This window comes from Homarus americanus, unplaced genomic scaffold (assembly GCF_018991925.1).
Source record: "Homarus americanus isolate GMGI-L3 unplaced genomic scaffold, GMGI_Hamer_2.0 scaffold25827, whole genome shotgun sequence".
Classification (NCBI taxonomy): Eukaryota; Metazoa; Arthropoda; class Malacostraca; order Decapoda; family Nephropidae; genus Homarus; species Homarus americanus.
The window spans coordinates 2702013-2812184 of record NW_024738300.1 but is presented as its reverse complement, the minus strand read 5'-3'; the positions used below and the strand labels follow the sequence as shown (position 1 = coordinate 2812184).

Genomic DNA, 110172 nt, shown 5'->3' with positions numbered 1-110172 from the left:
TATATGTAGTGATGATTGGTGCTGTTATATGTAGTGATGATGGGTGGTGTTATATGTAGTGATGATGGATGGTGTTATATGTAGTGATGATGGATGGTGTTATATGTAGTGATTATGGATGGTGTTATATGTAGTGATGATGGATGATGCTATATGTAGTGATGATTGGTGTTGCTATATGTTGTGATGATGGGTGGTGTTATATGTAGTGATGATGGATGGTGTTATATGTAGTGATGATGGATGGTGTTATATGTAGTGATGATGGATGGTGTTATATGTAGTGATGATGGGTGGTTTTATATGTAGTGATGATGGATGGTGTTATATGTAGTGATGATGGATGGTGTTATATGTAGTGATTATGGATGGTGTTATATGTAGTGATGATGGATGATGTTATATGTAGTGATGATTGGTGCTGTTATATGTAGTGATGATGGGTGGTGTTATATGTAGTGATGATGGATGGTGTTATATGTAGTGATGATGGATGGTGTTATATGTATGATGATGGGTGGTGTTATATGTAGTGATGATGGATGGTGTTATATGTAGTGTTGATGGATGGTGTTATATGTAGTGATGATGGATGGTGTTATATGTAGTGATAATTTATGGTGTTATATGTAGTGATGATTGATGGTGTTATATGTAGTGATCTCAAAAAAACTCCAACCAACCGGATCAGACACAGCCCCGACGCACACATGTAGAAAAGTCGTTTTCCCTCTTATGATTTACAGTTATTTTGATCCTGAGGGCTTCTTTCATGATGGCTTACTTTTCTCTGCATTTAACCTCCATCCGTTACACCACACAGAGATTGAAAAGTCGTATCCCATCCCACGTCTTATAGCTAATTTTATCCTTAAGCTCTCTCTCATTAGCTTACTTTTCTTTGATCTCTAACTTTTCCAGGCTGTCCATTCTAATAAGGTAGGTAGGTAGGTAGGTAGCCCATTCTAACGAGGTATGCCAATCATATGATATTTCACACAGTGGCCTAGCGAAAGATCCGCCCGGAGGATGGCGTTTCTGCTATCTATATATATAAAACAAAGAAGTCTGTCTGTTTGTATGTATGTCTGCACGAGAATCTTGGAAACTACTTTATCTATCTGTAGTGTTGATGATGGTGTTATATGTAGTGACGATGGATGTTGTTATATGTAGTGATGATAGGTGGTGTTATATGTAGTGATGATCTATATCTATATAAAACAAAGAAGTCTGTCTGTGTGTCTGCTAGTGTATATATATATATATATATATATATATATATATATATATATATATATATATATATACAGTATATATATATAGGGTCACTACCGGACTATTGTGGACTTGATCTCACCTTCCTCTACTGTATATATATATATAGGCGTTGTTATGTATATCTCCTTAATCTGTACTCACCCCTGAAGATGTGAAATACACGAAAGCGCTTGGGAGCTTTGTGTTTTCTTTTTCCTTGTGGTTATCAGCATATACCTGGATCACGCGCACCTACAGTGATTTACTTGTATGTATATATATATATATATATATATATATATATATATATATATATATATATATATATATATATATATATATATATATATATATATATATATATATTGTTACGCCGTCTCTTAATTTACTTTAATATCCAGGTTCTAGGACTAACCAAACAAAAAAGTGAAGTAAATTAAAAGGGAATAAAAATAAATAAAGCAAACCTTTAAGAAATTAATTTAATTAAATATTAACACAATAAAGAGCCTCGTAGGCTGTCACAACAAATTGATTCCCTATCGAAACCTTTAAGACACAATGATACTAAAACATCGAAACATCAAGAACTGCTTAAATATATAGAATAAAAATAAAGCACTGGATTACGTTAACACTTCATAAACATATAAAATAACTCACACAGAAATAAACTAACGTGAAACAACACTGAATTACTTAAATGTAACTAAGCAAACACTGATGGACACATAAGAGACATAAATAGGTACATGCAAAACCTAACTTAAACTAACCTAACCTAACTTATAATATGAATGTTAATCGACGCCTCAAATGATTTTTTTTTATCCTATTCGATTTAATATCCAGTGAATTAGAGCCTTTTTTTCCAACCTTGGGGGTGCACCCCCCAAGGGGGCGTTTGATATTCCTAGGGAGGGGGGGGGGGAGGCGTGATGTAGTCAACGGTTAACATATTCCATTCAAATATATATTCCTAAAGATATAAATGGATAATTAGCTTCATAAGGGAAAACTTGACATCTGTCATCTTAGCATGTATTGAGAGTTACTGTACCTTTTTCTTCCACATACCTTTGTGAGGCAGGCTTCTCAACACTTGTTGCTGTAGAGACAAAGAGTAGAAATAGGCTGAATGTTGAGAATGACATGCAGTGTGCTCCTTCTTCAACTGCACCAAGAATTCAGATGACCGTGGATAAAAGACAATGCCAACCTTCCCACTGATTACAACTAGATGTTTACCACCATCCTGGCACCGCAAAATAACACTAGTTTCTTCAGGGGAAAAATTATAATGCACATTATGTACTGTAGATGTACATAAAACACATTTTCTTGGAAATTGGTAACGAGCAGGATGATTGTTCGCCGCCCACTTGCTTGTTCGCGTCCCCCACTTGGAGGTGAGAACATGACTGCCGCCTCGACACAGAGATCAGGCACTACCCAGTTAGCACCACAGCTGCACCTCCCCGCTGCTAGTCCAAATTCTGGTTGTGTTCTCATCTGAGGCTCTGGACTCATGGGCTGTTGACACAGACCTTCACAAATCGAGTCAATTTCCGGACACCTACCCCGGCTACTACCCCGGATGCCACGTCATCGCCACTTCCTCCACCATCTGTGCCCTGGTGATTCTCCTGTGTAGCAAGACATCGGCCGCCGAGGCCAAGTGAGGAACTGACTTAACCTTCCCCCTGAGAGTGGATCACTGCTTTCCAGAACCTTCCCCAGGGTCGCTGCTGTAGGAAATATCTGTTCATTGTTTGACTCCAGTAATTGTTTGACTCCCGTAATTGTTTGATTCTCTTAATTATTTGATTCCATTACTTGTTGATTCCATTAATTATTTGATTCCAGTAATTGATTGATTCTCATAATTTTTTGACTCCGTAATTGTTATTTGTTGTTTGTTTGAGTGGTGTCAGAGTCTTGTGTTATTTTTATAGTAAAGAGATGTCAATTTCGAACGGTTGTTTGTAATCCCTCGGAAAACCATGGTTCTTGACTTTCCTTTTATAAGATCCTGATTAGACTGGCAAGGAATTTCTATCCCTAAGTCCCACGCCTTTACATGTGGCGACCTTGCCAGGATTGTCTCTGACCTTGGTTTCTGAGGGCTAACATTCGTTCCGGTGTTTAATGTAAGTCGCCGTGAGCGCGCCGCTTGCTATCTATGGCCCGGAAGTAAGTGATGTTTGGTGCTTATCCCTTCCTTCCGTTATGCTAATTTTGTTGCTCTCCCTTGTACTAGGGAAGTTAATTAGTGTTTGTTGGGGTGCACCGTGGATGCAGTCATAGCATTTTGTTGTTGTTTCACCTGGTGCAGTTCCCTGGGGTGATTCAACGGGACTGGGTGCGAAACAAGGTTTCCTCCAGCCGGATCGAATCATTTACTGGTTTGATTGGGCCACTAAGTAGTTACTTTTGGCTAGTTGTGGGGTAAATTGTTAATTTGTCACTTTTGCTCTTGGCCTTTCGGATCATTATGTCTAGTTTTGAGGAATTGAAAGGTCAAGCGGTGGCCCTGGGTCTGACAGGTACTGAGGTTGGTCAGTATGTGATCACCCTACAGAATGCCGAGAGAGATGAATGCAACAGAGAGAGAGAGGCACGTAACAGAGAGAGACAGAGAGAGAGAGAGAGAGAGAGACAGAGACAGAGAGAAAAAGAGAGAGAGAGAGAGGAACGTCAGAAAGAGAGAGAGATAGAGAAACGCAGCAGTGAGAGAGAGAGAGAGATAGAGAGAGAGAGAGAGAGAGAGAGAGAGAAGAACGCAGCACTCGGAGAGGAACGTAACAACAAGAGAGAGGAACGTAGTAGAGAAAGAGAGTTCGAATTAGCTAAGTTGAAGGCAGAGAAGGACCTAGAACTAACTAGGATTAATGCTTCAAGTAGACCAGAATCCTCTGGCACTCTACAAGATAATGTGGTAAAATATAGTCTGCCTTTGTATCGTGAAGAAGACATCGCCTCCTACCGCGTTAGGTTTGAAAGGGTAGCCGAGCTGCTTGGTGTGGACCCTGATGAAAGTAGATGCCCAAGTCTTCCCCTCCTGTAGTGAAGAACACGAAGCCTCCGTCCTCCGAGGAACCATCCCCAGGAGTAGAGAGGAGTATTTTACCGGCCGTGCGGGGTCACAACTGCGGAGAAGAAGGGCACATTCGTTCTCGCTTCTCTAGGAATCCCCGCGCCTTCAAATCTACTGACACTCACCAGCCCAGCTACAAGATCGGATTCTGTTTGGAAGACAGGAGCTGCCCCCGTTATTGTGTCAGCGGAACAATAAATGGGTCTTGGGCATCTACTTTCAACAGGGACACCGGTTGCTCGTGCATTATTGTCTCTGAGGAAGCCCTGCCTGATGCTGAAGTCTACAGCTGCTCGAAGAATAGTGTCGCCGATTATTTAGGTCGTGTTGACCAGTTCCCTGTTGTTCGGTGCTACCTGCGTTGCCCATATTTCACTGGATGGTCTAATGAGGTAAGAGCTCCCATTAAATTCGCTAGTGTTCTCATTGGTAATGTTTCCGGTGTTCGTGACCCTAACGACCCGGAACCTTTAAAACTCTCCTCGCCACCAGCGCTAGTCTCCTCGCCACCAGCCCCAGTCTCCTCGACACCTGCCAACGTCACCTCGCCACCCTCACACGCCACCTCACCTCCAGCAAAGGCCCAAGCTGTGGAGACACGGTCCGCGAAGGTGAAACGACTGCATCCCCTGATTCTGCCGAATTTGTTGCCACTGACTGTGACGCCTAAGGAGTTCGCCAAGCTTCAATCCTCGTGTACCACTCTGACTCGGGTAAGGGAGAAGGTGACTTCCGGGGAGGGGGAACAGGTTAGAGATGGGTCTGTTTACAAGTTTGTTTGTATTAATGGTCTGTTACACAGGTCTTGTGTGTCATCCAAGCGACCAGCCAAAGTAGGTCGGTATTTACTTGTTGTCCCTGCCGGTTGTCGTAGTAACATTCTCTCTGTAGCTCACGAGAGCCCTCTTACAAGACACTGTTCTCGTAGGAAAACTTCTAGGAACGTTGCTCATCAGTTTTACTGGCCAGGTATGGGAGCGGATATTAGAGCTTTCTGTAGGAGTTGTGATCAGTGCCCACGTATGTCCGCCAAGGGTAGAGTCCTTCCTGTTCCACTTAAACTCTTACCCATCATTACAGAACCATTTTCTCAGGTAGCCATAGATTTTGTTGGACAGTTCTCACCCCCTTCCTCTAAGAAGCCAAAATTATATCAAACTAATTTGTTAAGGAAATATAATTGCAGGACCCACATTGCTCATGTCTTTGACGACGTTCCCAAGCTGGGCAGACGTATTTTGAGTATGCTAAATTTATGGTACTGTAAAGATTCGACAATATATGGTACTGTATCATGCTAAAAGACGTAGCTTATGAGGTGTTTCGAGTGTCCGGCCCCTAGTCTGGTTATCAGCTGTGGCACAAGGGGTATGAGACCTACTTCGCTGTTCTGGGGTAGCAGCCATAGTCTTACGATTCTTAGTTGAGCTAAATCTTTCTACAACATATGTTCTGGATGATGAAGATTCCTGAATGTTTTGATGTGATGAAGTTTCGGTTCTAAAAGCACAATGGGTACTGTTATATCATGTTCCTGTATATCCTCAGTCAGCACGATGGTTAGAGAATCCTCTTTCTCTTGAACGAGCCTAAACGTAGATTCCTCTCTTGAATGAAGAGCCGTAAACCTAGCTCCTGAAGGTCCGGGGGTTTGTTCTCTTTCTTCTTCTGAAAGGAAATTTATAATAGCTTGATTTAAGTCTATGTTTAGGGTATGCATAAAATATTAAAATTAAAAATCTATTTAAGTTTTTAGAAATAAATGGGTCAGAAAAATAGTGTTGACCATCCAAAAGTAAGCATATAAAATAGTTTTAATTGTAAATATCAACTAAATTAAACTTGGTTACAATATAATAAATTTATTTAATTGTAATATAGTGCATTTAGTTCCAGGCGGTAAATTTCTTAAATTTCCACAAAAAAAATTTCCAATTACAATATGATTTATACAAACATTTACTATATAACTTAGGGAAGTAATTGCCAGCTAGAAATTTAATCAACTTACTAATGTTGTTTATGTTTTTAAATATACACAAATTCAGTATATTTCACAAGTAAGATAAAAGTGAAAATAGGGCACCAAAAGTAATTTTTTAAATAAAAACAAGGACAAAAAGGAACAAAATATATCAGAGGGCTGGAAAAGTATGTTAAGTGAATTACCGTTAATATGTTTTTCATTTTCCAAAATCCCTTGATTAACATGTATAGAGGCTGGATCTTTTACTTCTTTTTACTTTATTTTTATCCTTTTCACCACTGATTGCCTGGTTAGCCGCTTGTGCGATCGGTCACGCCTCCTTCAAGAGAAAAAAAAATAAATACAAACTTTCTTACTGTGAGCTGTGGTTACATACACTGTACACTACTATGTTAGTTTTGGTAGGAATCATACAGTTAGAAAGGAATCTATTGAAATAGTTCAAAACATTATAACCTAACCTATCATTGTAGCTGTAGCCCCCAAAATTCTCCTCTAACTATGTCAAAAGTAAATTAGATTTACTGTAACAAACATTATGGGGTAAAATGGTGAAAATTAATAATTGCTGCCAGATCTTTTTTCAACATTATTGCCCATAAGCCTAACAAAGTAAGATTTGCATATTAATGTATACCAAATATGAAATTTAATCATGTAATGAGACAAAATCTCACATGAAGAGGTAAGTTAGGAGTTTATAGTAGTAGAGTATTATAGCGAGAGAAAATGGTAGCGTGTCTCGAGGGTGTGATGTCAACACTGTATATTAACACAGGCACAGTACAAGTGTAGTATATAAAACACCAATGCGTGTTACAGCTTTATTTTACTAGTTCAATAGGGGGGATTAATAGGGGGGTTCGTACACAATTTATGATAGACTATGGTATTCTCATATAACCTAACCTCACAAATAGAATGGGCACTTCACTAAGTCGATCGTTGGGGAGGTTCGGGATCACTGCACTTCTACAGTCTACACAGCCAGCACTTACTGTTACACGTGGAGTTGACAGCACTCTGTCGATGGACCCGGCTGAGACTTCGTTACACTTAGTGGCGGGCTTCTCTCGAGCGGGACTCGGGGACGTGGTAGCTGGCCCTTCCTGGTTACAGACACCCTCTTCGTGAGAGGAGCTCCAGCCCCTATATATTGGTCGAGCCGGGGGGTGACCTCTCCTACTGAACTGGGTGTGTCTTGACCGGGTTGTTGGGTCAACAGGAGTGCTGGCTAATTAGCGGGTCCTTGAATTACTAAGGTCATGACGCCGGGTAGAGCTGATCGAGTGGTGGTGAGAATTCTGGTTCCCTAGTGTCAGTTCTGGACGGCTGTGTGCAGGTGTCGTCCTGCCCAGGTGTCTTGGTTAGGTGCGGTTGTAGGTCACCCGGCTAACTCAAGTCATTAGCGGACGAGGTCAAGTCCCTAGGGTCGACCTGAGGTGTGTCAACCCGGGATGTGGTGGTGCCACGAGGTCTGTAGTGTGCTTGCTGTTACATGTGACATAATTCTGGGCTGTAAGCTTTGGTCTGACAAACAATCATTACAATCACTTGACTAAAAATTAACCCAATAAAAAAAATCATGAGGAATTCTATGGTAAGCTACACATTATGACCTTCATTATCGTCGGAAAGAACATAATTATTAATATGTACTGTAGTTTATAACAGTAACAAAACCTACCTAACCTAACTTTCTTACCAACGGGTGGCCTCCGCCACCCTGGACCACTCAGAAGAATATTAAATATCGCTGCTCATCATTTGCGACACAATGAATATTGTCTTAAAATTGTCTCAACTATATGATAAGTATATTAAGAAAATCCAAAAGTTATGGGACAATTATTAGCAGTAATACCGACTAGCCTTTGGGTTCTTTTATCGACTGAACAGTTTTTACTAATTACTCACACAGCAAACTTCGAAGAACGATGTTTCTTTTAACGAATGTACTCATATAAGGAAAATATGTGTATTAATTCACGATGAAGAGCCACCAAACACTACTTGAGTTTACAACCACCTCAAATCGTACCAAGCCTCAGAAAAAACAGAGTTAAGTTGGTTTCAGATTGGAAACCAATACCTAGGCTAAAATATTAGGACTTACCTTGTTCCACCAGTATATTTCTTATCTTGTGCTGCTTACACGTAAATTGCAAAACTTCCGCCTGACCTCAACAACATTGTGGGGGATTAGAGCCACAACAGTTACTGCCTTTACAACTTCTTCCCAGGCGTAATTCGTCAATTTGATTGTACATCTCGAGTCCAACATCCCTAAAATTATTTTCTTTGTTTTGGCGACTTTACACGCCATGACGTATACTTCCGATTCACTGAGAGGGAAGGTAGGAAGGAGGGTTGGGGTCGCACTCTTCGTCAGGGATACATTAAAATGTTGTATTAATAATTCAATAAAGGGTGAAATTGGAACCGAGTCTGTATGGGTAGAAATTGCGGAAGGAAGATAAAAACTAATTATGGGAGTGATTTACAGGCCTCCAAGTCTTGGGAAACAAGCAGCTCAGCCCATATGGCAGGAAATGAGTAGGACAGCAAAATACAGCAACCTGTGCATTATGGGAGATGTCAACTTCAGAAAAATTGACTGGGACAACATTGTAGGTGACTATGACTCTGAAGACTTCCTAGACGTAGTACAGGAAATTTTTTTTAAACAACTAATTACAGAACCTACTAGAAGTAACAATATGTTAGACCTAGTATTAACAAATAAAGAAAAATTATCAGAGATATCACAATAGGGGAAGAACTTGGGAACAGTGATCACAGAGAAATCAGGTTCACACTAAATTGGGAAACGAAAAACAATGAAAATATGGTCAGAGTTAAGAAGGTGCCTAGGTGAGGTCGCCTGGGAACAGTCAGGTCAGTCCTCAGTAGGAACACATGAGGTCACAGGTGACACAACAATTGATCACAACTATAATATATTCACTTGTAAACTATATAAAGCACAAGAACAAAATATACCATTCAGAAAAATTAGGTCAAATAAGAATGAGCCAAAGTGGATGACCAGAAAACTTAAACATGACATAGGAATAAAGAAGGGAATATATAAGAAATTAAAGGGAGGGGAGGAGCAGCTCAGAAATAGGTATAATGAACTATCTAGGAATGTTAAGAAAAATATAAGGAAGGCAAAGAGGGACTACGAAATCAGGATAGCAAGAGAATCCAAGGCGAATCCCAAGTGATTTTTCCAGGTATATAGGACAAAGGTCAAGGACAAAGTTGGGCTTTTAAAGTCAGGGAGGGGGTAAGTGATCGATGACAGTAAGGAAATAAGCAAAGCATTAAACAGCTACTTTTTATCATTTTTCACAGAAGATGTTCACGAGGAAATTCCAGAGGTGGAACTGATTTTTAGGGGAAAAGAAGAAGATAAATTAAAGAATATCACTATCAGAAAAGAGGATGTTCTTAAGAAGATAACTAAATTAAAGAACACAAAATCCCCTGGGCCAGATGAAATTTTCCCTCGAGTTTTGAAAGAGTGTAAGGAACAAATTAGCGGTTCCACGGGAGTTGTGCCAGACTTGTGGAAACAGGCAAATGTAGTACCCATATTCAAAAAGGGAGACAGAGCATCGGCGTCAACTTACCTACCGATTTGTTTGACGTCAGTAGTGGGGAAATTTCTTGAATCAATTATAGCAAATAGCATCCGAACGCATTAAGAGAAAAGCAAATTAATCTACGACTCTCAACATGGGTTTACAAAGAAAAAAATCTTGTCTATAAATCTGCTGACGTATGTAAGGAAAGTCTTCGAGGTAGTAGATAATGACGAAAATTACGATGTTATTTGCTTAGACTTTAGCAAAGCGTTTGACAGAGTACCGCATCAGAGGCTTCTGAGAAAAGTTAAGGCCCATGGTATACTAGGGGAAAGTTTTAAATTGGATAAAATCATGGCTCACCGATAGAACAGAGGGTTAGCGTAGATGGTGTTAAATCTGAGTGGGGTTCTCTATCCAGTGGGGTTCCCCAGGGGTCAGTACTGGACCCACTCTTGTTCATAATCTACATAAACGATCTAGATACTGGGATCAGCAGTGACATAAGCAAGTTTGCGAATGACACCAAAATAGGGCGGCAGATTAATTCAGGGCAGGATGCAAATGCACTACAGGGGTATTTAAATAAACTGCAGAAGTGGTCAGAAAACTGTCAAATTAAATTCAACACCAGCAAGTGCAGCGTACTGAACATTGGAAGAACAAATACTGTCAATGTATACAGCCTTAACAACATCAACCTAGAAAAGTCGTCTTGTGAAAGAGACTTAGGGGTACTTGTAAGCCCTGACCTACGGCCTAGAAAACAGTGCGTTAATGTTCGAAATAGGGTTTTATATCTAGAAGTGTAGGTAACATGAGTGCAGAGGTTTTATTGCAAGTATATCTTGCGCTTGTCAGGCCGCACCTCGATTATGCGGTTCAGTTCTGGTGCCCTTATTATAGAATGGATATCAATTCACTGGAGTCGGTGCAGCAAAGAATGACGAAAATGATTCCGGGACTTAGAAACCTTCCATATCAAGATAGGTTATAGAAACTAAACTTGCATTTCTAGAAAGACGATGAGTGCGGGGAGATATGATAGAAGTATTTAAGTGGGTGAAAGGAATCAATAAAGGTGATATAGATGAAGTTCTTATAATATCCGAACAGGAGAGGACTCGGAGCAACGGATTTAAGTTGGATAAGTTTAGGTTTAGGAGGGAGATAGGAAGGAACAGGTTCACAAATAGGGTGGTGGGCGAGTGGAACAAGCTTAGCAACTTTTTAGTAAGTGCTGGAACGCTGGAAAGTTTTAAGAGGAGGCTAGATAGATTCATGGATGATAGATAGTGGTAGTAACTCTCGACAGGTGCTGCCATGCACAGCCCAACCGGCCTATTGTAGACTCCTTTTTTCTTATGTTCTTATGTAAAATTGGTTGTTTCTTCTTTGGGTCCTTCCATCTTTTGTTTGCAAACTAATATCACATGCGTCGCTCTCAGCTGATTTCTCCTTTTCTTATGATTGGTTGATGATTTTGTTATCTGAGCTGTGATTGACCAACTAGCTCCTGCACTGCCATCTGCCTTCCGACAAGAGAAATTCATTTACAAAGTAAACACTAGAGTTAAAGACTGCTTACGGGATTGTAATTAAATTTTGATTATGAGAAATTTATGGTACTGTAAGGAGTCTGCAATATATGTTACTGTATTTCGCTAATATACGTAACTTATGAGGTGTTTTGAGTATCCGGCCCCTGATTGGGTAGCTTTCCATATGATAGGCTAGTCCACAGACAATGGTTGACCTTTATCTAGTGAGCCGACAGACCATATATGTTTTTATTTTTATTTCCTATATTTATATATTTAACTATCCCCCTACCCCATCCATATTCATCCACCAACCCACCTAACAAATCCTCCACTTTCCTTCCCACCTTTATTCATTAATCCTCAACCTTACAAAAACTCCTGTTATTATTTTTTCATGTAAGTAGTTATTAATTAGTTATTTTAGTTTCAGAAACAAAAATATCTCCAAATGAAAATATGTTAAGAAAAAAAAAGGATTTGGTTTAATTACCTGTTTTTAATAATTTTAGTTATGAATTATCTAGCTATACAGATATGAAATTATTATAAATATTTTTGACTATCGATTTCTTATGTAAATATGTATTGTATATACAAATTATTGTATATAAAAACTATATATATACAATAGATAAATATTTTTAACAGTTTTCACGATGAAGAAAATAACGATAATATTTTTTTTCTCGTAAGATAACAAATTCAACAGATTCCAGTTTCTACAATAAATTCACATATCCTGTAGATAATATTATTTTTTACAACAACTAGCATTGTTAATTACTGTAATAAAATTAATGATAAAGTAACTCAAATAATTCTTTTCTCCAGAAATAGAATAAGCGAAATAAATAATTAGTTGCTATCACTTATCAACTTCCGCCCATGATAGGTCACCAAATTTAGATATCAGTGATTAGTAATTGAAAGGGAAGTATCCACTAATCTCAACTTAAGAAACATAAGAAAATATGTTGTTTGAATGTATCCTACATTGGTTTATGGAAAATAAAATTCAGAAGATAAAATAAAAACCTAGTTATTTTACAGCTGAAGTATTAAAACACCAAGTATTAACCCTCCTCTTCCATGTTACAGCCATCACCGCTGCCTCTTTACCGCTGCCACCACCACCACCATCATTACCGGCTTCTATATATGATGCAAGTATAAGAGGCATCATCATTAATTATACAGATAAACCGGTTGTGATAACTATGACACTATTACTCCCATTAACAATTTCAAGTGTATCCAACTGGTCTATTCCATTGGAAGATTATGAAATTGTGGGTATTATCAAGTTCCCCAGAAAAATCAAGATTGATACGAAGAAAGAAAGCGAATATTATTATGGAAATAACTTACAATATTGATATTCCTAATCAAGTAACTGGTGAGGTTTTTGAATGTTCAGTCAATAGAAATAGAAATGTGTTAAATATTCTTATAAAACCTGATTATGAAATGACAATCAAGCATGGAAATGATGAAGAAGGGAAAAGAGAAGTAAGAGAAATGAAAAGATATATTGGACAAGACCGAGAAAAACTACTGGTAGAATCGGGTTACCAAGATTTATCGTGGAAGATTGGTATTGTCGATGGACATTGGAAACTCATTATGGAATTGAAAGGTTATGATGTTAAGAGTGTCAAGTTTAGTAGTTGTAACAAGAAATTAAACATTTGTTTGTCATTGGATAAAAATGGGTTTACCATAGAATCAAAGTACTCTGTTGATGATCCCGATTTTATTTTTCATGAGTATGATCTTCTTGCAGAAGAAAATACTGAGAAATTACTGTGCATTTAACAAAAATATCTCAATGGTTTAATTCCAGTTGAGATAGGAGAAGAAGAAGCAGGAGGAGGAGAAGAAGAAGAAGAAGAAGAAGGAGGAGGAGGCGGAAAAGAAGAAGAAGAAGAAGAAGAAGCAGCAGGAGGAGAAGAAGGAGGAGAAGAAGGAATAGAAATAAAATCAAGAAATAACAAGAAAAAATGAGAAAAGGACGACTCGATCAAATTCAGAAAATTGGTGTTTAAATATAGGGTCTTGGTAGAAAGTTACCTATAAGGAATATTGTACTATGCAACAAATTGGTGTTGTTTACCTGTATTTACTAGGATTTACAAAAATCTAAATATCATTATCATCATCACTACTGCTATTATTGCTATTATTGTTATTTGAACCCCATTGAATATAAATGTTTTTATGTTCCTTTTTTATTCCTTCAATTAAGGAATTAAGTATTTTTTTAATGCAGAAAGCAGAACTACCAGATACTGTTGTCCCATTTATCGAAGAGAATTTTTTTCTCGAAGGGTGAGTCAAATATATTTAATATAGTTTTATCTTTGGATAAATACAATGGTTTATTCCCTAAGGTTCGTTGATGAACGATTATAACTTTTAATTTGCGTAAAAGAGAAGGCCACGTCCTTAGGATTGTTTCAAAATAATTGGCGTACAGCGTATCTTTTATAAATAAAAAATGAGATGTTACTATAAATTGATAAATATCTTTCCATTCACTCATTATTATTTTTTTAATTTTAGAATTGAACTCCATAATGAATAAAGAAATTCAGTTTATATTCAGGGAATGTAAAACCGGTGGATATACAGTATATCTCCAGAGGAAATACAAGTCGCACTTAAAAAAAATAAAGTTGTGATACTGAATATGAATATGAAATTATGGTTGACAATACATGTCGACCAACCAAAAGATTGAAATCCTCCTCGTCATCGTCGTCGTCGTCATCCTATAAGTGTTTAAAACAGGGTTTTAGGAAATCGCAGCCCACAGGAGGAGAATACCCACCCGTACTTAATTATATACAAAAAATGTCAAAAGATTTTAGTGGGAGAACCTTATTGGGAGATTGAGGCCGATCGTAGTGAATGGAAAAGTAACATTTACTGTCCGTATCACGAGAAAAAGGACATTCAAAAACACCCACAGCTCGACTCTATATAGACACTCCTAAATTTAAGTGTTTTTCAAACACTTGCTGTGTGGGAAAAATACTATAGCTCCTTTAGATTACATCATAAAAACATTAAAAAAATATTTTTTTTTTTCTATAAACAAACCGATAAGTTCTTTTTTTGTAAATATAAATCCTGTTAAACCCCATTAATCTATTTAATAAGGAATGTGTGTAAGGACATTTGATAAGGGTATTAGGTAGTAAAGAGTAAGGTTAGTAGGGTAGTGGGTAATATAGTAGTGTAATAATGATGAATATTAAACCTTTACATTTACCCACTTTACATCTACCAAAGCAAATTAGTGTTCCTCGGAGAGAATATAATTTGGAATACAACGACATCAACAAAATTAGTTCAACATCAATGAATCAGAACAAAAGAAAAACCTCTACATCTTGTGGTCTTCTCTATATAGACGCGACGGAGTGTAGTTCATACACTAAAAAGGAAATTATTGTTAAGTGTAAAATTTTAGTGGTATTTTCACCACCTTTTCCTTTCCAGTTACTTATGATGAATGACCGAAATAATTCTAATAACAACATAATAATTTCGGGTCATAAAGCAATAGACCAAAAATTTACGTTGGTCGAATATGACAATATCTTTCATTTTATGTTTGCAAACGAAGGGAACACAACAGATTGTCAATGTGTTCTTCCGCGTGGTCGTTGTAAAAAGATTGATAAACACAATAAAATGACGACTGAAATAAGAGAATTTATTGAAGAGAGTGGTTGTATACATAAAAGTTTTGGTCATTTACTCATTAGATAACCAACATATTATGTTACCGAAAATTATAGATCAATGGGTAGGATTGGACGGTAAAAGCTACAATTGTAATTATAGTCTACTGATAGAAACACATCAAAGAGATAATTTGATTCATCTCCCCCTTGAAATGAATAGGTTACGTTTATTTTAAATATATTATAGAGCACTGACCTAGATTTAATCCGAAAATATCAGAAACGTTATTGGTATAATTTTAAATTGGATAAGCAGAAGTGGCCTATTTTTTTAATTTAAAGGAAGTAATACAGCATATAAATGATAGTCTAAAAAACAGTTGTCAATTAAATTTAGATTTTATTGCATTTCATACATTAAAAACAATAAGAGAAATACAACGTGCTTCATTAAAGTTGACAATCACCTCACACAACAACAGCAACAACAACAATTCTGAACGAGTAATAATAATAATAATATTAATAATTATAATAATAACGAAAATACTTCAGATATAGAAAATGAGAGCGATGACGATATTAGTAATTGTATACCTTTACCTTTAAAACTGTCATTAGCCTGCATGCGATTTGCAAATCGATTATTAACCGAATCTTATCCATCCCTTCATACAACTCCCATTATATATATATCTATTTTAAATTTTCTATTGATATTTCCCAAACTAAAAGATAATTTTCTGAAAAGTTATTAATGATCACTTAGATAATCCTGTGTGATGTCGCCTTTGACTTACGCCCACTCGTTTCCAAGAAACACAATATTTTTTTTTAATATTAAACATAAAAATAAACAAACAAAAAATAAACACATGAACACAATTATACTTTTAATTCCTTCTGGTACATTTATAAAAAATATACTTTACTTTATTTTATATCCACCGGTGTATGGCGATAAATATCAGTCAGTAGACAGATAGTGTCGGAGAAACATAATGAGAGAAAGTTATTTAAGTAGTGCATACAATGGCTACTCTGGCGATAGTAACATGTTATTGATAGCTCTTTCTCTGTAACCATACACAGCTCCATAAATGCGGTTTCTCTTTGCAGCAGGCTTACCCTTACAGAAGAAGGTATAGCCAGACTCCCGTTCAGTGGTTTGATCCTCTTCAGAGGGGAGCCGGTGTAACAGCCCAAAATATAACCCGGGGTATAATATAGCCTGGGCTATTTTATACCCCGGGGTATATTTTGGGCTAGCGCACTGTAACCCCGGGTATAGTTTGGCGGGGGGTTAATGTGGGATACTACAACGGACTCACTGATGGCTGCTAAATCGATGTTATACCTCGCCAACTATTTTGCCACAAGGGCGGTTCTTCTTTCAGGATGCTCATTTGTGCCAGAATTCAGAAGGGTCATGACATTGCATGCAGCGACCATAAGAGGTTGTGAAGTTTGTTTTTGTTTGGATCTGTGATTTTGATTGTGTTTTCGACTGCATAAGGGTGACCTTTTTGGGTGCGGTTGACCAGTCAAGTTGTTTTTTAGGCAGATTATGCTTAGGGGCACCTTTTCTCGCCCCGTCCCCATGAGGGGGTGAGCAGAGTGGCTCCTTGAAAGGGTTGCTGAGTCGCAGAGACAGAACCAGAATGCACTGCTTCCCAGATCCCATTGCATAAACGACTATCTTATCTGTGCCGCCCATGTGCAGAGGTGTAACTAGAGACTCCTGGTAGTCATCTCTGCCTGTCCCTATCGCCACTCGTCCGTCGCCATAGGACTTTTGGGGGTATAGGAGTTTTGATGATGATGAGCTGAATGATGGCTGCGCGTGAATTGATTTATGTGGCGAGGCATGAGCGCAGGCTTCAACCACACATCTTGGCTCTCCCTTTTCCTGATCTAGTGGTGCAAGTGTTGCAATAACTGGGAAGAGGGAGAGTTGCAATGGACTGCGGAAGCCCAGTTTGTTGTGTTTCGCTTTAGTAGCCTGTCCATCAGGCATTTTCTTCGTCTGCCAGTGTATTCGTTGGGTTCCCATGCCATTCACTTCTTCCGCCTATACCGCCGTTGGGGTCTTGTTGGACCTCTGTAAGCATGTCTGCTTGATGCGGGGCTCCACCACAGATGTTTTGTTCGGGGTTTAGTCCTGCAGCCCTATACCTTCCAAGGTTAATCCACAAGGCAGCGGGGCAATGGTTTGTAGGCGCCAGAACATGTCTACATGCCAGTGGACCTACGCGCCGTCCCTCTGGGGCCGGCGCATTTAAAAACTCATGCACTGTAAAACAAATGTTAATCAAGAACTCCCCCCAACAATGCAGGCGGCTGCATTTACAAAGTTCCTTGCAAAGAATGTAATATGTTTTACTTAGGCCAGACAGGTAAAGATCTTGTAACTAGACTTAAACAACATAAATATAGTGTTAGGACAGGCCAGGAATCCAATGGTCTGTTTGTTCATTCGAGGGATAATAAGCATTGCATTGACTGGGATAGTGCCTCCTCAATATTATCTTGTAATTCAATCGACAGTAGTAACATTATAGAATTCAGTCTCATTAAACATACCGAATCCATCAACATGAATTTGAGTAATGGTATGTACAAGCTGGATAATTTCGTAATTAAGAAGATTTGTAACCAGGTGAGAAGGTTGGGTCATCTTACCCTCTGACCTGACTGTCGACTGCTGCAGTGCTTATGAAGATTATTAGGGTCACTACCTCGTGACCGGATCATTGTGGGCACTCACTGTCTCCTTGGGACATGATCTCACTCTCCTCTACTATATATATAGGCCTTGTTATGTATTTCTCCTTAGTCTGTACTCTCCCCTGAAGATGTGAATTACACATAAGCGCTTGGGACCTTGGTGTTTTCTTGTTTCCTTGTGGTTATCAGCATATACCTGGATCCCTGAGAATTAGAGATAGCAATCCCTTACTCAGACTAATCAGGTTCTTAATTAAGGAAAGTCAAGGACCATGGTTTTCTGAGAAATAACAAACAAACAACCGTTTGAGATTGACATCTCTTTACTATAAAAAATATAACACAAAACTCTGACACCACTCAACAAACATCAAATAACAATTACAGGAGTCAAACAATTAAGGCGGTCAACAGTTAATGGAGTCAAACAATAGGAAGCAAGCAATTAAAGGAATCAAACAATTAATGGTAGTCAACAACTGATAGAATCAAACACTAAAGGGGAGTCAGCAATTAAAGGAATCAAACAATGAACAGATATTTCCTACGGCAGTGGCCCTGGGGGAAGGTTCTGGAACACGGTGATCCACACTCAGGGTAGGGAAGCGTCCATTCAACTCCACACTCGACAGACGTCTTGAAATGGCAGGAGAACACGGAAGTATGGACGGAATGAGATGAACTGACGGTCGTGGTATGTGGTAGATGACCAGAGAATTGACAGTCGATCAGTGAAGGTCTGGGGACACAGCCCACGAGTCCAGGACCGAGGATGAGATCACAGCCAGAATTTGACGAACAGCGGGGTAGCTAGATAGTGACTGTATGGCGGCTGGGTTGAATCTGCCGGGGACCCAGATAGTCGCTGCCATTCTCACCTCTGTCCAACAGCCCCAAGTGTCGTCGCACCAGCAAACAAGCGAGTAAGCAGCGGTAACGAGCAGGAAGACAGTTTCCTCCCTTACACACACACACACACATATATATATATATATATATATATATATATATATATATATATATATATATATATATATATATATATATATATATATATATATATATATATATATATATATATATATGGAACCGGTCTGAATTGATGGAGTTAAATTTCTCACTTGACTTGGGGTTTATTAATTGTTAGATGGAAATTGCAGTGGAAGCGCCCCTTTGAGAGAATACCAGAACCAGCACAAGAACACTTAAATTTACTAACAAAAACGAATTCTCCATCTGTGATTGGGGTAAATGAGACGCACTGTAAAATTTAGACACTTCTATTCCCTCCAACACTACAGACAATCAAATAATGTTACACCAACATATGTGCACCTCTTAACCTGACTTAAAACACTACTCTGGGGAATAAAAGTTACATGTGATATTGAAATTATTAGAAACTCAGAAAATGCCTCATTAGACAACACTAAATTCAAAAAATTAGGGAAATGTTGTTTGCACACATGAAGCAGGCCTTAAGGCTTTCAACAAAATAATATCAACCCCTGAGAAAATAGTACAAAAAATAAGAAATTACAGAGAAATATTAAATGAATTAACGGAACTAAATCACATTCTCACTTACAGCAGAAAGGAGGAACCTCATCTGAAAAACAGTTTCCTCGTTTCTCTGGCATCAATTAATGACACAAACATTAAAAAACAATACTATCCAAATTATTTAAGAAATATTAAACTACATCCGGCAAGATAACATCAGTAACTGAAAAAATAGTATTAACTACTGGACCTATTACCTACACACATGAACAGGCCTTAAGGGCACTCAGCATGTTAATATCAGGCCCTGCGAGCTGGGAATAACCGATATCAGGAAATTATTCACTACATACACACTCTAAATACACCTTTCTGATTTCTAGGCCGAAGGTCCGGGCTTACAAGTACCCCAAGTCTCTTTCACAAATCGACTTCTCTAGGTTGAAGTTGTTATGGCTGTATACATTGCCAGTATTTATTCTTCCAATATTAAGTACGCTGCACTTGCTGGTGTTGAATTTCATTTGCCAGTTTCTGACCGCTCCTGCCGTTTATCTAAATCCTCCTGGAGTGCATTTACATCCTGCACTGAATTATTCTGGCACCCTATTTTGGTGTCATCCGCAAACATGCTTATGTCACTGCTGATCCCAGTTTCTAGATCGTTTATGAACAATATGAACAAGAGTGGGCCCAGTACTGACCCCTGAGTAACCCCACTGGTTACACGGCCCCACTCAGATTTAACACCATCTACGCTGACCCTCTGTGTTCTATCGGTGAGCCATGATTTTATCCAATTTAAAACTTTCCCATCGATACCATGAACCTTAACTTTTCTCAGAAGCCTCTGATGCAGTACATTGTAATTTTCCTCCATATCTACTACCGCGAAAATTTTCCTATAACACGGCAGCAGACTAGATTTTCTCTTTGTAAACCCATGTTGAGAGTCGTAGATTAATTGTTTTTCTCTAAATGCGATCTGATGCTATCTGCTATAATTGATTCATGAAATTTCCTCACTACTGACGTCAAACTAATCGGCAGGTAATTTGACACTGATGCTCTGTCTCCCTTTTTGAATATAGGTACTACATTAGTCTGGCACAACTCCTGTGTCTTATGATTATGTAAATAAATTTACGAGGGATCCGCTAATCTGTTCCCTACACTCTTTCAAAACTCGAGGGAAAATTTCATCCGGCCCTGGGGTTTTATCTTCTTTAATTTATTTATCTTCCTAACAACATACTCTTTTCTGATAGTGATATTCTTAAATTTCTCTTCTTCATTTCCCCTAAATATCAGTTTCACCTCTGGCATTTCCTCGTGAATTTCTTCTGTGAAAACTGATAAGAAGTAGCTGTTTATTTCTTTGCTTATTTTCTCACTATCATCGATCACATCCCCTCTCTTTGACTATTAAGGCCCCACATTGTCCTTCACCTTTCTCCTATATACCTGGAAAATCCCTTGGGATTCGCCTTGGATTCTCCTGCTCTCCTCTTTTCTTCGTCCATCTTTGCCTTCCTTACATTTTTCTTAACATTTCTAGATAGGTCATGATACCTTATTTCTGAGATGCTCCTCCCTTCCCTCTAATTTCTTATAAATTCTTTTCTTTATTCCTATGTCATGTTTAATATTTTTTGGTCATCCACCTTGGCTCATTCTTATTTGACCTAATTTTTCTGTATGGAATATTTTCTTCCTTTGCTCTACGTAGTATACGAGTGAATATATTTTAATCATGATCAATCTTGTGTCGCCGGTGACGTCACCCGTTCTTTCCGGAGACTGACCTGACTGTTCCTAAGCGACCTTGCCTCAGTACCTTCTTAACCCCTCATAATGCGCCGATCGAAAGTCTGGGACTCTGACCATATTGTCATTGTTTTTCATTCACCAATTTAGGGTGAACCTGATTTATCTGTGATCACTGTTCCCTAGTTCTTCCCCTATTGTGATATTTCTGATAATATTTTCTTTATTTGTTAATACTAGGTTTAATATATTGTCACCTCTAGTAGGTTCTGTAATTAGTTGTTTCAAAAAATTGTCCTGTACTGCATCTAGGAAGTCTTCAGATTCATAGTCACCTACAATGTTGTCCCAGTCAATATTTCTGAAGTTGAAATCCCCCATAATCCACAGGTTGTTGTATCTTGCTGCCCTACTCATTTCCTGCCATATGGGCTGAGCTGCTTCTTTCCCAAGACTTGGGGGCTTGCATATCACTCCCACACTTAGTTTTTCTCTTCCTTCCGCAATTTCTACCCATACAGACTCGTTTCCTATTTCACCCTTTATTGAATTATTAATACAACATTTTAATTTATCCCTGACAAAGAGTGTGACCCCTCCCCCCTTCCCAGTCCTTGTGAAAAAGGTTGTACCCTTCTATGTGGTACTCTGATAAAAAGTTCTTGCTAGCCAGATTCGTTCAAGTTTCGGTGATTTTTAAGACGTCTACATTCTCGGTACATACAACCGCTCTCAACAAGTCAATTTTATTTCTAACGCTTCTACTATTTGTAAAGAATACATTTAAACCTACCTTTCCCTGGTCCTATTTTACCCCTTGTCCTGAGTAACCAATTTTACTTCTTAGGACCTGCTTGTTTTTTTACTCCCACTTACCCTGACCTCTCTCTGGTGGCGACCACCGGTCCCCACCCTCCTTTGGAGTGACAATTTTACCCTCCAGGGATGCAGACAACATCTTTACCCCCGAGCTAGGCAAGTGCACTCCATCACGACTGTACAGGTAGTCGCTGCCATAGAATGGTTGCCATTTATCAATGAACGCCCAATCATTGCTTGCACAATGTTTTTTCCAGTTGGCAATTTATAGCAATTGCCCTCGACAGCCATTCACCGCCAACTCCTCTTCTAGGCAAGACACCACATACTATTATGATCCTCCCCTATCTCTAACCTTCCCTTGCGTCTCCCTCTATCTCTTGAAAAGTTCCTCACTCCTAACCTTTCCTTCTGTACACTAAGACACACTATTGGCTTGGTACCCTCCCTGACAAAATCCTATCTATCCTCTCAGTCACGTGCCCTATCCCAGCCCTAAGAAAACACACCCTAGTCCTACGTTTCCGATCTCTTGCACAAAAAGTCCCATCTAAGAACCTCACCTGGCTGTCCCCAACTACCACGACCTTACCACTGGGCAGGGTTTGAACAACTGCCCTTTTCTCTCCTAACACCACACAGTCTTGCCTCTTTTCCTCGCCAGCTACCTCCAACACTTGGTAGAGGCTACTGCACTCCACACCCTAGTCAGTTTTCATGAATTCCACCCCTGCTCCTCCAGACCCTCCTTCGCAGGTGTCCTGCTAGGCAGGACACCTACCTGAAGGAGTTCAATCCTGATGGCTTCATTCTCCCCCTTTAAAAAGTCTATCTATCTTCTCAACTGTTCCAGCTCACTTAACAGAGTGGCCAGGGGGGCGTCTTTCCTCACACTCCGCCCCTCTTCCCCCATAACACAACTATCCACATCGGGCATTTTCTATAATCACTAACACGAGCACTTAGGAGCACGTCCTTCTCCAAGCCTGGTCAGGATAAATGATTAGTGGGTCTCACATATTTTTTACCTGACATGACATGACTAGTTACGTCGCCCTTTCTTATAAGCTCTTCTTGTGTTTGCGGTGGTGTTGGTGTGTGGATTAGTGGATGTCATGTTTTGACCTGACCTCATGCTTTGTAAGGTCACCCTGTGTACATAAGCCTCTCTCAGTCCTTGTAATTCAGTTGTCTCTGAATATGTCTTGAATAAAGACGAAGGTAAGGTGCTCCACTATTTCTCTTTTTCATGTGTGATTTTATCAAGATTATCTTATCACCGTTTCCATTGTGGATCTCCATGATATATATATATATATATATATATATATATATATGCTGATAACCCTGAGAAGAAGAAACATAGAAGTTCCCAAGCACTTTCGTGTAGAAGATTTGTAATCAGGTGAGAAGGTCGGGTCACCTGACCATCTGACCTGACCACCAACCGTTGTGTGCTATTTAAAGATTAGTAGGGTCATTACCTAATACCTGACCATTGTGGACCTGGTCTCACCCTCCTCTGTATATATACACCTTGGTTTGTATTTCTCTTTAGTCCGTACTCACCCCTGAAGATGTGAATTACACGAAAGCGCTTGGGAACTTCGTGTTTTCTTCTTTCCTTGTGGTTATCAGCATATACCTATATCACGCGCACCTACAGTGATTTACTTGCATATATATATATATATATATATATATATATATATATATATATACGTGGTCTGGTCTCCCTGTGTACAGTATATGCCATTCAGTTGGCAAGTAAGTTATATTTAATCTCAATCTCAGACAGGGTAGATAGGGCGAAGAAGAAGTTAACAATAGCTAACGGAGAGTTTATTGCAGGGTTTCTTCAGAACCTATTCGATTGCCGATTTAGGCGATTGAAGTGGTTGGAACGATCGGAGCGGCTTTGTCACTGGTTAGCCAGGTTTTAGCTGGCACCTCCCGAGTGAACGAGTGCCCCGGACAACTAAACTACGTGGGACTAGCACCGGCATTGGTTGATCAGTTCTCCCCACTTGGGTTCACATTACCACATGTCTTCAGTTAGTTAGAACTACAGTAGTATCTACCAGACGGGAAAATAGAATCCTTCCCTTAGCTGGACAGAGTTCATCGGCTGACAGTCGCTCTCTTCCGGTTCATGGATGTACCGAGTGTAAAACTGAGGCAGTCTGAGTGAGTGAACGGTCACACACTGAGACCAGGAGTCTAGTGGGTACTTAGAGACATTTTATCTCCCCAGTATGGGTGTGCCCTGAGCATATGTGTGATGCGTGTTTACGGGAAATGGTGGTAAGGAGTGTTTACAGTAGTATTAACCAAGTCCAAGTGTGGAAACAACGCTCTTCATTTTTTATTTTCACACGTGAGACGTAAGAATTCCTATCCAAAGTTGTGAAGGGCTTGTAGTGCCTTAAAAATACGGGTGCACTCGGAACCTATGTGTGACGCATATTTTACGGGTATTTGGTGGAGAAAAACATGCATGACTCCTGAGATCTAGAAAAAGTACTGACAAAAGCAGCGGAGCACCCGCCTGCCTGATGGGTCATGAGTGATTTTCTCGGGTTTCTTATAAATGCCGGCCTCCTTGGCAGGTTAGTAGTTAAACCTTTCCTGGTTATTGCACAGCTGGGATTGTAGTATTTTGGGGTCATCCCAGACAGGCTATGATTGATCCATGTGTGTAGTTAATATTTCTTAATATTTTTGATACTATTTCTCAGTGACTGATATTATCTTGTTGTGTGTAGTTAATATTCCTAAATATTTGTTATACTATTTCTCAGTGACTGGTATTATCTTGTTGTGTGTAGTTAATATTCCTAAATATTTGTTATACTATTTCTCAGTGACTGATATTATTTTGTTGAATGCCCTTAAGAAATTTTTCATTTATTTCTTAATAATTTTGATACTATTGTTTTTCTAATGTTTATGTGCCACTAAGGGATGTGAGATAACGAGGGAACTATTTTCAGATGAGCTCCTTATTCTGGTGTACGTAGCACTGTTACCTTAGTAGTTTATCATAAGGCATTTAATATTTTTACCTATTTTTGATATCATGTCTAACCTTTGTTCCCCAGTGTAGTGTTTTAAGCCAGGCTAAAAGGTGCGCAAATGTTGGTGTACCATTATTGATTATGTTTGTAGTGTTGGTTGGAATAAAAGTGTCAAATTTTACAGTGCGTCTCATTCACCCTAATCACAGGTGCTGTCTTTCCACGGGTCACGGAGAATATTTTATAAATTCATTGTGTTTGTGCTGGTTCGGGTTTTTCTCAAAGGGGCGCTTCCACTGCATTACTATCCACTATACTCAAAACCCCAACTATTTTCATTGTGAGAGAGTTCCGACCGGTTACATATATATGACACGAATAAACACACACACATATACACAGATTTCATATAATTATATAATTCAGAGTCTGATTTGAAATTGGTTGCACTGCTGAGTATACGATTAGTTTAAGCAGTTTTAATAAGTACAATCGTTTTATTGATACTTATGTAAAACTCCAACACATATGATACTGTCAACACATGGTAATTGTTGTTTCTGTACTTTAAACCTAAGGTTGTCCTTTCCCCGATGTTTCTGAATAAATGTTATGATTCTAACAGTTCGGTGTGACTTCTATGCATCAAGAGAATTGTTGCTGCCATTCATGATTGCCATGGTGGACCGAAAGAACAGTCCCTTATTCCTGGTAATCAGTGAGAGGTACACCATCTTATGTTATGTAAAATAAGAATTAGGACTAACGTGAAGGAATAATCTTACATCAAATCTGAGATGTAAATTTAATTACTTATTTTTTATGCTCTGTTCTCGCCTCGCCCCCTTCCCCATTTCGTCTCCAGTTGCCGAGTGAAGCGCAGGCGAAAAATGATACTCAGGTTGTTTGTTTGCTTGTTTCATGATTTTACAGGGCAATATTTCAGGCTATTTTTGAAATCGGAACCCTCAATTTGGATCACAATACTAACCAAATATTTCAGTAAAAATTATAATGATATTTTTTGTATTTGGACGTCGCTATACTGTACACTTTGCCTATTCCGAAATGTGGGACGTGTACTGTGCTGTACATTGAACGCACCATAGTAGTTAGTAACAATATTAGAAACATTATTTAATCACTCAGATTGATTTTTATACTTCACTCACGTTTAACCTACTATATATTAGGTATATCATCATTGTATATTAGTGATGGTAGTGGTGGGGGCATTATTTGGATAATAGACTTTGTTTAACCTTAGTTACATTTTACCTGCAGGATAAAGTTAGTGACGGAGGCAGGATTGTATGACTACTGGATGAAAACCACAGTGCCCAACTCGACGTCATGTGTCCATGCTTCATCCAAGATCACTGTCAACACACCACTCTTTTATAAACCTCTCGGTAAAGTGAAAGATGGTCAGGCAACACAAACTGAGTATTTCTATTATATAGGACAAACACCACAGAATCTCAACCTGTGAACTGTAGAACATGTTCCAGGATTGGTAAAATTTCCTTTCAAAATCAATTTGTTAAATTTCTTTGAACATAAGCACATAAGAAAATAAGGAGTCTGCAATAGGCCGGTTGGCCTGTGCATGGCAGCTCCTGTCGAGAGTTACTACCACTCTCTATCATCCATGAATCTATCTAGCCTCCATTTGAAACTTTCCAGAGTTCCCGCACATACTACAAAGTTGCTAAGCTTGTTCCACTCGCCCACCACCCTATTTGTGAACCAGTTTCTTCCTATCTCCCTCCTAAACCTAAACTTATCCAACTTGAATCCGTTGCTCCGAGTCCTATCCTGCTCGGATATTATAAGAGCTTTATCTATATCCCCTTTATTGATTCCTTTCACCCACTTAAATACTTCTATCATATCTCCCCGCACTCTTCGTCTTTCTAGGGAATGCAAGTTAAGTTTCTTTAACCTATCCTGATATGGAAGGTTTCTAAGCCCCGGAATCATTTTTGTCATTCTTCGCTGCACCGACTCTAGTGAATTTATATCCATTCTATAATAGGGGCACCAGAACTGAACCGCACAATCGAGGTGCGGCCTAACTAGCGCAAGATAGAGTTGCAATAAGACCTCTGCACTCTTGTTACTTACACTTCTAGATATAAAACCCAATACTCTGTTTGCCTTATTTCGAACATTTACGCACTGTTTTCTAGGCCGTAGGTCCGGGCTTACAAGTACCCCTAGGTCTCTTTCACAAGTCGACTTCTCTAGGTTGATGTTGTTCAGGCTGTATACATTATAAGTATTTGTTCTTCCAATATTAAGTACGCTGCACTTGCTGGTGTTGAAATTCATTTGCCATTTTTCAGACCACCCCTGCAGTTTATTTAGATCCTCCTGTAATGCATTTGCATCCTGCCCTGAATTAATTTGCCGCCCTATTTTGGTGTCATCCGCAAACTTGCTTATGTCACTGCTTATCCCAGTATCTAAATCGTTTATGTAGATTATGAACATGAGTGGGCCTAGTACTGACCCCTGGGGAACTTCACTGGTAACACGGCCCCACTCAGATTTAACACCATCTACGCTGACCCTCTGCGTTCTATCGGTGAGCCATGATTTTATCCAATTTAATACTTTCCTCTCGATACCATGAGCCTTAATTTTTCTCAGAAGCCTCTGATGCGGTACTCTGTCAAATGCTTTGCTAAAGTCTAAGTAAATAACATCGTAATTTTCGTCATTATCTACTACCTCGAAGACTTTCCTAAAAAACGTTAGCAGATTTGTTAGACAAGATTTTCCCTTTGTAAACCCATGTTGAGAGTCGTAGATTAATTTGCTTTTCTCTAGATGTGATCGGATGCTATCTGCTATAATTGATTCAAGAAATTTCCCCACTACTGACGTCAAACTGATCGGCCGGTAATTTGACGCTGATGCTCTGTCTCCCTTTTTAAATATGGGTACTACATTCGCCCGTTTCCACAACTCTGGCACAACTCCAGTGTCTAATGATTTTGTAAATAAGTTTACGAGGGGTCCGCTAATCTGTTCCCTACACTCTTTTAAGACTAGAGGAAAAATTTCATCCGGCCCTGAGGATTTTGTGTTCTTTAGTTTATTTATCTTCTTAAGAACATCCTCTTTTCTGATAGTGATATTCTTTAATTTCTCTTCTTCCTTTCCCTTAAATATCAGTTCCACCTCCGGAATTTCATAGCAAATTTCTTAAGAACATAAGAAAGTGGGATAGTGCAGGAGGCCGACTGGCCCATACAGGGCAGATCCCTTTCACACCCATCCCAGCACTTCCATGTGCCTATCCAACTTCGTCTTGAGGCTCCCTAGCGTCCCCGATCCTACTATCGCACTCGGTAGCCTATTCCACATATCCACAACTCTATTACCAAACCAGTGCTTGCCTATGTCCTTTCTGAATCGGAATTTATCTAATTTAAAGCCATTTGTTCTAGTTATTTCGTTATTACTGAGCTTCAGAACATCTTCCATTTTACCCTTGTTAATCCCACTTACCCACTTGAACACCTCTATCATATCTCCCCTAACTCTACGCCTCTCTAATGAATGCAAGCCTAAGCTTTTCAGTCTTTCTTCATATGGAACGTTTCTAATATTATGGATCATTTTTGTCATTCTTCTTTGTACTCTCTCCAAAGAATCTATGTCCATTCTATAATAAGGACACCAGAACTGAACCATAATCCATGTGTGGCCTCACTAATGCTAGGTAAAGTTTCAAGATAATGCGTCAGCAGTTCTGTTACTCACAGACCTAGATATGAACCCAAGAATCCTGTTTGCCTTGTTGCGAACGCTAATACATTGTTTTCTAGGTTTCAAGTCGTTGCTAACAAATACACCTAGATCTTTTTCACAAACTGAGTTTTCTATTTCCGTGTTACCTAGTTTATACTTAACGTTTGTATTCGTCTTCCCTATCTGTAGTACCTTGCATTTATCAGTATTAAAATTCATTTGCCAGTCTACTGACCACTCATGTAAGGTATCTAGATCTCTTTGAAGGTGTTCAAAGTCACTGTCTGAATTTATCACTCTCCCCATTTTGGTATCATCTGCAAATTTACTAATCCTACTAGTTATACCTAAATCAAGATCATTAATGAATATAACAAACAGCAGAGGGCCTAATACAGATCCCTGGGGAACTCCGCTTTTGACCGCACCCCAGTCTGACTTTAATCCATTTATGCTGACTCTTTGTTTCCTACCAGTTAACCATGACCTAATCCATTTTAATACTGATCCACCTATTCCATGTGCTTCTACCTTCCTTATCAATCTCTCATGAGGGACTCTATCGAATGCTTTTTCTGAAATCTAAATAAATTATATCATATGACTTATCATTATCTACCGCTTCAATATACTTCTGAGAAAAAGCTAAGCAAATTTGTGAGACAAGAACGTCCCTGGGTGAACCCGTGCTGAGAAGAATGAATTAAGTTGAATGTTTCAAGGTGGCTTCTGATTTTTGTAGCAATAATTGACTCTAGCAACTTGCCTATGATTGACGTGAGACTAATGGGACGGTAATTTGATGCTATTGATTTATCACCCTTTTTGAAAATCGGAACTACATTTGCAAGTTTCCAAGCTTCTGGCACTAGGCCCGATTTTAATGACTTATTAAATAAAACTGCTAATGGATTTACTTCCAACTCATCTCTACATTCTTTTAATATTCTGCTTTTATACCTCGTCTGGACCAGGCGATTTATGAGAACTCAGTTTGTTAATTACTTTAGCACATAGATTTACACTAGTAATATTGATATTCATCAACATATTTTCTATACTGTCATTATATACCTTATGAACTTCTGGAAACTGTGCTAGGTTTTCATTTGTGAATACGGAGCGAAAATGACTATTTAACGTACTACACATTTCTAACTCATCATCAGTCATTTCTCCTGTCGTAGTTTTAAGGGGACCTATTGTATCTCTAACCTTTGATTTATACAGTTGATAAAAAGCTTTGGGGTTATTTTTCGATTTGTTTGCTACCTTGATTTCATAATTTCTCTTTGCTTTCCTAATTTCTCTTTTTACCTGTCTTGTTAGGTTCTGATAGTAACCAAGTAAGTGATTTTCGCCTTTCTTAACTTTTCTATATACTCCTTTCTTTTTCCCTAGAAGATCTAAGAGTCTATTATTCATCCATTTTGGTTGGTTCCGTATCGATCTGAATTTTCTTTTAGGGATGTGTTTATTTTGGGCATTATTGATTGTCGCAATAAATTGTTCATAAGTAGCTGCTAAATTAAATTCGGGGTTATCCCGTCCTAAGTTGACAGTTTCCGGAGGTGTGGGGGGGATTAATCTTTTGACCATAGGGTCATCCCTTAGGTCTCTCCTTATGCTACCGTAATTAGCCTTCCTAAAATCCGGGATCAAGGCCGAATTTTCCTTCTTCCTGCCATCCCATATTATGTTAAAATATATGGCTTTATGATCACTGTTTCCTAGTTCGTCTCCAATCCCAACATCTTTTACTAGATTTTCATTATTACTGAGAACTAAATCGAGGATATTATTTCCTCTAGTGGGCGAGTTTATGAATTGATATAAAAAACTATCTTGTACTACTTCTAGAAAATCTTCAGATTCATTATCGCTAAGTTGATTTTTCCAATCTATGCCTGAAAAGTTGAAATCGCCTAGAATACATACATTGTTTCTATCAGATGCCTTCTTTATTTCCTCCCATAGCAATTTACCATCGTTCCTACTCAAATTAGGTGGTCTATATATAACACCAATGACTACGGATTCACTGCCCTCACCAATCTCTACCCAAATACTTTCATTGTCGCTATTTGTTTTAATGTTTGATTTATTGCAGCTTTTTAATGACACCCTGATATACACTGCTACACCGCCACCTCTCCTTCCTACTCTGTCAAATTTAAATAGGTTATATCCTGGAATATGAAATTCTGCTAAAAAATGCTTGCTGTTTGAATTTATCCATGTTTCCGTTATTGCAATTATATCTATGTTCTCTTTACTAACAATGGCCCTGAGCTGGTCCATTTTGTTACACAAGCTTCTACTATTAGTATAATAAACACTCAATATATTTCTTCCGTTCTACTATCTGTTTTACATTACTTTTGATGTTTGTTGTTATTAACTATATTTTTCTTATCTACTTCTGTTTCACTACTTCCAGGACCTGTTGCATTTTGACTCATTTTCCTGACCCCTCTCTACTGGCGAAACCCCCCCTTCGGAGTGACAATTTCACGCTCCAGGGATGCAGACAACGTCTTTACCCCCTCACGAGACAAGTGTTCTCCGTCGCGACAGTACAGGTAGTCGTTGCCATAAAATCGTTGCCAGTCATCAATGAATGCCCAACCTGTGAAAACTGATAAGAAGTAGCTGTTCAATGCTTTGCTCATGTCTTCACTGCCATTTATCAATTCTCCCCTCCCTGACTTGCTATTTTGATTTCATAATCTCTCTTTGCTTTCCTTACATTTTTCTTAACATTCCTAGATAGTTCATTATACCTGTTTCTGAGCTTCTCCTCCCCTCCCTTTAATTTTTTATATATTCCCTTCTTTATTCCTATGTCATGTTTAAGTTTTCTGGTCATCCACCTTGGCTCATTCTTATTTGACCTAATTTTTCTGTGTGGTATATTTTGTTCTTGTGCTTTATGTAGTATACTAGTGAATATATTATAGTCATGATCAATTGTTGTGTCATCTATGACCTCACCCCTTCCTACTGGGAACTGACGTGACTGTTCCCAGGTGACCTCACCTAGGTACCTTCTTAACCCCTGATAATCCGCCAACCGAAAGTTTGGGACTCTGACCATATTGTCATTGTTTTTCGTTTCCCAATTTAGGGTGAACCTGATTTCTCTGTGATCACTGTTACCTAGTTCTTCCCCTACTGTGATATCTCTGATAATATTTTCTTTATTTGTTAATACTAGGTCTAATATATTGTCACCTCTAGTAGGTTCTGTAATTAGTTGTTTCAAAAAATTGTCCTGTACTGCGTCTAGGAAGTCTTCAGATTCATAGTCGCCTACAATGTTGTCCCAGTCAATATTTCTGAAGTTGAAATCCCCCATAATGCATAGGGCTGAGCTGCTTCTTTGCTAAGACTTGGGGGCCTGTAAATCACTCCCATAATTAGTTTTTCTCTTCCTTCCGTGATTTCTACCCACACAGACTCGGTTCCTATTTCACCCTTTATTGAATTATTAGTACAACATTTTAATGTATCCTTGACGAAGAGTGCGACCCCTCCCCCCTTCCTACCTTCCCTGTCCTTGTGAAAAGGGTTGTACCCTTCTATGTGGTACTCTGATAAAAAAATTTTGCTCGCCAGATTCATCCAAGTTTCGGTGATTGCTATGACGTCTACAAAGTTAGGTTGTACATATCCATGTACGATAACAAAACTATTGTAATTCGTCTGCATAGGAAGCATCATATTCTATGAGCTACTGTAAGTTAACACTTTGTATACACTGCCATAATGTAAATATATTCCTAGTAGCCAAGTGGCCTTGTTATGCCTTTGTCATGTGTATTTATAAGACAGTGACCATTTTGAATTTGAGCTAGGAGGAAATATAAACTCACTACGAACTTAACTAATGTTGACGGTCAACACCGAAACAAATAATTAAATAGTGCTTAAACACTGAGCAACATCAAACAGCATACGGTCACTATAGGATTTTGTGGATGAATATAAAGTCAAATATGTACTGTTACACGTCGCTAGCAAAAAAAAAGAGTGATCACTAACCTTGCTGCAGGAGGCCCTTTATTACTGTGACCTCTCATAACTTTTAAGTGATGTTGAACTAGTGTAATTACTGACCTAGTTACGTTCTTAAAGATCTTTGCTGTTGAAGCACAGAAATGTTTTTTTTGGCGAGAAGGAAAAAATTGCCCGAATTTTAAGTGTTGCAGAGGGAGGTCTTCATTCATCACCATCCATAGACGGATCTTTCCGCTGATCATGACGTGCTGTTGATGGCAAGACACAATACTGTCGTGTCGGCATTTATGATACGATACTTCTATGTGTACGATGCCGGCGGCATGTTGACTCCTACCACGGTGTCGTGTGTGGTCGGCAGACTGCGTCGTTTTTTTTATGTCCTCATGCGTCACACCTGTCATCCCTAATTGCCAGCAATTCGCTTGGTAATGTAGCACCCTAACTTATGAAATTTTGTGTGTGTGTGTGACTTTTTTCAGTGAAGCTACTGACAAATTTGATGAATCAATGCGTCGGGTAAGTCTCACTTTGGGTAAATCTAACAGTGAAAATTAAGAAAAGCAAATTACTACCTTCCTCTTTTGCTGGAATTTGTCTGCTCTGATTCGGGAGAAACACTTTCCTCCTCGACCTCCCCTTCCCTAACCCTTGCCCGTTCCGTTCTTCAATGCCCTCTCACCTTACACGTCCCTGGGTCCAGGTGGTGTGGGTATGACTAGCCCCCCCCCCCCTCCTTAACTGTTAAATGAAATTAAAAGAAAAAAAATACTTAGATACAACTGTAAATAAATTTTATGTATTAATTTGTTCATCGGCAAGTATGTTTTAATTCAACATTGTGCTCTCGTTTCAGGGTATGTTCTTGGTTCTCGTTGGTGGCCACGTCATCAGTCTTTTGGCCCTGGAAGTTGAGATCCTTGGTGATCATATTCTTCAGTCTGGAGAGGCAAAAGCCTGATATGAAGATTTAAGAACCGTCTGATCAGTAAGCCTTTCGTATTAAAATTGATGATGAGTTAACTTTATCCCCTACAGTATATTTATCGGTTTATGAGACCTTGGTACAATTGTTTTAATCATATTTATCAGCTCCTCAGAATAAGGTCTGTCTAAATAGGTCAAATCTGGGGTTCAGAGTTGCCGTGACGATAGTTATTGGACCTTGGTGGATAATTATGTATTTAAGACAACGTTTGCAATGTGCCTTTGTCTTAAAATTTAGTTTTTTGCTATCGTAAAATATAAATATATATATATATGTAACTTCAGCAATGGACTTATTACGTGGAAATCGTAGTTTCATATCGAAGAGGAGAACCAGGGAAAACACAAACATCTTGACTAAGTTGGGTTTCTTTAATTAATAACGTTTCAGAAAAATAATTTTTCATCATCAGAGCCTAGAAAACAAAAGTTTTAAAAAAGTTTAAAACAATACAGGTGATAGACAATAAAAACGTAACATTATACCAAAATTTACCTTCCGCAAAATTAAGAAAAAACACTCCAATTTAAAACCGACAAAAATGACGAGAGATCTACGTACAAAGCTAAAATCAGAAGAAAAATTATTAAATAAAAATATACAGCGGGTATTGCCTTAATTTAGACGAGCCTTAGTCAGAAAAATACCACAATTCACAGGAAGCCATATCACAACTGGATGGTTTTACTCTATACTGATGCAAGGCTTCCATAATGAGGAGGTCCGTCTCACAGTTGCTCCTGCCAAGAACTGAGAAAACAGACGGCGAAAACGGGTGGTCATGTTGGTGTGTGTGGTTACGGATAGCTGAATGTGGTCGTTGTGTTATTAACTGGCCTGTTCGGACGTAACGGCCCAAGTGCTCATGGATGCGAGTTATCGAATGTCTTTTTGTTTTACCTATATATGCTGCCCTACAGCTAGCACACGTAAATTGATAAACAACTGAGGATCGCAGGTGTATGGGTATGGTGTCTTTAATTTTAAAGAATTTTTTGATTGAACTCTGGGCTTTCAAGACTAGTGTAAGAGAAATTTGTGGATAGAATTCATTGAAAAGCTTCTTAAGTTTGTTTCTAAGGGTGAAACTGAGTGGGCCTGTGTACGGAATGGTGAAATAGATAGAATATTTAGGAACGGTGTGGATTTCAGGCTGTGTGGGACTAAAAAAACAATTAAGGGTTTTGCCATTATGAGTGTCTGTAAATCTCTTAGGAAAACCATTGTTAAAGAGTATTTCGTTTATGTACACTAGTTCAATGTCCAAGTGGAAATAGCTTGAACATATATTGAAGGCACTGTTCGTAAGAGTACGTATTAGATTACGTTTGTAATTAAGAGGAATAAAAGATGAAAATTTTGATCTCAAACCAATGAATGTTGGTTTTTTTGTATAAGGCTGTCTCGAACTATTATGAAGACGGTGGATATTAACATCAAGGAATGGAAGAATATTGTCCTTTTCCAGTTCACAAGTAAATTTGATGTTGCCATATTTCGAATTTAAATAATTTAGGAACATAGAGACTTGATCAAGTGATCTGAAAATTAAAAAAGTTTCATCAACATACCCACTATAGAACAAAGGCTTAAATTAGGTGGGACTTTCGGTTAGCCAAAGTTTCTCGTGGTGAAAGAGGAAAGCGTTGGCCAACGTGGGACTTAAGGGTGAACCCATAGCAACAGCATCACATTGTTTATAAGCTTTGTTATTAAAAAAAAAAACAATCATTTACAGCCAGTTTTAAAAATTCTTTAAAATGTGGTCCATTGAATGCATCAATTATATCAGAATTTTAGAACAGTTCATCTGTACATATGTCAATAGTTTCGGCAAGAGAGATGTTGGTAAATAGAGACTGTATATCAAAGCTAGCCACAACACAGTTGTTGAACGAGATGCGGATTAGTTCCTTAACAAAACTAAAAGAGTCTTTAACAGAGTATTGATTATAGGTGATTGGTGACAGCTTATAGTTGAAGGTGCCGAGGGCAGACATTATAGGGCGTAAGAGACACTCATTCTTGTGTACCTTTGGTAAACCGTACAGGATACCTGGTTTAGACCCGCTAACAAAGCGTTTTAAAAGGAGTCATTAATAATTTTTTTGTTTTTAAGTTTACGAAGAAATCTGTTAATCTTGTCCTCATACTTAAGAATTACCCTGAATAAGTTCTGAATATATAATTACCCTGAATATAAAATTACCGGCCGAGTAGTTTAACGTCTGTAGTGGGGAAATTTCTTGAATCAATTATAGCAAATAGCATAAAATAAATTAATCTACGACTCTCAACAAAGATTTACAAAGGGAAAATCTTGTCTAACAAATCTGCGGACGTTTTCTTAGGAAAGTCTATGAGGTAGTAGATAATGACGAAAATTTACGATGTTATTTACTTAGACTTTAGCAACACGTTTTACAGAGTACCGCATCATAGGCTTCAGAGAAAAATTAAGGCTCATAGAGGGCAAAGTTTTAAATTGGATAAAATCATGGCTCACTGATAGAACACAGAGGGTCAGCGTAGATGGTTTTAAATCTGAGTGGGGCTGTGTAATTAGTGGGGTTCCCCAGGGGTCAGTACTGGGCCCACTCTTGTTCATAATCTAAATAAATGATCTACATACTGGGATCGGCAGTGACATACGTAAGTTTTCGGATGGCACCAAAATAGGGCATCTGATTAATTCAGGGCAGGATGCAAATGCACTACAGAAGGATTTAAATAAACTGCAGGAGTAGTCAGAAAACGGCAAATGATATTCAACACGAGCAAGTGCAGTGTACTTAATATTGGAAGAACATCAACCTAGAGAAGTCGACTTTTGAAAGAGACTTAGGGGTACTTGCAAGCCCGGATCTTCGGCCTAGAAAACAGTGTGTTAATAATCGAAATAAGGCAAACAGAGTATTAGGTTTTATATCTAGAAGTATAAGTCATAAGAGTGCGGAAGTCATATTGTAACTATATCTTGCGCTAGTCAGGCAACACCTCGATTATGCTGCTCAGTTCTGGTGCCCTTATTATAGAATGGATATCAATTCACTGGAGTCGGAGCAGCTAAGATTGACGAAAATGATTCCGGGACTTAGAAACCTTCCATATCAAGATAGATTAAAGAAACTAGACTTGCATTCCCTAGAAAGACGATGAGTACAGGGAGATAGGATAGAAGTATTTAAGTGGGTGAAAGGAATCAATAAAGGCGATATAGATAAAGTTCTTATAATATCCATGCAGGATAGGACCGGATTTAAGATGGATAAGTTTAGGTTTAGGAGGGAGATAGGAAGAAACTGGTTTACAAATAGGGTGGTAGATGAGTGGAACCCGCTTAGCAACTTTGTCGTAAGTGCTGGGACTCTGGAAAGTTTCAAAAGTAGGCTAGATAGATTCATGGATGATTGAGAGCTGCCACGCTGCAAATGCTAACCGGCCTATTGCAGACTCTTTATTTTCTTATGTAATATTACCTTGTAATTCAATCGTCAGTAGGAACATTATAGAATCTAGTCTCATTAAACATACCGAATCTGTCAACATGAATTTGTACAAATTGGACAATTTCGTGATTAACAAGATTTGTAATCAGGTAAAATGGTTGGTCACCGCCTAATGACCTAAATATGGTGGACACCTACTGTCCCTAGGGGCGTGATCTCGCTCTCCTTTACTGTATATATTAGCCTTGTCAGTAATTACTCCTTAGTCTGTACTCTCCCCTGAAGATGTGAATTACACGAAAGCGCTTGGGAACTTCGTGTTTTCTTCTTTCCTTGTGGTTATCAGCATATACTGTATATATATATATATATATATATATATATATATATATATATATATATATATATATATATATATATATATATATATTTATTCAGAGGCAACTTCAGTTGCCTCTGATGATGTCTTGAATAAAGACGAAAGCTAAGGTGCTCCATTGTTTCCCTTTCTCTGTGTGATTTTATCAAGATTTATCTTATCCACGTTTTCATTGGATCATCATGGATTATATATATATATATATATATATATATATATATATATATATATATATATATATATATATATATATATATATATATATATATATATATATATATATATATATATATATATATATATATATATATATATATATATATATATATATATATTCTCATTTACGTGTGTTAGCATTTACAAACATTAGTAGATTCAGCCCTATTGTTAATCTACGTGACAGTAAATCATGTATTCGCCGTAATCTAATGACATTAAGCAAATATGTCCGCGTCGTCTGCCGGGCTGATAAATGGTCCCGGACTGTTGGTGGTGATTCACTCCTCCACTGAACTTCACGCTGTATATATCGCCCCGCATCCGCTGTACTGGACTTCGTTGCCCTGTCAAGCGTAAGACCATCTCTGATCTCTTGTTGGTTACATTTTTTTTTTATAGGGTAGGGGGGAAGTTGCTCAAACTTTAAAAAAAGTTTTGAGGAAAATTGAATGGTGTCGAACTTTTTTCTTTGTGTAATTTCTGGACCTTGTAATGAATTTTTACCATCCTGATATATTAGATTTTAAGTTCAATTTTATGGGAAGGCATCATCACTTCAAACCGTATGATCATCTCACAAATTATTTAATTAATTATCAGCTGACGACGCGGACATATTTGCTTAATGTTATTAGATTACGGCGAATACATGATTTACTGTCACGTAGATTAACAATAGGGCTGAATCTACTAATGTTTGTAAATGCTAACACACGTAAATGAGAATATATATGTAACCGGTAAAAGGGAATTATTCTCACTTGACTTGGGGTTTATTATTATTAGATAATAATGCAGTGGAAGCGCCCCTTGGAGAAAAAAACAACCCGAACCAGCACAAACACACTTAAAATTAAAAAAAAAAAGAATTCTCCGTGACCAGTGGAAGGATAGCACCTGTGATTGGGGTGAACGAGACGCACTGTAAAATTTAGACACTTCTATTCCCTCCAACACTAAAGACACAATCAATAATGGTACACCAACATATGCGCACCTCTTAACCTGGCTTAAAACACTACACTGGGGAACAAAAGTTATACATGATATTGAAATTATAAAGAAATATTAAATTCATTAAAAAAACTAAATCAACAGTATTACTTACAACACAAAGGATGAACCTCATCTGAAAACAGTTCCCTCGTTATCTGACATCAATTAGTGACACATAAACATTGGAAAACAATACTATCAAAATTATTTAAGAAATATTAACTTCACACAGCAAGGCAATATTAGTCACTGAAAAATAGTATCACTATATGAAGAGGTTATTGACTCCACCAATACCAGTGAAAATATGCTCCTTAACCTCACACATAGGTTCCACATGCACCAGTATTTTTCTTAAGGCACAAACAAGCCCTTCACAACCTTGGAGAATGTTCCTCTAAGTACCCACTAGACTCCTGGTCTCAGTGTGTGACCATTCATTCACTCAGCTAGCCTCATTTTACACTCAGTACATCCATGAAATGGAAGGGAGTGAGTAAATTAGACCTTGTACAGTTAAGGGGAGCTTTAGCTTCCAGTTAGTAAAAGGTTTTCACTAAACTGCCTTTAGATTTGTAGTATTGTGAGCCGAGGTGGAGGAGATCTGGTGACCCCAAACGATCGTCAAATGGGGACAGATGAGGGTCCCACGTCGTTAGTTGTACACCCAGATAGCTGATTTCACTTCAACCCTCACTGCTCACCCAACAGCGTGGGCTCAACTCAGATGAGTGGGCGCGTTCGGATCATGTGGACGTTCATACCGCATGGGTTCTACAGAATCCCTGCAATGTACCCTCTGTTAGCTATTGTCTCATATCACCGTCACTTACTCATTGTTTGTTCTTACCGCCCTATTTAAGCTCTGAGAGATTGAATAGAACTCACTTGTTAATACTGACGTTAAATGAATGAAGGAAACCAGTTCACGTGGTCGTCTCTCCTGGCCAACTCAGAGTTCCTGTCTGTTTGACCACTGCCTCATGACTGCCCAGGGCGGGTTCCTTCAAAGCGTCGCCTTGAAGGAGTGACTTATTTTTCGCCATCTGATTTCTCAGTTCTTGGCAAGAGCGACTGTGATACAGACCTCCTCATTATGGAGGCATTACACCAGTATAAAGAAAATCCATCGCTATGTGATATGGCCTCTAGTGAATTGTTATGTTTTTCGCACTAAGGCTCGTCTGAATTAAGGTAATACCCCCCTGTAGATTTCATTTCATACTTTTTATTCCTGATTTTAGTTTTGTATGTAGGTCTCTCGTCATTTTTGTCGGTTTTGAATTGGATTGCTCTTTTTTAAATTTTTGAAGTTTATCGAAGGTAAATTTTCGTATAATATTATGATTTTATTGTATATCACCTGTATTTTTAAACTTTTTCAAAACTTTTTAGGCTCTGATGATGGAAAAGGATTATTTCCGAAACGTTAGCATTTAACAGAAGCCCTACTTCAAGATGTTTGTGTTTACCCTGGTTTTCTTCTTTGTTACAAAACTACGCTTTCCACGTAACAAGTCCATTGCTGAAGTTATATATATATATATATATATATATATATATATATATATATATATATATATATATATATATATATATATATATATATATATATATATATATATATATATATGGGATTCATGGTTGTTGTTCACAAGTCTCAGTGTATATTCTTGAAACACAAGTACAGACGGAAGACCAATAAACATAGTAGAGAAACTTGTAGGTATTGAGTTAAAACAAGTGTGAGATCTAGAGGAAGTGTGAGTTGAAGACCAAAACAGTAATAGGAATCAAAGAATTGTTCTTTAATTTTATAAATACACAGTGGAATAGATATATTTTCTTAATTAAAGTTTATGTACGGAATTCTGTCCTACTTAAAAGTATGACTTAGTACGTCGCACTAATGATTGTCTAACAACCCAAAATTGCATATCATTTAGTAGATATGTAGAATTCGCTGCCAAAATTCATCACATGCCCTGACGTCTGAGGAATAAACCCACCTTTTAAAATGATCCCACGAGTATATATATAGGTGAACAAGGAATACAACTACCGCGCTTTATCCATTTCCAAAGACATACAGCATCTAGAAATTCCCTTGTTAACCGAAATAAATGAGCTGGTGCACCATTATGCACATTAGTCGTATCTTCAATCACCATTCAGTTGCTGCGGTAGAGGACACGGGCCGATGAGATGATGAACAATGTTAGCCCACAAGCTGGCTGCATATTGCTCTTGGTGTGCTCTACTTGTTGCTCTTGTTGCGTGAGTAGTCTCCTTGCCCGAGTATATATGTTGTCCGTGTTAAAAATTTCATCCCTTGTCAAACTCACATTTCCTTTAGATCTCAAACGTGCTATAGCTCGAAGCCTATGGCTATCTCGACCTCAGTGTATATAAGAACATAAGAACGTAAGAAAATAAGGAGTCTGCAATAGGCGGGTTGGCCTGTGCATGGCAGCTCCTGTCAAGAGTTACAACCACTCTCTATCATCTATGAATCTATCTAACCTCCTTTTAAAACTCTCCAACGTTCCAGCACGTACTACAGAGTTGCTAAGCTTGTTCCACTCGTCCACCACCCTATTTGTGAACTAGTTCCTTCCTATCTCCCTCCTAAACCTAAACTTATCCAACTTAAATCCGTTGATAGGAGTCCTATCCTGCTCGGATATTATAAGAACTTTATCTATATCGCCTTTATTGATTCCTTTCACCCACTTAAATACTTCTATCATATGTCCCCGCACTCTTCGTCTTTCTAGGGAATGCAAGTTTAGTTTCTTTAATCCATCTTGATATGGAAGGTTTCTAAGTCCCGGAATCATTTTCGTCATTCTTCGCTGCACCGACTCCAGTGAATTGATATCCATTCTATAATAAGGGCACCAGAACTGAACCGCATAATCGAGGTGCGGCCTGACTAACGCAGGATATAGTTGCAATAAGACCTCTGCGCTCTTTAGATAGATTCATGGATGATAGAGAGTGGTAGTAACTCTCGACAGTAGCTGCCATGCACAGGCCAACCGGCCTATTGCAGACTCCTTATTTTCTTATGTTCTTCTTATGTTCTTATTACTTACACTTCTAGATATAAAATCTAATACTCTGTTTGCCTTATTTCGAACATTAACACAGTTTTCCAGGCCGTAGGTCCGGGCTTACAAGTACCCCAAAGTCTCATTCACAAGTCGACCTTTCTAGGTTGATGTTGTTTAGGCTGTATACGTTGACAGTATTTGTTCTACCAATATTAAGTACGCTGCATTTGCTGGTGTTGAATTTCATTTGCCATTTCTCTGACCACTCCTGCAATTTATTTAAATCCTCCTGTAATGCATTTGCATCCTGCCCTGAATTAATCTGCAGCCCCTGTTTTGGTGTCATCCACAAACTTGCTTATGTCACTGCTGATCCCAGTATCTAGATCTTTTAGATAAATTATGAAAAGAGTGGGCCCAGTACTGACCCCTGGAGAACCCCACTGGTTACACAGCCCCGCTCAGATTTAACACCATCTACACTGACTCTCTGTGATCTATCGGTGAGCCACGATTTTATCCAATTTAAAACTTTCCCCTCGTTACCATGAGCCTTAACTGTTCTCAGAAACCTCTGTTGTGGTACTCTGTCAAACGCTTTGCTAAAGTCTAAGTAAATAACATCGTAATTTTCGTCATTATCTACTACCTCGAAGACTTTCCTAAAAAACGTCAGCAGATTTGTTAGACAAGATTTTCCCTTTGTAAACTCATGTTGAGAGTCGTAGATTAATTTGCTTTTCTCTAAATGCAATTGAATGCTATTTGCTATAATTGATTCAAGAAATTTCCTCACTACTGACGTCAAACTAATCGGCCGGTTATTTGAAGCTGATGCTCTGTCTCCCTTTTTGAATATGGGTACTACATTTGCCTGTTTACATAAATCTGGCACAACTCCCGTGTCTAATAATTTTGTAAATAAGTTGATGAGGGGTCCACTAATCTGTTCCTTACACTCTTTCAAAACTCGAGGGAAAATTTCATCCGGCCCTTGGGATTTTGTCTTCTTTAATTTATTTATCTTCTTAAGAACATTCTCTTTTCTGATAGTGATATTCTTTAATTTATCTTCTTTATTTCCCCTAAAAATCAGTTCCACCTCTGGAATTTCCTAGTGAATTTCTTCTGTGAAAACTGATAAAAAGTAGCTGTTCAATGCTTTGCATATTTCCACACTGTCATCGATCACTTCCCCCCTCCCTGACTTTAAAGACACCAACTTTGTCCTCGACCTTTTTCCTATATACCTGGACAAATCCCTTGGGATTTGCCTTGGATTCTCTCGCTATCCTGATTTCGTAGTCCCTCTTTGCCTTCCTTACATTTTTCTTAACATTCCTAGATAGTTCATTATACCTATTTCTGAACAGCTCCCCTACCTTTAATTTCTTATAAATTCCTTTCTTTTTTCCTATGTCATGTTTAAGTTTTCTGGGCATCTACCTTGGCTCATTCTTATTTGACCAAATTTTTCTGTATGGTATATTTTGTTCTTGTGCTTTACGTAGGATAAGAGTGAATATATTATATTCATGATTAATTGTTGTGTCATCTGTGACCTCACCCGTTCTTACTGGGGACTGACCTGACTGTTCCCAGGCCACCTCACCTAGGTACCTTCTTAACCCCTGATAATCCGCCAATCGAAAGTTTTTGACTCTGACCATATTGTCATTGCAATTCGTTTCCAAATTTAGGGTGAACCTGATTTATCTGTGATCACTGTTCCCTAGTTCTTCCCCTACTGTGATATCTCTGATAATATTTTCTTTGTTTGTTTATACTAGGTCTAATATATTGTTACCTCTAGTCGGTTCTGTAAGTAGTTGTTTGAAAAAATTGTCCTGTACTGCGTCTAGGAAGTCTTCAGATTCATAGTCACCTACAATGTTGTCCCAGTCAATATTTCTGAAGTTGAAATCCCCCTTAATCCACAGGTTGTTGTATCTCTCTGCCCTACTCATTTCCTGCCATATGGGCTGAGCTGCTTCTTTCCCAAGACTTGGGGGGCCTGTAAATCACTCCCATAATTAGTTTTCTCTTCCTTCCGCAATTTATACCCATACAGTCTCGGTTCCTATTTCACCCTTTATTGAATTATTAATACAATATTTTAATGTATCCCTGACGAAGAGTGCGCCCCGTCCCCCCTTCCTACCTTCCCTGTCCTTGTGAAAAAGGTTGTACCCTTCTATGTGGTACTCTGATAAAAAGTTCTTACTCTCCAGGTTCATCCAAGTTTCAGTGATTGGTAGTCTATATTCTCAGTACATACAACCGCTCTCAGCAAGTCTATTTTATTTCTAACGCTCCTACTGTTTTTATAGTATACATTTAAACCTACCCTTCCCTGGTCCTGTTTTCCCCCTTGTCCTGAGTAACCACTTTTACTCCCCGGACGTGCTTGTTTTTTTACTCCCACTTACCCTGACCTCTCTCTACTGGCGAAACCCCACCTTTGAAGTGACAATTTTGCGCTCCAGGGATGCACGCAACGTCTTTACCCCCGCGCAAGACAAGTGTACTCCATCATGACTGTACAGATAGTAGTTGCCATAGAATGGTTGCCAGTTATGAATGAATGCCCAACCATTGCTTGCACAAAGTTTTTCCAGTCGGCAATTTATAGCAATTGCCCTGGATAGCCATTCACGACCGACTCCCCTTCTAGGCAAGACACCACATACTATCGGGATCCTTCCCCTATCTCTAACCTTCCCCAGCTCCTTCCTATACCTCTTGAAAAATTCCTCACTCCTAACTTTTCCTATGTCGTTACCTCCGATACTAAGACACACTACTGGATTGATACCCTCCCCTGTCAAAACCCTATCTATGCTCTGAGCTACATGCCCTATCTCAGCCCCAGGAAAATACACCCTATTCCTACGTTTCTTATCTCTTGCACAAAAAGTCCTATCTAAGAACCCTACCTGGCTGTCCCCAACTACCACGACCTTACCACTGGGCAGGGTCTGAACAACTGCCCTTTTTTCTCCTGGCACCACATCTTCCTACCTCTTCTCTTCCTCGTCCTGCCTCTTCTCCTCGTCCTGCCTCTCCTTCTCCTCACCAGATTCCTCCAACAATTGGTAGGGGTTACTGCACTCCACACCCTGGTCAGCTTTCCTGAGTCTGACCCTAGTCCCCTTGGAAGGAACCACTCTCCATGCCTGAAGGAGTTCAGTCCTGAGGGCTTCGCTCTCCCCCTTTAACATGTCCATCTCTCTCCTCAACTGCTCCAGCTAACTTAACAAAGTAGCCAGGTTCCTCACACTCCGCCCCTCTTCCCCCACAACACAACGATCCACGGCGGCCATGTCCTCTGGTCACTAACACGAGCACTTCGGGGCACGTCCTTCTCCATGCTAGGTTAGTACAATGAGGTAGTATATGGTAGTATTGCTTTACTCTTCTCTTATGAATACACCCTGTGTTATCACAGACAAAGTATATACACGGTATCATACATGCTTGTAGATATGATGAAAGAGGTTGAAGAATATTCGTATGATACAGGTCTCACTGTACTCAGTATTGTATGAAATGAACTTTTATATGAACCGGCGTTAACATTATCATAATTTCCTCGATGGCAGAATTCTGAATTCTGTCAACAAACAACTGATAGTTATATATACATAAAATGGACTTGTAATCGAAATTAATTAATGAAACGATGACTTTTATTGGTTAAAACGTATGTAGTTCTTCTTCTTTGGGTATATGCCTTATTTTTTCAGGTGATCTTCTTCAACCAATCACTGGTCCAATAGTTAATGCAAATTGTTTTCCAAGACGATAGTTGGAGCGCTCTCACGCGGTCACATACTGAACTACATAGGAAAATAAAGTTCAATTCTTTGGCTTATTTGTGGACATTAACCTTCAATACTGTATTTATAATTCTTACTGGATGTAGTGTTTGCACCAGCACTATATTGAATGTGTGTATTTCATCTCCGTTGTGTATTTCATCTCCGTAAAAGGATTATGGAGCGTCGGCACAAGTTCAGGCCGACGACACTGGGAGAACGTGTCAAGCTGGTATGGATGTGGATTGAAGGTGTCCCGACCCGCACCATAGCAGAAGAGACGGGCACAAGTGTGACGACGGTCTGCAGGTGGATAAAACGGTGGCGTCACGAGGGACATGTGGAAACAAGGACTCGGAGTGGCAGGCCACGAATAAGGAGTGAAAGGAATACAGCAACTGTGCAAAACATAACTCCTCAGACTATAGCTTACCAGTATCTACCGTAAAGAAAAGTCGATTGTTTTGTACTGCTCTACCTATGTTTCAGTATCGCTCAAATTAAATTGCTCATTGTTACACAGTGCGTTTAAATCACCTACAGATAGGTAAATATAGATTACGTTATTCAAAAACGTAAACAGCAACCAAATCCTCAAAAAGATATAAATGGTAACCCGAATAAAGTAGCTAAGGTATTCCACACCTAGTACTATATGTTCTTAGCTATCAAAAATTTATTCGAGAGCACCTTTTTACTTTTTCTTTTTTTTCTTTTTTTTTATTGGGCACCCCCCTACATCCTTGTGTAAGGTGAAACGCAGAAGCGCTTACAGTGCCCAACAGGAAAGCATGCTAAGTTCATGCTTGCCTTCATGTCTCATGAGTTAAGGGCTCAGAAGCCTGAAGAGTCAAGGGCATAGAAGCCTGAACAGTCAATGGTTTATGTCATCAAGTTATTGGAAGCTCCAACAACTTGTCCCTGAATACAAATTCGCAACTTTCGATTTACACGAGGTACCTACTTTACTGCTAGGTGAACAGGGACTAATGGGGGATAGGAAGTATTTCCAAACAACTTCCACCGGCCAGGGAATCGAACCCGTGACATCTCGCTTGCGAAGGCAAGAGCGGTACCACTCTACCAGCAGCACCCCCAACCTTTTTACTGTAGAAATTACATGATAATCTGCCCTTGTAACAAAACATCAGCAACACCACGAGATCAGCAACATCACGAGAACAGTAGTAGTATTGGTGCCAGATGTAAACACACGAAGGCTGAACAGGCTTTGTGTGAAATATAATATAGTCTAGGATTGCTTTTTGTCTCCTTGTGGCATGGTTGGTAGCGTTCCCTGGTCACATGTATAAGGTCCAGGGTTCGACACCTGGCTGGTGAGGTCGTTGCTCATAGGTTCAAGTCCGCGTGTTATATGGATTATGATCATTAAACATACCGAAGCAGTCAACATGAATTTGAGTAATGGCATGTACAAACTGGACAATTTTGTAATTAAGAAGATTTGTAACCGGGTGAGAAGGTTGGGTCACTTTACCCTCTGACCTGAATACCGACCGTTGCGGTGCTTTTTAAAGATTAGTAGGGTCATTACCTAATACCTGACCATTGTGGACCTGATCTCACCCTCCTCTGTATATATACACCTTGTTTTGTACTTCTCCTTAGCCCAATAAAGCACGCGGACTTCTACATACAATCAACACCTCAACCCGCCAGGATTCGAACCCACGGCCCACAAGCCTATGACTGTCATAGGCTTGTGGGCCGTGGGTTCGAAACCTGGCGGGTTGAGGTGTTGATTGTATATATATATATATATATATATATATATATATATATATATATATATATATATATATATATATATATATATATACATATATATATATATATATATATATATATATATATATATTTATATATATATATATATATATATATATATATATATATATATATATATATATATATATATTTCATGTCACAATGAAAACGTGGATAAGATAAATCTTGATAAAATCACAGGGAAAATGGAAACAGGTGCTCCGTTAGTTTATATATATATATATATATATATATATATATATATATATATATATATATATATATATATATATATATATATATATATATATATATATATATATATATATATATATTTTTTTTTTTTTTTAAATAAATATTAAGTTAAAAAAAAAAAAATAAAAATTACATGTTTGCCAAAATAGGGTATTTTTTTGTTTTTATTGTGAGGGTGAGGTAGTATACTATCCATTCCTTTTGAAGTAATTGCTTTTTATTGTCAATAAAATATTTCAATTGTTTTTCTTGCTACAAAATTGGGAACCCTAAAATATTTTCACCCTTCAGTTCCTATTTCTTATCTTTAACTTTCTTGCATGCCACTTTTTAGGAGACGATAAAGATGGTGGCAATTCTAACATCATTATTGTTGCTACTCGCTGTCGTTGTCGTGGCTCTACCTAAATTGCCTCAACCTTTTGGTGAGTTAAGTATTTGTGAACTTTGTACAAACATTTCGCGTTACACTTTGAACTGGATAAATATTATTGATTTACTAAGTGATATATCCTTCTTCACCCTGACAGGTAGGGAGGAAATGCTATCAGTAGCCGGAAAGGCAGTTGACGAGGTTTTGTCAACAAAGCCACATACTCTCTGTTCTCTCATCCTTCTCACAGATGGCAACACCTCACCCAATACTGTCTTCATGGTAGGTACCTGGCGTGTAAGTAAATGGGAGTCAGGGCTAAGCAAAGGTGATACAACAAAGGTACTCAAACTAACCAACTAGGAGCGAACTCGTAACAATGGCTTTAAATTAGACAAATTTAGATTTAGGAGCGAGATAGGTAAAAATTGGTTTGGAAAAGTGGATGAGTGGAACAGGTTACCAAACATCATCATTAACCCAAAGACGCTGGATAGCTTTAAACATAGGTTGGATGGATATATGAGCGATAGGGGTTGGGTGTAAATGGGATTGCCCATTATGGGCCAATAGGCCCGCTGCAGTTTCCTCCATTCTTATGTTCTTATGTGGGATGTACAAATATTGCTGAGAAATACTTCGACCTCTCGTAAGAAATAATCTCTGAAATAAGTTTTATTCAGCCTTAGCTATCTTATTCAAACTGTTTCAGGTATTGGGTCAGCTGACGGCCCCCTGGGATGTGGCGTTGTTCGAGGTGGCAGTGGACGGCCAGGACGCTAATATGACGGTGGCACAGCTCTCCCGGGTGGTCGACAAAGTTCGACGGGTAGGTCACTTACATTACTACTGAGTCGGGTAGGTCACTCTCACATTACTACTGAGGCGAGGTCACTCTCACATTACTACCGAGGCGGCTAGGTCACTCTCACATTACTACTGCGGCTGGTAGGTCGCTGTCACATTACTACTGAGGCGGGTAGTTCACTCTCAAATTATTACTGATTCGGGCAGGTTGCTGTCACATTAGTACTGAGGCAGGTACTGTAGGTCACCCTCATATTACTAGTGAGGCGAGTAGATCATTCTCACATTACTACTGAAGCGGGTAGGTCACTCTCACATAACTTCGACCATGTTGATGTCAACAGCTGCGGCAGGTGTCATGGTGCGTGACGGTGGTGGTGGTGAGTGACGACCCAGCCTTCCTCGCCGCCTTCGCCGAGTGGTCCCTCAAGGGCCGCCTCCTGGTGTGGACGACGAGGCTCCTCGTCGTCACCCGCCTGCATCTCCCGGAGCTCCACCACCTCCACAAAACCCTCTCCAGGATGAACGCCATGTTGCTCATACTGGATGATGGCGTAGGCTCCAATGGGTAACCAGATTTTAACGTTTGTGGATTGTATTTATGACTGAGAGAATTGATTATTCGTCTTCCTATACAAATGAGTTTTAAATCATTTTTCGCATAATTATTAAGAACCACGATAAGAATTATGACACGTGTATGTAATTAACAACTCCCTAATACCACAGGTGCAGTCTGTACGTGCATATGCCTTACAGCCCCCGGGGAGCCCAGGAGTTGAGGGTGGCCACCTGGACGCCCCACCGAGGCATAACGCTCACAACCCACCTCTCGCTCTTTCCTGACAAGTTCACCAAGTAAGTGAACGTTATAGCTGACATGTAGTGTATGTCAAATGTGTGTGTACAACTGTACATGCAACTGGAAGCTAACATCCACATAACATAAACGTGTAGTTGACCAAATTTTTATAAAATGGAAAATATTAAAATTTTGGTAAAAGAAAGGGATATACATTAAAATTACGTTCTAAGTATAGCCATTTTTTCCACCAGACTTTTTCACGGACCAACGTTGGTAGTGGCAGGAGAGGAGTTTGAGCCTCATATTGCACTGGTTGAAATAGTGGACAAAACATTATCTGAGACGCTGTTCACTGGCCCGATGATCAACTTGCTGGATATAATCGCCGAAAGTATGAACTTTACGTAAGTTTATTTTTCTAGTGCATTTTTTTCCATTGTTGCATTATTCTAGTTCTTTCTTTATGTGTCTATAAATACAATTACGATCTACAGTAGGCGTTTTGGTCCCACGCGATTTAAACTCCTGCAATTGCAAATATGAAGATTTTAAACGACTAAAATAATATTGAACAGTAGTACAATGGAAGTAGAAGCAAAATTTTAAACAACCTAACTTACCGTAATCAATAAATACTACTACTACTTTGCTGTCACTTGGAATCGAGTATAACGATCATCCAGCTATGATACAATGATATAAGTAATTAGGGATTTCATCTTCATTGGTGAATTTTGAGGTGACCAAAGAGGCCTATACGGGACCGGTAGAGTAGTTCACAGATGGTGCACATGTGGAGGGCTACATCGAGTGCGGGAGGGCGGTGGTAGTGTCTTTCCGGCGTTGGCTCTTCTCTGCCTCAGTTTGCAGTCGGGCTAACTCGAAAGTCTTGACACCTTCTCGTATGGTGCTCCTCCAAGTGTTACGATGTGAACGATTTGGCACTTTTTCAGGATTGTTTTAAGACTATCATTATACCTTTTCAGTTGCCCGCCGGCGTTTCGTTTACTATACGTTAGGTGACTGTAAAGTAGCTGCTTTGGCAGTTTATTATCGTTCATGTGGGTAACATGGCCAGTGGATAATGGTAGTTTCGATGCTCCTGTAGTTGGTTTCAGCAAGAATTCTGGCAATTGTTTTCTTATTTTCCCTGCGAAGTCGGAGGATGGAACGTAGACTGCATTGGTGAAAGTATTCAAGTGCCTTGAGGTGTCTCCTGTATGTGACCTGTGTCTCACTGCCATATAGCAGAGTGGGGAGTACCACTGCTCGATATACGTGTAACTTTGTCGATAATTTCAGCTCCCTACAGCTGAAGACACGGTTTTGGAGTCTGCCAAAGGCTTGAGATGCACATCTGATCCGATGCTGAATCTCTTCATCGATGTCCGCGGTGGTGGACAGGTGGGAGCCGAGATATCGAAAGTGGGTAACATTATTGAAGGTAGTACCGTTAAGATGGGTGGAGGTGTGTCTGAACCAGGGGCAGTTTGAAAAAGAATCTGAGTCTCACGTACATTCACCTCAGGGCCGAAGTGTGCATTCGCATCTGCGTGGGTGTTCAGGATACTCCTGTAGGTCGAGTTCAGTGTGAGCAACAAGGGTGACGTCGTCTGCATACTGAATTTTAGATATGGAAGCTGCCGACTCCTTTGTTCTTGCCTGGAGTCGTCTAATGTTGAAAAGACCCTTCATCGGTACTCGATGTAAGCCCCGCCGGCTAAATTGGCACTGGCACGAGTGAGGAAGGCAGCCGATAAAATGGAGAAGAGAGTTGGTGCTAGACTGGGTGACATTGTGCAGGACACTGCCGTTCATGCCATCTTGGAGTTCCCTCACAATGGCAATGAATTTTTTGGGGGCAGCCAAAATGGCTGACGTTCTCCAGAGGGCTTCCCTGTTGAACGAGTAAATGGCCTTGGTTAGGTCGATGAAAGCCATGTACAGGTCATGACGCTGTTCTCTGCCATTTTCCTGTATCTGTCGGGCAGCAAATATCATGTCAGTGGTGCCACATGATGGTCTAAAGCCACATTGAGATTCTGGGAGGAAGTTTTTCGCCTCAGTTATATGTAATGGGGGGATTTAGATGTAGAAAGTATAGATAGAATATTTAGTTGTAAGAATGTAAAGAGAGGATGATTGGTAGCGTGGTCGGTTGGTTACTTTCACATATATTATATTCGTAGGGGACATCTTCTTAAACGCCAACTCTAAGTACAGCTATTTATTATTCACTCAATGACACACACACATTAATAGAATATTATATCGAAGTTACTAGAACATTATATTTACGTTACTAGACACTGACTCTCGGACACAAACATGAAATGGATACACTTCCTAGTGGGTGCTGCTGGACTATGTCTCCTATGGGAGACTCTGCTAGCTGGAGACGCGGTGTTGGGGAGGGAAGTCCCCCTCCACACCTCGAATAGTGATGAGCGTGACTCCGTCTTCCGTCGATAGTGTTGTGGAAGTCGTCTCAATGGAATCTGAATCAGGAATCCTCGGTGGAAGGTGGTGCTGGGCCTATATATTGGCGGTCACTAGCCGGCAGATGACCTCTCCCAATTAACACTAAGCTGGGTGTGTCTTGGCGAGGTGTGGTTGTAGGTCATATCACCCAGTTAACTCAAGTACTCTGTGGCCGGGGTCAGGTCTCCTGGGTCACTGTAGGGTGTGTCAACTTATGGGAGTACCTCTGCTCATCTACTTACTGTTTATATGAGTTGTATTTCTCTAGGCTGTAAGCTGTGGTCTGATAAACAATCATTAAACCTCCCGCCAAGACCAAAGTTTCCATACCAGAGAACTGATGACACATATAGACAGTAATATCATGTGCAGTATCTAATATAGTCCCTGAGGCGATAATGTATCCTCACATTTTACAAACAATAAGCTTATAGATGTGTTTTTCTACTGGGTTAGTTTGATCTGACAAAGCGTACTATACCTTCCGCCAAGAACAAAGCAAAGCTTCTATGCAGGGAGGAAAAAACACATACACAGTAAGTGAACATAGAATGAGCTTAACTGAGCTAAAGATCCTACATATCTAGCATGATATCCGAGACAAACTTGCAAATCACATTCTACAAACAATAACCGGTGTTACATTGCCTTGCCAGCCCATGTCAAAATAATAATTCGTCCCAATGAGTAATATGGCTACAACATTGCATTTGGTAGTACAAACATTGATCAAATAAACTCATAGAAAAAGTGAGTAATCTTTCTTAAATATAAAAAAACATTCTCTGTAGTAAATGTTAACTGAAATCAGAGAATGAAATACTTCAAAAACACAAACAATGCGCCTACTTCACATGCTAGGGTGTTCTTTCTTTTTATTACACATAAACAACAGCAATACAGTAGTGTGGCCCAGCATGGCTCACTTCCTCCACCAGCTGGTATCGGGGATACCGGCAGCACAGCAGTGGTGGTGGGTTGGTCCTTCCGATGATCCACTCTTCATCGTCGACTTTCTTCTGATGGCACCACAGCTAGTCTTCTGTTTTCTCTTCAGATTGTACGATTTTCTTTCTTCAATACCACACCTTGTAGGTCGTGTCTCCACACCTTCTGACTTCTTCTCACTTCTTCCCGGTTTCTATCATATTCCAGATGATTTTTTCTAGCCCCATCTGCGTTTCTTCTATACAGCTTCATTTTCATATTCCAGATGAGTTTTTATGTTCCATCTGCGTTTCCTTTACGTGTAGAGCATCATTTTCCAACATATTCTAGATGAGTTTTTCTAGCCCCATCTGAGTTTCTTCTACAGAATACAGCTTCATTTTTCGTCATATTACAAATGAACTTTTCTAGTTCCATCAGCGTTTCTTCTTTGCAACATAATTTTCCGTCAATCTGGCCGGGGGTAGCCGGTCACACTGGGGGGGATGCCATCACTCAGGATGACGTGTGGGGCAGGCAATATGGCCCTGGTTTCGCCCTTTGTACACGAGTATTGGCTGGATCCTTGACAGTCCAGTCCCACGCGCCAACAGCGGAAATCCCCTCCCTTGTTCGGCTTGCCAGGGTTTGATGTGTGGTGTTGCATTCCACACGTCTTAACTTCCTAAAGTAGAAAAATATAAAATCTTCTTAATCCTAGACCAAGGGAGAACTTGAAAGAAGTGAAGTGGTGTGTGGTGGGTGTTGTGTTGCATTCATTACGGTGCTTCTCCTCTGCTCGTATGTACTGTGGTTGAAGTCCAGCGGGCGGTACTGTGTGTGACATTTGATAGAGAAAGACAATCCTAAAGGGATGATGGATTAGTTGGAAGTGCATCCGAAAATAAAGATTGACTTTATTCGTTATGTCAATGTATGGCAACTACGGGTTCCATCGTGACAAAGTTCTCATTAGGCTGGGTCGGGGAGTGAAACTCTGCTCACTATGCTGAATATTATTTATCACTATGCGTCAAGGAGTACATTATAAATCATACTGCATTTATCGCAATATTAAGTTACATTAATCATCATTATCAACACACAGCTTACGGGAACAAAAGACTGGGAATTGGTGGTCACATGTGGCGAGGCGGGGCGGGGCAAGAAAGATGCGGGCGTGATGGATCTGGGGGGGATGAGGCGTGGCGGGCTGGGCCAGGGCGGGGCAGGGACGGAAGGGTAAGGAGGTTGAGGTGGGGATTAGGACACGGAGGAGGATATAGGTTGTAAGACATAAGAACAAAAGAATGGAGGAAACTGCAGCGGGCCTATTGGTCCATACTGGGCAGTCCCGTTTACACCCAACCCCTATTGTTCATATAAGCATCCAACCTAAGTTTGAAGCTATTCAGTGTATTCGAGTTAATGATGATATTTGGTAACTTGTTCCATTCATCCAGAACTCTGTTTCCAAACCAGTGTTTACCTATTTCAAGCCTAAATCTAAATTTGTCTAATTTAAAACCATTGTTACGAGTTCGCTCCTGGTTGGATAGTTTGAGTACCTTTGTAATGTCCCCTTTGTTTAGCCCTGCCTTCCACTTATACATCTCTATCAGGTCGCCCCTCGCTCTACGTCTCTCGAGGGAGAGGAAGTTAAGATGCTTTAACCTGTCTCTATACTCAAGGTTCCTAATGGCCGGGATTAGTCTTGTCATTCTCCTCTGAATTCTTTCCAAGGATTCTATATCCATTCTGTAATACGGTGACCTGAACTGCGTAATCCAGGTGTGGTCTCACAAGAGCAAGATACAGTTTTAGGATGACCTCGCGAGTCTTGTAACTAACACTCCTTTGTATGAACCCAAGTACTTTATTAGCCTTGTTAAGAGCAAGAACACATTGTTTACTTGGCTTAAGGTTCCTACTTATCATTACTCCTAAATCTCCCTCGAGTCGGATTTCTCTATGGCATCGTTGTTCATCTGGTATCTGGTTTCCCTGTTTACATCTCCTATACTGAGTGCTTTACATTTGTCCACATTGAATATCATCTGACATTTTTCAGACCATTCGAAATTGTTTTTTAGATCTTCCTGTAGTTTTCCGGAGTCCTCGTCAGATTTAATAACACGTCCTATTATAATGTCATCAGCAAATTTCCTTATGTTGCTGTCTATGCCGATATCTATGTCGTTTATAATAAATAATAATGGTCCAAGTACTGAGCCTTGGGGAACTCCACTTGTGACGTTGCTCCAATGGGACTTAGTGCCATTAATGCTCACTCGCTGTTTCCTGTCCTGTAACCACGCCCTAATTCATTTAAGGATATTACCTTTGATGCCATGTGCTTCTACCTTTCTAATTAGTCTTTCGTGGGGGGCTCTGTCGAAGGCTTTGCTTAAGTCGAGATATACCACATCATAATTGTGCCCCTCGTCCACCGATTCGAAAACTAATGAAAAGAATGTTAATAGATTAGTTAGACATGAACGTCCGCTTGTGAAGCCATGCTGGGAATCATTGATCAATCGGTGCTTCTCCAGGTGATTTCGAATAGAGTGTGAAATGATTGCTTCCAGTAATTTACCTACTATTGATGTTAGACTGATTGGGCGGTAGTTAGAGGATAGTGATCTATCCCCCTTCTTGAAGATTAGTATTACATTCGCTATCCTCCAGGATTCTGGTACTACACCTGTTTTTAAGGACATGTTAAACAACTTTGCTAAGGGCATACTAAGCTCTTCCATACATTCCTTTAATACTCTGGCAAATATCTCATCGGGACCAGGTGACTTATTAGGCTTTAGTTTGTCTATATGCTTACTAACATCGTTACTAGTCACTACTACGTCGCTAAATTTATTTTCTTCACTATCTCTAGAGTCTGTGCCTCGGGTATCATGTTTAAATTTTCGGTGGTGAAAACTGTTGAAAAATATTTATTCAATTTATTGCTCATTTCTCTGTCGTTATCAGTGAGCTCGCCGGTATCTGACCGTATTGGTCCAATCTTTTTTAGTGTTTTAGTTTGTTACATTTGGTAGAATCCTTTGGGGTTTGCCTTTGCCTCCCTTGCTATCCTTACCTCATTATTCCTCTTGGCTTTCCTTATCTCGGTTTTAACCCTACTCGCCAATACCTTACAATAATCCCGGAGGTAACTTTTGCCACGATTTATCCTTCTACCTATAGCCCTCCTTTGGTCAATGATGTTCTTTAAATAATTGTTTATCCATTTAGGGTCTTTGTTGTCTGATCTGAGTTTTTTGTATGGTATGTTCTGCCTTTGTGCATTAAGTAACTCATTAGATAAATTGTCGTGGAACTCGGCAATCTCAGATCTCATTGTCAGGTCGGTGTCATCTGTCAGGTTCACGGCCAAGCGCAACACCCCCTCTCCTAGCTGCTTCTTTAAACTGTCAAAGTTTGCCCTTCTGAAATCTGATACTTTAGTGGAATTTTCCTTACGTCTGTCATGAAAATCTAACTGGAAATTAATTTCTTTGTGATCGCTGTTTGCAAGTTCGTTCCCTACCTCGACATTGCTAATGAGGTTTTCTCTGTTAGACAGAACTAAATTGAGCATATTATTACCCCGGGTGGGTTCGGTTATATGTTGACTTAGGAAATAGTCCTGGATCGTCTCAAGAAAATCCTCTGATTCTGAGTTACCCGCCAGGTCAGTCCAATCTATTTGGCCAAGGTTAAAGTCGCCTACTATACAGACTTTGTTGTGTATGGAAGCCCTGCGCATTTCATCCCAGACAAGTCGCTGATTGACTCTCTCAAGATTGGGAGGTCTATATATTACTCCTGTGATTAATTTTTCCCTACCGTCGATTAATTCTATCCAAATTGTTTCTGTATTCCGCTCAGTTTTTATTTCCTTATTTATTTCACACTTCAGATTATGCCTAACATAGATTGCTACTCCGCCTCTTTTCCTGGTCTGCCTATCGGTATGGAACAATTTGTAACCCGCAATTTGGTATTCGACCGGTATCTCACGTGAGTTTAGGTTGATCCATGTTTCAGTGAATGCTATTATATCGATTTTTTCGGTACATACCAAGGCCCAAATATCATCCATTTTGTTTCCCATACTTCTACTGTTCGCGTAGTATACATTGAAGTTAGTCGTGTTCTGAGTCCTCCCCTTACCGCGTTTAGTTTTAAACTCCGTCTAATTTAGTTTTGTCATCATTCCTAACACTATTTCCCTGTAATCTTTCACTTTGTTTACCCGCTCCCACTGCATTCTCCTCCACCCCCGTGCTCATATGTTCTCCTAGCAGTTTAAAGACTACGATATCTTTTGAACTGCCCCCTCTAGAGACCCAGCCAGGGTTGCTGCTCCATCCCTAAACAGGTGCACCCCATCTCTAGCATAAAGGTCCCTTCTGCAGTAGAAGTTGTCCCAGTTGTCAATGAATGGGACTGATATTGACTTGCAATATCTGTCAAGACGGTCGTTGACACCAACTGCCCTTGACAACCATTCACTGCCAACTCTCCTTCTAGGCAGGACACGGCATATGATAGGGATCCCTCCCTTAGTTCTAATACGATCTATAGCTGCCTTGAACTTATGAAGAAGCTCCTCCCTCCTACACCAGCCAATATCATTGCCTCCTGCACTGAGGCAGATAATGGTTTTGTTCCCATTACCAGACAAGAAATTGTCCATCCTGTCAATTATATCCCCCACCCCAGCTCCTGGCAAACACATCAACCTATTTTTGTTTTTACCACAAAAAGCCCAATCCAAGCACCTTACCTGTGAGTCACCAACAAATAAAGTTTTTATACCTTCCTTGTCAGCCCTGTCCCTGACTGTTCTAACGTCCATTTCGTCTATAAAGGAACTGAACGAGTTGGTACTAATGAGAGTGAATTGATGTGAAACCCCCATCCCCCTGTAACTGCCTGTATTTCATTCGGTCGTACACGGTCCCTGTCTCATTGCACCTGTGTCAACCATCTGTATCACGCTGCACTGCTGTATATAAGACATCTGTGAAGAAATGATTACAAATACCTTGAGTGGTTTCACATAAAATTCAATCTCATCCTAAATGTAATGTAACATGGAAACTTAGATCTACTGGTATCTAGCCGCCAGATCGAAAGTTGAGAAAAACCGGGCCCCCGTCAGAGATTCTAGAATTTAATTTATCCTTGGCAGTGGAAATACATCGCGTACCGTGACCTTATTGAGGTTACTCTAAGTCAACGCATAACCTCAGCGTTCCATCCTTCTCTCTTACTACTACAATGGCGCAGAGTAAGGACTCTCACTATGCTGGGTTACTCCTTGATCTAACAACTGGCTAATGTGCTGCTTCACCTCTGGTACCTAATTTGGAGGGACCCTTTTGTATGGTACCCTAACTGGCCTATCTGTTGTTACTGGGATCTCTGCTGAACCCAAATGGCCTTTCCTATGTGCTGGCCCTCTCCTTCAAAAATATCAATGAATTCCTCTAGCAAGTCCCTCACTTCCTGCAGTTGCTCCACATTCATCAATTCTGATCATCCTCACCTTCCCAATCCATCGATTTCTCCTCAATCTCCTTGGACGCCCAGGCCGATTTACCACAAGCACTTGAGTCATGCCTCGCACCACTCTAACAGCTGTCGGCAACGCTACCACGCCCTCAGGCATCCAACCTTCATCTTCCATCGTTAGAGGCTCGATCACCACCTCCTTGCTAGCTACTTGGCATAATGAGGGAACACGCACTGATAACAACCTACTGTAATGGGGAGGGATGGTTTGATTCTCCTCACGTCCAATCCTACACCAACCTAGACTGGTGGCTTCTGCCCCTCATAAGCACCTCACATCATGCATGTAGTCTTCCCACTTGGCTATGCTTCTGGCTGCCCTGCATAAGCGGTCCATGTGCGGCCAGATCTCTGCTACCTCACAGAACACATTCATGCCCATTGCCCAATAATCCAACATGCGGCTGACCCTTACCTAGAGTCTGAATCCCAAGACAAACCAGCAACCCCACAACTACAACTTCAACCCTACATACGATCAGTCACACGAATATACCCCACACGGCAAGGAGGATCCTGATACTCCTCTTAGCAGTGCCCGTGTTGGTTGCAACAGTACGCCGGCAGGTTCCAGCTCTCTACGATAAAAGTTTTCATCAATTAACGACACTTCTGCCCCAGTATCTGCTACACCCCAGATTTCACGGCCCTCTAGCATCATAGAGACCCTGGGACAATCTGCTTTCAGCAGTCTAGTGGTTGGGCCAGGAGCGGTTGGCGGGGACTGCCTGGCCCTGACCGTTTCCTGACTGCCAGTTCTGGCTGTCGCTTCCAGTCCGATGCTGGCCATCGGCCACGTATCCCCTTGGGGCATATTTTCTCTGTCTGTACCTGCTTCTGCAGTGGAAGCTGTTGTGTCCATCTTGTCCACATGCGTAGCATATCTTCGGCGGGATCAGGCCCCTTGCCTGCTGTCCATTTTCTCCTCCGTCAACTCTGGTTCGTCCGACAGGTGCCTGTGTCCACCACTCCGTGTTCCATTACTTACAGACTCTAGCCTGCCTTCCTCCTGTTTCATCCTCATGATCCACTCATCCAATCCACTACGAGGAGGTTTCCTCATTTCCTCTGTTAACCATTCACGACTTCTAGACCCTTTCAGTCCCTGAGCCATGACGTCCCCCACCATAAAATCATCATATTCTTATGCCCATACCTAGCTAGCATTTCATTCAGCTCTAACATTGCATCATAATATTCAAACACTTTCATAATTTAGATGTTCAATTCAATTTCAATTCAATTTCAATATTTATTCCTTGATAGATGAAGCGGGATCCTAGTGCTGTCACTAGGTACCCCTGTACAAGGACACCAGAAGCATCTGGCAAGTGTCACAAGTATATATAAATATTATAAAGGTGCTCACTAAAGCCTAAGGAAGGAAGGATATTCCTTTAAGTTTAACACATCTTCAATATTATTTACATAATATCTGGCCAGTACAGGGAGGATCATCGTGTCTCCATCAGGGGGTCGTGGAGTGGTTGTCCAGCAGGCGTCACGGAAGCGTTGTGTGTGGGGACATTTTAGGAGATAGTGGATAAGGGTGCGGCTGTCGGGTCTTCTGTACAATGCACAAGAGCGTTGCTCAGCGGATGCGGGGATACCAATCTCCCAAGCATAGTCATACCCAATGATGATACGGGCAGCAATCACGTCCCTTTTCCGCAACCCTCTCCCATAGACATAAAGGTCCTGAAGTTTACAGAGGACATCGTACCAGGTGGGCGGGGAGTCCAGGGGATGGCTGCTTCCCGAGCTTCTCTCTGTTTGCGGCTAATTTGGGTCCTTAGCTGTAAAAGTGTTCGAGGAACAACGTAGTCAGGTGTGGCCTTGTTACAGTCAGTCTTGGCAAGACCATCTGCTGCCTCATTCCCCAACATACCGACATGACTGGGTATCCATAGGAATGTCAGAGGACGGCCTGCATCCTGAAGTGTGGATGTTAACCATCGTATTCGGAGGTCCTTATTTTCCCATATCCAAAAGTGATCCCGTCGAGAGCAGACCTGGAATCGCAGCAGACAAGCAGGGGGCAGAAACCTTCGGCTTCTTCCTCAGCGAGAAGGGCAGCAAGGAGGGCTATCAGTTCAGCCTGAGTGAAGGATGCCCCCATCAGAAACTCAGAGAGTTTGATAGGCTCAAGGGCATCAGGAAGGGAGATGTAGACATCAGCCCCGGCCCTACCTGTAGCGGGGTCAACAGAGCCATCAGTGTAGAGGACGACCCTACCTGGGGACCATTGGGCGTTCCTGGAGATGTGGCATTTGCAGAGAATAGCAGGGTTCACGTGGGATTTCGGGAGCGGTCCACCAAGGGCAATCACTTCAGGTTAAAAATCCAGCCAGGGAGAAGGAGACGAACCAACAGCAGGTGTGACAACAATATCATGCAGGAGGTCGTGTTCCTGATGGGCTCAGATGAGTGACCCTCGCCACTATCTTCTAGATGGAGGTCGGCCTCGGACAGCAGGAGTAAAGTTGGCTTGGACATAGTTGCCCCGAGGATCCCGAAAAATAGAAACGGTAGTTTTTAGGTAAAACTCCTGGACACGATCCTGTAAGGGGGAAAGACCAAGTTCAGTATATAGAGAAGTAGAGCGTGTCCACTGAGGAGCCCCAAGGATGATACGAGCAGCTTTCCTCTGAAGCAGTCCGACTAATGCTGATGAGGGCAGGGGCGGCTTAGTCGACACAAGAACAAACAAAGGACTTGTACATGGCGAGAAGTATAGGGATGGTAGCACCAAGGGGACCCATGCACATGGTAGAGAGGGGAGCGAGACGCCGAAAGCATATGTCAAGAAGATAGCGGACTTCAGGGATCTGACATCGCTTGCGAGTTACATACACACCCAGGTATTTTGTCTCATTAACCCAGTCCAAGGGCTTTCCTAATAAGAGAAGGGGGGGAGGTACAACACGAAAGTGCCACATGGCTTTTGTTTTCGCAGTCGAAAGAAGGAAACCAAGTGAATCGCACTCTCTGGAGGCCAGATCAAGGGCTTCCTGCATGCTGAGGTAGTCAGGGGCTTGAAGGAGGACATCGTCAGCTTATCCTGAGTGGACAACTTCTTTCGGCCACTAGAGAGATGCAATGTAGTGCATGAGTGTTAAACAAGGCGAGACTCAGGACTCCACCTTGAGGATTGCCGAGGTTCATTTCTTGAACAGGGGATATAGAGCCTTCAACACGAACCCGGGCCTGACGTCCAGTGAGGTAAGAGGAGATCCATCTAAGAAGTCTCCCTTTAACCCCTAAACGAGAAAGTTCAGCTAAAATGAGGGCAGGCTGAGCCGTATCGAAGGCTCCCTTGATATCAAGGAGGACGGAGACGCGGAAGTCTGAATGCAATAAAAGAAAGCAATGGAGTGTGCTGTGCTGCGATGTTGTAGGAAACCATTGAGGAAGTCGCCTATGGTGTGAAGGCGACGATGGAGTATCCTCATCATATTGCAAACACAGGAGGTAAGACTAATGGGTCGATATTTCCCAGGATCTCCCGGCTTAGGGATTGTGATAATAGTGGCATTTTTAAGTTAGACGGGAGAACCCCATGTTCATAAGACATATTGTAGAGAGCGAGCAAGGGGCCGTTAGGAATATTAGTACAGGCGTTGAGGATGGAGTAGATTATCTGATCATCCCCATGAGAGGTGTCTTTTCTAGAGCGACGAGCACTGTCAAGCTCGAACTGTGTGATGGGATGATCAGTGGGGGCAGGGGAGGTAAGAGCAGCACGAACAACAGGCTCAGATGCATCGATGCGAGCCTGCACTGCCTCCTGCATCGGATCTGGAAGTGCCTCAGGGGAGGAAGCTCGTGCCCAGTCCTCCATTAAAGAGCAGGCAAGGGAGGCTGGGTTAGGGTAGGGAGGAGGCCTCCGTCGAGTACCCCGTATAGCATTAATCCGATTCCATACATAAGAGGGTGATGACTGGAACGATAGACCCAGTGAAGTATAGCCAGTCCGCCTCACAAATCCGACGACGCTCCTGGGTTGCTAAGGAAAACTAGTTTTTGAAGTCTTCCCAGTCCTCTGGAGAGCGAGATCTCCGTTGGCAGAGTGGAGATCATGGGTTGCCTGCCAAAGATGTCTCATGGCAGGGATTCGATACCAGTAGTTGGTGACACTTCTGGGGTGACGGGGAGGGCGTGGAAGGGCAGCGCGATTGACAGAGTCATACACGGCATCAACAAAATCAGCACCGTAAGAGTCAAGGGTCTGAGGGACAACATAGGAATCCGCCCAGGTAGAAAGGTATTGGATAAAGGAAGGAACAGCATCCTGTGTGAGGCGAAAGGATCGATAAGGAGCTGATGTAGGGGCAGAGAAGGAGAGCCCGAGATGGGTAGTAACGGCAAGATGGTCACTATACAGATCAGGCTCGCTGCAGACGGTAGGATGAAAGGAAGTATGACCGTTCAATAGTAAGCCAACATCAAGGAAACTATGGGGGAGGCATGTAGGATCGTCAGGACAAAGAAAGCGAACATCATCATCCCCATTAAGAAACTGTGAGAGATGTGATCCGTTAAGGGTACATGGAGTGGGATGATCCGGAGTAAGAGTGGGATGGAGGGCATTAAAGTCCCCAAGAACAATAGTGGGAACCCCATCATGGAGGTCGTGAAGAACCTGGGGGTCCAGAGAATCACTCTTGAAATGAACAATGACTTCACGAAGGGTCCGGTCACCAAGAGTAAGGGAGACAAAGTAATTCAGACGGGGGTCCATGTGAGTCAGGTGAAGGGAGACTAACAGATGGAATGGTGTTACAGGCAAGGGTGAGGAGGCTACGAGGCTGTCCACGGTACCGAGGCAGGGTTTAAACAGTATAGCCAGAGAGGAGTAACATCGTCTGTGATGGTTTCCTGAAGTAGAGCGACATCTACTTGATACGAGAGCACAAACTGGGCGAGGTCTGTCCGACGAGGTCTAAGTCCCTGGATATTCTGGTGTGAGATGAGTCGGTGGGGATAGACAGGGCTCCGGAGAAGGAACCAAATTCTGTTGAGGATATTGGAGAGGGAGGAATGGGAGAGCGAGGGATGAATCCTCCATCTCGGGAGAAGGAAGGAGGCGGGTCACCAGGGCTTGTAAAGTGCGCCCCTGTTGGGTCAGGGTATCCAGAATGAGTTGTTGCCTCTGCAATGTCGCAATTTTTTTCACAAACGAGTTGAGTTAGGCAGAGATAAGGTTGATTTGCTTGGAGTGGCGATCCAGACAAAGAGTGATTGTTTCCATAGAACCAACTTGGTGTGCCTGTGCAGGAGCTGGAGGTGGTGGCGAGGATTGGCGAGGACCCGACTGGGCAGGTGGTGGTGATAGCGAAGGAGGGGGACGGTTAGGGTTCAGGTGAGCAAGAGGTGGTGGTGCGAGACAGCGGGGGTCCGGGTGGTCAGGAGGTGGTGGTGACGGAGAGGAAAGGTGAGGGTTCAGGTGAGCAAGAGGTGGTGGTACTGGTGAAAGACAGCTGGGGTCCAGGTGGGCAGAAGGTGGTGGTGACTGTGTGGCAGGGCCGGCAACGACCTTGTTCCAAGAACGGTAGGAAGAGGGAGGGTGAAAGGATAGGTGGTAGGGGTGATAGGGGGATGGTAGAGGAGAGGAGATCAATGGGAAATCCTTGGTGGATGGAAGAGGCGGTGGTGGATAGTAGTGAGGTTTGGTTGACAGGGCTTCGTCAGAGACGAGAGCGGTGGAACAAGGTAAGTTTTCCCTGGGCGAGTGCCAGGACGCTGTGGGCAGTTGGCATTCCAGGCGTCGTGACTGCCATGGCAGTTGAAACACCGTGGAACAACTGGGAGTTTGTTCTGAATTTTCGATTTGCATTCCACTGTATCGTGAAGACCTGCACAGAAACAGCAGGCGACCTTCCTCGTACACTCCCAGGTGCGGTGTTTCTACGATGGGCAACGACCACAGATTTTCGGGGTTCCGATAAATCGGTCGAGAGGACAGTTGTGAATAGCACCTACATTCACCTTCAAGGGGAGGGGGCCCACCCACCAGCCGATGAGTTCGTTGGATGGATATTTGAAGACCGGGTTGATGCGGCGCTCCATGTTGAGTAGTTGTGGGAGAAGAGGGCGAAGATCGTCGATTTGGATCTCCCAGGGTACGTGGCGAACCAATACCGCAGTACGACAAGTTTCTGGGGTGATTTTTATGAACTTCAGCATCACCTCCCCCTGGGGAGCAGGAAAGCCCACTTGAGTGGGCAGGCGCTACCGTCTCGTCCATTTGTGTGGTGATTATTACGGCTGTAGGACCTCGGCTGAGGCGAAGTGTGGAGTCCTGAAGTGGAGAGCAGTGACCGAAGAACCAGGTCATCCGTGTGCTAAGGCAAGTCCCGAGGAAAGGCGAGACGACAAAGGCGCGACGGGACAGGGAGACGAAGGGAATCCCCTATGTCCATCGTCGGCGGAGGGTCGATCATTGAGCTACATGTAAGCTCGCTTGGGGACCCCGACGGCAGGGTGCGAGAGGGAGCCGTAGCCCCTGCTGGAGACCCCGACTTCTGAGGTTTCTGCTTTTTAGACTTGTCTACAAGATGAAAGTCGTCAGCATCACGGTCACCTACTGCCGCCGTCTCCAACGAACGGGAGCATTTAACGGCGGGCATAGGGCACGTTGGCAACACTGCAGTCAGGTGGAGTGGTAAAGACGTCACTGCTCTGTCACATTTCACACTGCGCATGCGCAAACTGGAAAATCTTCGATCAGAGGAACCGAGTAGTAGGACCAGATGTTTCTTTATAAAGAAAATTAATAAGTCCAAAAGTTAAAACAAAAATAGATGCCATTATGCTGATAACTGGGTCTTACTAACGTTCTCTGCACAGACTGGGATTAGTAGATTCGCTGAACACATCAGAAGTACGACTTTTAAGGAACAGTCTCTTACAGCCTTTGTTGACACCCACGGCACGCATGCGCGTTCATTTAGTTGTTTCTGGTCTATTAAATTTTGGGTGGCTGTAACCACACTCACTTGATGTCCTCATACCCGCTTCAAGTAGCCCGTTAACTCATCTACTGTCTCCCACTCCCTGTGTGTATTGGATATGCGAACCTCCGCAGGTCCCACAAGATTCCGTACTATGAGCTATATTCGGCTGGCTTCGTCTTCGTCTATCAGCTGGAGGGCTCAGTCGAACTCTCTTAACCACTTACCTACCTCCGTCCCTGTCTTACCTTCAAACTTAGAAATGGTCAACCCGGCCCCTCAACTAACTCCCATTCTAGTGTTGTCTTTCCGAATTTCACTTATTGTCTCAAGCTGTGTTTGATACAGTGTTTCTACCCTGTCTAATGCATCTCCCAACTGGGCTAGGTGTTGTCGTTGTTCCCCCTCTAACTTTTCCACTTGGGCCAGATACTCCCCCTTTAATTCCTCCCTTAACTGTTGCAAATGTGTCTGATACTCCCCCTTAATTCCTTCCGTCATTGCTGCAACTGTGTCTGATACTCCCCCTTAACTCATACTTTAACTGTTGAATATGTGCCTGATACCCCCCCACCCTGATACTCCCTGCTTAGATCCACGAAATCCTCTCCCAGCCGTTGCACCTGTACGCCCAGCTGCATGATCTTTTGTTTGTCTCTCTTGCTCCCCAGATACATTCCTACTATCAACCACAAAAAGCCCACTCCGGGTGCAATTATGAGCAGAATTATTGAGAATTCAATCACTACCATTCCTAGCCAAACCATGATTGCATTCATTCTCCCAATCACAGAACAACCAGTCACAATAAAACTAATCTCTGCTACCAGAGTATAAGATCAACCATCAGGGTCGTCGACCTCACACCAGGACAACCCACACACTTCCATAGTTGAAGAGAGATGAAGTTACCTAGTAGAAGAATCAGCACCGAAACTCGGTGGGCATACAGTACTCGCAAGCACCACGGGAATTTCTGTCTCCCAGAGCTCAACCTTTCATTCCACTCATCCTACAACCAGGGCAAACTTTCCTCTCAATCACTTTATAGGAGCGGAGAGTGGCAGAGTTAATCCTGCCAAGTTAGGTCAGGTCACCGTATAACCAGGTGTACCTTGCCCGAGCTAGAAGAGAGATCTAGAACATAACAAGGAATCTGCAATAGGCCAGTTGGCCTGTGCATGGCAGCTCCTGTCAAGATTAACAACCACGCCCTATCATCCATGAATCTATCCAGCCTCCTTTTAAATCTTTCCAGCACTTATTACAAAGTTGCTAAGCTTGTTCCACTCGTTCACCACCCTATTTGTGAACCAGCCCCTTCCTATCGCCCTCCTAAACTTATCCAACTTAAATCCGTTGCTAGGAGTCATATCCTGCTCGGAGATTATAAGAACTTTATCTATACCCCCTTTATTGATTCCTTTCACCCACTTAAATACTTTATCATATCTCCCCGCACCCTTCGTCTTTCTAGGGAATGCAAGTTAAGTTTCTTTAACCTATCCTGATATGGAAGGTGTGTAAGTCCCGGAATCATTTTTGTCATTCTTCGCTGCACCGACTCCAGTGAATTTATATCCATTCTATAATAGGGGCACCAGAACTGAACAGCATAATCGAGGTGTGACCTAACTAGCGCAAGATATAGTTGCAATAAGACCTCTGCACTCTTGTTACTTACACGGCTAGATATAAAACCCAATACTCTGTTTGCCTTATTTCGAACATTAAAGCACTGTTTTTTATGCCGTAGGTCCGGGCTTACAAGTACCCCTAGGTCTCTTTCACAAGTCGACTTCTCTAGGTTGATGTTGTTAAGGCTGTATACATTTTAAGTATTTGTTCTTCCAATATGAAGTACGCTGCACTTGCTGGTGTTGAATTTCATTTGCCAATTACCAGACCACCCCTGCAGTATATTTAGATCCTCCTGTAATGCGTTTGCATCCTGCCCCGAATTAATTTGCCGCCCTATTTTGGTGTCACCCGCAAACTTGCTTATGTCACTGCTGATCCCAGTATCTAGATCGTTTATGTAGATTATGAACAAGAGTGGGCCTAGTACTGACCCCTGGGGAGCCCCACTGGTTACACGGCCCCACTCAGATTTAACACCATCTACGCTGACCCTCTGTGCCTTAACGTTTCTCAGAAGCCTCTGATGCGGTACTCTGTCAAACGCTTTGCTAAAGTCTAAGTAAATAACATCGTGATTTTCGTCATTACCTACTACCTCGAAGGCTTTTCTAAAAAACGTTAGTGGATTTGTTAGACAAGATTTTTCCCTTTGTATACCCATGTTTAGTATCGTAGATTATTTTTTTTTTCTAAATGCGATCGAATGCTATTTGCTGTAATTGATTCAAGAAATTTCTCCACTACTGACGTCAAACTAATCAGCCGGTAATTTGACGCTGATGCTCTGTCTCCCTTTTTGAGTATGGGTACTACATTTGCAGTTTTCCTTAGCTGTATGGTTGTGTAGTGTTGTCTTAGTGCTAGTCCCAGCAGGGTTCCTTGCACGCATCTGTCTATCCTGGGAGAGCAGGGTGAAACTAGGTCGACCATGTGGGGCCAATCATCAGTCGCCTCCCGCTTTCATCACTAGGCCAACAACACTTCAGTCCGTGTCCGTCCGTGTGGTTCTTCACTCCTGAAATTTGAGTTTTATTAACTATGTACTGCTAAATTCTTCCCGGCTGTAAAGGCCTGGGACCTAGGGATAGAAATCCCTTACCAGACTAATCAGGATCTTAAAAAATGAAAGTCAGGGACCATGGATTTCTGAGGAATAACATACAACCGTTTGAAATTGACATCTCTTTACTATAAGAAAATAACAAAAATCTGACACCACTCAACAAACATCAAATAACAATTACGGGAGTCAAACAATTAATGCAGTCAACAGTTAATGGAGTAAAAAAAATAAGGGAAGCAAACAATCAAAGGAATCAAATAAATAATGGAATCAAACAATAAATTCAATCAAACAATTAATGGGAGTCAACAACTGATAGAATCGAACAATAAAAGGGAGCCAGCAATTAATGTTATCAAACAACAATAGAATCAAACAATGAACAGATATTTCCTACGGCAGTGGCCCTGGGGAAGCTTCTGGAATGCAATGATCCACTCTCAGGGGGATGGTCCTTTCAACTCCTTACTCAAGCGACAGCGGCCGATGTCTTGATATGGCAGGAGAACACCGGGGCATAAACGGAGGAGATGAACTGACGGTCGTGGTATGGGTAGTGGTAGATGTCCAGAGAATTGACAGTCGATAGGTGAAGGTCTGGGGACACAACCCACGAGTCCCTAGCCTTTGATGAGATCACAGCCAGAATTTGATGAACAGCGCTGGAGATAGTGACTGTACTAACGGCTAAGTAGGATCTGTCGGTGACACAGGTAGCAGCGACGTTCACACCTTCGTCCACCCCCCCCCCTAAGTGGGGGGTCGCACAAGCAAACGAGCGAATAAGCAGCAGTAACTAGCAGGAAGATCGTTTTCGCCCTTACACCGGCCCCATGTAAACAATGTCTGCATTTGAATCATACTTACGGTTGAAAGCGCCTACAAGATTTTGAGGCCACGTGGACTTTTTCTGTCGACGAGCGAGTCTCGACCTGTCTGCTCTAAGGGACTACTTAATGTTTAAATCTTAATCTATCCACGGTATTTATTTCCGGACACGAACATCCTGTACGGTTTCTCAGTAATTATGTTATTAATTCGTGACCGAATGACACCAATCACTTTCGTATTTCAATTATTTCCTAAGGACACATTTAACATATTTTAAAATGGAAAACTATTAAGATAACTTATTTTTTAATTGCTATAACCTGCTTTTAATTTGTCAATAGTGTATGCATTAATTTGAAAGAGAGCATTTAAATTTCGAAAGCCTATGTGAAACGCGGCAGTTAGTTCATGACTCCTCCGCTTGGCTGCTTGGGGGCTATGTGCGAAGGCTTTGTTTTAACCTGCCACGCGGCATGAGTGCTAATAACTGTCCTACTTATGGTTCCCTGTTCGTCAGATCAGTAATTTTCGTTCTAAAATTTCAGAATATCACACATAAAAATATAATAAATAAATAAATATATATATATATATATATATATATATATATATATATATATATATATATATATATATATATATATATATATATATATATATATTTCATGTAAATCCACAATGAAAACGTGGATAAGATAAATCTTGATAAAATCACACGGGAAAATGGAAACAACGGGTACTTACTCTGAAGATGTGAATAAAGACAGCTAAGGTATCGTTGTTTCGACTAATTATATATATATATTTATATATATATATATATATATATATATATATATATATATATATATATATATATATATATATATATATATATATATATATATATATATATATATATATATATATATATATATATATATATATATATATATATATATATATATATATATTTCATGTAAATCACAATGAAAACGTGGATAAGATAAATCATGATAAAATCACACGGGAAAATGGAAACAACAGGTGCATGGCTTTCGTGGCAGATAAGGGCAGCTAAAAATCTCGAACTCACCTATCAAAATATATATATATATATATATATATATATATATAACCACAAGGAAAGGGCACAGGGGTTCCCAAGCGCTTTCATTGGCAGGTGCATCTTCAGGGGTGAGTACAGTCTGCTTGCTCACCCTGAAGATGTGTACAACTTGAAACTCTTTTTAATGATTCATCAACTTCTCTGAATCACCTTTCTGATGATTTACCTGCATATATATATATATATATATATATATATATATATATATATATATATATATATATATATATATATATATATATATATATATATATATATATATATATATATATATATATATATATATATATATATATATATATATATGTATATATATATATATTTCATGTAGATCCACAAAGAAAACGTGGATAAGATAAATCTTGATAAAATCACCCAGGGAACAGGAAACAGAGGCAACTTGAATAAAGACGAAAGTTAAGGTACTCCATTGTTTCCCTTTTCCGGTGTGATTTTATCAAGATATATATATATATACTGTGTATATGGCTTCCTATGAACTGTTGTGTTTTCCTTACTAAGTCTCATAAGAACATGAGAACATAAGAATGGAGGAAACTGCAGCGGGCCTATTGACATTTTCTGGGCAGTCCCATTTACACCCAACCCCCTATCTCGCATATATCAATCCAACCTATGCTTCAAACTATCCAGCGTATTCGAGTTAATGATGATATTTAATAGTTTGTTCCACTCGTCTACTACTCTATTTCCAAACCAATGTTTACCTATTTCTCACATAAATCTAAATTTATTTATTTTAAAACCATTGTTACGAGTTCGCTCCTGGTTGGATAGTTTGAGTACCTTTGCATTGTCCCCTTTTTTTAGCCGTGACTTCAATTTCTACACCTCTATCATGTCGCCCCGCACTCTACGTCTCTCGAGGGAGTGCAAATTACGATGATTTAACCTGTCTCGGTACTCAAGGTTCCCAATGCTCGGGATAAGTCTTGTCATTCTCCTCTGAATTCTTTCCAAGGATTCTATGTGCATTCTATAATACGGTGACCAGAATTCAACTAAGCAATCCAAGTTAGGTCTCACCAGCGCAAGATATAGTTTTAGTATGACCTCTCTAGTCATGTAACTAACACTCCTTTGTATGAACCCAAGTACTTTATTAGCCTTTTTTCGAGCAAATATACATTGTTTTCTTGGGTTAAGATTCCCACTTATCATTACTCCTAAATTTTTCTCGCAGTCGGATTTCAAAATAATATCGTTGTTCATCTGGTATCTGGTTTCCCTGTTTACATCTCCTACACTGAGTACTTTACATTTGTCCACATAGAATTTCATCTGCAATTTTTCTGACCATTCGAAAAATTTGTTTACATCTTCCTCTAGTTTGCGGAGTACTCGTCAGATTTAATTACACACCATATTTCAGTGTCATCAGCAAATTTACTTATGTTGCTGTCTATGCCGATATCTATGTCGTTTATGTATATATTAAATAATAATGGTCCAAGTACTGAGCTTTGGGGAACTTCACTAGTGACGTTGCACCAATGGGATTTAGTGCCGTTAATGCTCACTCGCTGTTTCCTGTCCTGTAACCACGCCCTAATTCATTTTAGAATATCTCATTTAATGCCATGAGCCTCCACTTTTCTTATTAGTCTTTCGTAGGGACTCTGTCTATGACTTTGATATAGTCGAGACATACCACATCATAATTGTGCCCCTCGTCCACTGATTCGAAAACAGATGAATAGAATGTTAGTAGATTAGTTAGATATGAACGCCCGCTTGCAAATCCATGCTGGGAATCATTATTGATCAGCTTGTGCTTCTCCAGGTGATTTCGAATAGATTTTGAAATGATTGCTTCCAGTAATTTGCCGACAATTGATGTTAGACTCATTGGACAGGTAGTTAGAGGATAGTGATCTATTTCTCTTCTTGAAAATCGGTATTACATTTGCTATCCTCCAGGATTCTGGTACTACACCCGGTTTTAAGGACATGCTAACCAACTTTGCTAAGGGCATACTAAGCTCTTCCTTACATTCCTTTAATACTCTGGCAAATATCTCATCCGGACCTGGTGACTTATTAGGCTTTAGTTTGTCTATTTGCTTCCTAACATCGTTAATAGTCACTACTATCTCGCTTAAATTATTTCTTCACTATGTCTGTATAGAGTCGGTGCATATTAAGATGCTTTAACCTGTCTCTGTACTCAAGGCTCTTAATGCCCGGGATTAGCCTTGTCATTTTCCTCCGAATTCTTCCAAGGATTCTATATCCATTCTGTAATACCATGACCAGAATTGAACTGCGTAATCCAAGTGAGGTCTCACAAGCGCAAGATATAGTTTTAACGGCAAGATATAGTTTTAGATATAGGTTTATCCAAGTTTCGGTGAATGCTAATATATCGATTTTTTCGGTTCATACCAACGCCCTGATTTCATCCATTTTGTTTCTCATACTTCTTCTGTTTGCATAGTAGACATTTAAGTTAGTCGTGTTCTGAGTCCTCTCTTTGTCTCGTTTAGGTTTTAACTCCCTCCCTGGTTTAGTTATGTCATCATTCCTAACACTATTTCCCTGTAACCTTTCACTTTGTTTACCCGCTCCCACTGCAGTCTCCTCCACCCCCGTGCTCATATGTTCTTTTAGAAGTTTAAAGACCTCGACATTTTCTTTAACTGCCCTTTCGAGAGAGCCAGCCAGTGTTGCCACCCCATCCCTAGACAGATGCATATAGGTCCCTTCTGCTGCAAAAGTTGTCCCAGTTGTCAATTAATGGGACTCATATTGACTTGCAATATTCGTCAAGACGGCCGTTGACACCAACTGCCCTTGACAACCATTCATTGCCAACTCTCCTTTTAGGCAGGACACCATATATGATAGGGATCCCTCCCTTCGACCTAATACATTCTATAGCTGTCTTGAAATTATCAAGATGCTCCTCACTCCTACACCAGCCAATATCATTGCCTCCTGCACTGAGCGAGATAATGGGTTTGTTTCCATTACCAGACAAGATATTGTCCATCCTGTCAACTATATCCCCCACCCCAGCTCCTGGCATAGACACCCTCATCCTATTTTTATTTTTACCACAAAAAGCTTTGTCCAGGTACCGTACCTGGGAATCGCCAACAATTAAGATTTTCGTATCGGATCACCTGAAGAATCGTAGACCCAGAAGGTCCTCCTGAAGAATTATCAACCCGGGATACCCCACCTGAAGAATTGTCACCTCAGCCTGCTCCATCTGAAAAATCGTCGCCCCAGCACACAGTGAATATAATTTGTATAATTAGGATAACATAAATATATTCCTTTGTGTTATGCTTCTTTATTGTGATGCATATTACAAAGGGTACTGAACAGCTATGTGTTGACATAAAATTTCCAGAGGATTATCAGAAAAACGATCATGCCACATGAATTCTTGAAGGTAAGAATTTAAAAAGCTTCGTTTGCAGCCACGCATGGTCTTGATGTAACTCTTGTTCTTGTTCCAATATGATTCAATCGTTTGTGTGTGCACACCAGTATTCACATCCACAAAATTGACTAAAAAATTTTGAGCCCACTTACTATTATATAGTCCTCCTACCTGACTGGAAGGTCTTGACTCCACTAACCTGAAGATTAACAACCGTGGAGGGTCCTGACCCCACCTGAAGAATTGTCACTCCAGGTGTTGCCACCTGAAGATTAACAACCGTGGAGGGTCCTGACCCCACCTGAAGAATTGTTACTCCAGGTGTTGCCACCTGAAGAATCGTCGCCCCAGGATATCCCACCTGAAGAATTGTCACCCCAGGTGTTGCCACCTGAAGAATCGTCGCCCCAGGATATCCCACCTGAAGAATTGTCGCCCTGCCTGACTCTGGGGCGATGATTTTTCAGGTGATCCTTTGTACCTTCCTTGACAGCCTTGTCCCTGACTATGCTAACGTCCAATTCGTCTATCAAAGGACTGAAAGGGTTGGTACACTTAGCTGTTGTTGTCGTATCCTTGGTGTGTTTTTTCACCACCAGTTTTTTGGTTCCTCGGCTCACAACCTTCCATTCGCCTGAACTTTCGTCAGGCACGGGCTTTCCTTGTCTCTATTTTTCCTTCATCCTCGCTAACTCTTCCTTTAATTTCAAGATTTCTTTCTTGGCCCTCTCTCACTCAGCCCTCTGAAGGGCACAGCCCTGTTCACTGTTTAGCACTAGCCATTACTGACAATTAATCACCGCGAGCTAGGCCTGCCGTGACCTTTCCTCTAGTGAGGTCAGAACACATCTGAGGAGCCTCGTCTCAATTAAGGTAATACTTCCTGCATGTTTTACTTTTTTCTTATTTTAATTTTGTACGTAGATCTCCCGTCAATTTTAATTGTTTTTAATTATAATGCTATTTTCAAACTTTTGTGGAAGGTAAATTTTAGAGTAATGTTTTGTTTTTATTGTATATTACCTGTATTTTTTATTTTTTTTTGTCTGTTTTCTAGGTTTTCATGATGGAAAATTATATTTCGAAAGTTAGTAATTAAAGAAACCCAACTTAGTCAAGATGTTTGTGTTTCCCATGGCTCTCCTATTCATTATAAAACTATGCTTTCTGTATGATATATATGGACACAAAGTAGTGCCTTCAGCTGTATATTGTATATTACTCTTATTAATTATGTATAGTAAAGTATTACAGAACATGTATTAATTCTATGTAATATTCTATTTATTGTGCACCATATTATGTATATAAATTATCACATTTATACTTTATGTATTCAGCTTGTGAATGCTGGCATCTGTATAGGCCAGCGCGTAGTAATACATAGATAGATGTAGAGGTAGTTAAGACCGAGTCCTGGTGGCGTGCCCACAGGCTTCCTACTGTAATATTATCTCCCGTACGAGAATAGAACCTACTTTTAAAGACAACAAGTGTTTGTATATACCCTCAGTAGTATAGAACATTCTTTGGGTATCTGGCAATACGCTAGATGGCGCAGTGATTACTTCTCAGTGAGATTCAGTGGACCAAGCCTTCCCCGGACTCTGTTTATGGCGTCTCTTCCACTTCAGCCGACAGCAAGACTACTACAAGCCTCTAGACTTACAGTGTTGTGAAGTGCTATGCTGTGTACAGTGCTGTGCTGTGAAGTGAAGTGTTTTGTGAAGTGCTGTGCTGTGTATTTTAATCATAATTGTCTGTGCAAGTTGCGGTCAGCTGACTAAGGGAGCGACCCGACAGTACGTGCTCTCCCGTCTCTGGTCTGAGGGTGACTGAGGAGCTAGCGACGCTGGCCACTCGCTCCTACGTCTGGCAGCGCGCCAAGTCTCTCCCCTCCCGCCAGGCACACACACACACACACACACACGCATTCACCTTATATTTCTGGTGACTTACTGTAAACTTCTGTAATTCTGTGCATAGATTACGAGGGGCTGACCCGATCTTTTGCACAGATAGAGAATAGAAGCAGTCGGCATGTCTCACAGGGATCATAACGATACCCTGGACGATGGGGTTACGAGTTTTAGTGTGGGAGACATCTCCCCACCCACAATTACGCCCCACGCCCCCCACAGTGACAGTGGCCAGTCACCCACAGAATCTCCTCGCTCGTCGCGAGCCAGCTCTCCTGCGATGCATGCGTCCACAGATCTCCTTCAACTGATAAAGTGGATGGAAACTTCTCGACGCCAGGACGATATGGCAAGGAGAGAAGAGGAAGAAATTAGGTACAAAGAGTCTGAAAGACGACGCCACAAAGAGGAACAAACACGCAGAGAACTCGAAGAGATACGTAGACGTGAGGATGACCTTAGAAGACAGGAGGATCAAGCCAGATTTGAAGCTTTGATTTCTCTGTTAGCCTCCCCACAACGTTCTACCGTACAAGATTCGTCTGCTACAACTGATGTTGATGCGACTAGAGGTACTGGTACCTCATTTTCCAGAGTCGGAACAACACCTCAAAAGGCTGCTGTACAGACGCCTCCCTCTCTGATGTCTGACGCTTCTTATCAGATGTTTCGGGAATGGCGTCGACGTTGGCAAGACTACGCAACAATGGTTGACTTGTCAAGTTTATCACAGCCGAAACAAATGATCCAGCTTCGTATGTGCTTGTCCTTAGAGACACAACGTACTCTCGAGCACACACTTCAAGTGCCTCCTACGACAACTCTGACGGTAGAGGCCGTGCTCGACAAGTTGCAGGAACACGTCAAGGGACAGCGCAACGAAGCACTCAGGAGAAGACAACTCCTCCAATGTAAACAGCTTGAGGGAGAATCTTTTGACGCGTTTTTTGTAAGGCTCAAAAGGTGTTCAGAGGAAGTTGATGTTTGTCCCGGACATTCTCAAGTCTGTGAAGAAACACAACTTAAGACAATTATCTTAACGGGTGTCCGAGATGAAGAGCTAGTTCAGCGTCTCATTTCCCTCGACCCCACTTCCTCCCTTCAAGATGTTGTTACGAAATGTCGAGCGTACGAGGCCGCCAGGTGTGCGACTTCAGCTTTACGCTCACAGCCTGACCAGGTGAGGGCAGTGTCTTCCTACAGAAAGGGTAAGAAGCAGCAAGGTAACCCCACCCCTCACCCTCCAGCTACACCTTCAGCAGCAGCTTTGTGTAACAGCTGTGCGAGACAGCATAATGCCTCCCAGTGCCCAGCTGCTCAAAGCGTGTGCAGAAGTTGCGACCGCCAGGGTCACTGGGCTTACACAGTCAAGTGCCCTGCTAGCAAAGTTCAGTGTAGACTTTGTGGTCGTGTGGGCCATTATGACAAATGTTGTCGTAAGAAGACACATAAAGGACACCACCTAGGATCCAAGAAGTCATCCTCAGGTAGTGCTGGCGCGCCCCCTCCTTCTGGCAAGCATCAAGACGCTGTGTCCAGTCGTTCCTGCCGTCGTGTACGTAGTTCCACAGACACGACGCCCCAGCACATCAATGTCGTCATTTCTTACGGTAACTCGTCATCCAGTCTTCAGATGTTACCTGACACCGGTGCTGACGTCTCAGTAATTGGTCCACAACATTTAGCAAGTTTGGGAATACCCCGGAGCAACCTACAGCCCCCTCCTCAGACAACGAAACTGACAGCTGATGGTTCCAAGATGGCTCCAGCGTTGGGATCTTTCTGGGCTACCCTTACCTTTGGTAAGCAGTCTTGCTCAGCCCGGATTGATGTTCATAATGGTATCCCGACTCCGCTCTTATCATATGGCCATTGTCAGGAGTTGGCCATTATTTCCAAGGAATTCCCTAAACCTATTTCATTGAAGGCCGTCTTCACATCAGAAGAGTCTACAGCACTGGATGCAGACAAGACCCTTGAAGATCTCCGCACCGCAGCCCGGGCCGACCCTTCCTACATCCGGCTCGTCGACTGTGTGTCTCAGGGATTTCCATCTAATCGATACGACCTTCATGAATCGCTACTCCCGTACTGGAAAATACGCGAGGACCTCTATTGTGATGGAGACCTCGTCTTGTATGGTCCACGAGTAGTTATTCCTGCTGCCCTACGCCGCCGTACCTTGGCCCGCCTTCACGACAGCCATCGAGGAGTGGAGGCCACCAAGCGACGGGCGAAGCAGACTGTATTTTGGCCCGGAATCAACGCGGACATTGCAAGTACCGTCCGTGCCTGTGAACCGTGCCAGATTCTGCAACCTAGCCAGCAACAGGAACCTTTAATGTGCGACGATAACCCTTCAAGACCCTTCGAGTCTGTGTCGGCCGATTTCTTTGCAGTTGCAGGGAAGTCCTTCCTCGTCATTGCCGACCGACTGTCTGGATGGCCTGTTGTCGTCCCCTGTGGTAGTGATACAACGGCTACTGCTACCATCCGGAGCTTCAGGCATTACTTCAGAGAAGTTGGTGTTCCCCTCCGCCTCAGGACTGATGGAGGACCCCAGTTCACCAGCCACGAGTTCCGGGACTTCATGGACCGTTGGGGAGTCCGTCATGTCGTGACCTCGCCCCACTACCCCCAGGCGAATGGACACGCTGAAGCCGCAGTCAAGACTGTGAAACACCTGATCCTTAAGGTGTCACCCTCAGGAAATATCGACTGCGAGGACTTCGATCGAGGTTTGTTGGAGTTACGCAACACCCCGAACTTCACCGGACGCTCCCCAGCCCAGGTTCTATACGGACATCATCTCAGGTCTTGTGTTCCTGCCCACCCGAAGTCTTTTTCTCAAGAGTGGCAGGCCAAGACTGAAGAATGTGACCGCCGTGCAGCAGAACGAGCCGCAGATGTCGCTGCTCGGTACGACTGTCATGCCCGCCCCCTTCCCAGGTTGAGTATCGGCCAGCAGATCAGGATTCAAGATCCGGTATCTCACCGCTGGGACAAGGTTGGGGTTGTTATGGGTATTGGCCGGTCCAGGGACTACCAAGTGCGTCTTCCTAGTGGTAGAGTATGGTGGAGGAACCGTCGTTTCCTCCGACCTGTGGAGCTGCCTAGTGTTGACCCCTCCCCAGTTGAGTCCCCTAATGTTGATGTCTCTAAAGTAAATCCATCCCCACCTTGTGTTTCTGCCCCAGTACTCCGCAGGTCCGAGCGACTCAGAAACAAAGGTCCGCTCAAGATGAAACTATGAGCGTATAGGGGGGAGGGAGGTGTATGATATATATGGACACAAAGTAGTGCCTTCAGCTGTATATTGTTATATTACTCTTATTAATTATGTATAGTAAAGTATTACAGAACATGTATTAATTCTATGTAATATTCTATTTATTGTGCACCATATTATGTATATAAATTATCACATTTATACTTTATGTATTCAGCTTGTGAATGCTGGCATCTTTATAGGCCAGCGCGTAGTAATACATAGATAGATGTAGAGGTAGTTAAGACCGAGTCCTGGTGGCGTGCCCACAGGCTTCCTACTGTAATATTATCTCCCGTACGAGAATAGAACCTACTTTTAAAGACAACAAGTGTTTGTATATACCCTCAGTAGTATAGAACATTCTTTGGGTGCACAATAAATAGAATATTACATAGAATTAATACATGTTCTGTAATACTTTACTATACATAATTAATAAGAGTAATATAACAATATACAGCTGAAGGCACTACTTTGTGTCCATATATATCATACACTTTCCACTTTACAAGTCCATTGCTGAAGTTATATATATATATATATATATATATATATATATATATATATATATATATATATATATATATATATATATATATATATATATATATATATATATATATATATATATATACATATATATATATTTATATATATATATATATGTATATACGCATTAACACTTGTAAGATAACCTCACATTTTCGACACGATGAAATAATGTCTTTCTATGGAGTCATTGATGTATTAAAATAGGTCTTGATGCTTGTCTCACTCACCAGATACAGGTATGTACGTCCTCCTGACGGGTCGTGGGGAGTTAAGCAAGAGGATGGTTCCTGGACGGGCATGATTGGTATGGTGGGCAGACAGGTATGGTCACTTAATCCGTAATGACTAGATTAATAGCGAAATATATTCGTTAGGACTAAAATATTTACAAAATACGTAATGCAACTGAGCAGCAGTAAATAAAAATTTAATCAATTATTTTTATTTTTATTTTATGAAAATAAAGTTAAAAGAAATCGATATTGCATTGATTGCACAGTATACCTCTTCTGTTTACTATAACTTCAACTTTCTAAATGATGCAATGTTTTTATTTCTGATAATTGTTAGTTAATGTTCCATCCTTCTGAATAAAGAATAAACCCTATAAATCTTTACATCCATAAAAATTTTAAGTTTCTTTCGGATGATTTATATCAGTATTCTCTAATATATAATAATTTATTTAAGTGTTGTTATACACAGGAGGCGGATTTCGGTCTAGGTCCCTTCGATATTAGCGCCACTCGAGCTGAGATGGTGGACTTCACGACGGAGATATTAACAGAAACAGCGAGGATCATGGGAGGTCGAGGTCTGCCAGAGGTGGATCCGTGGGGCTTCCTGCTGCCTATGACGCCGCTGGTGTGGTTATCAATTTTGACGGCGCTGATACTAGTACCTTTGGTCGTATTCCTCTTGTCCTCGTGGGTTGGTCTGAGAACTACTAATAAAGATATATCGTCATCGTCGTTAAATATGTTCGTCTCTTACATACAAATTTTTTTACAGCAAGGTAATAAACCTCCACAACATTTTACTTCTGTTTTATAAACTGAAGAGTAAAGTTCATTCTTGTTAATCGAAATGTGCCCATGGTTTTTGCATTTGTGTTTACTCTTGATTTTGTATGATATATAGTGTCTGGATTCCTGGCCTGTCCTAACACTATATTTATCCTGTCTAAGTCTAGTTGTAAAATCTTTGCCCGTCTGACCTAAGTAGAACATATTACATTCCTTGCAAGGAACCTTGTAACTGCAGTCGCCTGCATTGCTGGGAGAGTTCTTAATTAACATTTGTTTTACAGTACAAGAATTACTAAACGTTTCAGGTTTTTCAGTTATAGAGGAATTTGAGTGATTTTTTGGATAAATGGTAATACTAAGAGATTCAACACGAGGAGGTTTAGGGTCAGTTCTTAAAAGGCATTTGTCTATAAAGATCTAGGGTACTTCAAGTTCAATTCAATATCATAGATATATTCAAATTTTTCAACAATGAATTCCGGACTGCATATTCGTAGAGCACGTAAAAACATTGATGAAAATACTGACTGCTTGACTCTGTCGTGGTGGGAAGGACAATAATGAATATATGAACACACATTAGTAGGTTTCCTATAAATACTGAACTTGAAGGTGTTACCTACTCTATGGATCAGACAGTCTAGAAATGGGAATTGATATTCACTTTCTTGCTCCAATGTGAATTTGAATATGGGGCCTAAACTGTTAAGTTCTCTCTACATGGCCAATGACATATTCCATCAACTATATCTTTAAGCGAAACTGCAGGCGATGGTAAATTATTACTTAGTAATTAAAAAAAAAGTCCATATGTAATATGAGACAGGCAAGGAAATATTTTTTAGGGAATTGGCGAGTAACTCAAGCAAATCATCAACTGGAACATTTGTAAACAGCATAAAAATTAGCCAGTTTAAAATCATAATTAATGTGTAAGTTATTGAGTTTATTATCTAAGTCCACATTATTCTTAATATTAGAACGTGTTATGTTCCCTACTAGAGGGTTCAGTAATGATGCGTCTTGCTGGGTTATTAGGCTTGTTCACTGCTTCGTTTGTTAAATTACTGAATTTCTCCAAATTTCAAAAAGCTCTCGCCATATCAACACTGTCGACTCCCTTGTTAGAGCCATCAAAATTTAAACCATAACCGAGGGCACACAAGGTATCATTGTCTAGTTGTTTAGAGGAGAGATTCACGACAAAATTGTAATTGGCATCCTTATAGTCTAATCACTATTTTTAATGAACTGTGCTAATCTGTGGTTTAAGTTTGCTTGGAGGTCAGAACGCTCATATCTCAGCATGTCAAAACAGTTATCCAGCATGAACTTCTTCCATTCACTCGGTATAATCTTATAAAAAGTTTGTTTTTTCTGTCCTACAATTCGAAAAGCTCCACTTCAGTCTTCTTCATTTCAGTGTGTTTCTTTAGAATGATTTCCTAGAAATCATAAAAATGGCGGTCAGACATCTGCACAACACGTTGTGGGAAGATTGATCTTGGCATAACTTGTTCACCAAGGCACGCCTGACGAAATTCCATTCGTAATTCCAAATTATGGGCTTTGATCCTCGAAGAACATAAGAACATAAGAACATAAGAATGGAGGAAACTGCAGCGGGCCTATTGGCCCATACTGGGCAGTCCCATTTACCCCCAACCCCTATTGCTCATATATCCATCCAACCTATGTTTGAAGCTATCCAGCGTATTCGAGTTAATGATGATATATGGTAACTTGTTCCATTCATCCACTACTCTATTTCCAAACCAATGTTTACCTATTTCGCGCCTAAATCTAAATTTGTCTAATTTAAAACCATTGTTACGAGTTCGCTCCCGGTTGGATAGTTTGAGTACCTTTGTAATGTCCCCTTTGTTTAGCCCTGTCTTCCACTTATACACTTCTATCAGGTCGCCCCTCGCTCTACGTCTCTCGAGGGAGTGCAAATTAAGATGCTTTAACCTGTCTCTGTACTCATGGTTCCTAATGCCCGGGATTAGTCTTGTCATTCTCCTCTGAATTCTTTCCAAGGATTCTATATCCATTCTATAATACGGTGACCAGAATTGAACTGAGTAATCTAAGTGAGGTCTCACAAGTGCAAGATATAGTTTTAAGATGACCTCGCTAGTCTTGTAACTAACACTGCTTTGTATGAACCCAAGCACTTTATTAGGAGAAATATTCAGCAATGAAGAGAGGCAGCCCATGCAAATAAATCACTGTAGGTGAGCGTGATCCATATATGTACTGATAACCACATAGGAAAAAAGGAAACACCAAGTTCCCATGCGCTTTCGTGTCATTCAAATCTGTAGGAGTACTTAATAACAATGCCAGTCAGTATATACAGTAAAGGAAAATGAGATCAATTTCTTGGGGACAGCAGGTGTCCACCATATTTGCGTCATTAAGTAGTTACCCATCCCCTTTACAGCATAAATATAGTCCTCAAATCATAGGGTTGACGACCGCAGTCCTCCACGGTTTTGTATCTCTCTCTGGAGACCCAATTTTTAATTTCCTTCATCATTCCCAGTGTCTGCCTTATTCTGACCCTCCGACTCTCAACTTTGCCCATTAATATTTCATCCCTAATCATATAATTTTTCTCTTTCTATACATTTCAGGTATTTCCCTTGAAGTTCTTGTTAATCTTAATACTTCTTCATTTGTTTTTATTTCAGTGTCGCCTATTCTTATCATTCGCCTATAACACCACATTTCAAAGGCCTCCAACCTCTTTCTTTCTGATGTCTGCTGAAAGTGTCCACGCACCTGACCCATACAATAGTCCCTGCGATATATAGCTTTCCAGCTATCTTTTTCTCAAATAGAAGTTAATGTCTATTTTCATTAGGTCTTTTAGATTATTGTATGTGTTTTTCCTTGCCCTATTCTTGTTTTGATTTTTCAGTACATCTACCATAAGCGCTAACGTTACTTCTCAAATATACTCACAATTTTCCACTTATTAAGTTCCCTGTTCCCTACCATAGTTTATAATTTTAGTATTTATTTTCAATTTTAAAAAAACCTTTACTTTAATCTTTACAGTATTTACTCTTAGGCCATATTTTTCACCAATTTCCACTCATCTGATAGCGAGTTTTTGTAATGCCTCTTCTCTTTCTGTGATAAGAGCAGTATTATCTGTATAGCGTGTATTTGATATTACTTTACTATTAACTTTATTATCACTTATTACTTCTCTCATTAACAAATTCTGAATACATATTATACAATGTTGGAGATAGAACACAGCCTTGTCTTAGTCACTGTCTAACTGTGAACCAATTAGCAAGTTCGTTACAGCCTCCTGTTGCCAGTCTTCAAAATTCTAAATATCCTTCATTAATGTCTATTTTTTCCAATATCTCTATAAGTCTATTGTGCTCTAACTTATCAAAACCTTTTTGCAAAATCAACAAAGAAGATATACAAAGTTCTTTGGGCATCTAAGGCCCTTTCACTCAAAAATTTCCAAACCAAATACAGCTTCTCTAATTCCTTTTCACTTTTTCCAAATTCTTTTTGCTCCTCAGGTAATTCACTTTCTATTCTAAACTTTATTCTACTTAAAATTTTGTTTAAGGCAACTTTGCAGGCATAACTTTTTAAGCTTATTGTTCTAAACAGGGTGCACTCTGAGGCGCCTGGCCTTTTAGGTAAAAATACAATTATTGTTTTTTAAATTACTGGGAAGCTCTCCTTTGATTAATAAAATTACATGTTTTACTAAAAAAAAAAAAAAGAAGCCCATTCTTGTCCATTTGTTTTATTAATTCTGCTGGAAGCTGATCAACCCCACAAGCTTTATAATTTTTCATTTTGCTCACAGCTGCCCCAACTTTTGTTTCAAGAATTGTCATTTCGACCTTTATTTCCTTTTCGTTTCTTACCTCTAGTCTATCCTTATCATTGTATAGTTCTTCTATGTACTCTGCATAACTTATTTTTACTTCTTCTGCCCTAAACATAATTTTATTGTTTGTGCTTTTAATTGTACCAGCCCTTTTTTTATAGTTAATTTAGTTAATTTGTCTGTACATTCCCAGTAATTATGCCTTCTGTCATCACCTTCAATCTCCTTTCATTTAATTTTTAGATTACCTTTCTTGGCCAGTCTGCATTCTCTTTGCATTTCTTTGGTAAATTTTATATAAGCCTTACTTCATTTTCTCATATATCTTCTATATATTTTCCTAAATATTGTATTTGTCATCCACTTACCCGTAGCCTCTTTTCACTTATGTGCCATAAGTTTTTCCCCAGATTCTAGCATTACTTCTTTGTAATTATTAAATTGCTGTTCTAGTCCTTGTTTATCAAAGTCATCCTATAAAAATACCGAAAATCTATTTTCGGCTTCAATCTCATATTTTATCCCTGCCCCCGTCTTAAGTTTACCTAAATCCCATTTGATTTTATCCATAGTTTTTCTTTTTTTTTTAAGTTTTAGTCTCATTAAACCCATTAAACTCATTAAACTAATTAATAACAAAGGTTGACCTAATTATTTCCGGGACGTTAACCAAATATCATGGGCGGTTTTTGTTTAGATAAAAAAAAATCTGAAGTTCAACATGAAAGTGTGCGAAAAAAAATAATTATTGTGTTCCGCCTTTACCACAAAACATTAACCAAGATAGAAACTTTTGATATAGACTGTGGCAATTCTAGTAAGAAATAAATCGAGAACTTCGTACGTGGACAGCTGGTGCTGTGTCTCCTGACCCGTGGTGGGAGAGGACAGTGTTAGCCGTGTGGATGATAGCCATGTTGGTGTTGACCAAGAGCTACGCCGGCAACCTCATGTCCAACTTAGCTGTGAGATACATCCCTCAACCTTACCAGTCTCTCCGGGACGTGCTTGACGACCCCTCTGTCACCATGATATGGGAGATTGACACCTCTTACGTACAGTATTTTGAGGTAAATGTTTGTCTCTTCTCGTTTTGTAACGCAAGTGTGTACACACATACAGTATATAATATATATATATATATATATATATATATATATATATATATATATATATATATATATATATATATATATATATATATATATATATATATACCTCTATTTGAAACAATCCTAAGAATTCTAAAGGGAACATCGAGCACTACCAAGGCACCCACCACAAGGACAACCAAACTAACTATCAGGTTTTTTTTTTTTTTTAATATCACACAAATCCTGCCTCTTCGTCTTATTCTCAAGCAGCGGGATCCTCCACTGGGGATTGGGATAGCCCTTGCTAAAAAGTTAAAAAGCGCGAAACTATAAATAAATTTCAACAGTTCATATATAGGCGTAGACACGGACTTCAATATTCCTGACTAACAAAGTATGGTTTGCATATTGAAGTCCGCTAAATAGGGATAATTGCCGGGTGAATTTAGGATAGTAGCCGGGTTTGCGTTAGGTTAGGTTAGGTTAGCACCAGAAATGAAGGTCAGAGGTCATAGTCGTTCAAATCGCAACAAGAACCATAGGAAAAACCTATTTTTTTATGGAAATATCAAAACCTGGCTACCATCATAAATTGATCAATTGCTGAATACCGATAATTCCATGTGTTTATCTTTTTGAAACCTCTGACTGCCCATGAATGATAATGCAGATCATAAAAATATATGTACTGTATATGAAAAGTTTCATACAAAACTTAACCTTACCTAACCTAACCTAACCTAACCTAACCTAACCCACTTTAGGTATATTTTATTATATTTTATGAGAGTAAACTTCTCCTTATATGAAACATATCAAAATTTAACATGTACTACTACATATTCAATTCCAATGGTTTAGACTTTAGAGCGAGAAAAAACAAAAAATTATCCCTATTTGGAAAAAAACCTAAGTTTCTTTTTAAGGCCAAATCGGCAATTATATCTATTTACCGTGATATATATATATATATATATATATATATATATATATATATATATATATATATATATATATATATATATATATATATATATATATATATATATATATATATATATATATATATATATATATATATATATATGCTGATAACCACATAGGAAATAAGAAAACACGAAGTTCCCAAGCGTTTTCGTGTAATTTACATCTTCAGGGGCAATCCGCTTTTGCCAGTGTTGAGAAACTTATATATGGAATATTTTCAGAAGAAACAACTAAGTAATATTTTACCACCTTCAGCAGTTTGGTTTTGATATGTAGATGATGTAATATGTCTTTGGCAATATAATGAGAACTTAAAAGCCTTTCTACCACTACTCAACAACTTAGCCCCCTCGATTAAATTCACTGTGTAATTAGAAAGTGACTGTAAATTACCATTCCTAGACTGTCTGATCAACAGAATAGGTAACACCTTTAAGTTCAGTAGTTTTAGGAAACCTACTAATGTGTGTTCAAATATTTATTATCACTCTGCCTATCATAATAGAGTCAAACAGTCAGTATTCTCATCGATAATTTTACGTGCTCTAAGAATATGCAGTCCGGAATTCATTGATGACGAATATAAATATATCTATAATATTGGTTTGAACTTAAAATACCCTTGATATTTTACAGACAAATGCCTTAACAGCGTTAAGAAATCTTTTTATTGAAGTGATCCTAAATATCTTCATGATAATAAAAATTTCTTAGTATTACCATTTAACAAAAATTTCTCTCAAATTCTTTTAGAACTGAAAACCTGGAACGTAATTGTAACATTTAGTAACTTATGCAATGTAAAACAGATGTTAATTAAGAACTTCAGCAATGCAGGTGGCTGTATTTACAAGGTTCCTTGCAAGGAATGTAATATGTTTTACTTAGACCAGACAGGGAAATGATCTTATAACTCGACTTAAGCAACATAAAAATAGTGTTAGGACAGGCCAGATATTCAAGGCTTTGTTCATTCATATGAGAGATAATAAGCATTGCATTGACTGGGATAATGCCTCCTCAGTATTATCTTGTAATTTAATCATCAGTGAGAACATTAAAGAATCTAGTGTCATTAAGCATACCGAATCTGTCAACATGAATTTCAGTAATGGCTTGTGTACAAATTGGACAATTTTGTGATTAACAAGATTTGTAAACTTATGATCTGACTATGGAAGAACATATGCTGTCCATAGGGACTTGATCTCACTCTCATTTACTATATACAGTATATTAGCCTTGTCAATAATTATTCTTGGTCTCCTCATCTCAACTCCTCTTTCGACTGCCGGACCCGGACCGGTGAAGACCTGCCCTCTCTCTGCTTCCATTGTTGACCAACTTTGCTGACCGTACTCACTAGAGGGAACTTTGTCACCCCGACTGTTCTGGGAGTACTCCCAGAGAAGGGCGGCGCAGCTTGGACACCCTGCGGCATCAAACGACCGAACGACCGTCACCGGACTACCCCACGAGCGATCAGAATTGTCAACACCGGCTAGTCCTCCCTACAGGCAGTGTGAGTGACTCACACTCCTGCTGGAGGGCAGCTATAGCGTGGCAATCCTGACGTGGTTTGGGGTCTATCTCTACAACCCTCAGAGGTGTATTCTTCCTCGGGTCCCCCCAGTAGCTGTTCACCTCCCTCCCAGGAGATAGTGAACACTGGAGGTGGACAGGAGCAGAACCTATCCCTCCGCCGAGCCTTCCTGGGTAGCCGTGATCGTGCGGGTCCACCTGGGAAGGGGGTAGCATTCCTGAATGCTTAACCCCTTGAATATGTACACTAGCTCACACCTATAAGTGAGCAAATAAAAACACTAGGAAAGTAGGTTCCCCTAACTGGGCTTCTGGGAGAGAGACATTGGAACCACCCTACGACCACTCGACCATCAAGCGGCGGTAGGGGGTATTGAAATTCCTTTGCTAGGTAGGACACAAGCTTCGTCCCACGCAACGGTGGCCTTACCCACCACTGGACGGATGAAAAAAAAGACGACCCAAGCATGACAAAGACAACGAGTAACAGGATTCGGGTACGCTCCCTCCGCGGGGGCGTATCCGAAAAACGCAAAGAGGAACTAGGCACTATCTTATGTGCCCACCGCAACTTCAAATTCGAGGCTCTCATCGAAGCAAGAAACTCATACATAGTTCTCTGCTTAGAAGAAAGAGATGTCGACCTTATGCTCGCCACATATGCTGTCAAAAAACTGAAAAGGGAGAACTTTGAAATAGTTGTACCACCCCAAGTAAGAGAGAGGAAATCCATCGTAATGAAGAGGGTGGACAAGTTTATCACGCAGAAGACACCAAGCGACATCGTAAAAGAAATAGAAGAGAAAAACACCTGGGAAAAAGTGGAGGAGGTAGTGTTGATGCCAAATGCACCAATTATGATGAAGATCAGATTCATTGAGATCTCCATGGCTCAGAAGGCAATGGAAAGCGGTATAGGCATATCACACTACCATATACCGAAACACCAAATATAAAAAGGAAGAATTCTACCCAATAACACCATGCTGGACATGTTATAAGTACAATCACACCTCAGCCAGCTGCCCTGAAAAGGACAAGAAGTACTGCTCTGAATGTGCTGCGGAGGGCCACACATTCAGAGACTGCACAGACAAGGATAAGCCAAAATGCCTAAACTGCAAAGGGGATCACCAGACACTGGCAGCCCGGTGCCCCACAAGAAAAAAAAGTAATAAAAGACCCAAAAGAAAAAGAAAAGGCCAAAAAGAAAATGGAACTAAATCCAAACAAGACCTATGCAGCCATTGCAAAACTTCAGGACACAACAAAAAAGGACCTGGAAAAATTAAAAGAAGTGCAACCTACTCAAGCCACCTACCTTAAACTTAATGAAGGCCTCCCATTCACAATTCTAACAGCAATAATACACGCACACATCAACAACGTTGCCAAACCAGGAACATTCGGGAAAACCATAAAAGAGATGTTCGCTGCAAACAATGTACCCCATGTGAACTTCACAGACGATGTTCCATCGACAGAGATATTTAAAATTATGACAGAAAGCAGCCTGGGAATAGAAAAAACTCAGGAGCAGCCGCACCAGATAACAACGGACAAGAGAGGAACTGAAACTAAATCTCAGAAGACTCCTGACTACAGCGATAATATCGGCATTCGATTTTTCTCCGTCAACTCACAACCGATAATCCCTAACGAAAAACTTATACAAGAAATACAAGAAGGCAACTTAAAATACAAATTTAGGGACAATAGAGTGGAGGAGTCACACATTGAAACCCTAATCAGAGGCGGGGGAATCAACACCAAATACAACACCATTGAAAAAGTCGACACTTCAATATATAGGAAAATAAGAACAAGCCTAAGAGAGGTACGGCAGAGATATGCGACAGGAGAGACAAGAGCGGGCAAGCAATTTGCACTGAGTTCACGGGATCCACCAGTTCGCAGAACCGAAACATAAAGAATTTACAACATAATGCCCTTGCCTGGACACAGATACGGAAAACAGAGCTAACAAATGCATTCAACACATTGGACCCGGACATAATACTAATCAACTCACATGGTCGGAAAAACAGTGACAAAATAAAGATCTCTAACTACCATGTACATCAAATGAACATACACGACGAACCACATGACGGAATAGCAATAGCTATAAAACGCAACATACAATACAAAATCATAGACAACTTCCAAAGTAACTTTCTTGCAGCCGAAATAAATACAACAAGAGGCCCAATAACTATTGGAACTTTATATCTAACATTCAAAAGCCCAATATTCCTTACAGGGGACATCTTAAAACTAATGAGGCAAAACAATCCAGCATACTTCATAGGAGACCTCAACGCTAAACACACAACCTTAAGACACAATAACAGAAACCCAGGAGGAAAAATCCTGCATGATCTAATCGAACACGGGACAATAACACACCTCGGGCCCGACTTCAAAACTTACGTATCAGCCGGTAGCTCGAGAAAACCAGACATTGTTTTAACCAATAGGCATCACCATCTAAACGTACATCTAAAAGCTGGACCCACAACAACCAGTGATCATCTACCCATAATAGCAACTCTATCCACATCCCCGATACAAATTCCATCAATCCCAAGATTTTCACTCAGTAGAGCAAATTGGGAAAAATTTTGATCGGGTCTTAGCAACAACGAACCATCACTACTACACAACAAAGACACAACAGAGATTGACAAAACACTGGATACATGGTACAATGAAGTAATAACAGCAATGAAAAACAACATCCCAAAAACAACATACCGTACATTACCACATGCACAATTAACATATGAAGAGAAAATGATCCAAACTAGATTCACCAATCTATATGAATACACAAAAACACACGGGTGGAGCAATGACAACAGAATATTATACAGGAATCTAAAAGAAGAACTGATAGACATAAGCAAGAACAAACACAATGAAACATGGAACAAACTGATCAATGACACACAAGCAGACTACAGAAACCCAAAAGCATTCTGGAAAAAAATAAATAACCTAATGGGAACTAACTCGGAAGAAATTAGCGACATAAAGGACAAAAACGGAAGAAAGGCAACAGAACCACACGATAAAGAACCAATATTTAGAGAATACTGGAAAGACATATCAGAATGACGAAGACAATAGAAGCTTCTGCCAAGAAACAGAACAGGCAACTAGAACATATTTGAGCCAGAACACAGAGAAATGGAAACCTACTAGAAAAATCAACCTTAATTCATAAAATAATAATAACCCAATAATTGCTCCATTAACCCAAAATGATATTGAAAAATATAATAGCCAAATTAATAAAACCGTACTACAAAACAGACCTGAGTCAATGATCGAATAGCTTAAAAATATATATAATGCCTCACTTGCTTCTTCCCTACCAAAATAAAAATAGCCAAAATCAGACTCAAGCAGAGAACTACAGACCTATCTCACTACTGGAAACACCCGGTAAAATATTGGAAAAAATAGTCAACCACAGACTCAGAAATTATCTAGACCAAGAAAACAAATATGACCCGAGACAGAGAGGCTTTCGGAAAAATCGAGGAACCAACACAGCAATAGCACTAATATACGAATCAATTGCAAATGCTGTAAGCAACAGAGACCAATGCAATATAATTCAAAGAGATGTATCAAAAGCATTTGATAAAGTCTGGCATGAAGGACTGAAGTTGAAAATAATCAAACTGGACATGCCTTCCAATATCACCACACAAATATGCATTTTTTTTAGACAACAGAAAGGCCAAATTAATCATCGACAACCATCTAGGACAAACTTTTAACCTTCATAGTGGAGTTCCCAAAGGCAGTAATATATCGCCGACAGTATACACTTTATACACAGCAGACATGCCGCAACCACGGCAATCAGAATGTATAGCATACGCAGATGATGTCACACAGATAGTCAGGTACTCAGGAAAATCCAAACAAATGATGGCCAGAACAAGCAGAGAAATAGAGATAATAAATAACTATGAAAGAAAATGGACGATAAAAACCAATGTCCAAAAACACAAAATAATCCACATCGCAAAATCAAATCCCTACCCTATTATTGTCAATAACCAACAAATACCATATGCTGCCAACGGAAACATATTAGGACTCAAGATATCCAGAAACGGAATAATCCCCCACATCAATGAAGGAATGGCAATTGCAAAATCACAACATACAAAGCTCAGAAGATTCCGCCAATTAAACACCAATAAACAATTGCACCTATACAAAGCACTGATCAGACCACACTTAGAATACCTTCCGATACCTCTGAACACAATCACAAGAACAAACAAACTTAAATTTCAAGCAGAGCAAAATATAGCCCTCAGAAGAGCGGCAAACCACAGATCACCATACACACAAACAGCACAAGACATACACACAGAACACGGCATAGACCCACTCAACACCAGAATACACACCCAAGCAAATGTAAAATGGGAAAATCAATCACCAAGAACATGATCCCATACTAAACCAACTACATGAGGAAAACAACAACACATCGCACAGATGGTGGCCTAGAAGCATAAAAACTGATAACGAAGAACCAGAGCTTCTATATACACATTAAAAAAGAACCAAATGCTGGGGATCCTCCCTCCAGTGCCATAAGGACCTGGAGGGCCCCCCCCCCCAACATAATATGCCCCAAGCAAACATCAAATAGAACAACTTAGATTAGCTTAGCTGAGACCGGCCTTCCCTAGCCGCAGGAGTCCTATAATGCAGCACTGTTGACGGAAGACAAAACCTCGTCTCCGCAAGTTGGATAGCTCACCTGCTGTCTACCTCCTTCTATATTTCCCACTTCTGAACTTTACCTTGTACTGTACCCCTCTTGCACCCTCAGAGCTAAGTCTCTCTTCTCTTCATATCACCAACCCAACCCATTCTTGGTCTGTATTCATCCCTGAAGATATGAATTACACGAAATAGCTTGGGAACTTCGTGTTTCTTCTTTCCTATGTGGTTATCAGCATATACCACGCCATAAGGTATGTTTGTATATGGAAGTTCGCGTGTATATGGACTGTTGTGATATATAATTATGAACCCTCGTGTTTCCAAGCTGGAGTTGATTAAATGCTACTACGACCACATAGTTGGCACGGGCAATCCCCGATCGAGGTTCACGTTGCTTAAGAATAAGACGAATGAACAGCCTTTGTGGGAAATAAAATAGAGGTAAAGTGTTTGAGTTCCGAATAGTGGATTACTCTTTTCTATATATGCTTGAGTCATGAAAAGCATGTGAGTTTTTGTTGAATAGGGATAACTTTTTGTTTTTATTGCTCTAAATCAATGAAAATTAATTTATACATGTTAATTTTTTTCTGTTTCATCTGAGGCGTTGATAACGGTTTCTTTGGAGAAATCCGAGGTGTGATTTTATGTGAAAACGAGAAAATATTTCGATATTTTTTCACTTAATTGTTTAGTGATAATTATAAGTTACTCTATTTTCAAGGCTATGGAGTCGGGCATATTCCGGGAGGTTGCTGACTCGGAGAGAGAAGGCCGCATCATGTATGTGCGTGGAGCTGAGTTTTCCACTTACATGAACACACTTGTGAGCCGAGGTGATCACGTAATTATATCTGAGGACCGCTATCAAAGGGTCCTCAAGGCTCAAGAATTCACAAGCACAGGTACAATATACCAGTCCCTTGGTACACAGACAACCTCCAACCAGACCCTGCCTGACCAAGAGAGATAATCGCCTGTTTAATATTTTTAAACTCAATCAAGCTTTACTTTTATCAATCAATTTTCTCCTTTAATGACACAAATATATTTTTCTGGTACAAGAAATACAGTGACTGAATGAAGATAACAAACATATAGATAACATATTTTATTCGAGAACCAGATATTAGGTTCTGTTTCCTCATGACTCTTATTCTAATCTGCCAAGGCTAATGCGTGCAAGATTATATAGATTAAACAGTTACTTTTCCTCTTTACAGGACGTTGCGATTTTTACTCATCCAAAGAGAGGGTTATGCCTTTCATGTCCGCCATGGTTGGTCAGAAAGACAGTCCTCTGGTCCCAGTCATAAGTGAAAGGTCTCTCTCTCTCTCTCTCTCTCTCTCTCTCTCTCTCTCTCTCTCTCTCTCTCTCTCTCTCTCTCACACTCATACATACATGAAATTTGGGATGAACATTCAATATGGGTTACTTATCAAATCTATCCGATTGGACATTAAAATTTCCAAGTTGTCAGCCAAATTTGCCTAACCGATGTATTTTATTTTTTTTTACATATAATGATTTATTATTAGGCAATCTGTCAAACCTTATTGGAAGGGCATCTATTGCCTAATTTGCTGTAGCCATCTTCCTCACTTCTAGTAGGGTTAGTCTTTGGAGATTTAAGTTCTTCCTTCTTATCATAAGAATATAAGAACATAAGAAAATTAGGAGTCAGCAATAGGCCGGTTGGCCTGTGCATGGCAGCTCCTGTCGAGAGTTACTACCACTCTCTATCATCCATGAATCTATCTAGCCTCCTTCTAAAAATTTCCAGCGTTCAAGCACTTACTACAAAGTTGCTAAGCTTATTCCACTCATCCACCACTCTATTTGTGAACCAGTTCTTCCTATCTCCATCCTAAACCTAAACTTATCCAACTTAAATCTGTTGCTACGAGTCCTATCCTGCTCTGATATTATAAGAAGTTTATCTATATCTCCTTTATTGATTCCTTTAATCCACTTAAATACTTCTATCATATCACCCGCACTCTTCGTCTTTCTAGGAAATGCAAGTTTAGTTTCTTTAATCTATCTTGATATGGAAGGTTTTTAAGTCCCGGAATCATTTTCGTCATTTTTCGCTGCACCGACTCCAGTGAATTGATATCCATTCTATAATAAGGGCACCAGAACTGAACAGCATTATCGAGGTTCGGCCTGACTAGCGCAAGATATAGTTACAATAAGACCTGTGCACTCTTATTACTTACACTTCTAGATATAAAACCTTATACTCTGTTCGCCGTATTACGAACATTAACGCACTGTTTTCTAGGCCGTATGTCCGGGCTTACAAGTACCCCTAAGTCTCTTTCACAAGTAGACTTCTTTAGGTTGATATTGTTAAACCTGTATACATTGACAGTATTTGTTCTTCCAATATTAAGTACGCTGCACTTGCTGGTGTTGAATTTCATTTGCCATTTTTTTAAGCATTCCTGCAGTTTATTTAAATCCTCCTGTAGTGCATTTGCATCCTGCCATGAATTAATCTGCCGCCCTATTTTGGTGTCATCCGCAAACTTGCTTATGTCACTGCGGACCCCAGTATCTAGATCGTTTATGTAGATTATGAACAAGATTGGGCCCACTACTGACCCCTGGGGAACCCCACTGGTTACACGGCCCAACTCAGATTTAACACCATCTACGCCGACCCTCTGTGTTCTATCGAAGAGCCATGATTTTATCCAATTTAAAACTTTTAACTCGATACCATGAGCCTTAACTTTTCTCAGAAGCCGCCTATGCGGTACACTGTCAAACGCTTTGCTAAAGTCTAAGTAAATAACATCGTGATTTTGGTCATTATCTACTACCTCGAAGACTTCCCTAAAAAGCGTCAGCAGATATGTTAGACAAGATTTTCCCTTTGTAAACCCATGTTGAGAGTCGTAGATTAATTTGTTTTCCTTTAATTGCGATCGGATGCTATTTGCTATAATAATTGATTCAAGAAATTTCCCCACTACTGACGGTAATTCGACGCCGATGCTGTGTCTCCCCTTTTGTGTATGAGTACTACATTTGCCTGTTTCCACAAGTCTGGCAAGACTTCCGTGTCGAATGATTTTGTAAATAAATTTACGAGGGTCCGCCAATCTGTTCCTTACACTCTTTCAAAACTCGAGGGAAAATTTCATCCGGCCCTGGGGATTTTGTCTTCTTTAATTTATTTTATCTTCTTAAGAACATCTTCTTTTCTGATAGTAATATTCTTTAATTTCTCTTCTTCGTTTCCCCTAAATATCAGTTCCACCTCTGGAATTTCCTCGAGACAAAGACAGCAATTGGCCCATTTTATTTTCCTTTCACGATTACTTTTTAGGACCAATATTCAACGCCTTGTGGTACAAAGCCTAAAATTTATCCTTTTACCACCCTATATCATATGTACTTTTCTGTATGGGATACAACTAACTTCAAGCAATTGTTTGTCCTACACCTAGCCCGATTATTCATCCAGTAGCATTTAAAAGTGCCGTGCGATCTGTATACCATCCGGATATCTTTAACCCCATTATCCTTGGCTCAGCCCTCCCGCGCTGGCACATCTTGGTGTTTCAGGTGCGGCTACCTAACTTTATTTGGGGCTGATTAGGCAAAATCTGGGACACAAAGTTCTCGAGTATATCTCTATATATAAAACAAAGAAGCATGTTTGTGTGTTTGTTTGTGTGTTTGTGTGTGTGTCCGCAAGAGAATCTCGGAAACTACTTTACCGATCTGTAGTGATGATGGATGGTGTTATATGAAGTGATGATGGATGGTGTTATATGTAGTGATGATGCATGATGTTATATGTAGTGATGATGGATGGTGTTATATGAAGTGATGATGGATGGTGTTATATGTAGTGATGATGGATGATATTATATGTAGTGATGATGGATGATATTATATGTAGTGATGAATGTTGTTATATGTAGTGATGATGGGTGGTGATATATGTAGTGATGATGGATGGTGTTATATGAAGTGATGATGGATGGTGTTATATGTAGTGATGATGGATGATATTATATGTAGTGATGAATGTTGTTATATGTAGTGATGATGGGTGGTGATATATGTAGTGATGATGGATGGTGTTATATGTAGTGATGATGGATGGTGTTATATGTAGTGGTGGTGGTGACGGTGGTAGTGATAGTGGTAGTGGTGGTGATGGTGATAGCGGCATGTTCGTGGTGATAGTGGTGGTGGTAGAGACTGGCTGATAGTAGTGTTAATGATGGTGGTGGTAGTAGTGGTGGTAGTGATGATGGTGGTAGTAGTGATGGTGGTGATGGTGGTGCTATATGTAGTGATGATGGATGGTGTTATATGCAGTGATGATGCATGGTGTTATATGTAGTGATGATGGATGTTGTTATATGTAGTGATGATGGGTGGTGTTATATGTAGTGATGATGGATGTTGTTATATGTAGTGATGATGGGTGGTGTTATATGTAGTGATGATGGGTCGAGTTATATGTACTGATCATGGATGGTTTTATATATAGTGATGATGTCTGTTGTTATATGTCGTGATGATGGATGGTGTTATATGTAGTGATGATGGATGATGTTACATGTAGTGATGATGGTTGGTGTTATATGTAGTGATGATGGATGGTGTTATATGTAGTGATGATGGATGGTATTAAATGTAGGGATGATGGATGATGTTATATGTAGTGATGATTAGACAATAAAATAATAACAGTTTAATGCTAAGAAATATACTTTGCTGTACCGTTGTAGTGAAAAACATGGTTGAACTTACTTACACCGTTAATGAAATATTGATGGAAGAAGAAGTCTTGGGACTGAACAGTGAGACAATGTGGAGCTTTCCGGAGGGTGGCGACCTACCGTGGCCTAGCGGATATATAAGAACATAAGAACATAAGAAAATAAGGAGTCTGCAATAGGCCGGTTGGCCTGTGCATGGCAGCTCCTGTCGAGAGTTACTACCACTCTCTATCATCCATGAATCTATCTAGGCTCCTTATGAAACTTTCCAGAGTTCCCGCACTTACTACAAAGTTGCTAAGCTTGTTCCACTCGTCCACCACCCTATTTGTGAACCAGTTTCTTTAAATCTCCCTCCGAAACCTAAACTTATCCAACTTGAATCCGTTGCTCCGAGTCCTATCCTGGTCGGATATTATAAGAACTTTATCTATATCCCCTTTATTGATTCCTTTCACCCACTTAAATACTTCTATCATATCTCCCCGCGCTCTTCGTCTTTCTAGGGAATGCAAGTTAAGTTTCGTTAACCTATCCTGATATGGAATTTGTCTAATTCCCGGAATCATTTTTGTCATTCTTCGCTGCACCGGCTCTAGTGATTTTATATCCATTCTATAATAGGGGCACCAGAACTGAACCGCATAATCGAGGTGCGGCCTAACTAGCGCAAGATATAGTTGCAATAAAACCTCTGCACTCTTGTTACTTACACTCTGTTTGCCTTATTTCGAACATTAACGCACTGTGTTTTAGGCCATAGGTCCGGGCTTACAAGTACCCCTAGGTGTCTTTCACAAGTCGACTTCTCTAGGTTGATGTTGTTCAGGCTGTATACATTATAAGTATTTGTTCTTCCAATATTAAGTACGCTGCACTTGCTGGTGTTTAATTTCATTAGCCATTTACCAGACCACCCCTGCAGTTTATTTAGATCCTCCTGTAATGCGTTTGCATCCTACCCTGAATTAATTTGCCGCCCCATTTTGGTGTCATCCGCAAACTTGCTTATGTCACTGCTGATTCCAGTATCTAGATCGTTTATGTAGATTATGAACAAGAGTGGGCCAGGTACTGACCCCTGGGGAGCCCCACTGGTTACACGGCCCCACTCAGATTTAACACCATCTTCGCTGAACCCTCTGCGTTCTATCGGTGTGCCATGATTTTATCCAATTTAAAACTTTCCCCTCGATACCATGAGCATTAATTTTTCTCAGAAGCCTCTGATGCAGAACTTTGTCAAATGCTTTGCTAAAGTCTAAGTAAATAACATCGTAATTTTCGTCATTATCTACTGCCTCGAAGACTTTCCTAAAAAACGTTAGCAGATTTGTTAAACAAGATTTTCCCTTTGTAAACCCATGTTGAGAGTCGTAGATTAATTTGCTTTTCTCTTGCTGCGATCGGATGCTATCTGCTATAATTGATTCAAGAAATTTCCTCACTACTGACGTCAAACTGATCGGCCGGTAATTTGACGTTGATGGGTACTACATTTGCCTGTTTTCACAAGTCTGGCACAACTCCAGTGTCTAATGATTTTGTAAATAAGTTTACGAAGGGTCCGCTAATCTGTTCCTTACACTCTTTCAAGACTCGAGGGAAAATTTCATCCGGCCCTGCGGATTTTGTTTTCTTTAGTTTATTTATCTTCTTAAGAACATCCTCTTTTCTGATAGTGATATTCTTTAATTTCTCTTCTTCCTTTCCCTTAAATATCAATTAAACCTCTGGAATTTCATGGCAAATTTCTTCTGTGAAAACTGATAAGAAGTAGCTGTTCAATGCTTTGCTTATTTCTTCACTGCCATTTATCACTTCTCCCTTCCCTGACTTTAAAGGCCCTACTTTGTCCTTGACCTTTGTCCTATATACCTGGAAAAATCCCTTGGGATTTGCCTTGGATTCTCTTGCTATTTTGATTTCATAGTCTCTAGTCTCTCTTTGCTTTCCTTACATTTTTCTTAACATTCCTAGATAGTTCATTATACCTATTTCTGAGCTGCTCCTCCCCTCCCTTTAATTTCTTATATCTTCCTTTCTCTATTCCTATGTCATGTTTTAGTTTTCTGGTCATCCACCTTGGCTCATTCGTATTTGACCGAATTTTTCTGTATGGTATATTTTGTTCTTGTGCTTTATGTAGAATACTAGAGAATATAGTATAGTCATGATCAATTGTTGTGTCATCTATGACCTCACCCCTTCCTACTGGGGACTGACGTGACTGATCCCAGGTGACCTCACCTAGGTACCTTCTTAACCCCTGATAATCCGCCAACCGAAAGTTTGGGACGCTGACCATATTGTCATTGTTTTTCGTTTCCCAATTTAGGGTGAACCTGATTTCTCTGTGATCACTGTTACCTAGTTCTTCCCCTACTGTGATATCTCTGATAATATTTTCTTTATTTGTTAATACTAGGTCTAATATATTGTCACCTCTAGTAGGTTCTGTAATTAGTTGTTTCAAAAATTTGTCCTGTACTGCGTCTAGGAAGTCTTCAGATTCATAGTCGCCTACAATGTTGTCCCAGTCAATATTTCTGAAGTTGAAATCCCCCATAATGCATAGGTTGTTATATTTTGCTGCCCTACTCATTTCCTGCCATATGGGCTGAGCTGCTTCTTTGCCAAGACTTGGGGGCCTGTAAATCACTCCCATAATTAGTTTTTCTCTTCCTTCCGTGATTTCTACCCACACAGACTCGGTTCCTATTTCACCCTTTATTGAATTATTAGTACAACATTTTAATGTATCCTTGACGAAGAGTGCGACCCCTCCCCCCTTCCTACCTTCCCTGTCCTTGTGAAAAAGGTTGTACCCTTCTATGTGGTACTCTGATAAAAAATTTTGCTCGCCAGATTCATCCAAGTTTCGGTGATTGCTATGACGTCTACATTCTCGGTACATACAACCGCTCTCAGCAAGTCTATTTTATTTCTAACGCTCCTACTGTTTGTATAGTATACATTTAAACCTACTCTTCCCTGGTCCTGTTTTACCCCTTGTCCTGACCTGCAACTTTCCCCGACCCCTCTCTACTGGCGAAACCCCCCCTTCGGAGTGACAATTTCACGCTCCAGGGATGCAGACAACGTCTTTACCCCCTCACGAGAGAAGTGTAGTCCGTCTCTTCTGTACAGGTAGTCGTTGCCAGCCATCAATGAATGCCCACATATACTAGAGGAGTCGCTTTCACTAGGCCAAGGGTCGGACGACACCTCCGGGATGCTCCACATTGTCTCACTGTAGTGCATTAAGGTAGTCCACATTTTTCGTTTTGCCATTAGCAGCAAGTATGTACAGATTTTTGCCAGTTCCCACTTTGGAGCATCCAACATAGAACTGTCCATGAGAGAAGCAAGGAAACACCAGATTTAGGCCAACCACCTTTAGGGACTTTCTCTGGCTTTTGTAGATGGTCATGGCAAAGCTCACTTTAACCGAGAACTGAAGTCGCCTGAACTCAAATTGCAGGTCAGTGGTGATTAGAGGTATCCTTGGTATAAAAACGTCCTCTCCTTTAGGTTTTCATGTCAGTATTGTAGCTTCCGGTACATCATGTTCTTCACCACCAGTCTTGTGCCATTGCAGAGGATTGGTAGTTCAAAATTTCTTAAGAGCATTATAGGAGTTCCAATCTTGAGAGTGAGGTGGTGAGAAGGCATTCCAGCGGGCTCCAAAGAATTAATGAATTCTGCAGGGTACTGGACAGCTTGGTCCTGGTCGATTACTTTATCAACAGATTTGAATGAGGTCTCACTGCCTGGAAGCTGTCTGAGTAGAGTCATGTTGATTTCAGCCACTATTTCATTCTTTGGTGCCAGAATTGCGCGTTTACGCAGCTACAAGGAAAAAAGAAAACACGAAGTTTCCAAGTGCTTTCGTGTAATTCACATCTTCAGGGGTGAGTACAGACTAAGGAGAAGTACATAACAAGGTATACAGTATATAAACAAATTAGGGTGAGCTCAAGTCCACAATGGTCAGGTATTAGGTAATGACCCTACTAATCTTCAAAAAAGCACCGCAGCGGTCGGTAGTCAGGTCAGAGGGTAAGACATAAGAACATAAGAATGGAGGAAACTGCAGCGGGCCTATTGGCCCATACTGGACAGTCCCGTTTACACCCAACCCCTATTGCTCATATGAGCATCCAACCTATGTTTGAAGCAATTCAGCGTACAGTATTCGAGTTAATGATGATATTTGGTAACTTGTTCCATTCATCCACTACTCTGTTTCCAAACCAGTGTTTACCTATTTCACGCCTAAATCTAAATTTGTCTAATTTAAAACCATTGTTACGAGTTCGCTCCTGGTTGGATAGTTTGAGTACCTTTGTAATGTCCCCTTTGTTTAGCCCTGCCTTCCACTTATACACCTCTATCAGGTCGCCCCTCGCTCTACGTCTCTCGAGGGAGTGCAAATTAAGATGCTTTAACCTGTCTCTATACTCAAGGTTCCTAATGCCCGGGATTAGTCTTGTCATTCTCCTCTGAATTCTTTCCAAGGATTCTATATCCATTCTGTAATACGGTGACCAGAACTGAACTGCGTAATCCAGGTGTGGTCTCACAAGAGCAAGATAAAGTTTTAGGATGACCTCGCTAGTCTTGTAACTAACACTCCTTTGTATGAACCCAAGTACTTTATTAGCCTTGTTACGAGCAAAAACACATTGTTTACTTGGCTTAAGGTTCCTACTTATCATTACTCCTAAATCTCTCTCGCAGTCGGATTTCTCTATGGCATCGTTGTTCATCTGGTATCTGGTTTCCCTGTTTACATCTCCTATACTGAGTACTTTACATTTGTCGACGTTGAATTTCATCTGCCATTTTTCAGACCATTCGAAAAATTTGTTTAGATCTTCCTGTAGTTTTGCCGAGTCCTCGTCAGATTTGATAACACGTCCTATTTTAGTGTCATCAGCAAATTTACCTGGTTACAAATCTTCAAAATTACGAAATTTTCCAGTTGTACATATCATTACTCAAATTCATTTTGACGGATTCGGTATGTTTAATGAGACTGGATTCTATACTGTTCCTACTGTCAATTGAATTACAAGGTAATATTCAGGAGGCATTATTTTTATGCCCAAAAGGAAAATTGGACATCCACATTTGGCGACAATCTTGGAAAATGGCCGCCATATTGGGATTTTTAATATCCAATCAGATAGATTTGATAATCAACCCATATTGATTCTTCATGCCAAATTTTCATACTTGTAACACCATTTGCAAGATTTCCTCCAATAATGACACTTAGTCGCTCTGCTACTCTGAAGCTGAACACAGAACCAGCTTTGTCATAAAATTTCTAAGTTTGAAATTATGTGACATGTTAATGACATTTCAGACTATCAAATTCAGAAAGTTGGTATGCCGCCATATATTTTATCTGAGTTTTTTTTTGCTAACAATACCGTACAAATATATTAAAACAAAACTAAGAATTCAGAAAGTTATCAGAAAGTAAAAGTTTTATCTAATAATATCTTTAATCTCTTTCAAGCTAATTACTTGTTACTCTGATTCTGAAGATGTGATTTTTTTAGCTTTATTGTATGTGTCTATTGAACACTAGTTAAAGAATAACACTGAGTTAACTATGTACACTAACCACAAAAAATTCTCGAACAATTGGGCACAACAGATTTCAGAATGAGCACTTTGGCTCGCGTCATCTCAGAATGGTTGGTGTGCCTGGCTGCGAAGTGACTTTCAGTCTTTCGTAATAGCATACAGTATGTTGCTCGCCTTTATAATATTTACAGATGAAGAAAAAATAATTTAAATTACAATAAAACTTCCGCAGATAGCAATGTTTAGATTTCTCGTTTATTTTGCCTAATGTATGACCGTTAGAGCGTTCGATAATTTTTTGTGGCGAGTGTACCTGTACGTCATGCTTTTGTATATAAAAAAAGTTTTATTTCGATTAATCTTTCACAGAATCAAGTCAGTGACACAAGGAGGGCTCTATGACCACTGGACTGAGGCTTACATGCCCAACTCTACCTCATGTGCATATCCTCCGACCAAGATTACTGTCAACACCTCACTGTCCATCCACAACCTTTGGGTACTGCGCATTAATGTATACAAAAAATAGTGTCTAAACTTCCCTTAGTGGTTCTATTCCATATCCTGAAATATAGAGAGGAAAGGAGAGATAAACAAATAGAGAGAGAAAAAAATCAACTCATCCCTTCTCCCTTTCTACGCAACTGTTCTTTTCACACAATGTGCGGTTTTAATCGTCTAATAAATCATACTGTTCATCTTAGTTTGACCGTTTTAGCATTGAATGGGATCAGTTTTAATTTATTTGTGACTTTGATACTTCCTCTCACACTTAAAAAGTTGAATTACTGGGACCATATTATGTTCATCGGGAAGTCGTGATTTTGGAGTCTACCTTTGCTCTATTGACCATCATTAAACACATTAAAACTCAGTGTGCTCTGATTTCCGATCAATCAACTTTACATTTCTGTTATTTCCTTCATTTTTTAGAATTTTGATTATCCATGTTGTGTAATCTGGTGCAAAGCTTTGTATGCCCATTTTGTCTTGGGACTAAACTTCTCCAGGACCTTCAATTTTGAGAGTTACGCGAATTCGTTTCGAGCTTAAAGCTTACAAAACGGCACCTAGTAACAATACCCTGGGGAAAAAATTAAGCTTAATCACTAAAACATGACGCCATATGGATGTAAGCTGCTTGAATATGCAGCGATTTTTATGCTCATGATGGCTTACAGTGCGAGGTATAGAAAATAGCGACATCTACTGCAAAGTTGGCATTACTGTCCTTATAGAGGGGACTGAAGCCCTCTGGCCTCTGCTGTCACCTGGCGGGAGACACAGGTATCGATCCCATTGTATCTATACTGTATTGGGGACTGAACCCCTCTGGCCTCTGTTGTCAGCTGACGGGAGACACAGCAATCGAGCCATTGTATCTATACTGTATTGGTATCTAGTATTGGTATCTATAACTTAGGTATCGAATGTCATGCATATATATTCTATTTTTCAAAAGTATGGAGTGTATGAGTAAGCTGTTCCAAATAACACCTAGTACAACCGATTGAAATTGAAAAGTGTCATGACGCTTGATTACGATACACAGTTCAGCATTATTCCTTTCATGCATGACCACTTGGTTTACAATCAAGCATGAAAATACAAGTGATATTTTTGCCTTATCAATTATATATATATATATATATATATATATATATATATATATATATATATATATATATATATATATATATATATATATATATATATATATATATATATATATATATATATATATAACTCTAGCTCCCAATATTCAGACCATTATGCACAGAGACTTATAATGAGGGTCAAAGGCTAAGAAGTGACTTCCGAGGAAAAGACTAAATTCCGCAGCGAGTTTACTGATTTTATTAATTTTTGTTACAAAGCTGAAGTGGAAAAAATCGTTTGTGAAGATAAATATTTTGAAGATAAAATAACATAATACCTTAATAAAGCACAAAAACAGGAATAGCGAATTAATATTAATAAAAGGGAAAATGTAATAAAAAAACATGTAACAGACAGTCCTGGAATTCAAGAACTTCATAATTATCATAAAACTCGAAGTACATATAAAGGTATGTTACTCAGTAGCAGACCTCTTCTGAGACACATTTGGAAACATCCATGTTTCTGTAGCTCATGGTGACTGTCGTCTATTTCAGGGTATGTTTGTGGTGCTTTTCGGGGGACACTTTGTGAGTCTACTTGTCCTTATCTTCGAACTTTTGAGTATCAGGCAACTTCACAGCTGAAGTCTTCTGCAGATGTCCTCATAAGTACTTTAGGTTCTTTCAAGAATTCAATGTGCGATGGCCAGTGAAGATTTATTATTATTATTATTATTATTATTATTATTATTATTATTATTATTATTATTATTAATAATATTATTATTGTAATTATAATTATTATTATTATTAATATTATTATTATCATTATTATTAATATTATTATTATTATTATTATTATTAATATTGTTATTATTATTATTATTATTATTATTATTATTATTATTATTATTATTATTATTATTATCATTATTATTATTATTATTATTATCATTATTATTATTATTGTTATTATTATTATTATTATTATTGTTATTATTATTATTATTATTATTATTATTGTAATTATAATTAATAATAATAATAATAATAATAATAATAATAATAATAATAATAATAATAATAAAAATAATAATAATAATAATAATAATAATAATAATATTATTATTATTATTATTATTATTATTATTATTATTATTAATATAATTATTATTATTATTAATATTGTTATTATTATTATTATTATTATTATTATTATTGTTATTATTATTATTATTATCATTACTATCATTATTATTATTATTAATATTATTATTATTAAAATCATTATCATTATTATCGTTATTATTATTATTATTATTATTATTATTATTATTATTATTAATAATTATTATTATTATTATTATTATTATTATTATTATTATTATTATTATTATTAATGTTATTACATGACCCACGAACTAGCAAGCTCCTAACAAGTCCAGTCAGTCCTGGGCACCCAGCATTCCTCTTCTCATAACCTTTGTTTTTAACTTATATGTAATGTGTTTATCAGTGTTTATTTACCTTCAGTATTTGGTTCAAAGGTTTTGCTAATTGTGTTCTTTATCGTTTTTGTTTTTGTGAATTTCCTAAGGCGCCCATATTACAGTTAACTCTGATATAATTAGATTACGTTTTTAACATTAATATCATTGTATTTCATGTAGTCTCTGTCTGCTGGTAACAAGATATATTTGTCACGAAATATAATGTTGCTGTTTATCCACACATTGGTTCTGTTATTCATCCTACGTATACGCTTCCTCTGAGGAAAGTCAATTACATCAGTGGCTTCTCTCATAAGTATGTCATGGGTTCGATTCCTTACCCATGACACTCGTGGGAAGCGTGTATCCACTGTGACCCTATCAACCATCACAGCAAGTAAGATTTTAAGTGGTGAAATAATAAATTAGAAATTAGATACACAAACACACACACACACACACTCAATGGAAATACAGAACTACATCATTAAGAGTAGAATTATAATTTGTAGTATAACATTAACCCTGCTGCCATATGTCATCAGAAAAATTGTGACCAAGTCCCAGGTTGCTGATCTGTCTTTCTGCCTCATTTACACATAATTGCAGGGAATCAATTGTTTCTTGTACTTGACAACACAACATACATATAGCGTTTCTCACTATTTTTCTTGTATTTCTTTATAGTTCTTTATTATTATTATTATTATTATAGTGTCCTTATTATAATTGTTATCATTATTATTTTATTTACTTTTTATTATATACTTTATTTACTATGAATAATTATTACAGTTTCGCCCCCAGGCCCCGATGTGGGTCAGTGACCTCTGCCCGGGTGGGCTGATCCCCTTAAAAAAATAAAAAATACATAAACGATCAGTATGTTATGCATTTGCGCTCGGTGAATTACCACCAAGGGTATCAGCGTATTTCTTACTAAAGTAAATGATCCTCTTGCACTCGTGTGTTTTGACCTTTAACAAGTCGCAAGAAGGGAAGACACATTCTCATGGACCGTGACAATAGTGTACTATAACGATTATACTCTGAATATAAACTTTTGACGAGTTACCAAATAGTTTCCATCACACAAATAGAAACAAGGATTTGTTTATATTTTCCGTCGAAAGAAAGAGAAAGAGCGAGAAAAAATTAGAAGATTTGACCAAAAAAGGTGTCAATGTCATTTCATTTGTTGTTCTTACCGAGTCAATAAATACTGAGAACTTTTATTGACAGTGATTCATTCCCTCGTTGCAACTCACACTATATCGTGAAGGGCTTCCGTCACCTACTGCTCGCCATTACTCTGTAAGACGCTAGCTACAGATTATTTATTAAATCTGTGTTTGTATTCTGAAACAATAAGAAACAAAGCAATGTATAATTCTATTTACTTTTGAGGGGAAGAATTTTTATAGGGCAAAGGATGCTAACCTTACATGCTTTGGAATACACGCCGTTCTTTTTATATATATATATATATATATATATATATATATATATATATATATATATATATATATATATATATATATATATATATATATATATATATATATATATATATATATATATATATATATATATATATATATATATAAATAAATATATATATATACTAGCAGAATCGCCTCCGCGCTCATCCACTAGGCCACGGTAAGACGCCACCCTCCGGGGCTCCACATTGTCTCACTGTTCAGTCCCCAAAACTTCTTCTTCCATTAATAGTTCATTAACGTTGTATGTAAGTTCCACCAAGTTTATCACTACAACGGTAGAGTAAAGTATAATTTTTTAGCATTAAACTGTAATTATTTTATTGTCTAATCATCACTAAATATAACACCACCCATCATCACAACATATAACATCATCCATCATCACTACATATAACACCATCCACCATCACTACATATAACACCCTCCATCATCACTACATATAACATCATCCATCATCACTACATATAACACCTCCACCATCACTACATATAACACCCTCCACCATCACTACATATAACACCCTCCATCATCACTATAACATCATCCATCATCAACATATAACACCTCCATCATCACTACATAACACCATCCACCATCACTACATATAACACCCTCCATCATCACTACATATAACATCATCCACCATCACTACATATAACACCCTCCACCATCACTACATATAACCCTCCACCATATCACTATATAACACCCTCCATCATCACACATATAACATCATCCATCATCACTACATATAACACCAACCACCATCACTACATATAACACCTCCATCATCACTACATATAACATCATCCACCATCACTACATATAACACCTCCACCATCACTACATATAACACCCTCCATCATCACTACATATAACACCCCATCATCACTACATATAATACCATCCATCATCACTACATATAACATCATCCATCATCACTACATATAACACCATCCATCATCACTACATATAACACCCTCCATCATCACTACATATAACACCTCCATCATCACTACATATAACACCATCCACCATCACTACATATAACACCCTCCATCATCACCACATATAACATCATCCACCATCACTACATATAACACCCTCCACCATCACCACATATAACACCTCCATCATCACTATTAACACCCTCCATCATCACTACATATAATACCATCCATCATCACTACATATAACACCCTCCATCATCACTACATATAACACCTCCATCATCACTACATATAACACCTCCATCATCACTATATAACACTCTCACATCACTACATATAACACCTCCATCATCACTACATATAATACCATCCATCATCACTACATATAACACCCTCCATCATCACTACATATAATCATCCATCATCACTACATATAACACCCTCCATCATCACTACATATAACACCATCCATCATCACTACATATAACACCATCCATCATCACTACAGATCGGTAAAGTAGTTTCCGACATTCTCGTGCCGACACACAAACAAATAAATAAACGGACAGCGTGATATTCTGATGTGCGATTTAGGATGATCGACCAGGTAAGCCTCTAAGCGCTTCAAACGGACTGTGCAGCATAATAAGTATATATGGTAAAAATTACTGCGTTTCTTTTAAAATGCATTTTGTGGTGTTAACATTACAAACATTTTACCTTTGTCAGGTTAAGTAAGGTGATTACCTTAAGATAGTTACTGTAGGTGTTACTAATTATATAGGTTGCATTATGTTTACATACAGGTTTGCTTCTATGTACCAGGACTCAAGCACAAGAAAAATATATGAGTATTAAAGAACTTTTGCAACACATTTACGCATCACACACACACACACTAAATTGTATAGCGTCAGTACTGACGTCAAGGATAGATAGTGCGTCACTGGGTCGTGAACATACAGGTATAACAATGACGCCAAAGGAGAGTGTGACCTCACAGCATATAACAGTGACGTCACTCTGTACAGTTCTGCTGCCAATATGTGAGGGTTTTCAGGTTATATTTTTGCTTACTCCCTGACCTTTAAGGATATAAAAATATATTGTGTGAGTATTGAGTATGTATGTGTCCGTGTGTGTGTGTGTGTGTGTGTGTGTGTGTGTGTGTGCGCGCGCGCGCAGGGTTCGTAAAATTCTTTCATAAAATATTGCATGAATTTCTGCTGCAGATTCGCCAGCCCAGTCAGTATTACGACATAACTAACCTTGAATTTGTGATGTAAAACAGTTGAAATTCATCTGTGGAGTGTTAACAAGATCTGTATGTGTCTTGCAGCCACTAGCATGGGGCCGATAAATTCTGAGGTACAACACAGAGATAAAACTAATTTGAGGCGAGAGATTCAGCAGGTCTGGGAGAGAGGGTAAGTGTGAGGAAAAATTAATTGGTATATGGAATGAAGACAATTATAGAATTGAGATAAGAAAACATGATTAATGAGATGATGATGAGTATAATTTACT

The 110172-nt window shown here is 39.8% G+C and overlaps 1 protein-coding gene across 1 annotated transcript; it reads left to right on the top strand.

Annotated features, from left to right (window-relative positions):
• The first annotated feature begins 38118 nt into the window (after positions 1-38118).
• On the top strand, positions 38119-105404 carry LOC121873791 (probable glutamate receptor). Its single transcript, XM_042377493.1, has 14 exons — positions 38119-38176; positions 48071-48161; positions 48267-48391; positions 48822-48938; positions 49261-49484; positions 49646-49774; positions 49973-50125; positions 79690-79780; positions 80165-80474; positions 85214-85431; positions 93470-93650; positions 93969-94068; positions 103468-103597; positions 105255-105404. The coding sequence occupies exons 2-14, from the start codon at positions 48083-48085 to the stop codon at positions 105342-105344; spliced, it is 1947 nt and encodes a 648-aa protein (XP_042233427.1). The 5' UTR covers positions 38119-38176; positions 48071-48082; the 3' UTR covers positions 105345-105404.
• The last annotated feature ends 4768 nt before the right edge of the window (positions 105405-110172 follow it).

Bases quoted from the DNA above. Each gene is read 5' to 3' on its own strand.
- LOC121873791 (XM_042377493.1), top strand. From the start codon at position 48,083: ATGGTGGCAATTCTAACATCATTATTGTTGCTACTCGCTGTCGTTGTC. The intron at 48,392-48,821 runs GTAGGTACCTGG...AAACTGTTTCAG, and splicing joins CACCCAATACTGTCTTCATG to GTATTGGGTCAGCTGACGGC. The intron at 93,651-93,968 runs GTACAATATACC...TCCTCTTTACAG, and splicing joins TCAAGAATTCACAAGCACAG to GACGTTGCGATTTTTACTCA.